The 144,179-nt window shown below is 32.6% G+C and overlaps 1 protein-coding gene across 1 annotated transcript; it reads left to right on the top strand.

Moving 5' to 3' along the window:
* The first annotated feature begins 86,319 nt into the window (after positions 1-86,319).
* Positions 86,320-142,834, top strand: LOC123661635 (potassium/sodium hyperpolarization-activated cyclic nucleotide-gated channel 2). Its single transcript, XM_045596588.1, has 10 exons — positions 86,320-86,596; positions 133,029-133,192; positions 134,641-134,783; positions 135,990-136,127; positions 137,318-137,419; positions 137,842-137,991; positions 138,068-138,286; positions 139,427-139,435; positions 139,928-140,192; positions 140,284-142,834. The coding sequence occupies exons 1-10, from the start codon at positions 86,331-86,333 to the stop codon at positions 140,910-140,912; spliced, it is 2,085 nt and encodes a 694-aa protein (XP_045452544.1). The 5' UTR covers positions 86,320-86,330; the 3' UTR covers positions 140,913-142,834.
* The last annotated feature ends 1,345 nt before the right edge of the window (positions 142,835-144,179 follow it).

Below are 144,179 nucleotides of genomic sequence, written 5' to 3'. Positions count from 1 at the left end.
GTCTCCCTACGCATTCGTAGACGCTGCTACGTGACCCGCCTACGTAGATTCCTACGGGCTACGATCACGAGTTCTAAGAATATCATTACGTATATAACTGTATACTATACATATTTAGTATGTAATTCTACGTGTATAATGTATAGTAACATCTCAGCAGTTTCAAATAGTTAGTAGTTCTACAAATTCGTGAATTTAAAGTGATTTAATATTACAACTTTAGATAAATGAATAAATGTAATAATTAATTTTTATATTATAAAAATAGATTTGTTCCTAAATATTTAAAAGCTTTTTGAAAAAAAAAAACAAGAAATTATCTATTTTTTAACACAGTGAAGTCATTGGGTTACATGCAAATCTCATTAACTATGACCTACGTACTCGAAGATCTAAAATAGGTACCTACCTATTTTATATCTTCGAGTTTTTAAACGAAAAATCTGGCTTTGTTACTCTTTTTGTCAATTGCTCAATTACATGACCATCATCAAAACGTAATTTCTGCTACTATGCGTTTCATTTCTAAAATTCACAATAGTTCATATTACACAATAAAATTTGTATAAAGTTTCTTTGTCATCTATCAATTTAGTAAAACCTACTTCATTCTCGAACCGTGAGGTCATAGGTATGTTTCGAATGACGAAGGACGCAGAAAAACACTACGCCATTGCTTTTTATTCCAAGATCAAAGAAAATGTTTTATTAAATATTTATGAACTAACTGCTGTTTTCAATTTCAATTTATGTATTTTTTGTTAAATTTAATTAATATTAGTATGAAAGTCGTATTGTGCTTTGTGAACCAATAAACAAATTAATAGGCAAAAATTATTTTTGTTCTTTTTCATATTAATGAAGGAGAAAAAATGAGTATAATTTTTTTATTTCATATAAAATTGTGTATTCATTTTAAAAATCTGGTACCTAACAGTTTCATTACGTCACGACAAGCCGTGGCCACTTTCACAATTTCTTCGTCATCCCAGAGTATTATATGTGTATTCGTCTTAAATATTGTATAACACATTAACATAGCTTTATTCAGTACATTCAACACTGAAATAACTTAAGGAACGCTTAGAATATAGATTATAGTGAAATTGCTCGGAACGCCCATTCAGTCTGCAATTGATCCCTAGAGCGGGCAGGCTATCGCATCGTTTCATTACTCAGGGACTTGGAGAGCGCTTGTAAACAGTTGGTTAAATTTAAAATATAAAAATAAAAATGGTTTTATAGTACCTTGGTTATTAATACATAAGTTTTAAGGCTTTCGCGGACGTTATTAACACTCGTTTAAAAAGAACTTACCGCTGTGCTTATTTTTAGATCCCATTTCGTACCAAGACCATACCGTTTGCTAGGTCGTCGAAATATTGAGAATATCAAAATAATAAGCGCCGTAAGTTTTTATTACGAAGCAACTAAGACTCAGTAAAATCGTATTAGAATTATGTGTTTCTTGCAGTAAGAAAATATTATTACGAGCAGTGTTTCTGAGTTTCGGAGGTAGTAGTTGTGAGAATTTTTTAGAGGATTCTAATGATGAATGAATAGAAAGATTATACTAAAGTCACTCTTTTACTATGAAATTTGATAATTAATAATATAAAGTCAAAGTAAAATGTAAATTTTATTTCCTAATTTCTTCGGGTCAGAGTAGGGAAATATAAATGTAATGTACATATACAAACAAATATAATAATTCTATAAATTTTTAAATAGACACGTTGTTTTTCTTTCAATTTCGTTAGTTTTCTTTTTAAGGACTTCCATCTTTATTAGGTACATGTGTCCTTTTTTGAGATTTTAGCAAAATTTAATTATTAATTTAATTCATTTCATTTGGATAATAATCTCCTGGCCTGAATGTACTTATGATTCTTGACCTATACTACACAACAAACTACTTACAAAAAAAAACCGTAAAAAACGTAATAGTGGTATTATCATTTTTAAGCTATTAATTAACTTCCTGTAATAAATTATAATGATGTAAACATTGATGATTTTATAATGATGATTTTACTTCATGATATTGAAGCAACAGGTTCAGTAGCTTCGAATAATATGACTGGTTATTAAATTACATCATTGTGCTTATTACATAGTATATAATAAAAATGTATATTACGAACATAAAAATAAATGAAAAAAGCATTTTTTATGATAAAACTTTTAACTGTGAATTTTCTTCAAATAAATAATTCATTTATTTAGTAATTCAGTAATTTGATGTATGGAAAAAGTGTGATGAAAATTAAATGTTTTAAAATGATATTTTAATCATCATTTTCCCTTTTAAAACTTTTAATTATATTTTGTGGATAGACTCGTGTCTATTTTCTATATATTGTTAGTTATAATGATAAAATATATTTCTATCATTAAATAATTTGATCATCTTGTTTTTTTTTTCAAAATTGATTAAAAAAAAACATCTGACATTACATACCTGGACATAACCTTGACCTTGATGACCTTGTAATTATAACGTGAAATAAAGAGGTCATACAATACACAGCAATATGTAGGTTTTATAGTTTCCAAGTCCTTTATATAAGCGTCCTCGCTTAGAGTTTGGCAGACTCAGCGCCGCCGCCGCCGTCCCGCTATTGACCCGGCTATTTTTAGCCAAACCCTCGCAATATGATCGAGGTGTCGCTTAACATGTTTCTCTTAACACGCTAATCTAAGAAATTATATTCTACCACTTATAATAAATTCATGAAATAAATAGGTATTCAACGTTTTTTAACCACCGATAAGCAATCAAATGCTTGTGTTAACAGCCGATTTTTTTAACTATTTTTTTTTTTTTTGATAAATATACATAGAATTTACACATATATTTATATAAATAATAAATACAAATTTTACAACCAGACTCAGGCGGGATCAAACCCGCAACCTGCGGAGCAGAAAGTAAGACCACTTTAAACTGCGCCAACGGCCTAGTCGAATGTTATGTTTTTGTGAATAAGTCTGACGCCAGTGTATGTCTGTCTGTGGCATCGTAGCTCTCGAAACGATTCAAAACAATTTCGAAGCGTTTTTGAAGTACCTAAAGCATCTTTACGCATGCTTGACTTGGGTAGTAATTTAGTGAATACGTAACAAGAGCGTTACAAAAAGTGAGATCGTGCGAGGCGACTGGAAGTTGGGAGGGAGATATAGTGACGATAAAAAGAGAGAGTTGCGTTGCTTAAGTTTTACTTTAGTCATGTGGTCTAAAGCACACTCGTTCATTTTTTTTTTTTAAGTTAAAGAAAGTTTCCATTGTTAGCTATATTAGCGAAAATCGATCCAGCAGTCTGTAGAGCAGCTCTTTACCGAAATAAATTATTGTGTGAAGTGATTTTAAAGTATTAATTTAATAGTCATAAGTACTCCTCTTACAAAAAAAACACTAAAGTGGATCACGAATATTCATAGACCAGCTCTGTCATTTTTAAATAATAAAATATATAAAATAAACAAAAAGTTTATTGAATTTGACTTGTTAGATATAAAATTATGAGTGCGTTTTTTCAGAATATTTTTAAATTTTACTTCTGAGAACGTTGTTATAAATTATTAGTACCTCTTATATTTAAAATTAAATAATAATAATAATAATAATAATAATTTTATTTCAGACAAAGTCCATACAATTAAACAGCAGAATACAAACATAATTAAGAAACAGAGAAAAAACCAAAATTAAACATAGGAAAATAATAAAACAATGGATAATTATATCAAAATACACACAAATATACAATATTTAGTAATCGATTAAATAGAATTCATGTCAATAATTTATTAATGTCAATAATAAGCAAAGTCAACCTATTAAATTAAATAATTAATTAACAAACAAAAAAAAAAATAATAATAATAATAATTTTTAATCATCATCATCATTACAGCCTATACAGTCCACTGCTGGACATAGGCCTCCACAAGTTTACGCCAAAAATAACGTGAACTCATGTGTTTTGCCCATAGTCACCACGCTGGGCAGGCGGGTTGGTGACCGCAGTACTGGCTTTGTCGCACCGAAGACGCAATAATTATAATTAATAAATGATAATAATTTATGAATAATTTTTAATACATTCAGAAATTATTTAAAACACAATACAATGTCAAATACATAAAAGAACAAGAAGTCACCCTTTTCCTATTACTACGCACATCAACCTATGTTGGATCGGACAATCCGTGCGTGAAGCAATCATCTTGAGGATGCCATTGCTGCTGTCTCTCAACCGTCTTAATAATGACCCAACCTTTTTACGAATTAGTGCATCGTATCCATCCGTATGGGCTTCGGCAAACATACGCGACGCGGAGCAATGTGGAGGCAGCCGCAGTAGCATCCTAAAGATGTTGTTATATTGAACACGCAGGACTCTGGCGGCCCGACGGGTATAACTCACCCATAGACTGCTCGCGTACAACGATTGGCAATATGCCTTAAACAAAGTTATTTTTACTGGCACGGGGCATCGAGCGAATCTACGGGCTATCATATTCCCTCGGACCGCCAGAGTCCTACGCTCACGTTCCAGATCCTCGTCGTCGGTCAAACTATCTGTCACAATGTGCCCTAGATACCTAAAACTGTTTACCCGCTGCAGCTCTACATCGTATAATGTAATCGGAGGAACACAGACTGGCACGTATACACCAGATTTACCCTTGAAAACAAGAATTTTGCTTTTTTTGCGTTATATGTCAGTCCATGCTCCCGCGCATACGATGCACAAATATTCAGCAACCTGCGAATAGCACCCACCGTTGGTCCCAGCAGCACCATATCGTCCGCGTAACTAATATTATTGACACATACGTTGTCGATATAACAACCGGTATGAGTGCTGCTGAGCTCACCGATCAGCTCATTTATATACAGGTTGAATAACAAAGGAGAGGTCAGCCCGCCCTGCCTGACGCCGCACTCCATACCGTATGGCTCGGACAGAACCCCATCCCACCTCACCTGGTTCCGCTGGCAGCGATACCATTCCTGAAATAGCGATACTACCTCCACCGGCACACCCGCATCGACCAGCTTCCCCCAAAGCTTATCATATAGGACAGTGTCAAAGGCTTTTGACAAGTCCAGAAAACACGCGTATATCGGTGTTTTCCTATCCGTATAATACTGTACAGCCTGCTTAAGACACAATATAGCACTTTCAGTAGAAAGCCCTCTTCGAAAACCAAACTGAGCTTCATGCAGCTTTATGTGCTTTATGAGAATGTCATTAAGCAGGCCATCCAGCACCTTGGCCATAATGTTGGCAAGTGAGATGGGACGGTAGTTATTTATATCCGAGACATCCCCAGTTCTGTTCTTAATAATAGGAACTACTATAGTTTTAGTAAGTTCCTCTGGTAAGTAACCGTGACAAAGACAAAGATTGTAAAATTGAGATAGGACGTGTGGCAGGCAGACCCCAGCGTGCCTAAGATGCTCGATGCTGAGACCATCGCATCCAGGAGATTTACCTCCACTCATACCACTGATAACGCGACTAACCTCCTTTGCTGTAAACCTAACCCTAACCTGACTGCCAATACTCCCAGCACCACACGATCGAGACATATCTGTCTTATGCTGCGGTAACACCCTAAAATGTTCACTAAACATATTAGCAATCATATGTTTGTCACTAATACCATCAACGCACACAGGAAGGCCAGGCTTTTGGCTCATATTTCCCGTCACTTTCCAGAACTGTTTGAAATTGTTAGCAGAGTGAAGGGAAGCAAGTGCATCCATTTTAAATTGCACCTGCCTATCCTGGCACCACTTCAGCTTCTGCTTAAACAATTTAATTAATTTAATTAAAAAATATAAAACAAAAATTTATAATTAATATTAAATCGAAGAAGAGTAGATATTTTACTTTTTTATGACAAACTTTGACTTGTTAGTTATCCTTTTTTTTTGATAATGAAACAAATTTACGCCGAAAGTAAATAAAAATATTAAAAAGTTTGTTTTACTTCACAAAGGCGTGTCGTGCGACATCGCAATGGTTTAACCTTTAACAATATCTTTATCGTTTCATGTATAATTTATAACTGTTATTACTTTATTTATTGAATTTTCAAGTAAATAAAAATATTAATTACATATTGTAACAGAATTAACATAAAATTAGCGATATTTGATATTTTGTAACTCAGATGATTCCAACGCTTAAAATGTTATTTATATTGTATTTAAAACATGTAAATCTCTGACAAACAGATTGTATAATCTGTCTCATATTAATATCAAGGCTTAAACAAAATCCAGTTTATAACAAAAACTGAAGATAACCCAATGGCTCTTATTAAAAAGTTAAAAAAATTAATACAAAAGAAATGTTTTTGAAATGCATCCGTTGATGTTTTGCTTACGTAATACCTGTAAACAAGGAAGTAATCGTGTCTACCACCAGTTTCGTGACAGATAACGATCGAGGTAAAATGATATGTGGGTAGGGTAGAACCATTGATTTGTCGAACACATACCTCGATATGGATTTGACAAACCAGGAATCTTAAATGTTTGAGGAGAGTTTTCGACTCAGCCAGTATTAATACAAAAAAAAAAAAAATGACAATACGTTAAAATGATGATTTAATAAATATTGTCAATCTAACAAATTATACCTCTTTATATGACTAGCTTCCAGAGTTAACAATAATCTTTTTAGGCAACATTTACAAAAACGCAATCTTATCGTATTCCCTATACGTAATCTTATGTTTAGAAATATTCAGAATCAAGATCGGCTAATAACCAACCTTTAAGAGTCTAGAACCTTTCAAAAAGTTTTCCACTGACTAAACTGTTTACTAATACATTGACGAATGATTCATTTCTCAGTACATCCGTGCTGAAAGTTCCAGATAGATCCAAATAAAAAACGATGATTGATGGGAAGTTATTGTACACTATTGTATGTTTGAAACAGAGATTCCAAATACTTTATTCAAATTTGATACGTTAAAATACAATTTTTATCTGGGAATTTTTCGATCCAGATAGATCTATCAGGATCCCCAATGGAACTTAACATTTTATATCGGAGCTTTTCCACGGGGATTTCATGTACATATGGGGCCACAATAGTTGAAAAATGAAATTAAAAAATCTGTATCTATATTTGTAACAAAATGAGATTTGTGAAAAGGATCACTGTATCTATCTATCTATTTACAAGAAAAAAATAGTTTTACAATGACAGAAATGTGCTATAGATCAGGGGGAAACAGCTACCAATAATGTCAAAACGAAATTAACACCGATAATCTACCTATCCGAATACAGGTATATATTATCTTGATCTAGTCCCCTTGTACAATAAATTGTGCAAAGCTATTTATGTGATTTATTTAGCTACTGTCAATGCGAACATGAAATAGCATCTTATGGTAGTTCCGTTGAAAACAAAAAGAAACACAAATATGTAACAAAATAAGTGAAAATATTCTAAGAACAGCGCTTAAGGTATAAGTAGCCTACTAAAAAAATAACAAATGTGTTCCAATCTGAATGACTGTGACATAAAAAGGGTTATAAACAGACTAAGAGGCAACCAACCCTTCCAATTTAAGCCCGCCGCCCTCGTAATGGCCTACAAATGTACTTCGGTCTAATTTCGTCATAAATCCTTATCTTTATACAAACCCACGGGTTTGCATGTCGTATAATATGTATAATAATCCGGTTACCTTTTATTATGATATCGTTTTAATTAGTTGATATATCATAACAAACATTTAAGAATGAAGAAAATTTACTACTCATACATATGTTTGCACTTCGTATGTTTAATTAATATTAATAAAACTAGTTACTTGGACAGAGTTCGTTCAGTCAAAAGTTAATAGTAATTTTTTTTTTAATTTTTTTTTTTTTTTTTTTTGTATTAAAACCTGCCGTGGGCCATAGGGAAAATAGAAATAAATAAATTAGCCGAATTAATCGAGCTATTCTCGAGTTATGCGCATAGCAACATTCATTTTTATTTAAGTATATAGATTAATGAATATAATAACGTTGAAAAGATCCTATATTCTTGTAATGATCCTATATAGGTACTTGTAATATAAATTCTTTTTAATATATTCTAAACCTTAAAGGATAACGGCATTCCTACATTTTTTTGTCGGTTTATCTTTATAATAGAGAAATTCTATGTTATACTTTATACTTGAAGGAAAATATAAGCCAACGAAATTGCATAATATTACTAAACAGTAGCAGTCGCACTAGCGCTAGTTCGGAGAAATCTGGAATTTCTTAGAACGTGTTTTTCAACGTAAATAATAGATGGCGGGACCGCTTGTAACTTTTCGCTATCAGACACTAGAGTGCGCTTTAACCACTTTTTGTCATAGCGCATAATAATTTTTGTAATGTAATGTTAAATCAAATTACTTATATAAAATAGATATCATATTAAACATTATATAACTTATTTCACCACACACTTTGTTTAAATTGATGTATCAATAATAAGTTACTTGACCCTAAATAATAATGACACTTTGTTATACTGAAAGGGCCTTAACAACAAAATATCTAGAAATGTTTTTTATGTTATCATAAATTATCTATAGTTCAAGTTACTAAATGAAAATATTTACAATAACGCATGAAAACTAACAACAACTATAATATAAAGATACGATTCATTACTTTATTTTAAATGAAGCCTACCAAGCTAACATGTGTATTAAAGCTAAATAAAGTTCGCGAAAGTTTAAAGCTATTGAACGAGAACACCTCGCAGAGTGACCCTGACTCAACCACGCGAGGTCGCGTGCCTCGCACATCCAGGGTTAGCTAATCTAACAATATCGCTATGGTAAATGCCATTACAAAAACCGTAAAGGTTAACCTTTTCACACTCGACTGATAATTTAATTTCAAATCGATTTTCTTTATATAATAATATTCTTAGACATTTTTAGCTATCTACATTGGAAATTTATTTTTTTACGTATATTTTTACTCTAACAGTCGCTTCGATCTTAACATCAATTAATAACTATTGTGTCCAAAAAATATGATTGTGATTTCTATTCGATTTGTTCAAATTTAAAAATGTATGTACATTAAAAAGCCTATTTATTTAGATTAAAAAACATCACTTTACAACAAATAGAAGCAAAATATTTAATGCTAACTTGTCTTAAACAATCAAATGTTATTGATCTATTGCTTTTTATTATTATTTACTAACACTAGACATAAGATACATAAGACTTTGTAATACTAACATAATTATAATGACAAGCTATGAACTATGTCTGAGACAAAATGAACAAATAAAAATATAGTTAAACGGTAATGAAGCAATATATGTGATACATATTATTGCTAAAAACATAATATTGTTTTTTAATCATGAATTTCAGTAACGTCAATTATTTAAATGAATAAAATTTACAAATATAAAACTAACATATGAGTTAATGCACTATATGTTATAAAGCTTAGGTATTACTTACAAAAGTATTAACATAACTTTATAATAGCTCATGCAATCTACTTAAATTCTAGCCGTATAAGTTAAACTTAAAAACTACAATTATTATTATATTATTAAACGAACAAGTTTATATACAAGACTACTTAGACAAATAAATATATATATCTAATAAATGGAGATAGAAATCCTGAAACCTAACACTTGAATGTAAATAGGTATATATTTTTTGCAAATTACTGTAATGTGAAAACACACACAACATACAAACAAAAATACAAGAGACCAACTATAAAGCCTACTATAGAGACCAACTATAGAGACCAACTAATACCCTTCTATAAAGATCCCTCATTTGTGTATTTCTTAATTATATGTTATTACCAGACAATGACCTGTTATACTCATTTTTCTGAACGATTTTATCCTTAATAGTCTTTTTAAATCGCTTTCGTTTGCAATCTGGAACTGATAAGTTATTGATTTTACAGCAATTAACATCTGACCTATGAAACCATTGCACGGAGTTAACAGTAACCCACTTAGGGCAGTTTTTCTTTAACAGTTTTATTGCACTACTTAACTACAGTTAATTTACTTAAACAACTTCTCTAATGTAGTTGTGCGTGTGCCATGCACGCGCCTAAACGCCGGCGGTTGTATGGGTTCGATTCTCGTTTGCAATAGATTATACATATTTGTACAAATATTTCTTTCCGGTTCGGTCTTTCCTTGTGGATTACCTCCCGTTCCTCGGAGTGCAAGTTAAGCTGTCTGTACTGGTTGTTATTATATACACTTGATAGTGATCGTTATTCTTAGTAGGGAGTATATCTTCCAACCCACAGTAGAACAGTTTGATGGATAAAGCTCCAAAGTTAAAGACTGAATTGTTACTCGGCCATTCTCCGATTAGCAAATTTTTCGTGTCCGGGCTTGTTTAAACCGTAATATCATCCTATTCAATCATGCACTTTTTTATATATTAAAGATAGCATCCGTACCTAGCTGTAAAAAAAATATTGGCTTCTGTTTTAAGTAATTAAGACTAAATTAATTTAACTTATGTTCAAAAAACCTCTGTTCTCTAATTACCGTGGCGTGTCCGCACACCAACTTAATCTTAAAACTTGCTTGTAATTTTTATAGCGTATAGATTTACTTTGATCCATTAAACGTTTTAAACGATATTAAGCAGCGTCTATCGCATAACAAAATATCAACTCAATAGAACCAGTCTACAAATAATTATTATGAAGTAATCGTATGTCCAATGGAAACTTCTAATTACCGTAACATCTGCTGTTCTCGAGTGCACATCCCTAAATAAAAGTATTTGGCACATCACTACCGTACGCATCGCGTCTCCTCAGTATGTACCGAGGTCCATCAGCAGTTGTATGACTCTCATGTTAGTGTACCGCCAATGAAGCACGTAAGTATATAATTACCGTAGCCTTGGTTAAAAACTTTTCTAATTACCGTTGTTCTTATTTTAATACTAGATTTTTAAGATAGACCCAAGTTGATCATGTAAATGAAGACAGTACTTTGGCCTCCGTACGTTATAATAAGCTAGAATTTGTATACTGTGTCGGTTTTAAACATTTTTATGAAAATTTATCGTTTTCTAATTACCGTATACTAATTACCATATGTTTATAATTACCGTTGTATGAAAAAGTAATACTTGTTTACCGCGGTTTTCGTAGATTATTATTATTATTGTCCGTAAATATGTCTATATTATATGCTGACCATTCATCAAATTATTTAATTTATAAGATAAACCTAAAAAGACCAAAGAGGAAGTTAAAGAAAATAGAAGACTTGCCGCGCGACAATGCCGAGAACGAAATAAAAATGCCCCTTTTTGTATTAGCAATCAAAAAAAATAAAGGAGAAAGAAGGGTACAATAAAAAAAAATACTGCCTATCTGCGAAATGTCACCAAAAGCCGGAAGAAAACTCAAAAAAGAAGTAGAGAAAATTTCAGAGCTTACTATAAAAGACAAAAGGAAAAGGGAAAATTGAAAACAATCGAGGAAGAAGTGACCTTAGATATAGAGGTGCTTGATAACAATATAACAGATCCTCTTGAAACTTTGTCACACCACATCTCAATGATTTATCATACTCGCTGCACTAAAAAGTACACTAAAAGAGTACAAAATTGTCCCGAAAATCCCAAATCAAAAAAAGAAGATAATCAGCAAGACGAAATTTTTCTGCAGTCGACTTCTTTTGAAAAAGAATTAGTTCCCTTGAAAAAGGCACCAAATTTTAAACCTTCTTTAACCACATCAACGCCGCGTCCATCTAGTGCACTGTCATCATCTTCTACTGAAAGTATGTTATTTTATTATTAATCAATAATGAGCATTTGACCGAAAATAAAGATACAAGTGTGAATATTACGGAACGAGCGTCTTCCTTGTGTTCAACACCAACTTCACCAACTTCACCATCTTCAAAGATAACTGTCGAGAAACCGATACGTAAAAAAATCTCACTCTTATTGTTATTTAGAAGGCATGTATAGAAAACACATAAAGAAATGTCATATTTGAGACCAAACAGTAGAGCTAAGAAGAGCAAAAGAAAAGTACAGGAAGCAAGCATTGAGACTGAAATATAAAACACGCCACATCCAAAACCAAAACAAAGTCATGATAAAGAAATAGAACCAAAGTATTTACATAGTAATAATATAGGGACTACTGTAGAGAAAACCAAACAAGACGTCCAAATTTTTGTTGAGCAAGATGAGATCAGTCGCATTTGTCCTGGCAAGAGAGAATATATTTCAAGAAAAACGTGGCGTGAACTCATGTGTCTTGTCTTGTCTTGCCCATAGTCACCACGCTGGGCAGGCGGGTTGGAGACCGCAGGGCTGGCTTTGTTGCACCTAAGACGCTGCTGCCCGTCTTCGGCCTGTATATTTCAAAACCAGTAGTTGGATGATTATCCCACCATCGGTCGGCACTTTCAAGTTCCAGGGTGGTAGTGGAACTGTGTAATCCCTTAGTCGCCTCTTACGATACTCACGGGAAGAGAGGGAGTGGCTATATTCTTACTGCCGTAACCACACAGCATATTCTAATATTATTTCTAATTACCGTTACATTAAATATATAAATTTTCTAATTACCATACCCATAAATTTTTTAAGTCTCATTATCTAGAAAACCACAATTAACTGTTACATGCCAAAATGATTATTGAATTCGTATTTTTGATTTGTTTCATATTTTAATGTGTTTAAGTCAAATCAGTGATCCCACCAAAAACATTTTCATGTAAAATGTTGCCAAGACGAGATCATATGGCTCGCACTGTCAAAAAGTTATCAGATCTCATGTAGAGCCAAGCTTCTAACTCTACACGCCCTAACTCTACAAGCCCTAACTTCACAAACTCTACACCTTAGTCAAAATATGTGGCTTGGCCGTTTCGTTACTACCGGCCGATGTTGTAGATGACAACTGCTGGTGAGGTGGACTACTGCTGCTGGCGATACTGCTCCCTGCCTCTTCATTTTGGCTCCGTCGCGGGACAGCATGGCTGGTAAGTTGGTAACGGCCAAGCCACATATTTTGACTAAGGTGTAGAGTTTGTGAAGTTAGGGCTTGTAGAGTTAGGGCGTGTAGAGTTAGAAGCTTGGCTCTACATGAGATCTGATAACTTTTTGACAGTGCGAGCCATATGATCTCGTCTTGGCAACATTTTACATGAAAATGTTTTTGGTGGGATTTTACTTCTTTTTGTAAGTTGCTTATGACAATATTATAGATGCATTTTTCCTCCGATATATTTTATACCATAAATATCATCCAATTTTCACCATATTCGATTTAAGCACGCTGTTTTTGATTTTATGTTGAACTGATATGCAAACGGTGATCTCCGCCAAAACTTAAATACCAAAATTACAAAATGTAAATTTTCGACATAAACTAATAACCGATTTTTATTTTTTATGTATTTTATTATTATTATTTATAACAAGGAGTAACAAGGAGTCCCTATATCAATTTTCAGACCTCTAGCATCAAAATTTGCGGAAGTCTCATACAAACTTCCATCCCCTAGTTTAAGGGGTTGGGGGGTAAAAGTTCCAAGTTTTAGAATTTTTTTGTTGTTTGTGTACTAATACTAGCTTACGTACCAAATTTCAGCTTTCTGGGACTTCAGGAAGTACTCTAAGAATTTTGATGATCATCAGTGAGTGACGAAATCGGGGTTTTTTAGATATCAATAAAATCTAAAGTATAAGAGCTATGCAATTGAAACTTTATATGTTTAATAAATACACTATTGACATCATATCCCCAGAATTTTGTTTATCTGGTATAATCCAAACCCAAGTTATGAGGGTTCAAAAAAACGACGAAGCACTTCGAGAAAAGATAGGTAGTGCTTTTCGTTTTTTTTTTTTTTTTTTGGCTCGTCTTGGCGGGGGCACTACCGTGCCCCCAGAAAAATAAAAAACGTCACGGTAATTAGGCAAAGAACGCCGAATTGGAGAATGACCGTACTGAGATATGGCATGGTAAACTTGTTAGTAATATGCTTTTAGATATAACAGCCGTAAATTATTTTTATAGCTTCTACGCTTCGTACAGTAACTGAGAGAACTTTATGTCAACTTTCCGCATTTTCCCTTTTTTAGACTATAAATATACATTCGCTTTTTAGTATTTATAGCTCCTATACGCGCAAGTGTTTCTTGATAGTAATTAATATCAAGTGCAACTAAATAAATAAACATCTCACACTCAATGGTCCTCGGTAAGATGAAGTTTAGTGATAAAGATGACACTATTTCACGACAAATAACTGCATGGCCTGAAAAATATTGCTTACTGTGATGTCTGCGCTCACTCGTGGTCGAAAATCGCGAACTAACCTACTTGTAATATCGACTGTAACCGACCCGTTAATGTGCACTCCAAAGTACGAACAAAACTTAAAAGCGACCCTAAGATAAAATAAATCATACAAAATAAATATTTTTTTTTAATAAAATATTTGTTTATTCAAGTAGGTTAAGCACTTTCGAATCGTTATTTTACAAATTAAAATTATATTAATATGAAATAAAATATTATTTCTATTAAACGTGAAGCAACCGCCAATTTAGGATATTGATCCTACTAAGAAGAAATAGCAAATTAAACAACATTACATATATTTACTTGAAAAAAAAGTGTACAGTATATAATGACTGAAGTTAAGTTACAATGAAAAACATAAAGTATGGTTTTAGAATTTAGAATTTGTTATTAAATTTATTAACACTTCGAAATCCCTTTTTTGTATTAAACTTTGTCTTTATTCTGAAAAGCAAACGTTAAAAGAAGTCTTTTAAAAATACGTTTAGAGTGAAAGTAGGCTTATAAGAGTGAATAGTTACCGTAAATATAGGTTGATATGGTTTACGGAAAATGTTCTGATCTTACAACTGAACGTAGGCGAAAGCGCGAGGGACGTCTCGTAAAACGATATATTATGAACGAAATAAAAAACGTTTTATTTTCGTTTGTAAAATTCTTTGTAAAATTGTATAACAGTAATTCGCGGATCGCATGTCTGCATTAATCAGAACTAATGGAGTCTAGAATGATCTTGGTGTTTTATTATAACAATTTATTGTTATTGAACACCTTTGTAGACCGTATGTGTACTACATATTGTAACATATATATTTAAAAAAAAAAGTTATGTGTAACCTTTTCAATAGAAAAGTATTGCTCCCAGTGTTATGTATAAAGTAAATGAACAGTAAAAAAGGAAATTCAAATGTTTTTTTTTTAAATATATAACTCAGTCGGCAAACAAGCGTGCGGCTCACCTAAGCAGTTACCGTAGCTTATAGACGCCTGCAACACCACAAGCATCGCAAGCGCGTTGCTGACCCTTCCCCCAATTCCCCCCAGGCGCTCTGGTCACCTTACTCACCAACAGGAACACGACACTGCTTGAAAGCAGTATTATTTAGCTGTGATATTCTTTAAGGTCGAGGCACTACCCCAGTAAGGCTGCTCCATTTTTTGAGCAGGAAATTTCCTGCTGTGCCCTACCTCCGTTGTACTTTATGTAGAATTGGACACCTCGTAGAATCTCTTATATTACAAAGATCTATATAAACTTTTTAGTTCGTAAAGCGCCAAAAATAAGCCAATTACATTGACTATAATAGTCTGCCGTCACAGTCAGCCACTGAAAAATGGGTTATTTAAACAAGGAATTAAAATAAAACGAGTTTAGTGTTACAATTCGATTTATTCATTTGAAAGTAGTTGTTTTAATTTTATATTTTATTTATCACATGATAAAAATAAATAAGCACCTCACTACCAATAAGATGCTGATTTCTATCCTGCATAGGAAACATAAGCGCAAACCTAACAACGCACTCCCACCCGTAACACCGTTTTTTACGTGGGAAAAATCCTCATGAATAGCCCTCCGTCGCAGGTTGGAGCTTAATCCACCACGTTGCTCCACTGCAGGCTGACAGATATATTCCCTACTATGAGTAACTATTGCTATCAGCTGTACATGATAACAACCGTGACATACACATTAAGGTGCTCTCGAAGATACCGTGGGGGAGACCTACAAGGACAGACATCGAAACCGGAAAGAAATATTTGTTCAACTACAAAGATATCCATTCCGAGCAGGAATCGAACCCGCAAACGTCGAGGCTCGTACCACTAGACCAGGGCAGTTGTTCTAGCTAGCATATAATCGGATATTTATTTATTTAATTATCATTTTTTTATTTAATTTTATAAGTTGGTACATATATACATAAGCTTATAAAATAACTTTATCGTGTACTATTTATAGCATTTTTGTCATAATTATATCAAAATGATGACAAATTCTACGATTATTCATTTATAACATTATTTTTATAACAAGAAATAAAATGGCGTACTAGACTATCTACCAATTAACATTATATCCGAAGACAAATACCTACAATTTTCCAAATGGATTTCATACACCACAATTCTTAAACCATCTGCTCCAGAGACTGCGCCCACGTAAACTACATAAATAACCAACTTATAACAGCTTACGACCACACATACGTATCACCTTCACCTCCACGATAAGTAAATGAGTGAAAGAGTAAATTACTATTTTTCAAGAATCATGCTGCATTTAGTTTTTAGTAAACAAACTATAAACGGCATTACTGTATTTTTAACCGACTAGGAAAAACGATCTTCTCTTTATTTTTAATTCAACTGCCTTTTTTTTCGTATGTGTTACCTCATAACTTATTACAGAGTGTTCCGATTTTGATGATTCTTCTTTGTCCGAAAGCTGGTGCTTGTCATATCATCATTTTCAACCGATATACGTCCACTGCTTTCGTTCGCATTAAAAAAAAACAACTTATCGAAAATTCGTTATACTACGCCAGTAGTATAAATTACTGGAATTTATTATTCATATATATTTAGCGAGACTTAGTGGATCGTTTTTATGTTATCCCTAATAATACGTATTTAATTGAATATTTTATGACAATGTAAATAAAAGTCGACTTTTTTCTGTTTGATAAATAATTAATTACAATTTAACGAACGAAAGCAATTACCGGTTTGTGTGCCCCTAATTCTGTGGCTGACAATAAAGTTGAAAATTATGTCGGGTAAAAGATATGACTTGTCTTATATAAACAGTTGTATCAATGTATTCAATAGCTTAAATACAATCCATTTGGTTACTTTATAAAACGCTATATGGATGTATAGATGATGATTGCTCTACATTCATGTACCATAGCTCAAACGCTTTTCATAAATTTCTATTATCTATATAGAGTAAGTCATTTAATGTCTTAAGCTAAAGTAGCTATTTTATATTTAGAACTGAGTGAACAATCGATACATAAAATATGGTATCTAACTAACAAACATAGTATTGATAGAACGTATAAAAATATACAAAAGCAAGTGTATGTCCAGTACAAAACTATGATACATATTAGATACACACAGGTTTCAAATGTATAACTCAATGTTACATTTCGTATACATTATTTTAGTAATGGATTAATTTAGAACCTCGATTGCGACGTCCAGGCCCCAATGCCGCGCCACAAAATGAACGAGACTAACAAATTAACTTGCAAATTTTTCACGTTTATATAAAACAGCTCGTAGCACCTACATTTTTCAATTAAAATTGTTCCCAAAAAACCAACAATTAAAAGACCTCATCGCGACCACAATGTTTCAGTATTACACAATTCACCTGAAACTCCATTTCGTTAAAACCAATTTGAGCTGTGCCGTAACTAGAATATATATTTACAATACACGTACCAACATGTACATCTTTATAGTACTTTTTATAATTACTTTTTTCATTCATTCATTCAGAATAATGATCCATGACTAACAGTGCCATAGGAGCACAGATGATTTAGCCAATGTCCCGTAGAATGGAGAAGACGTGAAAGAGATTAATCGTAATTACTTGCGATTAGTGCGACGCAAATAAATTGATAAACTGCTATTTAAAATTATTATGAATACAAAACAGTTTAAATAATCTATTTGCTAATTGACACAAGCCGAATATAAGATTTTAAATTAACATGGTTATTTTCATTACTAAAATGATTTAAAGCGGGATATTTACCACGTTATTTATTTTTGTTTTGTGGTGCTCGATATTTCGACATTACCTACGAATGTCTTGTTTACGTGACAAGTTTGCGATGCGATTGGTAGATGTTAATGGCATTAGTGTCCATACCGGACTGGACTTTCTCGTACTTTTGCTGCGTAAACACTGCTCACCACTACTATTGTCACTTTTCACTAGCCGATTGACAAAAAAAAATAATAGGAACATAATTAATTTAAACAGCTAACAAAACAAGAGGTAGCTATTACCTCGCTCAGATAGTTAATTATTATAATCACCGTTCATGTATGATAAAACCAAACCTTTTTTAAAACGGCGGTATAACAAATAGTCATAATTATGTATCAAGGTAAATTTGTGAGTAGCGAGAGAATACAGCATTAAAGCGCTCGTTAGGCGGTTCATACGTCATACGTTCAGCCTCCCTCGGGAGGAACATATCAGATCAGAATGACCTTGAATGTGTATAATTAAGCCACAAACATCTCCGCAGTGAATTAACAGAATTTGGATTCGTTTCGCGATTAAACTCTGTTTCAAAATTAATGTTAGCTAATATACGAGAATGTAGTTATTAATAACGCTTTAATTGTGTCATTATTCTATACAATCGTTTTCATTTTTCAGTCCAATTTCTGTTCTTTATATTATTATTGTTGTTATTTAGTTATCGTTTTATTATTTATAGTAATTAACAGATGATGCATGTACTTTAATTCAAGATTATATTAATGTAACATATGTGTTGGTTTAGTAGCGATATATTTCATGCAAGACATGAATAAATTTATAATGACTGACATTTTTTTTTTAAAGTTGTACAGAGTTTCGTGTCGATTTTTCAGCAGAATCTACATTCCAAATCGGTCTTCACTTGAAAAAAAATTAAAAGAAATTAAAATTTTAATTTTGTAAAAGGACGATTCGAAACTGCTCTGAAACTTATTAGAATAAAGCTATTTTGATTTTTATTTTGATTTTCCTAGTTATTAGGTTGGAATATATTGTGAGTTTTATAACATTCTACTTTAAAAGAGGAAATCCTTTAAAACAAAACAAAACGCTTATTCTTCAACCTATTGCTTTAAAAAAGAAAATTGAGAAACGCTTATTATCTATGTATGTACAATATCAACATAGATCTGTTTTTTTTTTAAATATATAACTAGGTTGGCAAACAAGCGTACGGCTCACCTGATGGTTTGCGGTTACCGTAGCTTATAGACGCCTGCAAACCCAGAAACGTCGCAAGCGCGTTACCATACCCTATCCCCTATTCCCCCAGAAGCTCTGGTCACCTTACTCGCCAACAGGAACACAACACTGCTTAAAAACAGTATTACGCAGCTGACATGAGATCTTCTGTACGGTACTACCCCAGTCGAGCTGCTCCATATTTTAAGCAGGAAATTTCCTGCTGTGCCCTACCTCAGTTACCTCAGTTATAGAAATAATGCGTTGCCAAGAAAAATAATAAAGACAATTGTAATACTTATAAAACTTTTTTAATTAATTCGTCCAATTTTAGAAATAACGATCAGATATGCCATGAATAAAAGACACAATTATTTTTCCTCATAAACTTATACAGTTTTAATTTATAAAAAAGACATAAGACATATTGGGAAAACCTCATAATAAATCCTGTGGAATTTATATTGATATAATCAGACAATATATTCCTTATATTGTTTCCTTAATGATTTCTGAAATTACTACAGTTATTATTAAAATATATATAAATATATACTGAAATATTGCCATTCTACATTTTCTTATTAATCATCCCGAATGTTAATAATCGTTACGAGTCTTGAATACGTATTTACGTTTTTATATATTTTTTGCAAAACAATTTTTAATGATACGGCAAGAATTTTTATTTTTATCTTTATTTTGTATAAAATGAATTTCTATCATTTTTAAAACAGATACAATTGTTTTGTATACCAATTGCCATATCATATAAAAATTCTCAAATGAATTTTAAACTGACGCCAATTAAAATATTTTAAAACTTTCATGTTTTGTTAGTTTTGAATTGCAAATATGTATTATTATTTCAAAATTTTCAAATAAATTTTTCATAATAAATAATTCTTATTAAATTTTAAATAATTTATCAAACAACCGCTCTACTGTAGTGGTGTAAGTAGTCGCCTAAAACTGCGGATTCGATTCCCGCCCGGGATGTATATTTGTATTCTTACAAATACTTCTTTCCGGTTTAAATGTCTGTCCTTGTGGGTACCCCTATCCCCACCGTGCCTCGGAGGGCATGTTAAGCCATCGGCCCCGATTGTTATCATAAATACGTCATACAGGCTGAATGCTTGCTTGCTTGCTTGAAATTAAACTTTCTTGTCACCTTGTTGTTAAACACCAATCTCTACCAGGCCACCATTGTTACAAAGGAAAACTTAAGCAAAGATTAAGGAGTTTGAGTGTACGTTTCTGTACAAATGTCGGATTACCATCAATAATAGTCTTTAGTAAGATTATAATAGCTTAGGGGGGATAACGATGCGCTTTTACTAGGCGTTTAAATGCTTCTACTATGGATTAATCGATCGTCAATGGCAATTTATTCGTTTCTTATATGTAGAGCCAGTAAGGTTTTGAGTTCAATAAAGTTTTACAAAAATGATTTAGAGAAGAAAATAGAATGTAACTTTCAGGATGAATATATCCCTGATCAGGAAATCTCATCTCATCCTGATCAGGAAATCTCATCTCATCCTGATCAGGTCCAGAAAAATCTTCTGCGTTACATACCTTATCCGGTCCAGATCAGGCATGCCGGGTCCGGTCCTTCTAAGGAACACGAAAAAAAATTCTACTCGGGTCATTTATTCGCGGAAAGAATTTCAACTCATGTGATTGAACATGATTTAGATGAGTCTTTTAATTAATAGTCTTCGAATAAAAAGTCGAAATAAGACTGTGTATAGAGACATGTAAAGAAACATGAAATGCGTGTCCGTCCAACATTAGTCAAATCAAAATCTCAACAATAATTCCTTGTTATACATTTTATTATGTTGTTACATTGTCCCTTATTCGTTTAAAACTATTTGATATTACGCTCAAGAAATCTAATTTTGCACAACCATTCTTGAAGGAAACATATTATTTTCAATTTTTCAGTTTAACAAAAATCACCGAGCATTCATCTCTCGAAAATGTAACACTGTTATATCTTCTGGAACTTCTGTTACATACAAATTTAAATTACAAATATTTAGTGCAAATTTTCTACTGCACTTTTATTGAAACAAAGTTAAAAATATGTCCCCCCCCTACGAAGTTATCTTGTATGTCCTAAGATTGGCGGTTAAACAATGATTTGAACGTTATTTGCCTACCATGTTGGAAAGTAACTGCCTTTTGTAATAAATAATAAAAATGAAATAACACAAATAATGTAGTAATGAGGAACACATGAACTGATTAATGAACTATTTCGTTTATAAATATTCTTTATCGGATTACAACTCATATTTTATTTACAATATCTCCACGCATATCTTTCTGCTATCTTCAATCAAAATTTTCTTAACATAAATGAGCTTTAAAAGCGCTGTTCCATTTGAATATTCGATTCGGGTTTTGTTGAAAAATCTGGCAAGGAATTCATTAGTTATTTTTATAATTTATTTCATTAAATGCGGTCACATATCCTATATAAAAATAACTAAATTAACACATTTTTGTTATTTATATAATATTGTATCTAATTATATGATTTGGGATATTAAAAACTTTTTAATATCAACTTTAAACTTATTTATTGGCAATCGTAAAATCGTTTGTAGAATTTTTTTTATTTATACATGATAATTAATACCTTGTTATAGAACATTATTCTAAAAACGTTGATATAATGATAAAAGTTCACTGTGAACAGAGTTTTCGCTGTTGTTAAAAGTTTACGTAAAAGAATATACTTTTAGATGGAATGGATAATATTTTGAACCCCTTTTACGATCACAAACGGTAATACAAATAATAAAATAAAACATTTGAATACGCTATAAACAGAGATTTGAGTGAAATTTACTGGAAACAACGCAAAACCATTTGGGTTGATGACTACACTTACCAATAATTCTCCTTCCAAACAGTCGGTTTTGTTTTGGCGTAAAGGGTGATTGAATAGCCTAATTACAGGCGCTAGAGATATTACAAATTTGTCTTACGATTGACATATTAATCTCATTACCTAATACCTATAACCTATATTCCTGGAACGTAGCAACATGTATACTGCTATGTAGAAATAGTACAAGTTTCTTTGTAGAATAGTGCTGATTTACTACATAATTTTATAATTGGCTTCTTGACACAATCATTAAAATATAATTTTTAAATATAACGATTCGTAAATGTGTTCACTTAAAAAAAATATAGTTTTAATGACTATTCTAGATAAACATATGATATGAATCCTGAGTTTGTTTCTTTAAATAAATATGTTTTACTGTCATATTTATGCGCGCAATAAACGTTTTACGGGTGAATGACTAACATAAAACTTTGTAAAAGTAACAAAAACGTCAATTATTGTTATTCACTATTTGCACGTTTCCGGGCTCCGTGTTTATGTACGGATGGCTAAATCGGTAACAAAATTATAAATAACTGTACTACTAATGCTACTAAATTATAAATAGTATTCCAAGTATATACATTATATTGTGTGAGGAAATAGAAATATTAACAAATTTAATACTCAAATAATAAATAAATAAAAAATATCTTAAACGTACACACTCGATCGTCTGTTTCTAAAGTAGACATTTTAATGCATGTGGTTTAGATAACAGGCGGCCTATATGGCTACATATTTTAGATAAATATGCATTTAAATTAAATACATATCTTACAACCAGACTTGTCGTGGGGAGTGAACCTACAAACAAAAGGCAGAACACCCCAGAACAAAAAGCGAGGTCATTGCAAACTTCGCAAAGGGGCTAGTCAACGGAAACTGACTGCCTTTAACTACATAATAACTATGATAATAAAAATACTAAATATTAGGGCGGATGATGTCTTTACTGCCTGATTACGTACAAGTAACTATCGTGATTGGGATGTTTGTTTTTATATTGCGTGTGTGTTGTAAATCAGATGTCTATCCTACTGCAGGAGAAAAACATATATACTCGTATAAGCATTTTGGGTAGATGATTTTCTTATTTAAAAATTTAAAGTATTTTACAAATCTTAGCATCATAAATGTTAATTTTTCTGCTCATTCATTCATTTGGATTAATGGTCTTTTTTTATTGACTGAACGCGTATTGTTCAGACAATGACTGCTACGTCATTTTCACACAAATAAAAGTGACATATTTATAAACACACCCTCACATACAACAGTCAGCCTCGATGAATTGAACGATCTATTCCAAACGACGTAATAGATGCAATTAACTACTAATTTTATAAGTACCAAAACTAAACTTAGATATAACCGCGAGGCATAGTGAAACGTAATTTATTTACAACATGTTTTTACATCCGTCTACGGGAAATTTCCTTGTTAAACGCTCAACTTTCAAGTTTTAATATGTAAAGTTAGTTTTAAGTGTTTTTTCATATTAAAATCAATTTTAGCAAGTAAAATTGTACTCCTAAAATAGTAAATGCTTTTTAACCGACTTCCAAAAAAGGAGTAGGTTCTCAAATCGACTGTTTTTTTTTGTATGTCACTTCAGAACTTTTGACTGGGTGGACCGATTTCGACATTTTTTTAAATCGAAAGGTGGTGAACTACTTTCCGAGTTATATCTAATAATGCGTTTTTACTTGACGCTTTTTTCGTCGACCTACGTTGTATTATACAGCATAACTTTTTACTGGATGTATAGATTTTGATAATTCTTATTAGAAAGGTGATATCTCTTGTTTGGTACCATGGTAAAAAAACAGGATCTGATGATGGGATCCCAGAAAAATCAAGGGAAACTCTCGAAAATCCTCATAACTTTTACTGGGTGTACCGATTTTGATAATTTTTAATTTAATCGAAAGCTGATGTTTGTCATGTGGTCTCATTTAAATTTTATCGAGATCTGATTACTACTTTTTGAGTAATCTTTGATAACGCGTTTTTGAGTAATCTTTGATTACTTGACTATTTTTTCGTCGATCTACGTTGTATTACTTGTCGATGTAATTGGAGTTGTTTTTTTTTTTTTTGTTTTCCTGCAATTATAAATTTTATGCTTATAACTAATTATTTAGTATTAATAGTTCAAATATATAGTTAAATAATAATAGTTACATGTAGCAAAAACGCATTCAAACTAAAATCTTGTTATGATGATCATGTAGGTTTATATTATTGATTATCACGAACTTTATTTGATTGACTGACACATATTTGTTACTGGTTCAAGTTAAGGTTAAAAAATGGTTAATTAATCTTTTTACCCTTAACTTCCAAATTATATTCCATTCTCATTTAAGTGGGATAAATGCCTGAACTAAACCTTACTCCTGGGTAAAGGTCTCCTCTCCATGTAGCATAATTGTAACAGCTTAATCCTTCACGCAGCTCCTTTGCAGTTTGGCAAATACTTTCCCTACTGGAAGTAACGATTACTATAAGGGATCTATAACAAATGGAACCGATGGCTTCTCAAGCGACGAGCTCTCCCAGGAACATTGACAAGACCCAGAATACCCACATAACTATTGATGAAACCGCTATGTACGGGATATTATTTGTAATATTTTCTAATTCTTAACCCTCGTGTTCATTACATAGAATATATACGATGCGTTCGTGCAATGGTCACAGCTCTGGCTTCTGGCTATTGCTCTGGCGGTTGCCGGTTCGCTCCTCGCATATGGCAAACATTTGTATTGTCCATACAGAGGTTTGCCGTGGTCTAGGCGTTTGTACTTATGTATTTTATGTGTTACTGGGCGCCGTTGAGTGTGAGGTGTATATTTATTTATTATAGAATTATTTCTTTAAGTGTATTAACTATTTAAATGTTTATCCAGATGCGAAGATGGTGGAGGCGGCGCGGCGACAGGCACGGGCGGGCGAGCGGCGTCGTTGCGGCTCGCGAACGGGCGGGTCACGACGCAGTCGGCGGAACAACTGCCGCACTCGCCCGCGGACTGCGCCTCCGTGCGAATTTCCATCGACAATACCAACACTTGCTGCACCGATTCCCTCGTCACAGCGCTCGATGACGAGACCCTTCTGCTCGGTTAGTAACGTCTTTTTAGTTAAATCTCTTAATATAGTTCGTTTGAGCGTGCGTATGATTGCGTTTTAAGTTTGGCGTCTAAGATGAATGGAAATGAGAAATATAGAGAAAAATTCTCTAACTAAATTGAAATTTAGAAATGAGACTTTATGCCATAGCTAAAACTTCTATAAGGAACCAAGAAGATGAACCATCCGCTGGCTGATATATAAGACCGGTGAAGCTGTGTCCACAAATTACCTCCAATATAATATGAGAGCTTTACCGCTTTCAAGAAGCTCTTGTAATTGGACAACTTTTAAAATTACTAAATTTTGTATACAAAAATTACCCTGTCCTTAAAAGTAGACATTAATGGTGGTACAAAACACAGAACTTAACCTTTCCATGGACCTAGAGCAAGCAACTGTTACATGGTTACCGCAGTGTATAAACACTTATAGCTCTGGAGGAGAATACTTTCTAAAAATCTAGCCAAAAATATGTAGAGCCGTAGTCAACTACGATAGCAAATTGTATTTTAAATATATTTCATGTGAACAAATGAAAATGTGAATGTGATCATAATTTACACAATGTAATATTCCTGTATGATTGCGTGGCATCAAAACATCTGTATTCCTTAAAAATAGTAGAGAAGAACAAGAATTTAGCTATAAACTCTCTACATCGTTCAACATAATAAAGTATAGAGTAGTAATTTTACGTGCTACAATTCGTTAAATTGTAACTGTACAAAATTCAAAACATTAGCTTGAAATAGAACTATTATTAATCATTTTGCATTAACATAGAGCGTCCTTCGACAATGTTAAAGCAACTTACGAATAACTAATTTCGGAGCTATTAAATCTGAATTATTCTTCAGTTAAAATAATCTATTTATGGGCTTTATTTAAAATCAAACATGGCACATATTTAGAACTGAATTAGTGTAGTAATGGAGTAGTTGTGTTAACGATGGCCATTTCGATGTAAAGAGTAATATTTGTAAAGACTACTAACATACCATACACACGTATACTAATGAAAATTAGCTATGAATTATATATATATATATATATATATATATATATATATATGTTTTGTAATTGTATATTAATATAATCTTAAGGTAGATTAAAGCAGCTGTTAAAACACAGGGAATGTATTATGACCCCCAAACTTCAACAATGATTTTCAGGGCCGAGGGTACAATACAGGCATAGCTGTGACAAATTAATAAATAAATTGATATCCGTATTCTTTTACATATTATAAGTAGAAAATATTTCCTCATAGCTTAATCAAATCGTATAAAATATTTATTTACATAACATTACACTGATAAGAAAGTACGATCTTTGACTTTCGTTATAAAGAACGCAATATTTTATTACTTCATATAAGAAAGAACTCTTTCTAAAAACCTAGTGTTGAAAATGTTGCATCATGTTAAAGTAGATCTTACGGACAGGATTTATTAACAACGAGTTTCCTGCAAACGTGAGTCAAACAGGTAAATGACACAGGTACTTAGCACTATTTTACTGGTCTATCTCTTAAGTTCGTAGTGACACGCAAGAACACGTTATAACGATATAAACGTACATCATTACTCAAACATATTTTATATTATGTGATTAAAAAGTGAACAAAGAATTCCCCTCAGTCTAGGTCCTCATAATATATGAATATATTAATACGCTAAGGTTGAGATGTTTGCCTCCCTTTTTAGAAAAAAAACTCACAAATTACTCCACATAAATTATATATCATTTTATAGATAATTGATTGCTCAACCAGCATCCACAATTAAAAAAATATTATTGCTTTATTTTTTGTGAATTAATTAATTATTAAAATTATATATAATTATGACGGCTTTAATTTTGAAACAACGTCAACATCGGTCGGTAATTTTTTTCATTATTTTTAACAATGTCAGTAATGAAAAAGGATTGAGATACGAGTATATATATTGGTTGTCAAATATTAATACTATAAACCTGAAAATTTGGTTTGTTTTTTTTTTTTTTGTTTTTAAGCGCGCTATTCTCAGGACCTACTGGTTCGAATTGAAAAATTCCTCTGAGTTGGATAGTCCATTTAAAGAAAGATCAGATATGCTTTAATGAGAGTGAATGCTATCTTTTTCTCAAATCAACGCGGGTGAAACCGCGGGCACAGCTAGCTATAAATAACAATTAAAGTGTTATTTACTCGTATTAGATATATATTAAATATATCGAGTAATAAAAATTATCAAAATTAAACATATATATTTAGGGTTATTTTAAGGTTAAAAATATTTATATGCTACAAAATTATATGCTTTAGATACAAATACTCAACAACGTAAATATCGATATGCTCCTGCTTTCGTCTTTTTTTCAGTATTAATTGAATTTATTAAATTAATTGAATAATGTTAATTGAATATATTAATCGAATATTAAATGAATTCAGTGTTGGGGTCCGAAAACCCACACAACACACAAGCTTTAACGCGGAGGCCACGACAGATATCAGCATGTTCTATGCGCTATAGGTACAAATATGGGCTATGTACGACGATAGAACACGTGACTGCTAACATATAATAGACTACTAATATACAGTCACTGCGAGAACGCGTCTAAAAATAGATTAATATCATCATACTACGAACAATTACACAAAATAAATTAATTTACTGTTAATAATATCTTTTATGTATTAGGATTTAGGATTCAAATGATTCAAACGGATATATCTATACACAAAGCTTCTTACGCACTACGTAAGTACCTATGAAGGACTGTTGAGGTCAAATGATAATAATATAATAATCGCACGATGTAAACAATTTTAACCTGTCAAGTCTAGTTCAAAGCAGAATCTAGGACAGCAGTGGCAATATCTAATATATATTGAAAACAAATTTATATATTCTTGTTTGCGGCAAATAAACAAAAAAATTAAATGTTGCTATTGGGATTTCCCATAGGCAATACCTAACTCTATGCAAAAACGGTATGATAGTAACAAAGTTAAATTAAATTATATTCTTTCCTTTTCCGTGATAATGCTTTTGTAATAAATTCATGTTTAATAGACGCATGTGGTTAATAAGGAACTGGTGCTCCGAAGGTCCAGAAAAATAAGTATTAACAATGATCTAGTACTCGTAGTTTAGACAACCTGCAGCGTCGCGACGCCGTCACCTTGTAACATTATTCAATTTAAAAAGATAAAATTTTAGTACTGTTTTCAATTAAACGGAAAACAACGGACAATGGAACGGAATAGATATAACGAAGTTCCATCAGCTCTTTAAGTACCAAATTCTAAAACACTCATTTCTATCTTAAAACGTTTCGTGTACAATGAAACTATGTTTTCCATTTTATCATAATGTTATTCTAATAACTTCTAAGAGGTAGACAAGTTTACGGGAGCGCGAAATGGCTTTTTATAAAAATATTACATTAATTAAACTAGAACTATTTAATTAAAATTTATTTAAAAATTACAATGGACACGTCCGAACAGAATTACATGCTCTGGATTAATCTACGATTTAATTCTAAAAAACTTTCCCAAGACATGATCCCAAAGCATGAGACAACGCGATATCTCCTATTCCGCTGATTAAGCATTTACTTCTATTGTTCTCATATTTTGATCCAACATAACTAGGTTCTTATTATTTTTAACTTTTAAGTACCGACCGCTATGGTGTATTTATTTATTTATTTATATTACACTTTTTTGCACACCATCACAAAAAGTAACATAAATTTAATTAAGTAAACAAAAATAATAAAATTGCATTAGTTGCAAATATCATTGCGTTGTACAAATATCATAGCTAGTCATTAATTTACGTTTCTGTTAATAATGAATTAGTATTATGTTTTTAAGCCACCATTTAACGAGTTTTCCTTATAGTAGATATTCTTGTAACGAATTTCTTTAACTCATATAAACAAAATGGTAATCACGTTATACTGATAAATTAATCATCATTTACGTAATATGACTTTTACATTTCGAAGAAGGAATTACCCAAAAGATTTGTATTACTACACTCTAAAAGATTAGTTATTTATTTTATGAGTCAATTTGATTAAATCATTATCTATCAAAATCTAAGAAATTATACTTATTTGTAATAATAGTGTATACACTATCATGTAAAAAGAATGAATATTCCACTAGTGATTGCACATTTTACTATTTACAGTCACACTGTGTTGAAGCAGTGGTTGTTCAACAATTACATTATGTATATTTCTGACAGATTCGGTATTCTGTTATTGTAAAATCATTAAATTACAAATAATTCGTTTACATCTCTCATGTTCGGTAAGTAGGTTCTTATTACCTCCATATGGCGCTTGTAGGTGACTAATTAGCGCTCTAGAGTAATAATGTAGCTAGAAAAGCCCTAAGGCGGTAAGTAATTAAAAAAAAACACTTCTTTCTTTCAAAAAGTTCACGTACATCTAACCATCATACTGGCAATAGACATCATGCATTCAGCCAATGACCAAAGAGGCTGCTTTGCTATTCAGCCTTGTCTTCGTGTGAGTATAATAGTCATCAATTCTAAATAGCGAACGGCGAAGCACAATTTTGATCTTGAAAAAAAAATTAAAAAGTTCTTTACTTGATTATTTTTAATTAAAAGTTATTTTCTACTTACCTCACAATCGAGATGTAAAGGAGAATAGTTAGCTCGGGTGTAAGCATCAATTACACCCTCGAACTATAGGTTGCGCTCGTGCGCCTAAATATCTCGGGCTGCAATTGATGCCTTACAGCCCTTGGCTGCTAATCTACTATTAGTAAACATCGCTAGATATTGGACTACTTAAATACGGAACAATTAGCAAAAAGCAATCACTACTTTCAGTACAGTGAAAAAGAAACTATACTGGTTATAGTTTTTTTGTTGTCATCTAGAGGAACATGAATACAATTTAACTAAGGTTTTACAGAAGACCACAGCTAAATAACACTAGTTTTAAGCAGTGCTATGATCCTATGGTGAGTAAGGTGATCGAGATCTCCTGGTCGGATTGCGGGTAGGGTCGACAACGCGTTTGCGATATTTCTGGTATGCAGACGTCATTAAGCTATGGTAATCGCTTACCATCAGGTAAGCCGCACGCTTGTTTGCCGACCTAGTTGTATAAATAATTGTGCTTGCAGGCAAACTAAAAAAAAGCGACTTCAATTACATCGACAAGTAATACAACGTAGGTAGACGAAAAAATAGTCAAGTAAATACGCATTATCAAAGATTACTCCATAAGTTGTAATCAGATCTCAATGAAATTTCAATGTCACCACATCATAAACATCGGCTTACGATTAAATTAAAAATCATCAAAATCGGTAAACCCAGTAAAAAATTATGCGGATTTTCGAGAGCTTCCCTCGATTTCTCTAGGATCCCATCATCAGATCCTGGTTTCCTTATCATGATACCACACCAGGAATATCTCCTTTCCAACAAAAAAAGAATTATCAAAATCGGTCCTTTTTTGAAGTCGGTTAAAAAGGAACATTGCTTAAACATTATGACACATAACATTTTCTTAGTATTAACAATAGACTCATCCAATTCAAGGCAGATATGTGTACTTATCTATACCTAATTATATCTGAATTGAAATAGTTATACGATTCTAAGTAAACAAAACTACGAACGAAAGCTACATTAATGCCGTAGTGAGAAAGATGTTCGCTTGTAATATTAAACAAAGTCAGAATCTGCGTAATCTATTATAACAATTCACCGTTAAATATTACAAGATAGAGTATATATGTTTAAAGTAATAACGTAGGCTATAAAACATCCGCTAGAACTTACTATAAGGGATTAGTTCCCATAAATGTAAAATTGTTTGAAATAACGAGAGATGTTTTTCATTACTTAATAAAATCTATATAAATAAAAATGAATCACCAAAATGTATGTACGCGTACGATTTCCGAACGACTGCAACAAATTGGATCTCTTTTATGTGTTTATTATAGTGAGGACAACAAGAAGAAAATTTAAGAAAACTATATGTATTAACGAAATAAACAAGATTGCGGCACGAAGTGTGCCGGGTCAGCTAGTTATGTATAAATTGTATAATAGTGTTGCAATATGTTTCCTAGATTAATTTCTTTCTAAATAAACAAACAGAAAACAGAATAAAAAATGGAGAGTGAACCAATTACACCAACTTGTGGAAACATATATTAAAATTGTATGCTCACTTCAAAATTCTACCCGAACCGAAGCCTTTACGAATGCCCGCCCGTTGAAATATCAAATAAAAGAATTTTGTAGTAGATCAATTTTATGATTCTGTGTTGTATGGGAAATATTTTCATTGTTATTCAATGTGCCAGTTTTTAAAAATACCTTTCATTATTAAAAAATAAATATAAAAGGATTTGCAAGTTGTATTGTAATTATATATATATTATTATTTTCTACATCTAATTTGCATATAACCCATTGGTGCAGTTTGTTGTGTATATACGGTAGGTACGTATACCAAAAAAAACATTTTTTGTAACTTTTATCTGTCCGTCTGTTTGTTTGTTCCGGCTAATCTCTGAAACGGCTGGACCGATTTTGACGGAGCTCACTGGCAGATAGCTTTTTAATAAGGAATAGCTTAGGCTACTTTTATTTTAGATTTTCTTTTATTTTATAACTGTGACCTGAGAAATAAATATTTTGTTCAATTCCACGCAGACGGAGTCGCGGACGTAACTTTTTAAGTATATAATATATTGAAAACGATATTAAAATAAATAAATAAAAACAATTTTATTAAAATAAGCGCAACTCTTCTTTTAACTGAGAACGTTTTAATATTTAAAGCCAAAGATAAAATTGTCTTTCTATATATATTTTTTTACAATTTCACGAACATAACATTTGTATATGTGTAGGTACTAAAATAAGTTTCGTTGAAACTGTCGGTCAAAAAGTTACAATAACTTGTCAACAACTGAAAGGCTGTTTAAAATCACAAAATAATTTAAATAAATTAACATTCGTTATGTTAGGATGTGAATGAAATAATTTGAATACGTTGAATTCGTTTCAAAGGAGTGACGGAATCGTCATTTTATGTGATAAAAACAGGATGTTATTTATTTTACAAAAACCATAATTATTACTATAAAATGTATTTATTTAAACTGTTCGTAAAATAATAATAATTGCTGATCTAAGTCATAACAAAATTATCCGGAAATATATAACTACTAAATTAGCAACGTATTAGCTGTTTTATCACTGAATACGCGTTACCATTCACCTCTTACAAAAATAGCTTCATCTCTATGACCGAATTTCGAGGAAATACCTCTCTTTAAACTAAATATATTACATATATATTTACTTTACAACAGTAATGTACGTGTAATATTGTTTTTTAATTGGTAAATAATGTTCACCAAAAAGTTTGGCGAAGCTTTCAATCAATATCATAATGCGACTATAAATCAAAGATTGTTTAATGTATTTTTATACTTATAGTGTATAAACTATTACGTCAGCAAAAACTTCATTATAAAATTAATAACAAATGACAATTGTCAAATAATTTGTACCAAAATGATGATTTATTGTATTCAGGTGGGTAGTGTATGAAACGAGAATTTCGGTAACAGGAAAAAGCTATCAAGCTGTTAGCATTGACCATGAATGCTGGGCGTCAGTAGAAGCGACAAGGCGCATGGTCGCTTCCTAGTCTTGGCCTGCCAGCGTGCAGTTACCCGCCGCCCAGCAGAGCGTGCTGACATGTCGCCTTTCGTTACTGAAACAATCTCGGACACGCGACTGATCGCCTGATACGATAACTCGTGTCGTTACTCTTAAACCAGTGTCGTGTGATTTGTGTTATAAATTTTAAAAAGAGAAGAAATCTTATCAAAAATGACGGGAAAAGGATTGCGGCGTTACGTTCGTAGATAAATTATTTGAGGGTGTTAAAGCTTCTATGTTACCCGCAATGTTGTCTTTCTGTATGGATTCCTCGAATCCCTTGGGACTAACGAAACGGTGTTACATTTAAACCTAAGATTAATTGTGGTATATAACGTTTTCAGTGTTCTTTGATACAAAATATTTGAAAATATAATGTATTTCATTAATTCATATGACGTTATCGCTTGCTAATTAAATGTTGCTTTATTCACAATGTGGGAATCACGGTGATACATCAAAACCGTTGTATTATAATTTAATGTGTGCAAGCTAACTGGGTTAACTTGTTTAACGTATCCAGCGTTCTTACTCATCTCAAAAATAAACATTACGACGTATTTCACAAATAAATATAAAAAAAAATTAAGAAATCGAATGCTTTAAAGAGTTTACGTTCAAAATATTATTTTAAAATATTTAAATAATCTTCAGAATTTAAACAAGGTAGGTATATTTATAAACTAGCTGTGCCCGCAACTTCGTCCGCGTGGAATTTAACAAAAAAGCTATCGTTCAGTTCGCAGTGTTATATAAAAAAAAAGTAGCCTACGTTATTTTATTTACTAATTTATTTATTACTAAAAAAAAAGGAAAAAAAAACAATAGTACAGAAATAAAATTAAACAAAAAGTAGTTACAATGATAGCATGCAAAGGCGGTCTTATTGCATTAAGCAATCTCTTCCAGACAACCTCTGGTAAAACGAGATTATAAGTACCAAAGTGCAGGATTGTGCAAATAGATAAGTATAAATAGAATTATAAATACATAAAAACATATATACATACACATATAGAAGAATAGGATAAACATACAAAATCATGAGAATAAATAAATTTACGTAAACCATACGTAAGAATATAGGTACACATATTAAATACTTACAACATACATAAAATACATACAAACACACATACACACATACAGACAAAAATTGGAAAAAAAATGTTATTTTGGGTATATGTACCGGGTATACATCCATATGTTTTTAGTAAAAAGCGATAATTTTAATATTACAAACAGACACAGGTCGAAGACGGGTAGCAGCGTCTTCGGCGCGATAAAGCCAGCCCTACGGTAACCAACCCTCAGCTCAGCGTGGTGACTATGGGCAAAACACATGAGTTCACTCCATTTTTGGCGCGAAGTTGTGGAGGCCTATGTCCAGCGGTGGACTGTAATAGGCTGAAACGATGTAACAGACACTTCAATTTTATTTATTTGTATAGATACTTCTATTAAATAACCTCGTAATATGTGTAATTTTGAAACATTTTTCCTGGACAGACAATAAATTGCTTGTAACAATCAATTACCACGGAAAGCAAAAAAGAGATCGTACGGCGCGAAAAAGTAGCACATTATTATTATTAAAAATATAGAAGCATTCAAACAAACAAATAAAACATTATAATTAGTCCGAGTCAATAGTATCTAGAGATGACTATAAGGTTGCTAAATTCTGATACTCTATCTCTTCCCGGGTCCAATTGTCATAATCCGCATAATGTCACACGTATTGCTTACATCCACTTGAGACTTGACATTGCAATATTATTTACCATTAGTATCACGTGATGCCAAGACTAATGTACCCGATTAATTCAAGTTTATTAAACAAATTAAAGATATGAGACCAGTATTGGATACCTACGTACAACATCGTAACTAATTGTAGGTTTTGATCTGTTGTCGCGTGACTTGAGAAGAATGCTGCATTCAAAATCAAATACAACTTTACTTTAGAGCTATTTAAGAAATGTTATAATTTTGTTTTAGACATAGAATAAAAAACAATATCTGCTACCTACTAACTTCTTAATTTAAAATAGGAAGTATTCTATCGTTCCGTTAAAAATTTCATGATCACGAAATATTTGACCAAAAAATTATTTTCCCATAATACTGCTTTTTAGAAACGTTTTTTGTCAATTCAGTTTATTAGGTACAGTTAGTTTTTCTTATCTAACTCGGCGGCTAGAGTCACTTTTTATTCCTAAGGTCACCAATTACAAAAAGCGTCGCTGAGATGTTATGTCCAGATTGAATAATTCGATTAAATACATCGGACAAACAAACGACCGTTTGATTTATGTTACCGTAAATAGCATTGAGCATTCACAATTCTAGAGAGAATTTTAAATTATTCTGTTTTTGTTTACAATCGTAGCATAAATTAGTTTGTTTGACTCACTACTTTTATTTCGTTTTGTTTGTTTTGATTCGGATATGATTGAAGATATTCAGACATTGCAAAAAAATATTATATGAAAACAATGGTTTAGCGGTCGTCATTTGAAAATAAATATAATACTTCTTCTAATATCAATTAATTATATTAATACGTCTATTAATAAGTCTGTGAAGATAAATGTGCTGTAATTGACTATAATATGGCCTGGTCGAGTAGGATGTAGGACAGGGCGAGCTGCCAACTACTCAAAAGTTTTACAATTAAAGTGCAATCTCATTAAAACATGTGCATTGTTAAATGACCAGGGGTTTTTCCATTCCGCTTTTTTAAAGATTTTATGAGTGTTTCGACAACGGATAGTAACTTTGGTTATTAGTCAATATGACTGTCTAATTCCTTTGAGGTTTTTTATTAACTTCGTTTAATGAATCCATTCATTAATTAACTTTTGACATTATTCTACAATTTCTAAATTCCAATTTTTTATTTAACTTAAATACTCTAAAATGATATAACAATATACATATTTTACATTTAGCTTTAATTACTATTTCATCATCGGTATCTCGATTCGATTTTTCGATTTTATTTACTTAAAAATAAAATATTCGTTTTATTTATTATCTTACCTTATATTGAGTCATAATTTTTACTTGTTCATTATAAACTTTCAGAAATTTTCTTCTTTCTATAAACTTACAACATTTCGTTGTTGTATCTATTTTAATAAAGTGAGGTTTTGAAAAGAACCAAAAGGGAATTAAAAAGGACCCCAAGTTAAATTGTACATTGCGGTAGTTGGCTTCATATTACGTTATCGTTTAATAATAAAATTATATTACCTACGTATTATTATTACGCTTTGATTACATAATCGTTACCTATCTATTGACACATTCAGTTAATTTCTCTGATTATACTCGAAATATAAAATAACTGTAGGCTTTTTGTGAATTAAACGTAAGCATTTGTAGTATATGATATGCGATACTAATAACATTTTTTTTCTTTTATCAGGAATTACTTATACGTACAAATAGTCTAGGTTGATTAGGATATAGTAGTCCATAAATTACGTCACATATATTTCACCATTTTGGACCCCTACCCGTCCTTGTCACAGATGGTCACATTAATGAGATTCAAATTTTACTCATATAAACTATTATTTATTAAATGAAAAAGTCACAAATTATTTTTCAATAAAATAAACTTAAATCCATCGTAGGTATGAAGTATAAATTATTTTAATTCTAACAAATATTTTGTATTTTGAAATGTCATATCATAGAGTTTTGGAATGTCACACTTCGTGGATTACTCCATCCTTATGGTGTGACATCATTTATGGATGGCTACTAAGAAGTAGATTGAAATCCAACTCTTTTTAGATATAAAAGAAAAGACCTTTTAGGTACTCGACATTGGAATAGCTAAATAGGTTCAGATAAATAGATACTACGTAAACAGAACTATTTCTTTTTGTAACGGGACTCTAAAAGATTTAGTTTTCACATTTTTAATAAGTACACTAGAAATTAAGACAATCATGCGACGTATTGACGTAAAATATTCAAATGTAATAAAATATTTATAACTTCTGTAATAATATAAATTGTTGCGTCATTACGAGATCCCTATAAATCAACCTTATGATATTATTAATAATTGATCTAAATTTTAATTTATTAATTATTTCTAGTAGTTTTAAACAACATTTACTTGTTGATCTAGTAGAATTTACGTGATGAATATTTTAATGTAACTAAGCCATCCACGAAACGAACCGATCAAAGGATTATTTTGAGATTTCTCTATGATTTTTTGAAAAAAAGCTTGATTCTGCTTTATGACAAGCTGATATAAGATAAAAAATTGACAAATAAATATTTATAAAATGCATAAACAACCACTGTGATATTTTACTGGTAAATTCACTCCCTCACTTCATGTTCCACCACAATTTCATGCCAAAAATGGCGTGAACTATGTAATGCCCATAGCCACCACACCACGCTAGGCAGGCGGGTTGGTGACCACAGGGCTGGCTTTGTCGCACCGAAGACGCTGCTGCCCGTATTCGGCCCGTGTATTTCAAAGCCAGCAGTTGAATGGTTATCCCGCCATCGGTCGGCTTTTTGAGTTCCAAGGTGTTAGTGGAAATATGTTATCCCTTAGTCGCCTCTTACAACATCCACGGGAAGAGAGAGGTGGCTATATTTTTCATTGCCGTAACCACGCAGCAAAAAAAAAGCTATTAAATTGGTTACCCCAAATGTATCAGTCAAAACTTAAACTAGAATTTATCCATATAGCATCCGCAATGCATAAAATCCGTTGCGAAATGTGTGTAAAATTCTATGAAACCCTGATTCAACATAAGATACTGTGGAATCAATGAATTTCCAACGGGATAAAGAATACTATATACTACGTTAAAGCGATAAATTGCATACGATTAATTTTATATTTTATTATTTTAAACATTGTGCGATCGTATGCAAATGAAAATAAAATAAAAATCGTCATTTTTTATGTGTTTTTTATGTCATAAAATTGTAATTCTTCTGTTGTACGAATATGTAAACGAGTATGTGCGGCACCAGTAAATTTCTACCGAATGCGATAGAAATCATCACTTTCATTTTTGTTATTACAAGTCTATCTATTCGCGCCCGTCAATATTATACAGAAATCCAAAACCTTGGCAATGGCTGACGAATTTCATTTAATAAACGATAATTGGCGCAAGATGACGGTTAATCATAATCACCGAAAATGATACAAAATAATGACTATTTCAAAATATTAAATTGTTGTTATTCGGAAACGTAATCATAATATACAGAGTAAGAGATTTTGGAAAATGTATATAGATACTTAATAGATTTTTTTTTCTTCTATTTATAGAGTTGTTCTTTCAAATATTTTGCAGGGTCATGTTTTCGCAAAAGTTTTAATCTTTTTAAGCCTGTATAATCGTAGCTTTACGTTGTTTAACAAATCTCTATGAGAGAATTCACTAATACAATAAAGAAAAAGTTACAACGTTAAAAAAGGTATAAAACAATAATCTATATATTAATACGTGAATCAAAAACTTTGTACCCCTTTTTACGAAAATTGCACGGACGGATAACTATGAAATTTCGTAAACTTATAGTATATATATATTTTTTAATTATGTATAAAAATATATTAAATCAATAAAAAAAACATTACTCACACTACCATATATTTGACACACACGCGCATATGTTGATTGTTAAAGTCTGTAGTCAAATTGAAAAATTTTAAAAAAGGTTTTTTATTATTATTATTTTATTAATTAAAATTTTTAATTATGGTCGAATTTCGACCGTTGGGCGACCACTAATGTGTCTAAAGTTACGATAGTATTCGTAGTAAATTTAATTTCGATGGACAAAAATATTTTGCTGTCTTATTTTCCAATACGACAACACAACTATCAAAAGTTTTAAAACTCTATTGTCAGTATTCTCTACAATTTCAACACAACAAAAAACTGAAATAAAATGCGTTTTGTTTAAAAGAGTGCTTAATTAAAAGCTACGAAAAGAAGTAGGTTAGTTATTTGGCTTCGATCTTGGCATTGAGTTAAAGGAAAAGCTTCAAACAGACGTACGGAATGATATAAACATATTTTTACATCATACATCTGCTTGTATTATAGCACTTATAACACCTAATAGCTAAAAATATATTTATAAAGAATATCAAAATATCGTATTACTTTTATAAAGGGTTTCAAACTGTTGATACGAAATTTAAAAGAAAACATATACGGGTATTGAGTTATAAAAAGCACGTGACAGAGATTGCAGCGCATAAATTTCACATTTATTTTTTATGTAAACGTATAACTATAACAGTTACGCTTAATGCGTATATAATATACAAATGTTAACGCGTATTTTTCTAGTAAACATTCTTATAGCAGCGTGTTTCTGAGATCATACTCGCTAAAAAGTTTGATCCAAGCCAACAAATACATACAAATATAATGTAGTGTTCAAATAATGTAAAGCTTTTATTGGACAGTAACCTTTATTTAGATGATACGTTGTTTCAATTATAATTTTTGACAACACAAAAAATGGCTTACAATATTTCAAGTCGTAAGATGCTATATTTCTGTAACTTCAAAACCGAAATTATCTATTGTAATAAAAGATACTAAAGTACAGTACAGTATTTTGATTAAAAATATTTGGATGGTGGAAGCAGATGTACATTTTTACTAACTCTATGTTTACGCTCCAACTTTGATGTTGGTGCCAAAGTCAATATAATCCCAATATGAGGAAGGGGCGGCACCGCGTGGTCTATACAATTTTTAGAACAAAAAAAAAATACTTAGCCCAATGCTAACATCTTTATTAGTTGTGGTAGTGTATGATGTACCTAATCTTAAGTATATAAAATAATTTTTACTTGAACCCACTAACGCCAGCGCAACAGCCGGTGCTGTGACCGCTGCGCTAACGCGTCGACATACTATAAGTAAAGTTCGCTATCAGGTATACGTAATAACAACCGGGACTGACAGCCTAGCGTGTTCTCCGAGGCTGGGAGAACCACAAGGATTAACAACTAGACCGAAAATAAATAGGAATAGAACCCGCGAACGTCGGTGTTTAGGCGCCGCCGACACGGCACATGCACCATTATATCAAAGCGGTCGTCAAACAGCAAAAGGTAACTGCTGTAAATTGTTGAGAAATTCCCTCGAGTGTTTATGGGCTCCATCATCAAACCTGGTCCTGCGACACAGATGATCACACAGCAGGTAATTGCTATAAATTGTTGAAGAGTTCCCTCGACTATCTTTCTTCTCCATCATCAGATCGACTCCAGACCTTTATTAAATAGTAGTGCTTTATAATACTTAATGAAAACATGATTAAATTCACTAGTCACCCTTACGATTTTTGAAAGTTTCCCTCGATTTCTCTGGGATCCCATCATCAGATCCTGGTTTCCTTATCATGGTACCAAACTATGAATATCTCCTTTCGAACAAAAAAAGAATTATCAAAATCGGTTCATAAACGAAGAAGTTATCTCCGAACATACATAAAAAAAAAAAATAATATATACGGTCGAATTGAGTAACCTCCTCCTTTTTTTGAAGTCGGTTAAAAATAGCCTCATTTTAATAATCTACGATTCAAAATAATTTAAAACTATAAATACAAATGTGTATCGTTTCAAAATATAAAAGAATATAGTGTACTTATTTTTTTTTTTTTATACAAGTACCTGATGTAAAGCAATTACTGTAGTTTATAGACACCTGCAACACCAGAAGCATCGCAAGCGTGTTGCCGACCTTACCCCCAGGAGCTCTGGTCACCTTACTCACCACAGGAACACAACGCTGCTTGGAAGCAGTATTATTTAGCTGTGATCTTCTATAAATTCTTGTAATATTCTTTAACATATTTATCACGTTACGGTAACATATTTTTTTAATAATATTTGCTTAAAAACAGAGCTATAGATACATTGTTGCGAAATAATGTTAGTAATTTGTTTTCATTACTTGAAGTCATATTTCCATTGTTGTATTCTCATGTAATAAGCCATGTTTATAGCATATATTTACGGCTTAATTAGTAGCAAACGTCAAAATTCTATAAAATACGTCACCTGCACAATAATAAAATAGGTAATGCTTAGTTACGAGTGCTAAAACAATTAGCAGCCACGTGCACTGCTAATCTCTAAAATATTCAATGTATTATTTATTAAGGTATAAATTATCGATATTACTTCATCGTTGCACTTGCAGTGCCTTTTTTGTTGTGTAGTAAGCATGCCGTGTGCATGGATAGATTTACCTGCAATCAAAGTGCAGTTTTTACTTCTGAATTGTTCATAAAATTTAATGATGGTCGTTTCGAACTGTTTTAGTGTTTCTGTTAATGATGGATTACGGAAAACCGCCATGTTTTTCAAGAAAAGAAATACAATCACCGAGTATTCTTTAAGTAAGACTTACATGTTTTTATCTCCTATAATTTATTAAAGTTAAGAACGATACGTACACAGGCGTTTCTGTGAGACGAAAAAAGTTTGCGTGTGCTATTTTTTATTCTTGTTTTATAAAATAAGGTTTTTTTATTGAAATATATTTATTATAGCGTAATCTATATAGCTTATTAGCGTAATCTATATAGTCACATATGTTCAACCTAAGTAAAACATTAAAGCACAAGTCTTAGTTTATGATTCCGATTTTTTTTTTCAATTTTATAATATTACATTGCAAAAATTTAAACATAACATTAACATTATCTTAGTTGAATTTCGAGTCACACAATTAAATACGCCTCTCGTTTCTGAACGCACGCTCATTATCCTCATAATTGATGGGGATACATATTTATATTTCAACTTTTTCCAACTTTCTCAGTCAGTGTTTTTTTACGTTAAATGAAGTTAAGGGTAGACATTATTTTGTAAAAAGTTTTTAGGTTTATTTAATTATTAAAATTTAAGTTTTTAGTATTTACGAGCGACTCCAACAAAATTATTAAATAATGCTTATTTAAAAAACAAACCTTAGATCTGTTAGATGACTTAAAGCGGCAATGTAATATAAACTTTTTTTACTATTTAAGCGACTTAAAGGGAAAAAAGGAGATTCTCAATTCGACAGTTTTTTTATGTGTGTTGTTAGCTCATAACTTTTTACTGAATGTACCGAGTTTGATGATTCTTTTTTATTTAAAAGCTCGTCCTTGTCAGACTTTGACTGAGATCTGACAAGGACGACATTTAACTTATTCCTATACTTGTCTATAAGCACAATTATTATTTCATTGCCTTTGCAACAATAAGAAGTAGGTACATACATACTGCTGTTTTAACTTCAAATATTCATATAATAGAATATGTATCTATTAATGAGAAAGATTCTCGAGGTCTTGATATGCATTCATTTTAATTTTTGTTTAATCTTTATTTTATAAATAGAAAAATCTGAAATTTTTTTGCTTAGTTTTTCATGCGATGTCATTACGAAAATTTGTAGAAAGATATTTCATATCCGTTCTTTCCGTACATTTGAGATATATAATATTATTTTAAAACGTAAACCGTACCACTAGCTCTTGACACAAGTACTGTTACAAATTATACGCTGCCTCAGTAAATTGGAGCAGATATTGAAAACGCTGAAATCACGTAGACTGTAGGCATCCTCTTTTATTTTAAACAAAGAAATTTTCCATTCTTAATTAATTAATAAATTTTTATAGTATAGTATTTTTTAATAAATTTTTAGTGTTTTCAATCAACTTTCATGATTCTTAAAGCCTGTTTAACTGGTTGCTAGTAATTTATCTCATATGTAAGTTAGTTATAGGTTATAACACCAACTAATGACTTACATCTTTTGGTTGTGAATAAAAATATTATAAAGATAAAGTATAAATATTTCATAGTGAAAAAGAAAAATGTATCATAAAATTTTATCTTTTGGAACCCGTAATATATCAGAACTTTGTCAGAGACCGAAAAAACAGACGTATAATTTAAAATATAAAATCTTAGCAGTAACTATATATATACTATATAGTATATATATTAAAAATAGTGAAAAATATATATATCACAAATTTTTATCTATTGCCTAACGTTATACGTCAGATAACTTAAACACAAACTGGTGAAACAAGCCTTTATCTTCTGTTAATCCATCCAGTGGAAAACGATGGAGCTAGGAAGAAATTAACAGTTGACAATAAACGGCAAATTGGTACCAATTAATGCAATTCTAATAAACGAGTAAACGATTCGACTTTAAAAATATTTAAAACGACTGTAGTCGTTGATTACATTCACGCTTTATATTTTTCTTCATCTAAGGTAGGGATAGGGAATCATTGTAATATAAAACTATAGGTAAGAACATTTAAAATTAAAAAGCTATTCCGTGTAGTTTTATTGTCAGCATTATGTAGTAGTATATTCATTGGCTATTTGCATAGAAGTGGTTAACTAATGTCGAAAGAATTTAAGTATGAAAAACACAGAACACATCTTATTGAGAAAATTTACCAAATATGATAGCAATATGTATAATTTCTTGCTAAAATATCTCAGAATAAGAACAAAAAATAATAGAGAAATCCGTAGGGATCAATACGTTCGTTCACATCTGTTTCAACCTTCTAAAAACATGTAACGCTCTGAGGATGAAAAACAGGGATCGATTACAATGCTGGCAATGTACACAATATTTTTTCACCAAAATTAACAAAAGTTTGATAAATATGTTCTATTACTATATTTTAATTGACGGACTTTAACAAACCGTTCCAGCCAGTATTTTGAACGTGGACATGAAAATTCTTTAGTGTCACCAAAAATTTCCTACCTAGTTTTGAAAATTAGGTATAATTCTAAAATGAAATAAAACAGAATCGAAGAAAAAAAGTCTATTGAAATATATAAAAAATATAGCTGTAGCCGGATGTAGATGTTATCTTTTTTTGTTCAATTCGTTTATTTTAAGCTATTAACTTACTCACTCACTCACTTCAGCTTAATACAGTCCATTGCTGGACATAGGCCTCCACAAGTTGTTTCCTCCACAATGTTGCCCATAATCACCACGCTGGGCAGGCTAGTTGGTGACCGTATTATTAATTATTAACTTACAAAAATATATATTATAAGTTTTAAAGTGCCTTTCCTTAGTCCTTTTCTGTCGTGCCTTGTCTATATTCTCTGACAATGCATACGACGAGTGTGAGTCGTCACGTGTAGAAAAATTTTAACACTGTGAGGTCTAATATAATCATACATTTTACTTTACTATCTTGCTTAAAATTTGGATCAGCCCAACTGGGAAAGTATCTCAACCTACAGAATATCATAGCTATACAACACTCCTCGCTAGCAGCGTTGTATTTCTGTGGTGAGTAAGAAGTAGGCTCCAGGGCAGTCATACATAGGTTAAGGTATCAGGTGACCATCAAGTGGACCGTATGCTTAATTACACCTTTGTACTATAAATAAATGCACCAAACGATTATCACAAACATATTTTCTAACAGAAAATTCTTAAATTGTACGTGTCAGTAGTCGCTCTTGTCGCGTACTTTGGATCCAGTTTAAATCAATTTCGGATTTACTTTTGACTGAACATCCATAAATTTAAAAGACGAATTGGTTACGTAATATTTTGAACACAATATAGTGAGCAATCTTGGAATTTAAACAAACTGTGAGTTTTGAAATTTCATACTCAGAATGAGTTTGAAATTTCAAACTCTCCCTTTAATTATACCTTAAACTTTCAACACATGTGTGATTCAGTATAACAATAATTTTAACTTGATGAAATAAAATGTAAGTTTTGTATAATATTATTTAAATAATGTAAATTTATTAAAATAAATTAAATACAATTAAATTACAGAAGCTATTGTTCTCAATTTGTATTTAAATTAATAGCCTGCTATATCCCGGCGAACTTCTTACCTATTATTTCATTTTCTTATTTATATTCCTTACACTGACAACAACATACACAAAAAAAAAACTAATTCTTCAATTTGATTTAATCGTTCGGAAGCTATGTGTCATGTTACTTGTGATGTTTCATTTATATTTACTTAGATACTAGCTGATCCAGCAAACGTTATTTTGCCATATATGCTATTAACACCCTTAATCCCGCCCCTTATAACTTAGGGGTGTGAAAAATAGACGTTAGCCTCATACCTAACCGATATGCACAAAAAATTTCATAAAAATCGGTCCAGCCCTTTCGGAGGAGTATTGAAACTAACATTGTGACAAGAGAATTTTATATATAAGATAAATGTTCACATGATAGTGAAACATTATAACAAAAAAAAAAAAAAAATCGGCCATTGTATTTTGTTAATAATTTGTCAATGAACTTTATTACGATATAATAATGACTGAATAGTACAAAGTATTTGTGGATAGATAATACAGCTTTATCCGGTAGAATGCACAAAACACGCTACCAATCGCATTATGTTGCCAAATTTATTTAGGACTATCTGTTGACCACGACAGTTCTCACACAGTAATATTTTATCTACCTTTTTTTTAAAACTATAGTTGTTAGTTCTAAGAGAGTTTGCTTTAGTATTCTTTCATCGACTTTGACTACGTGTCGATACCTAGGTACACGCTTTCATGTTTTAACTTCCCTGATACAACTCTATGTGAAGATACATAGAAAAAATAATTAATTTTAAAAAACTTTCTTCGAAAAGCTAAAGATATATTAAATAAAAATTATAAATATTTCAATGTTTTTTTATATCAAACATGCCTAAACAATTTTAACTTCCTTTTATATTTTACAAATATGTACTAATACATCACCGAGAGTTATTATGTTGCAAATAAGTTGACAGACGTGGAGAATTCTGACTGATAGCATTCGTTTCGTATGACAGCCACAATATATTTTTGTTTAATCTGTGGTACACCATATAGTAAAACCTCTTTTAAGTCTCTCAGTACTAGATATTGTGACACGGGTATTAAAAATACTCAATACGTCATTAGATATGCTCAGTGGACGCGTTGCTGAGCGATTTATATATTTATTTTTATTTCAGTGTTTTGCATATTTGAATATTAAAATGTATACATATATATTATCATGTTAATTAGTTCTTGAAATATAAATTAATTTGGTTGTCAAATACCTTCTATATATAGTTTAAAAAATCTTCGGTGCCTTTTATTGTTTTCACAAAAGCCACAGTTGTGTCACAATTTTTTTTTCTTTTTTGTACCTTGTCTTTAAGTACTCCGTCTAAGGAACAGAGTATTATGACATGATTTTTTTTTAATTAAATACATATATAATATTTAAAATTAAATTAAGTATCAAAATAAATAGGAAAAAAAAATCTATTTAGTATATAGGTTCAAAAAAGGCTTTTAAGATTAGGAGCAAGATAGCGAGTGACCTTGTCTAATATAGTTAACCGTAAGTCCATTTAGACACCTTTGTTCGCCAGCGCGCAGCAGTAATACAAATGAAACCTACCTTTACCTACTTTCTCCGAAATACTTACTCAGGCTTTAATAAAGTCGAAAAAAACTGAATTTTTTGTTACAAACTCCAAATTTATTATGAAAATAAAAAATAGTTTATTGTGTTTATTAAAAAAAAAAAATAGAAGAAGCGTAATACTCTACGTTATTTCTACTGCAAAAAGCTAATTCGTGCGTCTTCGTCTAAAATCCAACTGTCACAAATATTACAAAAAAATTTTTACATGTAAATACCATCACTAGTATAAAAATCCTAAATTATTAAAAAAAAAGTTAAACATATAAATATGTCAACAAACCACATTGAAGTGAACGAATACTTTGAAAATACAAAATATTAAAAATCAAAAATATATTTATTGTTTATACCTACATATATTCGCTTAAGACTTAATCTACACTAATATTATAAAGAGGTAAAGTTTGTAACCTTGTTTGTTTGTAGGGGGTAATCTTCGCAAAAACTGATCCGATCATGAAAATTCTTTAACTAACAGAAAGCTACACTATTCAGGAGTGATATAGGCTATACTTGATTTGTATTGAACAAAAAATTCAGTGAAAAATAATAGTTTATCTAAATCAAGTCGGACGAAATCCGAGCGAGATGAAAACTTTACTATATATTTGCATTACAAAAATAATTGATAATTAACACCCAACGAAGTGGGCACAAGTCGGCTAGTGTAAAATGTAGTGGGAAAAAGTCAACTTTTTTTTTAATTTAACACGTCGCGTCCTTTCCACATGGCAACAGGCGGTCTGCTAAGTATAATCGTTGGCTGACTCGAAGTATCTACCACAACTTTTATCAATAATATTATAATTTAATATTTGAAAAATATTAGTGGAAATTTAACAAGAATGGTAATGAAAAAAAAATATACATTTTTTAATTAAATAGACTTCATATATGAAACGAAATAACTTATAAATAGGTAACTTATATTTATTCCTGTGGAGACAGTTGCAGTTCTGCTCCGAGTGTATTAAATTCGGTTCCTGCCCCTTGTCTAAGTGTAATGTATATTTATTTATATGCACATGAACTGCAAAAAATATACATTTATATCAGCCGGCTGTTACCTTAAACACGGTCATTTAGTTGCGTACCTTAGGAACAGACGATCGTGTGGTGTATGTTAAACCAACAACATTAATTTATTTATCTATAAATAAACGTCACTTCTTTCACAATGTGTAAATTTAATGTTATTATTATTTATTTATTTTTTTTTTGTATTAATTCTTTATATTTGTGTTGTACTACTTGTTGGTGTTGACTTATAAATAAATAAATAAATAAATAAATTTCGCTTCAGCCTGTAATATCCCACTACTGGGCATAGGCCTCTTTCCCCATGTAGGAGAAGGATCAGAGCTTAATCCACCACGCTGCTCCAATGCGGGTTAGCGGATATATTCCCTACTATGAGTAACGATCGCTATCAGATGTACATGATAACAACCGGGACCGACGGCTTAACGTGCTCTCCGAGGCACGGTGGGGAGACCCACAAGGACTGCACAAACACCCAGACCACGGCAAACACCTGTATGGCCAATACAAATGTTTGTCATGTGCGGGGATCGAACCCGCAACCGCCAGCGCAACAGGTACAGTCCATGGCTGTAACCGTTGCGCCAACGCGGCGTCAAAAAAATAAATTTACTATTTAGCAACTGTAATGTCTGTAATATTTTCTGTGAGAAAAAGATATTTTAATAAAAACAGCTAAGCTACTAGTTTTGTGACTAGATCAAAAATCAATATTAATGTAAATAAAGTTACTTCATAAAACCTAGTAAAATATAATAACCTAGAAAAAATTAAAATTTAAAACTAATAAATCTTTATCAATTGTTTGAGGTAGTTTCCTAAATGTGTCTGCTAAGGAAGTTAAACTTCCAGTGAGGGATGATAAATGGGAACTTCATTGATGTTTCGTATCTAAGACTATAACTAAAAATATTGTAAATATCAAATACTAAGTTTCTTATAATGTAATAGCAGACAATATTTTATATATCACTTAAAAAGTATTTTTTTTTTCTTTTTTTGTAGACCTGTCTCGTATTTGTAAGAAACCTTTTTAATTTTTCCTATCAACTTTAACAATCATTGAAAATATGCAAAAATAAATAGGTACTTTTATGCAGTATTCAATGGTCCAACGAACTACGTACCGCCATATTTTTTTCCCAAGTATTTTTTTTATAAAATGCAATATGGTGCAGTCGTTTGTAAGTTATGCTCGAACATATATATCGTTGATTTATTTATATAGATAGATTTATTTTGATGTTTGGTGATATTTTAAAGTCTTCAATTCAGACTCTTACCCCAAAACAGTATTTTAAATCAAATTTTCCAGTTGAAGACTTAGACAGTTGATTGCTCGAACTAACAAAAAAAAAATCAGCTTTACAACATCATTATGAGCAAGTTTCACTTTACTTTCTAAATTTCTCATATTTTTTAAACAGAGTAAAGTAAAGCAGGTGCAATTCTATTTTAGCCAAAAAGAACTGAAGAAACTAGTTCTTTTGTTATTACTTTAGAATTATATTGTGATTATATTTTTCTCTATTTTTAGCGAACCATAAATTAACTACAATTTATTTAAAAAAAATAATGTATTACCTATATCTTAGTTACGTTACAATTATATTTATTAAACGACAAATATTTATTATATTTTAATTTAAAACAAATAGTAATTTTATCAAATAGTCACAAAAGTTTATTGAAAAGTCACAATATTTAGTCACATTTTTAAATACAAAAACATTTTTTATTTCAATAAACGAATAATCGTTTTATACCTAAAACATTCCAAATGGTCGTTATGATAAAATATATAAAAAATGTAAGTATCTATGTGTATAGTTGAAATTGCTCTTTTTAAGAAAAATTGTTAATAATTTAAACAATATGAAAGATCCTAAGTGACCAGTAAAAGTCTTCTTTTTTATTATCAATCTTGTTTTTACCACGCTTTTATTAGCTAGGGTTGTATGTATGTAATGGAATCTTTGAGCATAATTTTCAGCAATTTCCAGAAGTATGATTAATTTGAAACTTTGTACACGTATCAAGGACAGATAAAATAATTCAATAACAGTTTCCCTCTGTAAGGAAGTAAGACAGATAAAGCTAGCGCTTTATCTGCGCATGCCATGTCCGCAAATAATAATGCTTGATATATTAAATGTAACAATTATCCTACTTGCTTATCTAGGTATGTGCGGAGAGTTATAAAAACGTAGTAAAAAGTTATGAAAATATAGTAAAATGCACCCTACGTTTTTTACTCTGAATTGAATTATTCTCTTAATAACTTAAATTTTATTATAATTTTATTTTGAAGTAATTAATTATGATTGATTGTTCGATCTTCTACTACTGTAATATAAACTCTTTGTAATTAATAATTATTTTCTACTTTTTAGTTCGATTAGATATAAAAGCGTGTTTTTTTTAGTTTTTTTAAACTATAATTTATTTAACTTACTTATACGTGTACTAATTTAAGAGTTTAAGATAATATTAAAAAATAAGTTCTATTTTCAAAACAAAAAAATATATATTTTAAGCTGACATGTGTTTTTTTCATTTACTTTAGTTAACAGTTTAGTTAACAGTTAACATAGTTTTGTAAAACAGAAATAAATACTTTTTTAAACGTGATTAAATGAGTTGAAGTCGAGATTGTTCTCGAAGCAGTAAGCGTCTGACATTTTTATGAGCAATCGCTTAAAAACATATACAATAGATCAAATTTTTAAGGCTTTTGTTTTCTAATTTTTAATCAAGTACTTTAATACTTACTTTTTATCTGTGTTTAAAAAAAGTAGGACGTCCCTAATAACATGGATATTATACTTATTTTACTTATTTTGTATTTTTAATAAATAAAAGTTATAGGAAAAAATTAACAATAAAAATAACTAAATAAATATCTCTAACACACACGACTGGTTAGCCTTGATGACTGGGTCATCTTTTTTTGTTGACCTAGTGGAAAACACCACAGCCCGAGGGAACCATGGGTTATGTTGGACTTGCAGCGACCGATACCTCTGGTGAGTACTGTTCGTCGCGCTTATAGCACAATCGCGGGCTCTGCTTACTCTAACTCCGCGCCTTCTCAGCGCCACACCCACCCCCGACCTAACTGACCCATTAGAGCTGTGAGATAAAATGACAAGACCCGCACCCAGATCAGGACAGGGCCAGCCCAGGGACTTGTGAACTTCCACACCCACCACGTATGCGCTCACGCTTCCACTCTGATGAGCCAGAGAGGTACCCGGAGCGCAACTTCCCTAGTCAGTCATTAGCTGTGAAGAGCAGCAGTTCGACAGCGGTACTGTGGAACTGCCGCCCCTCCTGTTTCCCAGGGTCCACCAAGAGGCGGTCACCAACAGTTTGCATGCCACACACACGTTGCCTGTTCTTATGATAAACAGATTAATGCTTATGTGTCAGGTTTTTTTTCAATAAATATACATAGAAATAATAGACATGTAAACAAATATGAATCCATCCAGATTCAGTCAGAAATCGAACAAAACCCCTCGGAGCAGAAAGCAGAGCCACTACAAACTGCGTCAACAGTCTAATCCAAATATTTGAATTAATATTAATTCAATATAAATTTAAACATAATTTTATCAAAATTAAACGGAAACAGTTTATCACAATTATAAATACCTATTTCCGTGTTTATCGCTAAATTCAAGAGATTTGGGCAGTTTTAATGTTTTATTATTTATTTTATACTTTATTGTACACCACAAATATATCACAAACAAAGCATAAAGATAGTTACAGACAGTGAAGTACAATGGGTGGACTTATGGCTAATTAGCCAATTCTTCCAGACAACCCATTAGTTTTAAGTTATTTTATTTTCTATTTATTCGTTATAATAATAGTTTAATAATAATTATAATGACTTTCTTCTTCTTAAAAGAAGAAATAGTGTCTCAACTATCCATTTTGGTAAATGTACATTTATGTGCATATGTATTTCTTAAAATTTCTTGCGAAACTTTTGTATGTAAAAAAAATATCGTGATGAAAAACAGGATGAAATCTCTCGACGGTTTGATGGAAGATGAGTTTTAAATACAATTTTACCACCTAAAAATCTATGATGCTAATCTGATTATAAGTCTTCGGGATCTGGTACCAAATTACGTATCACTACAAACAGGGCGGACTTTTTGAAAATGGATAGAATTGTTATGGCCATAGAATAAAAATGTAAATACAAAATCACAGCACACGCTTTTCTATTAAAACTGAACTAAGCAAATATAAACTAAAATATAATTTTAAAAACAGAATTCAAACTGGGTAATCCTTAAAACGCTTATTTAAACTAAACAGAAGCCTTCTTTTTACGGGCGAAAAGATCTACTTAAATTATTTTAACCGTTCTAAAATAACAAGAACTACTTGGAAGTAGTAACTCTTGAATAATGAATATCTTTAACAGTATTATGTTAAACATGAAAGTTGTTACCTATTTTCAGGCGTCCCCTTTTCGTCGAATTTATAATAGACTAGCTGTGCCCACGACTTCGTCAGCGTGGTGAATAGTCAATAGTGACCTTGAGCAGCATTTTTTTCGTTATATCTTTTAGTTTATTTTGGATTATAAACACCGTCGTTTGGGTATTTACGTTTCAACGCTTATTATTTAAATGGGCATAACTTTTTTTACTTATGATACGATTTATTTATTTAGGAATACTTTATTGCACAATACATAATAGAATTCTGCAAAAGGCGGGCTTAATGCTAAAAGCATTCTCTACCAGCCAACCTTAGGACGTACAAGAGCAGACGTTTGTAGCCATTATAATGTTGGATCATTAAAATTTGACCGGACTAGCTATGAGACGTACCTATCAATTTCAAATTTAGTATCACAGGGACGTGAGGTCTTGTTAACCCTGGAGCGGAATAAATATCTAAAATTTATTTTAAATAGGGCGCCAAGATATTACTCCGACAAACGAATGATGCATTTAAAATAAAAATACATCACACAGATTTATTAATTATTTATTATAACTAAAGAAAAGGATTGACATGGAACAAACGCTTAATATTAACTGAAGCACAATATCTTACTAAAAACAACGTCTAAATTGTATAAGCCATTTCTGAGATTAGCGTGCACAAAAGCAAAGACAAACAGACAAATTCTAACAATCATTGTTTTGAGACTTTTGAGTGCTATGATTGTGAGAAGGTTGCAAAAAAAATTAACACAATGAAGCTTTTAAATCAACATATCCTATACATATATTAAACTGGGCATGTAATTTGTAATGAAAATTAATTTCAGTCGGTTAAGCTAATTTTCCGTACTGAGTTACACACCGGTTAATTTTTATTTTCCAGTCAATAAATTTTTGTGGAATATTTGATTTTTTACATATTCTTATTTTGATGTTGAAATTACATCTTTATCATATAATATATCCTTTAATAGCTTCTCTTTAGTCCAATATAGTAGTGATTCCTAAAATTGTTTCTACTTTGGAAAACTGTGAGTGCGACCGAGAAGGTTTAACTACAAAGATTAACAAAGGTAAAAAAAATGAAAAAGAATAAGCGAACAAATGAAAATTGCATAACTTTTTTTTAATTTATACGAAAATAATATAAAAGCATGTCATTATAATTTAAATAGAAATCATTATTTGGGTTTAATTTATAAAAATCTTCGACGGATATTCCTTTTTACGCTTGGTGTACATTAACTTGGAGCCGCAACTTTTACCAACACACCTATTAATTGCAATGGGTATAATGTAGTAACGAAATGTACAAATGTAAGAGTATGGTAAAGAATAACACTTGTAAAACGGAAAACTAATAACTGTAGAAACATTACGAGTTGAAATGTTGGATGAGGCTTCTAAAAATGTGTGTAGACATTATAGACGTACATATCTAGTCTAAGATTGGATGGTAAATAATTAGTAATCCAGATTATAATAAATTAAACTTTTCATCCCAAATTCCCCAATAACTTGATCATGTCTGAGCAATCTAAAGCCGCGCTTCATGACTAAAACAATAAAGATTAGGTCTATTTATATAACTAGAAGAAAAAATATATATTGCAATAAAATAGTAAAACTCAACGATATTTGTAATCAAATGTTAAAATTTCTTTATCCGTTTAATCAAAATTATCTTTTTAGTTATTACATAACAATGCTATAAACGAAATATAACACGGATTACACGTGACTTATCGATTCTACTATAAATTTCAAATTATCTTTTGTTTCAATATTCTTTCTAGCATTCAGGAACTTCCCTTGATTTTAGTTATTGAATAAACACATCAAAATAAACTGTTTGCTGAACTCCTATGAGTTGTAGAATGGTGATTTATAGCCTACCTCAATAAATATGCTCTCTAACGCAAAAAGATTTATTCGGGAAGTCATGGAACCTATGAACAAGACTATTTCTGATAAGTTTCAAAAACCGCTTGTAGAAGTGACTCTGCAATAAGAAGAGTCTGTAATTCATCAATAAGGCGCTGTCACTTTTTGAAGAACGTAACCACTGCCTTTCTGTGTCACGCCTCAGGTGCTATTCCCGCGTGAACAACGGTGTCAACAATTCCATCAACGATTTGCCGAAAGAATTTCAAAATCGATTAGCCGACTATTTTCTGGAGTTCTTTTGGAATTCCATCACCTTCTGGATCAATTGTCCATCAGAACAAAATTGTTTTGTAATAGTGTAACTGACCCCCTTCATTAATTCCCGTAAACTTAGCATTCTGGGCAAGGAGTCATCCCTTAGGGCTAGATTAATTTGTTACAATAAAATTCTTTTTTATTATTTTTTATATAAAATCAGATATTTATCAGATATCAGGTATACGAAGAAAATTTGTCCATTATACTTTTATTGGATCACGAGTGTTATCAACGAAAAAAAATACTACAAAGAAAATGTAGACATGATGATAGTGAAAAGTAACATAATAAATGGGCAATGGATGGTTTATCGGCATGATAGAAACATTTTATTTTTAACCGAGTTCAGAAAAAAGAGAAGGTTTTCGAAGGATTCGACTGTATTTTGTATGAAGTACTGTCATAACTTTTTACTGACTATACCTTTTTTTTATATCACTAGGTCGACAAACAAGCGTACGGATCACCTGATGGTAAGAGATTACCGTAGCTTACAGATGCCTGCAACACCAGAGGCATCGCAAGCGCGTTCGACCGACCTAATCCCCAATCCCCCCAGGAGCTCTGGTCACCTTACTCACCAACAGGAACATAATACTGCTTGAAAGCAGTATTATTTAGCTGTGATCTTCTGTAAGGTCGAGGTACTACCCCAGTCGGGCTGCTCTAAATTTTGAGCAGGAAATTCCTGCTGTGCCCTACCTCAGTTAACCTATTTTGATGATTCTTTTTTTAATGTTAGTTTTGTTTAAGGCGCTTGGTTCATTTTAAATTTGATCGAGATATGGCGAGTACTTTTGAGCTGTTTATAATAATACAGATTTAATTCACTGTTTTACACCGTATTCCTCGTCGATGTATTTAAAGTCGGATTATTCTTTCGTTGGCGAGCAAACACAATTATGCTAAATCATATTCTGGTATGCAATATATGATAAGAGTAAATGAATTCATATGAATTATAAATACAATCCAATTGTTCAAAAAGTTAAAGCATTTTGCTGTTTTGATAATTTTACACTTTTTTTATAGAAACGCAAGCTAGCGAGACCGAAGTTATTAAGAATATTAAAATCATATGTCGCAATCGCAATCATTTCACGGAATGCGTATTTGATACCGATTATTCATAAATAATGGCTTGTAGGATTCAAAAAATGAACATATTTTCAGTTGTTGTCGGGATCTTGTATATATATATGTATATATATATATATATATATATATATATACTTAATCACTTTGAAAACTCTGATAGCGCGATGTAGCATACGTCAGTTTTCTCTAATTACGTAGTTTCTAGTCGTTAGTATTTTCGCGCGATAGATGTCGCCACAATACTATTCGTTTATGAATTAAACTGATCTTCGCTAAGTAAAAAAAAAATACTTGGCTGACGTAATCAAACTTGAAAATGACACATTTAAATAAGGGCTTGTCCTGAAATAAAGATTAATAATAATTATTATTATTATTAAATGCTTAAAATTTAATGTAACAGAAACATATCCAACATGCAACTTAAATATTATTTAAAATTTACTTAAAAGTTAAATGTTAAAACAGAAAAATCTTTACAAAAAATGTATATTTATTATAAAATATTAACGCCATTAAAATAACATCACAAGCAAAAAATCAAAAGAAAGATTAAACGCTTAGTAATCCAGCACGTGATGCAACACGTGTGAATTGAAAATAAAATAAATACAAAACTTTATTCAATTAAAAAGTTACTCGGCTTTTTAAGTTTGACAAACATATGTCATATAATTTTTGCAGATATTCACTTTATAAAAACTCATTTATTTGGTTAATAATATGCTGACAGCAACTAAGGTAAGACACAGCAGGACACATATCCTGCTCAAAATCTGGAGCAGGCCAACTAGGGAAATACCTCGACTTAATAATACTGCTTTCAAACAGTACTGTCTTCCTGTGGTAAGGTGACCAGAGCTCGTGGGGGAGGTTTAACAATATATATAGCCCCCATAGAAGAAAGCAGAGTCACTACAAACTGCGCCAACGGGCTAGTCAAGAAAGTTTAAGGGTAGGGTCAGCAACGCGCTTGCTATACTTCTGGTGTAGCATTCGTATATATATATATATATATATATATATATATATATATATATATATATATATATATATGCTACGGTATTCACTTACCATCAGACGTGCCGTATTCTGTTTGCCGAACTAGTTGTAAAAAAATGCCATATAGTTACTATTTATTTCCTCCTATTATTTCTGTTTTTTTTTTTTCTATTTATACACTACTTTATAACTTCCACTTGGTCTGTGTAGCACCAATATTTAGTTGAAGTGATATATTTCCTACTTTTAAAAGTTTCATTCAAATAAGGTTTAATTTTCTAAATTCCTTTTTTTTCCTTTTACTTTGAAAATTGAGTACGTCTGCTTAGTATTTTTGTCGGATAAGTAACGCGATTTGTCTCGGTTCACAAAGCGATACGAAAACTAAGTAATTAAGTTAACTAGTCTCTTCTCTCGGAACGAAATAATATATCCCATCTGAGAGTTTTAAACATTTTTTCTTTTTGTCTAACAGCCATATATTTCGCATAATATAAAGTTAAAAAAAAAGTATTAAAAAAGTATTTCAATAAATATTCTTTTTCTCGCCCAACAAATAACTACTAAAATAAATATGTTTCAAAACTGTCCTTCATGTTATATACAGACATAACACATATATTATTTGTATTATATATGAATACTTATATAACAGTTGCTACACGTGACTATTGCATAGGACGTTAATATAAAGGTCAGCGGTTCAAATCTTGTTTAAACTGCAAATTGCTCATGCTGCAAATGTATACAAACTGTTTTCTTTCTCGGCGCTAAAGATTACATAGAGATTTAACAGAGTAATCGTGGGAAACAGTTTTGGGCGAAATTCTGAGGTATTAATGTATATGTATCTTGAAATCTACCGTGAACCAGCGAGTGGATTAAGCTCCACCATTTCGTTTCGTTAACAAAAGAGACTTAACACATAACTTTTGAGTATATTGGATTAGATTCGTAAACGAATAGCGGTAATGACATTTATGTGAAACTTATGTTTTGAACTATTTCATACACACCATTAGAATTATTTACTTTGAAGTATTACCTGAAGGGGCTAATGCTTTGTAATATTTTCAAAGGCATTTCTTATCTACGTATAAACAAACCGCGTTTGTTTCGCCATTAATATTTTAGCATGATACATGATGTTTTATAGCCTACCTCTTTTAATAAACAGACTTCATAACGCAATTCTTACCATTAAAAACAGATAGCAAACAATATTTCCCGCTATATTAAATTGAAATAGATCAATACATGGTTGCCCATCAATCGTTAGAGTAAGAAATACAGTTTATTCAAAACGAAGTTCTCAAATATTTATATTCGTACCTCCGAACCGATCTCAACGTTTTTGTGATCTTTAATATTTGATGTAACTGCCAGTAACAATGCCAGTGAACAATACCTACCGATCCAAAGACACGAAAATATCCTATATATTTCCTTCAAATATTTTGTTGGTATCTTTCTTGTTTCATTAACGTTCATGATTATTTGTACATACTAGGATATCATAACATAAATAAGAAAATTGACATAACTGTATTCGACACACTGTCTTGCAATATTTATTGCATATTAATTACCTACCCGTAAAACAGTTACAGTTATTTATATATTTTTTAATTTATAATACATATTTAAGTCATTTTAAGTAACGTAAGAACAAAAGTTAAAACGCCTTTTACTTTAAAACCTACCTTTATATCTATGTGTGTGAAAACAATCGAAAATATATTCATTATTTTATTCATCACATCAGCCAATCGCAGTCCACTACTAGACATAGGCCTCTACAATTTCGAGCCAAAAATGGCGTGAAATCGTGTGTTTTGTCCATAGTCACCAGCTGAGGGTTGGTGACCGCAGGCATTGAACTGAAATTTATAAAACAAAACGACCCTCCCGATTAGAAATTTTTTCGTCTTCCTTTGAAGGCCCGGACCAGGCATGCCTGATCAGGACTAGATAAGGCATGTAACGCATATGATTGGTCTGAACCTGATCAGGATGAGATGAGATTTCCTGATCGGGTCCAGATCAGGAAATCTCATCTCATCCTGATCAGCCGGTTCGGTCCAGTCCTTTTAAAAACACAAATGTATATACATTTGTGTTTTTAAAAGTTTCTTGAAAAAATTGTTTGACAAAAAATAATTGTGTTTGCTCGCAAACGAAAAAAAACCGACTTCAATTACATCAACGAGTAATACAACGTAGATCGACGAAAAAATAATCAAGTAACGCGTTATCAAAGATTACTCAAAAATTAGTTATCAGATCTCAAATAAATTTAAATGGGACCAATTGACACACACCACCTTTCGATTACAAAAAATTGTCGAAATCCGTCCACCCGGTCAAAAGTTCTGATGTAACATACATTAAAAAAAATACAGTCGAATTGAGAACCTCCTCCTTTTTTGGAAGTCGGTTAAAAAGCGAATTGATATTATAAATATGTTACTTAAGATAATTATTATGATATTTATTTTCGGTTATTTTTTTCCAATGTATTATTTATTTATGTTTTTATTTTAAATATTAATTATTTTTATGTTATTAATTAATTATTATTATTAATTAAATTTTATTTATTAACTTCTAATAATTCCTATTACTTACGACTGCTCCACTGTGTGGAAATGGACTCCCTGCTAGACTGTCCTGATAACTGTATATATACTACGTGCGCTTAAAAACATTAATAGCGTGGTTCAGGCTCAGTTCGCGTAATTTCTTTCAGGCTATCCTGATCTAGGACCGGACCGGGTCCTGATCCAGTATGCCTTACCATACTTGATTATATTTTATAACAGGCTATTCTGATCTGGACCGGACCGGGTCCTGATCCAGTATGCCTTACCATATATGATTATATTTTAGATCAGGCTATCCTTGTCTGGACCAGACCTGGTTCTGATAGAGCTTGCCGGATCTGGCATGCCTCATTCTATCCTGATCCGGTCCAGATACATGATCTGGTTGAGCCTGACCTTTTTTCTAGTCGGGCTTTTTCAGCCGTGCCTAATTTTTATTCTAGTAAAAAGTGAGTATGTTGACGTACATATATAGTTGCTGCTTAATATCGTATCGCCATTTGCAATATTTGCAGCCTTAGCGTAAATTTCCTAAATATATATTATTTTTAATAAAAAAAGTTTTTTGAAGAAAGATTTATATCGTAACTAAAAGCTTTCAAACAAACAAAAAGTTGTCAACTAAATAAAAATTAGGTGCTGTGAAAAAGATGCCAAGTCCTATCATTCCCATGACTTATTACTAGGAAAAAAATTAAACGCCACTGCCGTTTCAAGGTATTCAAACAGTTTGACGCAGTTTCATTATCTGATATGCAGTTTTTAAAGTTTTTTTTTTATATTAAAGATTTATTATTGTTAATATTAATACACAACTTATTAAAATGTATCAAGTTCAATAAAGATATACGCTTCAGCCTGTAATATCCCACTACTGGGCATAGGCCTCTTTCCCCATGTAAGAGAAGGATCAGAGTTTAATCCACCACGCTGCTCCAATGCGGGTTGGCGGTTATATTCCTTACTATGAGTAACGATCGCTATCAGGTGTACATGATAACAACCGGGACCGACGGCTTAACGTGCTCTCCGAGGCACGGTGAGAAGACCCACAAGGACTGCACAAACACCCAGACCACGGCAAACACTTGTATGGCCAATACAAATGTTTGTCGTGTGTGGGGATCGAACCCGCAACCGCCAGCGCAACAGGTACAATCCACGGCTGTAACCGCTGCGCCTACGCGGCGTCAATAAAGATATAATTATGTGGTATTTTTATATAGACTAAAAGTATTTTTAATAACATGTAATTTAAATTTATTTTGATTTTGATTTTATCCCAAAAAATAATTATAATGAAAAAACGTGTAAGAAAAAGAAAATACAAAACAAACAATGAAGCAAATTCCCACGCCTTTGAAAAATGTACCGAATTCTTTAGTCCCATCAATTTTCTTAAAAAAATGTAATTAATTATTCTTTGGGTTTTTCGTGTCATAACTTTTCCTTTCGCTAAAAAATATTTCTATATATTATTTAGAATTCGTAAAATGGCTTTCTATACTATCTGGCTTGTTGGAGCAGTTGCTATAAGTGTGTGGATTCGATTCGCGCCCCACTCTTGAGTATTCCTTTTATATTCAATCCTTTTTAGTGGCCTTTTTTCTAAATTTTAAAATAAAACATATTATGAAAAATTAGAAAAAAACTATATATACCTACATCCAAACAAAAACAGAAAAATCCCTGACTATATAAATATATTTAAATTTACGTTAATATACATAAATTTGTATCGTCCTGTAGAGATTATACGCATACACATTTGGTTTTCGTATTATATGGTGTTATGTCTACGGTGTGAAATGAGACCCAGTTACGTAACACGAGTTGACGCATTCATTCCAGCAGTCGGTCATCCAGTCATATCAGTCATATGATATGCCCGTAATATTTAGAGACAAACATTTTCATTCAAATCTCTTTATTTTGTCACGCGCTCTTTTGTAAAACCAATTTACTTTGGACACGAAACCATATTAATCTTAGTAAAGTGATTCGTTAAAATAGTACAAATCAAACTTAACAAGCTCCTTTATGACATAAGGAAGTATTTTGTATGTAACGATTTTTTTTGATATATACGATATCAATATTCGAAAAATAACGTCACAAAACTGTTTACAAACTTTTGAAAAGAACGATTTTACGAAACCACCTAGCCTAAGCTTTTATGCATTTAAATTTTTAACTTTGATTATTTATTGATTTTTAATGTTATCAGTCCTCATGTGACCACGGTTGCTGTAAAGTATCCGAAACGTCGGGCATCTAAAAAACTTAATAAACCGTGATGAAATCCGAAGAAGACCTTTTAATATATTTGATTATTCATTTTATATTGATCTATGGAAAAATACTTAACCTAAAGATGAAAATACAATTTAACGTTTAAGGATAAATTGTAAAAATGAACTTATTATTTTATTAACTTATTATATGTACTAAATCCGGTGCAAGTCTAATGTTTACGGGTAACGGCTGTAGAGTATGCAAGGCAAATATTAATAGTATACCTTGGTTATTCTGGAGACCATAAGCTTTAGAAAAATATATGTAGTTAGCAGTAAAAATTTCACAACTTTAATTGGAATAGAAATTGTCAATCTATTGTCTTATTACTTAAACGAAATGAAAATCTGTTTCCATATGCGGTTATTTATTTGTATGTGGCACTTGGTATTAATATTTCACTTTATCGACGATGTTTTAAGGGTTAAAATAAATAGTATTAGACGGTTATGCAGAAGTTCCTTGCCAGAGTAGCTCGTATATTTAGACAAAGTAAAATTTTAAAAATGGCTAGTATTCCTTTTTTTTACGTGAAACACGATCTATAACACCTACAAAACCCCTATTTGATAGAACGCAGCTAGTACCTATTATATGTATTAACTTAATAAAATTTTAATAACCATTTTTAGCTTTTAAATAATTTAAATGCACTAACTACTATACTAATCTATACAAATTATTACAAATAAATAAGCTTTAGTAGATGATTAATGCCCACTAACCTTCCGGTTTAGTTAAATAAATAATTTTTAAATGAACATTTTATATTGGAAACATTTTTTCAATAGTTGAATATATTCTATGAATGATATGAACAAGGTTTATTAACTATGTTTTACCTACACATATAACTATTACTAAAATTCCACATAGATATGCTCCACAGTATTTTCAAAAAAAAAGCTTAATAAAATTTACAATTTATATCGCTACAAAAAAAAAACCAACAGCAAATATCATTCTATCTTATTTAGAACATTTACTATGTATACCTATAATATTTTCTAAGGAACAACCTTATATATTGTGATAAACAGAATTATTACTTTAAAAAAAATAATATGTACGCACTATTATCATCAAATATCATATTATTTTCTTGGGAATAATAAGTCAGTATCATTTTGTTTATTTTACTCGAGGTAAGCCTGCCTCAAATCCACCTCTAACTAGAATATTTCCAGCTACCACAATACAACGCAATGATAGCGTAGAAAAAAATTATTGTCAGAATATTTTGATTGACACTTTTTTTATATAAAATTTTGATAAGTAACTTATAACTAATAAGAACAAAGAGACTTGCATAATAGTGTTTTAAAAATGTCTGAACATCTGCGAGAGATGTGCCTGTTATACCTACATAGCCCGTTGAAAAGATTACACGGGTTTCAAGTTCAAGGCGAATTTCTTTGAATAGGATCGCATAGATGTCAGCATTTATAATATTAGCTCAATATATGTTAAATTTGAAACCAAAATATCGTACAAACTACCACTCAGTTATCACAAGATTTATTATGCTTTTTATAATTTATAGTGTAATTAAGCACATTATTTATAATTCTTAAGCATTTTTGTGCTTCTGGAGGAAATCATCGATTTATTATTTTCTTGCAATATAAGTATTTCAAAATTCCTATAAGTTGAGATTTAGATTAATTATTTAAAATTTTCATCTGTTATCATCCATGATTTTTCTTTATATCATTTATATTAATTTTAGAGCTTTTTAAGAATGACGTAGTATGATATTAATTCCATGGCATAAAATAGAAACAATATTTTCGATCATTCTCATCTTGTTTTCATTCTAAATCATATATGGGATATTGAAACAGTTGTTACTGTTATTTATAGAGTTTATTTTGTTTATATGCTGTATTAATATTGTTACAAAATTTTAGAAAAGAACTGTCTATTCCTCGCTGGCTTTACCGTCATTATTTCCGATCCGAGGGAATGTCGAAATAAAGAGTAATTTGTGTATTATTTTTAATCTCTGGTTATTTACGTACTACCCTTTAAAACAATCAGTTCATAAGTTCCTGCGTGAAAGAGCAACAAGCATCCATCCATCCATCCTCACAAACTTGTGCATTTATAATATTATTAGAACAGTAAGCGATGTGTTTGAGTAAGATATTTTTTACAAAATATAAAATTGCCATAAAAACCTTGGTTTAACCGCACGGAAGGATAAGTCATAATAGCGGCATCATAGCGGTTGAAATTAATACTTAGGTACATCTTCCACTAATAAATGGAACTTTATAACAAACTAGTCATCCTACATCATCCTACTGGTTTGATTACAGTCACTAGCTTTACCCGCGACTTCGTCCGCGTGGAATTTAACAAAAAGTATAAGATAAATCTCGATCTATGGATTATAAAAGTGCTAAAGTCAAGAGATTTACGCAGCAAAAACTTGTGGAAAGTGCCTAAAGACGATCATAGTGCTATATATAACAATAACTACGGCATATAAATTTCCAACGTTCAATTTCCGGTGCACATTGTCCGTTGACGTGATAACTGACAAATTGACATTGACAACTGTCATAATAAATCGGTGTTGCTACTACGAAATATAATTCTACCAAGGATAAGTGTTGCCTACCCTAAACCAGTGTGGCCATAATTAACTAAATTAAATTTCACCAAATATTAGGAAAAAAATCTAATAATTAAAAATGGACCAAGACCAATTGGATATCTTAATTGCAAAAATGAATCAAACCTTTATGGCGAGAACCGAGGAAATTAAGGAAGAATTTGCGAAACAAACTCACGCCCTCACAGAAAACTTCTATAAAAATATGGGAACTACACTAGATGAAAAACTGAACCCGCTTATGGAAGAGAACAATAAACTTAAAAATGAAGTGTCACTGTTGAAGGAAAAAATTTACAACTTAGAAAAAAAAGAAAGGAAAAATAATATTATACTCCACGGAATAGAAGAGCAAGAAGATAGTAACTCCGATCTTATGGACGTCGTCTTAAAAACTCTTAATGTTATGACCAAGGCTGCTAATATAGAGAATTTTGACAAATGGGAAATAAGCGAGGCCTACAGGCTAGGAAGAAAAGACAACAAGAAAAAAAGACCTATACTAATAAAACTTACCTTGGCTTGGAGGAGACTTGCAATTCTACAGAACAATAAACATTTTCCAGAAAATATGTACGCCACAGAAGACTTTCCAAAGGATATACTGCAGGTTAGGAAGGAGTTAAAAGACAAGCAACAAGAAGAGATAAAGAAAGGGAACTTGGCTATCATCCGATATGATAAACTCATAATTAAGAAAAACAACCAAAGGAAAACTCATGACAAACGGAAGCGTTCGCCTACAAAAACACCAGAAAACACACGCACTAATAGAGAGAGGGTCAGCCAAATCGCCCCAAACAAAGTAAATAAAATAAACAAACTCGAGTCTACAAGTCGTTCCAGAACAAACTCACTATCTGAAATGCAAACTCCAAAAAACTAAAACTCGCCTCCATAAACCGGATGAATACAACTAAAGACACAACATATAAACCAACAAAATATCCCAATCCGGCTGATCCCCGTGGGATATTAGATCAAACACACTTTCATTACGAACAGATGAAAGACTCCTTGAACTAGAAACAGCTTTAGAAAATATCAAATGGGACATCCTTGGTCTGAGCGAAGTGAGACGACTGGGTAATCAAATCGAAGAACATGATGACTACGTCTTATATTATATAGGTGAAACAAAGGGACAATACGGGGTAGGATTCATGGTAAAAAAACACCTGAAGAAACAAATAATTGAATTCATAGGTATATCCGAAAGAATTGCTGTACTAAACATAAAATTAAATGGATATAAAGATGAATGGTCCATTGTGCAAATTTACGCCCCGACTGAATCAGCAGAAGAAAAAACGAAAGACGAATTCTACGATCTATTAGCAACAACATTAGAGACAACCTATAAGAATATCATCGTGATGGGTGATTTTAATGGGAAAATAGGCAAAAGGAAACAAGGTGAAGAATCGATCATAGGAAAATACGGCATAGGCAAAAGAAATAAAAATGGTGAGAGAGTCATAAACATGGCCCTCCAAAACAATGTAACCATATTGAACAGCCTCTTTAAGAAAAAATCATCCAGGAAATGGACATGGATGTCACCTGATGGAAGATATCACAACGAGATAGACTTTATAATGAGCAACCAACCTAGATTATTCCGAAATGTCGATGTAATAAACAACTTCAACTACAACACAAACCATCGCATGGTTAGAGCAACATTATTCCAAAAACAACAAAAGAAACAGAGAAAGTTCTTTAACTTATTTGCAGCAGCCACAAAAATACACGAAACGACACGTAAAAAAGAAACCGCCAATCAAACAAATGAGACGCAAGAAATCTACAACTCAGAGATAAGTGACATGTATAGATCAGGGACGGAGGCAAAACCAAAGAGGAACACACTAACACCTAAGACACTCGACCTCATCAGTGAAAGAAAGCAACTACTTAAGAACAGGAAAGATAGAGCAGTGCTACAAAAAATAACAGATCTCAGCAAAGAAATTAGTCGCAATATAAAACAGGATAGGTCGTGCAGAAGATTCAAATGTATGATACACCACATTAACAAAACAGGAGGTATAAACAAGGCGTTGAAAGAATTAAGAGAAGAAACACTTTGGATTCCAAAAATAAAAGATAATAAAAACAAACATGAAACAAGGAGACAGTCTATTCTAGAACTTGCAACAGAATATTATCAAAAACTGTATTCATCTAAAAATACCCCGGAAATGAACGTAGACATCGAAGGTGACCCTGAAGAAATACCCCAAATTCTAGAAAGAGAAGTTCAGTACGCAATAATGTCACAGAAAAACGAGAAGGCCCCAGGAACTGACAACATAACCAACGAGATGATGAAAGCGAATCTGCCAAAAACAATAACTAGACTGACCAACTTATTCAACCTTATCCTAGACACTGAAAATATACCAATGCAATGGACAACAAGCTCTATAATTCTTATTCACAAGAAAGGAGATAGAGCAGAAATAAACAACTATCGCCCTATAAGCTTAATGTCGAACATATACAAAGTGTTCTCAAAAATAATACTTAAACGCATTACTAAAACCTTGGACGAATCACAACCACGAGAACAGGCTGGCTTTAGAGCGAGTTGTTCCACAATTGATCATATACATGTACTAAGACAGCTCATAGAAAAATGTCAAGAGTATAATGGACCACTGTATATGGCATTTGTGGATTATAACAAGGCATTTGACTCCGTAGAACACCATTGCATATGGGAAGCTCTAAAAACTCAAGGAGTTGATAATAAATATATAAGGCTTATAAAAAATGTATACTCAAACAGTATAGGAAGAATAAAGCTAGAAACAGAAGGGAAGATGTTCCCTATACGCAGAGGCGTGAGACAGGGAGACCCACTCTCACCAAAGCTTTTCTCGTCTGTATTAGAGGAGGTCTTCAGGAAGCTAGAATGGGACCATTTTGGAATTAACATCAGTGGAACGTACTTGAACCACCTAAGATTCGCTGATGACATAGTACTCATAAGTGATAACCCAGAAAATCTGCAGACCATGCTCCGAGATCTGGCCCAAGAGAGTAAAAAGGTGGGACTAACAATGAATAAAACAAAGACCAAAATAATATCAAATAGATCCCGAATAAACATCAAAATAGAGGAGGAAGAAATAGAATATGTAAATTCCTATATTTACTTGGGCCAAATTATTGCATTTAACGACCAAATGGACTCTGAGATAGAAAGACGGATTGCCAACTCTTGGAAGAGATTCTGGACCTTGAAAGAAGTGTTGAAAGGCAAACAGTATAACATGGCCATAAAAAGAAAAATATACAACATCTGTATACTACCAATACTCACTTACGGGTGCCAAACATGGGCAACAACACAAAAACAAGGCCAAAAACTCGTTACTTGTCAGAGGGCTATGGAACGAAGCATAATGGGTTACACTAAACGAGATCACAAAAGGGCGGAGGATATAAGAAAAACAACAAAGGTGGAAGATGTCATATTAAAAACAAAAACCCTGAAATGGAGGTGGGTAGGCCACATGCTCAGAGACACTGGAGATAAATGGACGAGGGATGTGTCCCTGTGGACCCCTCGATTTCACACCAGAAGAAAGAGAGGAAGACAAAGGAAGCGATGGTCAGACGAGATCAGAAGGGTTGCAGGCCCATTATGGCAGAGGACTGCATTGTCCCGAGAGAAGTGGAAGGAGTTGGAGGAGGCCTTTGTGTCCCAAAGACACGCGGATATACGTTAGCATGTACCCTTTTTGTAATATTGTCGATCAACATAAATTGTAAAAAACATTGTTAACTATATCCGCAATAAAGGTTTAATAATAATAATAATAAGATAAATAAATTTCTAAAATAAAAGTAGCCAGCGTTTCAGAGATTAGCCGGAACAAACAGTCAGACAGACAGACAAAAATTGTCATCGTCATTACAGCCTATTCAGTCCACTGCTGGACATAGGCCTCCACAAGTTTACGCCAAAAATAACGTGAACTCATGTGTTTTGCCCATAGTCACCACGCTGGGCAGGCGGGTTGGTGACCGCAGTACTGGCTTTGTCACACCGAAGACGCTGCTGCCCGTTTTCGGCCTGTGTATTTCAAAGCCAGCAGTTGGATGGTTATCCCGCCACCGGTCGGCTTTTTAAGTTCCAAGATGGTAGTGAAACTGTGATATCCCTTAGTCGCCTCTTACGACACCCACAGGAAGAGAGGGGGTGGCTAAATTCTTTAGTACCGTAGCCACACAGACAAAAATTGTAAAAAGTATTATTTTGGTATATGTATCGTGTGTATCCATATGCATTTAGTAAAAAGCGGTTATTTTAATATAACAAATAGACACTCCAATTTTATTTATTTGTATAGATTATTATTGCTCTACTACGAGCCATACGATTCATCGTCCTGATATTTAATTTTTTTTTATTTTCTTTATCTTAGATGATTCGTATATCTTTTCAGCTGTTGAAGAACAATTCCAACCTATATTTAGTTTCTAAAAACGTTACTTGCAATCAATTCTTATCTTTTTTTACCAAAATCATGGCATCCAATCCATCCAAATGTAATCCAAATCATAAAATCACGGCACGCAAAAAAAATCTGTAAATTTTTTAATTACATTACTTTGCTTTGCCTTTTTTTCGGTTATTTCTAATAAAATTGCAATATGGGTTAGGAATACCAACATTATTTCGTCAACCAATACATATTAACCAACACGAACATTCTAAGGAAAAAAATCTTATTTGTAATATCCAATACAATATATATTATACATTTTTCGGCTTTTCAATTTTAAATAATAATATAAAAAAACTAAGTGACCCGATTCAAATTGAAAGAAAACGAAGTTTAATACAATTACTATGTAAACTTAATCAAGCTTAAATAAATTGCACGTGTAAATCACAAACGTTACGAATTTAACGAACAGTCGACCAAACAAATCAAACAATGGCGGAAACAAAACAATTGTTTTCGAATATGAGTACACATCGGTCTATTTTCATATTTCAATAAAACAGTCGACAAATGTTTTTCATCTTCTTTCATCAAAATCTGTTTATAACTTCTTGGTATGCGTAATAAAATTATAAAATATTAAATGGTATCAAAATCGAACTATTTTTATTTTCCGTATACACACACAGCAGCCTTTCGTAGTCCGCTACTGGACATAGGCCTACACAAGTTCACGCCAAAAATGGCGTAAACTCATGTGCTTTGTCCATAGTCACCACGCATTTTCCGTATATTAAAATAAAAATTGTCGAGTAAACTATAAACTGTAAACTATACAAATTTGCGTACTTAAAATAGAAATATTATTAATTAGTAAAGACCGTAAGCTAGCAAATATTACGCTACGATATATGAAGAGGAGAAAATCATATATATATCTTTTATTCTTAAAATAATTTAAATACAAGCTTAATATTGTTTTAAAGTGAAATGGTTTTACATTGTTTAAAAAAATACACAACCTTTGACCATCAGAATCGAACCCTTATCTCTGGAACATCCATATCATTTAAATAATATAACAATCTTTGTATATCCGATATTTTACAATACTGAAGCCATACAGGAGGCGCGGGCGTTGTTCCTGTTGTACTCGTAAGTAACACCAATATCATAAATTTTCAAGACATGAGAACAAGGAAGTTACCAATTAAGCAAATTAGAATGATTCCTCAAGTTGTCGCTTTCCTGGACCGTGAAAACCAATGAAATCGCCCACAACATTGTGAACTTGATTGTTGATGATCAGTGTAATTGAACAATGGCCGCCTGTTATTTACACGATTGTACCAATTAATACGCCAGTAATTACTCTTATAATTGAGATGGATCTGCGTTATCGTTCTACACACATGCATAATTAGAATGAAAATTGAATGAAATCTTGTACCCCGAATACAAAGAGTTCATTGAAAATGTAAAACATCCTAGTGACTTAATTGTAAAACAAATTTAGTTCTCATATTTACAGTTGCTCAAAACCTATCCCTAAAACTTTACTATATGGAACCATTATAGTCATCTGAAACTATCTACTCGAAACATTATAATGGCTACAATACTGGTAGAAACCAGACTAAGAACTTATTATTCGTGTTAATCGATCGTAAAAATTAATTTTGGGGTTCAATATTGGTACAACTGGTAGCTTCATATCACACTGGTACATCTGACTCGTAGTTCGATAGTTTACTATCATTAAAATATAATCATCATCATCATCATCATTACAGCCTATACAGTCCACTGCTGGACATAGGCCTCCACAAGTTTACGCCAAAAATAACGTGAACTCATGTGCTTTGCCCATAGTCACCACGCTGGGCAGGCGGGTTGATGACCGCAGTACTGGCTTTGTTGCACCGAAGACGCTGCTGCCCGTCTTCGGCCTGTGTATTTCAAAGCCAGCAGTTTGATGGTTATCCCGCCACCGGTCGGCTTTTTAAGTTCCAAGTTGGTAGCAAAAGTACTAAGTTATTCCTTAGTCGCCTCTTACGACACCCACAGAAAGAGAGGGGGTGGCTATATTCTTGAGTACCGTAGCCACACAGTACAAATATATGATGATCATTAAATAATGATCATCATATATATTAATACGCTAAGGTTAATGTTTGCCTCCCGAGGAAGGAGGAGGTTCTCAATTCGACTGTACTTTTTTTTATGTATGTTACATCAGAACTTTTGACCGTGTGGACCGGTTTCGACAATTTTTTTTAACCGAAAGGTGGTGTGTGCCAATTGGTCCCATTTAAATTTATTTGAGATCTAACAACTACTTTTCGAGTTATATCTAACAATGCGTTTTTACTTGACGCTTTTTTCGTCGACCTACGTTGTATTATACCGCACAACTTTCTACTGGATATACCGATTTTGATAATTCTTTTTTTGTTAGAAAGGAGATATCCCTAGTTTAGTACTATGATAAGGAAACCAGGATCTGATGATGGAATCTCAGAGAAATCGAGGGAAACTCTTGAAAATCCGCAATAACTTTTTACTGGGTGTACCGATTTTGATAATTCTTTTTTTGTTGGAAAGAAGATATCCCTAGTTTAGTACCATGATAAGGAAACCAGGATCTAATGATAAGATCCCAGAGAAATCGAGGGAAACTCTTAAAAATCCGCAATAACTTTTTACTGGGTGGTTTTTACCGATTTTAATAATTTTTAATTTAATCGAAAGCTGATGTTTGTCATGTGGTCACATATAAATTTTATTGAGATCTGATAACTACTTTTTGAGTAATCTTTGATAACGCGTAGTTACTTGACTATTTTTTCGTCGATCTACGCTGTATTACTCGTCGATGTAATTGAAGTCGGTTTTTTTTCGTTTGCGAGCAAACACAATTATTAGAAAAAAACTCACAATTACTCCATATAAATTATTTATCATTTACAGAAAAACGCTACTAATAAGTAATGCAAACTACTGTGTCTGATTGGAGAATGGATGCCTGGAATAAGATAGGACTTTGAGACTTAGCATGTCAAAACCGAACGTAATTGTAGGAATCGTGCCTCGAATTGCACACGAGCTTAAAATGAAGCTAGCTCTACAATACCTTTTCGAGATAACTGTGCCTTCTATTGCACACAGATAAGGAAACTCACATAGGTTGGTTTTCATCTCGCTACAATTATAAAATTTGAAGATACATATAACGAAAAAGGTTAAGCAAATCTTTAGAAACATCTTTAGCACAGCCAAATTCCAAAACCAAATATTTTAACAATGCAACACATATTCATTTTAAATAAAAATTGAACATTAAAAAGTAAGAAATATTAGCTAATTGCAACTTTTTTGTTATAATTTTCGATTTAAACAAGCCCCGCAAACATCAAGTGAATATCCAATTACTCTTCTACTAACTAAAACTGTTTCCAACTTACCGTAACCAAGTTTGTACGACTAGAACGTTAAAACTGTTGGGCGAATTTACTAGAGCGGTACTCGAATTAATTGGGTCCTAAGGCAATAAATAAATTTGCAAAGTACGACTCAAAGTCAAAGACTGTTACGTAAAACAGCCATTACAAGCTCAACAAAATGACGTGACATTGTACCTAATTAAAAAATCCAGTTTTGTGGCATTAAAAATTATTAAACTCGAAGTACACATATGTTTCCGTGTTTCCATACTAAATAACCAATTAAAAACTAGTGACCCGCCCCGCCTTCGCACGGTTGTAAAAACTATCAGTGTTCCTCTACTATATTATGCATGTATTATACATATAAACCTTCCTCTGGAAACACTCTATTTACTAAAGAAAACCGCATCAAAACCGTAGCCTAGTTTTAATGATCTAAGCATACAGACAGCGGGAAGCTTTGTTTCATACTATGTAATGATAAACGATTACATTCAATTAAAAATTAAAAAAGAGCAATGTACTTCTAATTCACATTGATGTAAGTAAATTTGTGGAAACTCTAAACTTTATATCAACTTTTCATACTAATTTGTTTACCCTTATAAAAAGAAAACGTTGTTTTAGTTTTATTCTAGTATTTAATAAAGTACAATTTATGTAAAGAATACTCTAGGCCACAATGAATTGAAACAATAACAATGGTACCATCATCAAAGCACAATAAAAATAACAATTGTGTTTGCAGGCAAACGAAGAAAAACCGACTTCAATTATATCGACAAGTAATAGAACGTAGGTAGACGAAAAAATAGTCAAGTAAATACGCATTATCAAAAATTACTCCAAAAGTTGTAATCAGATCTCGATGAAATTTAAATGTGACCACATGATAAATATCGGCTTTCGATTAAATTAAAAATCATTAAAATCGGTAGGTACACGTAGTAAAAAGTTATGCGGATTTTCGAGAGTTTTTCTCGATTTCTCTGGGATCCCATCCTCAGATCCTGGTTTCCTTATCATGATACCAAACTAGGAATATCTCCTTTCCAACAAAAAAGAATAATCAAAATCGGTTCATAAACGACGGAGTTATCCCCGAACATACATAATATATATATATATATATATATATATATATATATATATATATATATATATATATATATATATATATATATGGTCGAATTGATTAACCTCCTCCTTTTTTGAAGTCGGTTAAAAAACTGGCAAAATATGAAACTAACTTTAAGAATCTAAACAAACGCCTTTACACGACCAACGTCTACATTCATGTTATGCATTACTTGTTACTTTGCGACCTAAATGCCTGCCTAATTAAAAGCATATATCAAATGCTTGAAATGCCACTGAGTATCTGTCCCCTTTTGACATACCTACGTATATAAATAGAAACTTTACATAAAAATAGGATATATTTTGTGGTCTAGGTGAAGTCGCGTTGACATTATTTTTGTTTTCTCAACAAGTGAGCACGATGATAATACGGAAATATTTAGTTTCTAAAATCGTAGTAAAGACAACTGTAGTCGATATTAAGAAATAATAATAAAAGTAATGTATCTACAAAACGACTTCGTTACGTTTTCACTACAATTGCTTAAAGAGTAATAAATTCAGTTAGAGGCAATGTATCATGGTGAAACCGGCACCAGATTTGAAGTTAGACCTCCAGAATAACAAATGTAAAAACTTCATCCAATTGGTAAAACAAAAAATAAAAATGTTAAAACTCCTTGTAATTGTTTCGACAGTTCCTATTCTTACCCGTAAAACTTTTAACAAAATTAAAATGCATAAAATATTTTAAAAGATTATAATAACAAAATAATGCTTTAATACTTTTTTAATTACACAAAAGTAATATCATAATTATGTACCAACCTTCTACATAAATAAGTTAAGTAAAACACACTTAAATTAAATTTTAGGTAGGAAATATACTGGCATTATAATAATCAAAACCGAGTATTTTATAAACGTGAATCATATAATGTTATTGATTTAAAACTGACAAGCATAGTCATGACGATGCTTATAATTTCCTTTAACATAATTAAGTATTGATTTAGGTATATTAAGTTCAGTCACTCGATCAGTTCATCCTATTGCAGTCCACTGCTATATAGGCCTCCCCAAGTTTGCGCTAGACATCCTGATTTCCCGCAATCCTCATCCAGTCTACACCGCCAATCTTAAGTAGATCATCATTCAGGTATATTTTCAAATAATTATTACCAATAACATATAAATATATAATAAATATTTTATATATAAATATTTTAATGAATATATTATTATTATTATTATATATGAATATTTTAATGAATACATTAAGTATGCACGTTAACTAGCTACTTCCGGTTTTGCACGTTTTACTTTCGTTCACGTAGAAATTTGAGATAACAAGTATCCTTTATGTTTGGTCTGGATCTCCAGCAACTATCACATACTTAGTAGTTTTTTGCGTCAAATAATAAACTATACGTTAATTCTTATAAACTTTCGCTATGTAACAAATGATAGGAATAGTACAGTACATATATGAAATAATTAATTTATTTCAAAAATATTAAATTAAACCCTATTGGAACGAAGTTCCTTACGGCAGGCTTGACATTTGGCTAGGCGACCAAACTGAAAAAAATATGAAAGTACAACCGTAAGAAAAATATATAACGGAAGTGACGTAATATCAGTCACACGGCTGTATAATATGACGTTTGTAAAACTAAAATATTACTAGTAAACTTTTTTTTTAAATTATTTATGTAATTTTATACTGTCGAAAAAATAAATTAAGACACGTTTTTTATTTCACTCAACAGTTTGAATTATTATTATTATTATTTTCTTTGATTTATTTTATTTTACGGTATTTGTTATTTTCTAAAATACTAAATTTCCTAAATACTTTTATGTACTTAATTAAAAACCAATCAACAACATTAAAAAAAAATCAAGAACTAAAAAATATATATAAAATTCAATTTTTTTTTTCAAATTGTGTTGCCTCTATAGGTAGGTACTATCCGAAGGAACTTCGTTTTATATATTTGAACCGACATCAACGATATAATTATTAGGGTCATAAAAATAAATATACAAACTCATTCATACTGATGTGTTTAATATTTTATAACATATTCACATATTAAATAAAACTAAGAAAAATATACGTATAAAATATTAACTAAAAGTACATTTGTAACGTAAATTTTCAAATATAGCTATATATAAAGCTAAGATAAATGTTTACACTTTTACAGTTAACAATGAACAGCAGCGGTTGCTTTAAATTTAGTCAGTTGTAGACTTTAATTACTAATTGAAAGGAAAAAAATGTCAGTCGATGGTTGATAGCTGGGCCAGGCAGCCGTTTGGCGGCCACGACTCGCAGCTCGCAGTACATGGTGTTAAAGCTCAGTGCATATTATTTTCGGGGCCGCTGTAGCATGCGTGCACGTTGAGTTCGGTCAATTGTATCGCGATATGTGCGTCGACCGGTCGCGTACGCCTCTCCCGCCCGCCGCTCGCGCCGCTCTCATCACAACACAAAAATGACGCTGTCACCAATCACGAGCTGACGTTCGCGTTGCAATTCAAAACTTTCAATATGTGCTGTGCGGGATTCACAAACTACTTGTTCCACAAACTAAGGAAGTACACATGTGGACTGACCAGCCCCGAAAGTGAGTAAGCTGACGATCTTGGTCGATTTGTCGTTCGCTAGTTAATTTGTATATTGTAACACAATTTAAGTACAGTATTGTCGATGTCTATTTATAACTGGAAACCTTCGAACTGGAAGCGTATGAATGTTTGAAGCTAATTTAGTTCGTTAACAACAATATGAATGAGATTTATAGATTGTCCTGCAGCGGACGGGACTGATTGAAAGCGTACCTACTCCGGCGAACGTTCATTGCAACTTTCTAGAAATGTTTTTTATGGATATGTGACACTTATTTAGAACTATATCTAAATTATAAAACTAATTAATATGTTCGCTAATACTTAAATGATTTAATCAAATACTAATGCGTACAGCAACTGCTATAGTTGTGTTGTAATCTATATTTAATACAAAGTTACGTTCATGCCTTATTTTACCGCGTAAACGATTATAATTATAATGTTATAAATAATGCACGTTCTGTTTACAATACCGATAAAATATTCCCATTTATACATATACCTATAAAGAAAATTAACTTAATTTTAACATACGTGAAGACAATTTTTTTGAAATTGTCTCGTAGAAAATTTTAAGCTTTTATGTAATAACATACACCAACAATAAGCATTTAAAAATAACATAAATATCAATATATTTATAAATAACAATATAATTGTGGTATATGTTATTTCCAAGTTACACAACAATAATTTGTTAATGATGATATAATAAACAGAATAGAGGAAATATCCGGTTATAAAATTTTAATGAGTTTTTATACGTCTTCAAATATTAATTACAATGAAATATTGTATGGAGTAACAATAGTATTACAAACCTTTATTTATATCAATAAAATGAAAAAACAGTACTACATGTTAAAAATATATTTTTTGATTGGTTTTTGTATAGATATTCTTCGGTTTTGAACTTAAGTAGGTAAATTGAAATTGCTATTTTACTGGATACCGATAAGGGTATCATAATATTTTATCTATTGAATACTACCTTAAATGGCAAATTGCTTTATCAGCAGCCAGTGACAGAGGCCCTTAAGAATTTGAAATCATAGAATGAATCATAAAAAAGCACCTATAGGCAGATGTACTTTATGGTTACATACAGAACATTTAAAATTAACTGTATTCCATAAACCTCGTACTATAAACCTTAGACGAGTATGTACTGGTTTATGCCAATTATAGTCAATTATTTCCATTAACTACACACATCAACTCATATGGTAACTTCAAATACAAAAGTTTTTTTAAAACATATTTTCCTTAATAATTATTTGAATATAAAATAGTACGATTTTAATAAAAATATAATTTATTTCAGATTAATTTATAATCTAATTAATCTTTCTCGTAATACTTTTATGAGTAGCTAGCTCCTTGACCGTACGTAAAAAAAGCCTTACTTTTTTACTAGTATAATGTTTAATGACAACGGAATAAGTTACTATACCTACTAAACTTGACTTATAAATGTATACTCAATTCATTTTATTTAATCTTCCTCGTTGCACATAAAACTAATGCATAAAATTAAGAATGGCAGTGCTTTTATTTTAAAAATTATCAAAATGTTATGGTCATAATTATGTAACATGTTTAAATTTATCGAAAATTAAATAAAAAAGAAAACATTATAAGTCTTTTAATAAACAAGCTAGCTTTGTAATGTTTAAACATTACAAAGCTAGTTTGACATTCTTAATCAATACTTATTCGATGTCATAAAATTGCATGAACTTTGGAAACCTTAATTACTATTTTTACACTTAAAAACTATTAGTCGAAGTGAGTGAGTGTCTTAAATGAACATTAAATTAATTTAGTTAATGTACCAATTTTCACGTAACTATTTCTTGTAATGTCCTTTTTTGTACAATCATATAAAAATGGTTATTACGTGTATATTGTAACTAACTTTATTTAATAAGTGTTACGTATATTTTATGTCAAATCGCAATAGTTGAAGTAATTCTAAAACAACTATTTAAAGCCCATAAATCACAAACTGAATTAATATCAATTTATTCGATGTCAATTTTTATTTTCAATTGGACAAATAAATCGTGACGGCCTTGACACAGCGGCCAAACATTATCCTTTTGCCACAATTGCCCGGTAATTGTCTGGGACGTCTTATGTTCTATTCTGAGATATAATTTGCACTGGCTGTCGAATTGCACCTTAACTGATGCTGGGGTTTAATGCTATTACCTCATACACTAGATGATGTCGTCTCTAAGCTGATATAATGATATGTAGTTCCATTATGCAGTATAATTATTATTATTCTACTAAAATGTTTGCGAAAATTTGTGAGATTGTATGATTTGTTAATCTTCCGCGCAATTATTACAAAATCGATTGCAATGGAACTTGATAGAGCTTGATAGGAGATCCAGAATAACAGATAGACTACTTTTTATACCGGCATTCCCATGTAATACAAAATTACGCAGGTAAAACCGTGGTACGCAATTATTACAGATATACATATGTTGACTATATGACACGTGGTTTTTGTCTTGCATCGTAACAGTACAATAACTAACGTCATCTATAAATATTATGTATAGTAGATCAGATCAGTTTGTCAGGAGATCAGTTTGCACAGTCAAAAAAAAAACGGGAAATCAAATTTCAGTCCCGGCTCTTTCGGTACCTACTTTTCGCGATATTTATTTTAATTACACAATTCTTACTAAGACGAACTAGAAATGCAGACTTAGTATCCACGTGATGAGATTAAGAACATTTCCTGAAGATAAGGCTATATCGCTGCTGCTGGTAACAACATGACGGTGGAACAATGTCAACGAGCTTTTCAGAAATGAGGGGTTCCCGAGCATACTCTTTCGAAAGCAAATTTATTCTGCGCTCGTTAAGAAAACTGGTTACCAGAGTGTATGATAACTTTGGAGATATCGTACGATGATTTCTATGTCAAAAGACCTTATACCAGATCCGGTCAAAGAACTTTCAGACATTAATGCCGAGTGCCATACCTTCTCCGCTACCTTTAACAGCTATTGCTCAACGGCATCAGTCACAATTAAACCCTACGGTACTACATCAATAAGAAGAATTATTATCAAAGTCAATTCAGGAGCTTAAGCTTTTATCATCATGGCCGGAAAACCATTTGACCTCTAGACTTCTTGACATAAAAATAATAAAGAGAGAGAACGACTAGCGCTTTACTTAAAACTCATTTCACGCATCGAGTGTCTGAGTATGATTGGAGGTACATTTCCCTCATTGTCAATAATTTAATTCAACGCAGAAGTTGAAAATTATCATATTGCTCTGTTTTTTGTGGCTTCTGGTTCATGCCATGAAGTTAGTGAGGACTGGCAGAGGTTATTCTCTACTGCTCTGGCAAAACACCAAAAGGCACAGGTTCCACTTGGAAGGCCAAATAGCCTCATGACATATCTGCATATATATGTGTCTTTAAATTTTATCCCAACAGTTCACTTAGAGGTAACATTACTTACTTTTTACTTTTTAGAATAATTTTCTTCAAGATAACAGGTCGCTTGTAATCAGTGCCACTGGCCTAAAAAGATGAACATGGACAATTCGCGACAGTGGGTGTGCCTAATTTCTGACTTATTTATTACTACTAAACATGAGAATAAAAAAATAAGAAAATATTGATGTGAAGACCGAGATAAATTCTGTTTAATCGTTAAGACAAAGTGTCGAAAATCCCGGTTCTTAAAACGCAGACTGGTTCTTCTAACCCTAATAAATGTGTAATCAGATCCATGGACTCGAAGCGTGTTTGACATATAATTACCACTACGTAAAATATACACTGATTCAACAAAGCGTTTGAAGTTCTGTGATGGAATTTTATACCACAGTTTCAAGCTTGTTATATATACTTATATGCTGCAACCATTTTCGGTATACGACATTGTTAAATTATATATGAACAAAATTACAATTAGCCAATATTTACATAGCTAAGCTTTTATTGAAAAAAAATATATATATAAATCAGTAGGCCGCGTTACAGCGCTTCTTAGTTCAAAATCGTAGAGAAATTAAAATTATAACCATATAACATTCTTCCACTTTCAAATTGACAAAATAAATAAATAAAACCACTTATAGGCATAATAAAAATATATAGGTTATAATATACTTTTCTGTAGATTTTCAACATTAGTTTCGTGATCTTACACACAAGTAAAAGAATCAATGTATGGGCTCCTTCTCGTTACGTTTACCACTTAAAATTAACGTGTACAATAGGCGGATTTATATTTGACTGACGTGTCTGTGATATTATTAAAATTATGAAAATAGTTTTAACATATTTTTTACTTTCATCTTTTTAATAAATTTTACTACCTACCGTTAAGACTTTTGGTACTTTGGAATAAAATTTATTCCTTATAGCTTTTTGTTTGAAGCTTCGCATGGTAACGATTCTAACTGAGGTAGTAAAAAGCAAGTGAACTTTTTAAAACAGACTCATGCCCACAAAACTAATATTGAAATTGAAGCAAAATACTGACTATATGCTATGAAAATAACATTCTTTAAATAATTTTAACAGAATGTAAGGATATTAATACTTATTATGTATAAAAGATATCATAAATAATAAAAAGCTATAAATATTAGATCCCAGTAAATTTACCTCAGCTCAATAACGTGAGATCTTTGCTATGGAAAACTATATTTACAAATTAATATTATCAATATATTATGACATTGTGAATAAAACAACAAATGCAATACCTAACTTAAGTCGATAACATCAACCAATTAAACAATGGATATATAAATGACATTAATATTATAAAAATATCATTTCTGTTTTAGCCAAAACTTAAGCCACATCTCATAGTCAAAATATAGTCATTTAAAAGTAATAAATTGCAGTGTGTAATTGTGTGTATAAAAATCTAATCCCTTGTGTTACGTCTGTGTTTTTTGTTTGTGAAATCGGGATTGCATGTCGGCTACAAAAATCTAACCTATATGTAAATAAAACTAATCAAAACGGCTTCATTAAAAGGAAAATCTAAATTAAGAAATCCATCGAAAATGCCGAAGGGTAAGTACCTATGTACGTAGAAGTTCTACTACTACTACTACTACGTAGAAGTTCTTGGAGGATAAATAATATAGGGTAAAACTAGAATAGATGCCGCAATAGGATGATTGCTCATAAAAAAATGTTAGTTTAATATACTGGTTCTTTAAGAGTGCATCTATGTGTAAATAGTAGTTCTTTTGTTTTAATTTACTTAAAAAATACAAGGGAATCTATCCCTATCATAATGGAATGTTGCACAATTTTTTAGGTATATATGTATACACATGTGTATGTTTTTTAGGTATATATGTGTACAAATGTAGTAAGTGAACTATATTTTTATATTATTTATAGTATTTTCTTTTATTTTATATGTATTTACGTATATTTATAATTGGACTCGATACTGGTCTATCCATTACTATATTATATGTTCCACTGAAATTCTCCAAAATTAAGATGCTTTTTCAAAAAATGGAGCATCTATCCTGGTTTTACCCTATTAGTGTTAAATCTTCTCTTGTGTAAAGCGATTACATTTAAAAATGATGTCTTTTTAGATCAAAAGGTTTTCATATATCGAAAATATACAAAACTAAATATTTTGTAGGGATTTTAAATTAAAATTAAAATTATCGCATGCCAAACTATTGACATCAGTTTTTGCTATATATTTATTTTTCTTATAATTCATACGGTTAACTTACCAATCGTATCGAATGACGGAAAATAACCAAGAAATCAAGAAAACTGTGCAAGACGATAACATTGGAATTTTAATTTCTGCGTCTTCTTACTGAGATTCATTTCGCAAAATCCTCATTATGTAGATATGGAGTTAATTAAGAGCTACTTCTTATCAAAATAATTATAATAAGTTTACAAAACAAAAAATACACTCGCGTGCAACTGAATCGACTCAAGCCCTATATTGGTATAAAAGTTCGATTTTTAGGAAAATGGCTTATCCGATTTTCTTGTTTTTTTTATTGTTTGAAAGCCTAATCTTTTCTCTTAAAAAAATGCTATCCTAATGATAAAAATCGGTTGAGTATTTATTGATAAAATTTAATTTGACAGAAGTGCATAAAAATGAAGAAAAATGAAAACAACAACATAATGAATAAAAAAAATGTTTTTGATAAAAGTAAAGAAAATTTAAATTTTCAATGCTTTGTATTGCCTCCCCTAGCTTTTATAACGGCTTGCATGCGATTTTTCATTGATTTTATCAATTTTTTGATAAAATCTTGAGGTATCGTATTCCATTCTTCCTCTAGCGCAGTTTTGAGCTCGACGATGCTCGATGGAGCCGTATCTCTAGCTCGCACCCTCCGTTTGAGCTCGTCCCATAAATGCTCAATGCAATTCAGATCAGGAGTGAGGGCTGGCCACATCATCGTCTCAATTTGCACCTCTTGAAGAAACTGGCGAGTAACACTTGCTGTATGGCACCGAGCATTATCATGCATCAATAGAAAATCTTCTCCTATGTACCCTGCATAAGGTACAACATGATCGAGGAGAATGATTTTCACGTACTTTTGAGCTGTTAGACCACCACTCCGACCACCATCAGGCACGAAAACAAGCTCGGTCTTCCCTTCGTATGATATTCCAGCCCACATCATGACTGAACCACCGCTATATGATACTGTTACAGCGAAACAGCATTACGAGAACCGATCTCCTGGACGCCTGTATACTCGGTCTCTTCTGTCGTACCCATGGAGACACATTCTGCTCTCTTCAGTGAACAGAATGGAGCTCCATTGCTCAATAGTCCAATTGAGGTGTTCACGAGCAAATTGAAGTCAGGCTTGACGGTGAGCTGCGGTCAGTTTCGGGCCTCTGGCTGACTGTTTAGGAGTTAAATTGGCTTTCTTCAGGCGTCTTCTAACTGTTCACTGACTAACAGCCACTCCTCGAACCCTACTGAGCCCCTGTTGCACATCAACGCCCATGAGATGATGATTTCTCAACGAAGTTGAGGCAATAAAGCGGTCGTCTGTCTCAGATGTGTTCCGGAGTCTATTGGTTTGTGATCTCCGAACGAAGCCACCAGTCTCTTGAAACCTTCTGTATACTTGTGAAATAGCTTATTGGCTTATGTTAAGTTCACGAGCGACTTGCCGTTGGTTATGGCCCGCTTGCAACAAAGCTACAACTTGGGCCGCTGCTTCTGAGGTAGTGTCCATTGGATCGCGATTAAAATACTGGGAGCTTAAGGAGATTTGTACCTGCCAACATCTGACGAGTGACTAATAAGAAATATGGGTCACGTGAGCTTTTATACATCATTTAGTCTCGCAACTCGTGGGTACCGCAACGAGTAATTTCTGTAACGCTCATGTTTGACCGTATTTATTTACAAAGTTTTGTCATTGTTTATTTGAAAATTGCTATTTTTTAGAAAAAAATATATATGTCTTTCGAATAAAAAAACTTTTACAAAAATCGGATAAGCCATTTTCCGAAAAATCAAACTTATATACCAATATACGGCTTGAGTCGATTCAGTTGCACGCGAGTGTAGTACGATGTGTACATAATACAGAATGAAAAGTACTTATTTCTAAAAATATATATATACATATTTTGATAATAATTGGTAGTCCGATTACTAAAATGTGATTCATTAAAATAATTTTTTACATTTAAAATCGCGTGGCAGAATTTCGTGACATCATCACGATTAAACTACATTACTGTCGATTTCAAGGCCGAAAAATAATGCATTGTGACAATAATTGTACTATACATAGGGAACATTACATTTAGCTAAATCGAGAGTTACCGAGTTTATGTATACACAAAAATCAATAAATTTCTTGAAAAAATAATTATTTGTAATTACCTACGTAAAAATATTCGAATAAATTACTAAATTACATCCCAAGAGTTCCATTTGCGTTCGACCAAATTGTCCTTTATAGGAGTTTTAATTACAGTACAGCATTTGTCTAAATTAATATCCGGACTGTACCATCTGACACTTTCAATATAATCCTTTTTGAGATCACCGGGCGACCGATTTTGCACAAAAGGAATAAATGTTTTCAAAATCAAATTCGATTTAGAAGAACACGTGTATTTCTCTGCGTTAAACAAAACGGTTATTTTACTGTAACACTTATGAAACACGTGTCCGTAGACTTAAAATAGAAGAGATATTTTTGTCTAGATTTACAAATTTTTAGATATTTACCAGTAACTAGTACGTAAGTTCATAAAGGTAATGTATACTTTTGAACTTGTAGCAATTCTGCTATTAAGATGGTATATCGCATCGAGACGCTTGATTGGCGATCTCGTGTTTCAGTGTTGTCGCCACTTAAATCAATGAAGTGCCATTGGCTCATTGTTTAATCGTCTGTTTTATCAGCTGTAAGTGGTCACATTCACGATGTTGCGATCGAGACTGACACAAGTTCAAATGGTATTCATATTTAGAACATTTAACATGTTTAAAGCTTTTGAATTTTAACGTATTATAATGTATAGATTATTTTATTTTACAATTTTATAGTCGCGGATATATAATGTTAATTATACAGAATTTTTGCGAATAAGGAAATGAATCCATCAACAAAATAAACACAAGTAGCTAAGCATTATAATTGCGTTTTAAGATTCAAATGTCCTTAATGTCTCGAAATTACATAATTACCTACTCACTGCTTATTGTATAATATATGCTTCTCAATGAATCATGAAACTTAAGCTACAACATTTTTTTTATTGCTTACTAGGTGACATTCCCGGTTACACTTTCTACAATTTAATAGTTTATATTGATTTTTTCCATATTAATAATCATAACACTTAAAACTTCTTAAACTTAATATTGATAAACTCTAAAATTAGGTTACAGAATGATTTTCAAATAAACATACAAACTCCAAAGTTTCGTTACTTTTAGATGAAATCACATTTTTAAGATTAAGTATATTAACAACTCTATTTACATATAAGCATTTAAAAGTATATTATTTACTATTTAGTTAGCATTAAGATAACAATATAATCTTGTATCCGGAACAAGGGAGTTATTGTATATCGATCGACAGGTAAAACGATATAAACAGGAAACGTTTTGTGTTAAACACTGTGCAAGCGCATACATACGAAAGAACAATAACCATTTGCCTTGATAGCCGCTCCTCGAGCACTATTGTAGTACGGTGCTAGTCGGACTTCGATTAAGCAGGGCTGCCACTATCTGGATTTCAAAAGCTAAAATTAAGCTTCCAATAAAAGCTTCATTTAGGTCTCAAAACTGTTTTTAAAGAAAAGAATCAAGATCACAAAAATATTTCTGATTAATTTTATATTTCTACCTACGTTGTTTTAAATAATATTTATCGTGATTACTACTTGACTACATTACATACATTGAGTTACTTAGATTATATATTTTATTAATTTAATTAAATTTTCTTTGACACAAATATTAGCGGCGTTTTACTTAAATATGTTTTAAAAAATTCTCAGAAGCCTCTTCAAACTAGGACAAATCTAGGGAAATTCGGACAGCTGCTGGTAGCCCTAGGTACAGTTCAACTATGTATTGTTGGGACTAACGTTGAATTCAATTTCGATAGAGGCTGATAACGCTCAGTTATGTGTATTGAAGCTACACTACTGCATATTGCCTTTTTGATGCAGAAACTAAGTACATAAAGACTAGCGTTTAGTGATGCGAGAAATTTAGATGCTTGATAAAATTATAGCGTTCATTCTAATTTTATCAAGTAATTTAAATTCGAAGGTATTTTAGGCTTTATGATTAGCAAATTAATACTGAACGACCCTCAGTGCGCCTATCTGTTTAGTTTTAACTATAAGGTTAATGGTTTCTTTGTGTACATTCTATATTATTGCAAGTGACGCTTGTGAGTAATTATAATTACCTTAATACATTCGCTTTATCTAAACGGTCCAATTATATATATAAGAAAAATAATCGGCGGAAAATTCTGTGTATTTAAGTTTTTAAACGTGCAGGAAAACAATAACCGTATGACTAATCACACGGCAATTATTTATTTACAACAATAACTCAAGACTCTCTTAACAATATTTCGCCATAAAAATGTTTATAGTTCTATTACGCATAAACTGAAATGCATATGACTCGAAGTTGAAGATGACTATATTTTTCAGCTTTAAAGCTTCACAATGAACTATTACGTATTAAAAGGGAAAAGTAAAAGACAAATGATTGTAAAATTAGCAAGAACAGTAAATATCGGCCACTCTCGAACTTTCATTTGTCTCTTACGTCGCTACTTGCCTATTACTGACACATGCGGTTAGCTGATACATGCGGCTAGTTATTACTAACTTTCTCGTCTTGCTTGCCTTAGGTCTACAACTTTACCGTCAGTCTTAATTATTGTGTATTAATTCATGTAATTTGATTTAATAATTTATATCAGTGCGTATTGTACATCATAACCTGTTTTTTAGAGCCTGCTATTAACAAAAATGTATCATTAAATTAACATTAGCTAATTTAATAATATTAAATTGCGCTTTTATATTAATGGTATTTAGTAAATGTTGGTGTCTTTGTACTCTATATAAAGCTGCAAAAAGAAATTTGACTATGTATATCATGTTTCAGGCGACGCCGATATGTCGCTGAAGCAGGGCAGCGGCACCGGCAAGGTCCACTTCGGTGGTTTGGACGATGTGTCCCTGTACGGCACACCCGTGGAGCCAGCGCCCCCGGCCCCCGACGCCAAGCAGGGTTTCCTGCGCAACCAGCTGCAGGCCCTCTTCCAGCCCACCGACAACAAATTAGCCATGAAGCTCTTCGGTTCAAAAAAGGCTCTAATGAAGGAGCGCATCAGGCAGAAGGCGGCAGGACATTGGGTCATCCATCCATGTAGTAGTTTTAGGTAAGTTAATTCAAATTCCTTAAACATAACACAAACATATACAATAAACTTTATTTCATGTTTGATCAACTGAAATATGTTTAAATAAAAACTTATGATATTCTAAAAAAATAACATTTTTATGGCAATTTTTTAATGGTACACAGTTTAAGATCCCACCACAATGTTGCCATAGTTTTCTTTCACGTAAAATGTCACAATTTCGAAGTATTAACGCAAGCAATAAAAGTTAGAATTGCATCAATGTTCGCTGCACTTTCAGCGTCAGTGGTCGTAAACTCCTCAAATAAAAGTTCCGCAAATACCTTTTTAAGGAAACGGGGGTAAATAAATAAGACGTTTCTACTTTAGTTACTCTATAAAACAAGTTCATATACACTAATTCAAGCGGACGGAAATACGAGTGAATGCTATCAATTCCTAAATGTCATAAATGACAAAGCAATAATGCCCAAGAATTTGAGCATGAGATTGAGACAGATTATGCGGGATGCCATTACTCTTAGTCAGATTTCACAGTAGAATAAAGCCCTACTGCGATGCTAAGAAAGATACAGATTCGATTTTTAAAATGCACTCCAAGAAATATTTAAGATCTCTTGCAATTCAAAAAATTCATTATTTTCCTAAATACCTTCACAAAACCAAGGCCGAATAAGATTAGTGAAAAATTTTCTGCGAGTATTTCCGCGAATAAAATGTTAAACATTTAAAACTGCCTCTTTTCAATTTGTTCATTGCGATTTTACCCGAAAGACTTATAAAAACTCAAATCTTATTAAGTACCACTTTCATAGTTAATTTTCTTATAAAGGCTTTATCTACGTATTTTTATTAATTTAAAAAAAACGTTATGCCTATTTCATTTTTATGAAAAATGTGGTTTATCTCACGTTTTTCATTTATTTATGGCACAAACGAAGCAGGCCCTCGTTCGTCTATTTATACGTAAATTCTTTTGAACAAGTTAGACTATAGTATTATACTTAAAAATATATAATTAAGCTTAACAAAAAATTCTATCCACGAATAAAATACACTGAAATATGGATGTTTGATGCTCTTTCATACAAACACTACTAAGCTTATTGCCATAAAACTGAATCAATATATAGATAATATATAAAATATATAGAACTATAATAATATAAAGAATAAATATAAATAATATAGAAAATTAATATATAGATAATATATAGAATATATTATATATAGAACTTATAACTAGAAATCAAAAATGACGCAATAGCCTACCCTTCTACTGACAATACCAAAATTCTTAAAAGATAGGAAGTCGCTGATAAAGATGAAGCAAAAATAGCTTATCTATTTATTATATTTACCTTTGTCTGTCAAAACTACACAAACATAGAAGGACACGATAGGACACGACATCTGTTAAAAGGTCCAATTTCAAAATTTTTTGCAAGAAAGTTTTACTCGAAAGTATCAGCCAAAAAAAAAGAAATGGATATAGAAACGTCATGCTGTCATCATGAATATCGACGTGGGTGAAACCGCGAAGTAAATATAAATAGTACATAAACATTATGTCCCAGTGATCGTTTATCTGCCGAGGTGACAGCTTCCGGTCCGCTAACTCGCTATCACGATTAGTTACAGATGCTGGATCGATACCGTGATTGCAAACTTGTTTATGGCAAAACATCAATCCTAGTTTCTCTTAACTATCTGTGGCAAGGTTAACCTTCTAAAAGGTTCAGGATATCCTAAGTTTTTAACATTGAAAATTAATTACAGTTAATTAATTACCTAATTGTAATTTATACCTTTTATTTTTTGAGTGTTTGCTATTTAATTGTTAGTGAGATAATATTGCTTATTTACACATAATGACCTTGAAAAATTAATACTTCTTATTATTATTTTTAAACTAACTATCACACTGATCTTGTACGAGGAAAATGTATTTTTTCTTCTATGTATAAATATTCATAAGCTCAGCAAAATCTTTGCATAACGGTATATTCATTTGAATTTGTTGTTAGTATTTAAAATTAAAATAAATTATATAATACATATACATACATATAATATACATATAATACAACGATAAATAAATTATATAATAATTTAGTACTAAAGAATATAGCCACCCCCTCTCTTCCCGTGGGTGTCGTAAGAGGCGACTAAGGGATAACACAGTTCCGCTACCACCTTGGAACTTAAAAAGCCGACCGGTGGCGGGATAACCATCCAACTGCTGGCTTTTAAATACACAGGCCGAAGACGGGCAGCAGCGTCTTCGGTGCGACAAAGCCTGCCCAGCGTGGTGATTATGGGCAAAACACATGAGTTCACGTTATTTTTGGCGTAAACTTGTGGAGGCCTATGTCCAGCAGTGGACTGTATAGGCTGTAATGATGACGATGATATAATAATAATAAAAAAATATTATAATATCCATTATTCTTAATATTCTTCGCAGACGAATTTCACTTGTAAAATCAATTATTCTGATTTACACAACTAGGTCGTTTTATTTTTATTGTAAACGTGAATCATTTTCAATGTTAATTATTTATTAGGTTACTTGACTTGTATTTGGAATTAATTCATATAAAGTTCCTTATAAAATACGTGGTTTGTCTTGTGATTATTGCAAAGAAACCTACTTGGTTAATATTAGAATGAAATTAAAACAAAAAAGTCTTATTAGTAATAATTTAATGTGGTTTATTATGAATGTGTTGTAACAAACCAGTCATTACATTCTTATCGCTTTTGATGTAATGTAGCAGATATAGTGCAATATGTAATTATGTAACTTCTAGGAATATTATTGTAAAATCAACTTATTTAAGAACGCAATTCAACCGACGGTACTGACGTTGTTCCCATCTAATTGCTACAATTTGTTTCGTTATTAAATTGATCAATACTTACGTAAGTATATGAAGACTTGTATACACTAGTTTGGGGACTAATTGTAAACCTTCTGTATATATAAAAATGAATTCCCGAAATGTATGTAAACGAATATTTTCCCAAAACACCACTACTACATAGTTCTTTTTTTTGTGTTCATATATTATTGTTGGTTAAAAAATCGCCGTGGCAGCTTATTTGAAATATTTGAACTATTAATAATGAATTCGTAAGATATTTATCGAATATCTACAATCAATACATTTAACTGTGACAGTAAAATTTAAATTTAATATTAATATCATATTTAATTGTTTTTTCATTACTAAACCAATTTAGCTAATTACTATATTCAGATAACATTATAATTATATGCTATTAAAATTAACTAGCTATACCCATGCGAATAATTCGTATTAATTAAGTATAATATTTATAACTTTACAAAATTACAAAAAAAGTATTTATACGTGAGTTGATTTGAAATTGAACAAAAAATTTACCGTCCGTCAATCATATTGACATTGTTTATACATATATAATTTTAATAATTAATTAATTTACAAAAACAAAGGCAATAATAATGATTGATATGAAATTATATATAATTTATCTGGTGTAATTGTGAGGTTATTTTTTTCAAACAAGGGGAGCATATTAAATGATATGATAACATTTTAATCAGTCATTTAATAATGTTACAGCTTTCAATCACAGTATCAAGCAAAAAATGCATAATTCCAAACTCCTTTCACTTAGTCTTTAATGATATAATTTAAATACGCGACAATCATTGGCGATTTCATTCCGTTTACTTCCGTTTTTCAACGGTCATTGACTGCCATTAGTTAAAAATGCATATTTATTATGATTACATCCGTATAAAATTCGTTTTTCTCAGCGTTCAACTATTTCAACACTAGATTAGATAAAAGGCTACCAAATTAATGACATTAAGTACGCAAGTTATTTCACACTAGCTCTTCCCACGACTTCGTCCGCGTCGCGCGAATAGTGACATTGGACAGCATTTTTTTGGATATATCTTTTGGTTTATTTTGGATTAGACACACCGTCGTTTGAGTATTTACATCATCATCATCATCATCATTACATAAGAACTAATGTAGTATATCTCCAAAATTATAAAGTCATGGGTCGAGTGAAAATGAATGTAGAAAGAGGGCTGTCGGTAAAGCAACTTTAGCTATTTACGTAATAACTGACTGCACCTATTCCTCCCATTTCATTTTAATTTAAAGTGAATAATGTTTGTACATCTTATCTCAGAAAAACTAACCTCACCTAACATCCGAAGAAATATATCTTTCAGAGAAATATATACGTAAGGTACCTATTAAAGAAAAAGTTAAATCATAAATGTCAATCATTTACTTATATAACTTAAATGCGTAGATAGAGTTGTAACAGCGGAAAAAAAAATTTACAGTCATGAACAATGAAATAAAAGATTTTTCATTACGTGACGCTTTATTAACCGACTTCAAAAAATGAGAAGGATACTCAATTCGACCGTTTTTTTTTAATGTATGTTCGGGGATAACTTCGTCGTTTATGAACCGATTTTGATAATTATTTTTTGTTGAAAAGGAGATATCCTAAGTATGGTACCATGATAAGGAAACCAGGATCTGATAATGGGATACCAGAGAAATCGAGGAAAACCCTCGAAAATCCGCATAACTTTTTACTGGGTGTACCGATTTTGATGATTTTTAATTCAATCGAAAGCCGATGTTTATCATGTCACTTATGGAGTAATCTTTGATAATGCCTATTTACTTGACTATTTTTTCGTCTACCTACGTTGTATTATATACGTATTTATTATATCAGATTCCCAGTTCGAAGTATGTATTTAACTTTTTTATGAGTATATAGCGTTTTATATAAAAAAGATAGAATATTTGAAAATAATATATATACTATAAACTAACTGACCCCGCAAACGTTGTTTTGCCATATATGTTATTAACCATGCCATATATGTTCTTAATCCCTACCCCCTTATAACTTCGGAGTACGAAAAATAAATGTTGGCCGATTCTCAGACCTACCCGATATGCACACAAAATTTCACAAAAATCGGTCCAGCCATTTTTGAGGACTATTATAACTAACATTGTGACAAGATTTGTACGTTTATAAATGCTTGTATTCAAAATGATTTATACATTTATACAGCTTGTCATATACGACAGATGCAAAATGAAAAACATAAAAGGTGAAGTGTAAATATTTTATTCGAAGTTATCAGATCGTATTTATTCATATAACATTTAAATTGTTCGCAATAGGAAACTTCATCGATAAATTACTTTTGCATTTCCTAGTTAAACCATTTATTTTTACCCTTGATTCTACTTCGAGTATTTTGTAATTATTTTCAGATAATAATAGGATATGGATTATTTATAATTTGTTTTGTTAGGTATTCTCTTAATAAACAATAACCTTTATAGTATTTTTTTAATTATAACTCAATTAATTTAATTAATTGCATTATATCCAAGAATTAAAAAAAAATAATTAAATAAAAAATTATAAAATAGGTCAGTATATTAGTTGAAATAAGGAAAAGTAAACAATGTGTATTTAATTATTCACGATACCATATTTATAACAAAAAAAAAGATATTCGCTATCGATGCTTAGTATAATAATTGACTTTAAAACTACTTCACCAATTCCAATAAATTGTTGTTATCTATTATCAACACACGCTAAAATTTGGAGCAGCCCAATAGGAGCCTAAATATTAAAAAAATATAGAATAAATATAATAATAAATAATATTGCGCGTAAGAAGTGTTGTATTTCTGTATACGCTTACTATCAAGTACGCTTGTCACCACCATTGAAGTATAATTATAGTAGTAGTAAAACAGGCTATAAAATATCACCGGCCGGCATACGTTATAAAGAAGATGAATGTACGGGGGAGTTCGGGCGTGTAATACGTTATAATGCACTTTTTAATCAATTTTAGCTGTTGAAAACAGACACGGATTTCAGATTTCATGCTCAATGTCCGTATTTTCTGTGTCGTTAAACAATATCGATGAACAGTCGAAACGATATGCTTTTGATAATGTTAATGAAGGCTTATATTGACTCGTAAATGAAATTTAAAATGCTTTGTTATATTGATTTCATCCGTTCAATAACGCTTGAGCTTGTAATGTCCCACTGCTGGAAATAGGCCTCTTTCCCCATGTAGGAGAAAGATCAGAGCTTAATCCACCACGCTGCTCCAATGCGCGTGAATTGGTGGATATATTCCCTACTATGAGTAACGATCGCTATCAGGTGTACATGATAACAACCGGGACCGACGGCTTAACGTGCTCTCCGATGCACGATGGCGAGAGCTACAAGGATGCACGAACACCCAGACTACGGCAAACATCTACATGGCCAATACAAATGTTTGCCATGTGCGGGGATCGAACCTGCAACCGCCAGCGCAAAAGTCACTAATCAGTGCCGTGACCGTTGCGCCAGCGCATCGTCAAATGTAAACTCTTTATGACTGAGATCGAATGAGGAAGTGTTACCAATACCGAGATTAACCAGATGCAACTGGCGTTCATACTTAGCATTAGTGACTGTCTGGACTGAGAGTCTGGACCTTTGACATGACAGGAAATGTTCCGAGGCTCAACCGGTTGTATCTTCATTCAATCAAGACACCCTACTATTAAGTCGCAGATACACGCTGTATTTATTATATTGGATAACTACTGTACGTCAAATGGGATTTCCTATCGTCCAAGAGGTCTTTATGCATCATAAACCATAAAAATTACCCTCCCATTGAAATCGAGCAGCGATAATTGTGTTTGCTCATAAACGAAAAAAACCACTTCAATTATATCGACAAGTAATACAACGAAGGTAGACGAATTAATAGTCAAGTAAATATTCGTTATCAAAGATTATTCAAAAAGTAAACATCTGATTTCAATCAGATTTAAATTGAACTACAAGACTAGCATCTGCTTTCGATTAAAACGAGAATCATCAAAATCGGCACACCCGGTAAAAAGTTATGCGGTGTGGTCGTCAAAAGTTCTGAGGTAAAACCTCCTCCTTTTTGAAGTCGGTTAAAATTTATGCGCACTTGTACCAAGTTTTACTATCTATGGTTGTATTTTCAAAAGTAATTGATGTATGGATTGATTCTACCGGACTCAAAATGTAACTAATTATAATAATTATAAACTAATGAAAGCATAAATATATATTTTTTTTAAATTTTCGTAATCTGTCTAGTACGAAATTCCTTTCGCAATGAATATGTGGTTGATAACATGACGATGAACAGGTATCATGGGTATGTTCTCATGGTGACTATTATTAATTTGATCTTTAACTATAAAATAGTTACAACTATTTTCACTATGATCGACATTTTCAATGACATTTATTGTGTATCTAAAGGTTATAATCGATGTAAATAAAAATACTATTAATGTTTTTTTTAAGCAGAAGTTAATATAACAAAAGTAAAATATACTATTTTAAAGTGCGTAATAATCATATTTAAACACTGAGTCGTACTTCTTAATTTTTTTTTTACATTTTTACAAGTAAAATAAATAGTTTTTGTAATGAATTTTTAAATATTTCTCCTAAAAGATACTGGAGGAAAACGTGAAAGTTATAATCGGAACTCTGTTCAACTTATTATTTTTATACGTCCAATTATATTAACAGACTAATCGATATTTAGTAATAGTTATCGTAAAACTCATAAAAATAATTACACGGGTACGTATAAAAGACATAATCTGTATTCCGGAACTAATATTTCCGTACAAATTAATAAGCAGGTAACAGTTTTAACTAGTTTACTTCTAATCCAGCATCAAACCGGATCGACGATATATAACAACCAGTATTATACTCTCGTAGTTCGCTCGAGTTGCGGCGCTATTGTTCCATTAATACATCACAATAGCTTTGATGAACGTAATGCTCGTTTATTCTTCGTATTGTGTATTTTTAAAAGATTTCATGAAAGTGGTAATAAATAAGTGGTTGAATAGGTTCTGATATTTTAGAAAACGATTAAATACAGGTTTTTTATTAGGAATTGATAATGTTGCCGCAAAGGCCTCAAAATCCTGATTCACATACTCATAATATTAATACACACGTCGTAGTCATTTGATTTCTAAGAATAAATTAGCAATACAAAAATACTCGACAAAACTCATAAAATTGTGGGTATTTTTTTTCTGGAATATATCGTTTTTTTTTTTTAATATTCTTTTATACAAATCTTGTCATGTTAAAGAATGGACACAAAAAAAAAGAATAATTCAATTTGATGCAGTCATTTAAAGGCTATTCGTTTACAAACATTTTAGCGATTCATTTGAACTGCACTTTATAAATTTATCAGACATCTTCTCTAATCACATCATATACTTTCTACCGTAAAGGTAAATTTTAGTAACGCTACTAATAAACATTTGTGACAGATATTTATCATTTAAGCCTTAGCAACGACAGCGATAAATTATATATAATGATAATTGTTACGTCCCTCCAATGTGCTATTGTTTCACTAATAAGCCACGTGTCTTTTGAGGCGCACCAGCTGTAAGTACAACGGTACTGTATATTATTCTATGGGACAGTGTGAAAATTATAATAATTAGATTGTTTTCTAATCGTCAATTAGAGATACAAACTTTAAGGAGTATTAATGAGATTATCAATATCAAATAGAAAATCTTCAGTAACATAAATAGGCTGTTATTACTTTTTTTCAACGAAGAAGACATTTTAACAGAGGTAGAGCGCAGCAGGAAATTTCCTGCTCAAAATATGCAGTAGCCCGACTGGGGTAGTACCTCGACCTTACAGAAGATCACAGCTAAATAACACTGTTTTCAAGCAGTGTTGTGTAATGTGTTCCTGTTGGTGAGTAAGGTGACCAGAGATCGGGGTCGGAACGCCCTTGGAATGCTTCTGGTGTTGGTTACATAAAGAAAAAACTTTAAGAATGTTATAGCTTATAATATATAGTAATATAATGTAGGTTCTCTTTTTTTTAAGCGGGTATTAAAAATTAGAAATATTAATTTTCAAAAATTGTACAGTAAAAGTTAAACCTCAAATCATTTTTCTTTTACAGGGTTTATTCATTTTAATTATTTAAAAATTAAAAAAAAAACGCACGTATGGTTTAAAACTAATATATTACCATTTTAAATGAAAGAATTTTTGAAATAAAGTTGCTTTTCTAAGAGAACTCGTAGTCGGTGTTGTTTAAAAGTTCTCGTTTTACGAGTCAAAAAGAACTTTAAAAGCACATGTTTAAAGTTTCTAAAATGGAGAATTTTAAACACACAGGCTTATAATTTTATTAATAACTTTCACCTTTTACACAGAATTTCGTATTATACCTTATAATTGATTGAAACGTTTTATTATATTTCGTGGTGTAAACTTATTTTAGTTAGGTCAATGTAATATTTTTAACCGACTTCAAAAAAAGGAGGAGGCTACTCAATTCGACCGTATATGTATATATATACATGTTCGGGGATGACTCCGTCGTTTATGAACCGATTTGATAATTCTTTTTTTGTTGAAAAGTAGATATCCCTAGTTTGGTACCATGATAAGGAAACCAGGATCTGATGATGGGATCCCAGGGAAATCGAAGGAAACTCTCGAAAATCCGCATAACTTTTTACTGGGTGTACCGATTTTGATAATTTTTAATTTAATCGAATGCCGATGTTTATCATGTGGTCATATTTAAATTTCATCGAGATCTGATTACAACTTTTGGAGTAATCTTAGATAATTCATATTTACTGGACTATTTTTTCGTCTACCTACGTTGTATTACTTGTCGATATAATTTAAGTCAGTTTTTCTTCGTTTGCCTGCAAACACAATTATTTCTCGTATTTAATCCCTTCCTGTGTCTGACATTATAAAGTTTGTATTTATTTTGAGATTCTAATAATAATAAGATTTATTTATTTTCTCACCACAATATTGCTAACAGGACATTAGATAGGTACATAATAACATGAGCCCTAATATTGTGGGAGACTGGTGCCTAAGATAGGCTCGAGACCTGTGTTTCAGGACACCAGAATCTATTATATATATATAGAATATTCTAATAATTAAAGAACAAATACCAAAAGTAATTAATGTGCTTACTATAAAAAGTTAAAAATTTTATCTTTTACTCTCAATATATATACTAGCTGACCCTGCAAAGGTTTTTTGCCATGTTTGTTATAAACTCCCTTAATCCTCCACCCTTATAACTTCGGGGTGTGAAAAATAAATGTTGGCCGATTCTCAGACCTACGCGATATGCACACAAAATTTCATTAAAAATCGGTCCAGCCGTTTCGGAGGAGTATCATAACTAGCATTGTGACACAAGAATTTTATTTATAAGAATATATATAAATACAAAAAACTACCATGTGGACATAGTAAAATTGATGTGTAATAAAACTTACTTGTAATTTAATCAAATTTATTATGTTTTACGCTTATCTCAGGAAATACAAAATGAATTTCACGTTCAGAAGGTACATTCTTTGTTTATCTCAGAAGGTTATTGACCATATTACAAACAATATTAACATAAATAATTATATGTATAATACCGATTTACTCATAAAATACGACCTTGGCTTCATATTTTGTGACCTTTTATACAACCACATCTGTGACAAACAGTAGCAAAAATAAACGGACTGTGATCAACTAAACAATGTGAAATATATCTTAGCTCTTACAAGGTCTTTTATCACTTGACAATTACACTCAGTGAAGTAATTTATCCCAAGCGAAGACAGAAACGAATTGCTAGGGTCTAATTTATACCACTAAAGCTAGTGATTAGGCTACAAAATGAAGTAATCGCACATGAATGAATGTACCATGCTTATTAAAGGAATGACGAGCAGATAGACAAATAGCTTGTACTGATATCATTCTTGTCTGACATAAATAAGATAAAAGAAAAAGTTTGACGGTACTTCAGGTGCAAAATTAATAAATTAGAATAATACGTATATCTCAAAAACCGTATTTTGAATAACTGTAATTGTGAACTCTACTATTTTAAGAATTTTTTTTTTATAAATTATTTATCATTTTTACAATGGTATATCAAACAAAAAGCTTTCAATAGTTAAAGTGATTATAATTTTTTGATTTAAGTATTAAAGCAATGAAAGTTTTACGTAATGAAACGTTAAAACAACGCTTGAGATTCTCCCAACCTTCATCTGGCTTACTTGGCCTGCTCTCCGCATATTTTATTCATAACAATTGTCTTCAACGGGACTAAACTTAACAAAATATTTAATGTCGAAAACGTAACACTGTTTTAAATTGCGTAACTCGATTTATATACATTTTTCAAATTTTCTATTGAAGAAATTAACACAAAACACCAAAACACCGTGTAAAAATATAAGAAATATCAGAATTATAAAAAATGAATTTTTTAGGTTTATATTAAATTATTGAAATGTAACAAAAACTTAATAAATGGGCTTATATAAAATGTGGTATTAAACTTAAACATAGAGGCATACCAAAGCCGAAATTATACGTAAAAAATGATGTAATAGTAAGTACACCTCGTTACTACGTCACTTTAAAATCCATCATTTTGAAAACAAAATTTTGAGAAGACTGGAATATTATCTATAAATAACCGACAACTATAAAACTCAGGTGATTCAGTCATTGATACAACACTAACGTACACACGATATTTTTTAAAATTAATTTTATTATTTTTATTAAACCACTAGGGCAAATAAGTTGCATATTTAGATTATAATATCGATTCTGATTTTGCAGTTAAAGGAAAGACGTCAATTTTATAATACGTTGTATATAATCTTAAGATATAGGAATACATGGTTATATATTTAATGGAACAAAATTTACCCGTATATACATTGGATTAGCAGTATCTGCGACATAATATACAGACTTAATATTATATGTTATATAAATAACTACGAATAGCTCAATATTAATTAGTCCAAAATTCAAACAGAAGCTCTTGGCGTTGACAATAATGTCATAATTGTAGAAGACATGACCTTCGTCGCCCCGACGTAGTCTATAAAAACAGAAGTCTAGGTAAGTTCTCTGCTGGAGCTCGTTAGGTGAACTCAAGTGTCCGTCGCAATCGCGCTGCAATATTATGTGTAGAGTCGGATGCAACACATCATCATGGACAAGTCGCTCTAATTATTATTTTTAGCATTATTCGTTCTTTCTTTTAATTTAAAAACAGAATCTCTTTCAATATTTTACTTGTATATGATTACATTTGTTAAACTTCTAAAATATTGAAACATATCGACTTTTCGGATAAACTGAATACATTATTTTTTGTCTGAACGATTGAATTAATAAAATTATATTGATGGCTTCCATAGCTGTCAAATAATTTTGTTTGCTCGCAAACGAAAAAAAACCGACTTCAATTACATCGACAAGTAATACAACTTAGATAGACGAAAAAATAGTCAAGTAAATACGCTTTATCAAAGATTACTCAAAAAGTTGTTAGCAGATCTCGATGGAATTTAAATGTGACCACATTATAAACACCAGCTTTCGATTAAATTAAAAATCATCAAAATCGGTACACCCAGTATAAATTTATGTGGTATAATACAACGGTCGATACAATAGGTCGACGAAAAAAAAATCAAGTAAAAACGCATTATTAGATATAACTCGAAAAGTATTTGTTAGATCTCAAACAAATTTAAATGGGACCAAATGACACGCACCTTTTTTGGTTGTCGGTTAAAAAGCGTGGTTGATTTCGACAATGTCACGTGGCGTGGAATAGAGAAGACACAAAAGATTTATTGGTTGTGGTCGAAATTACAGCCTCTATACCATCCAGAGTACTTACGGACACTTGAAAGGCCATGACATTATCTATACGAATATAATTTAAACAAAAATAAACGTTATAGCTTTCTTAAAATTAAATACAATTATTTTTCCTTGAACTTCGGAATAGGTTACATGAGATTACTTTTACGAGACCTACTTTGTTCAGCAAGCTCAGGAGAAAAAAGTAATATAATATGTACGCCTGTTCTACATTCAAACGTAAGTATTGTATAAGTATTCTCTTGTATTAATAGAATGGAAATGTTTGTTATGACCAAATATCATGCATATACACTATAGAAATGCTTAGTAATTTATGTTTTTATGCATTTTAGACAAAGATAAAAGGTAAGAAAGTCTCTCTCCTATCGAGGACAAGTATTTATATAATCGTAATTAACTCTTTCAACGATTCTACTAAATAAATCGTGCGAAAAAAAAGCAATGGTCCGGGAACATCGTAAACGCTTGTGTACTAATTTCATAAACGTATTGTCCATCCAAACTTCGCAATAGACAAGACAGAAAGTTTTAATTAAATACCTTATGTACCCAGCTTATTGACAATGTGTACTGAAGCGATAATCTTTACAAGAAGCAAAGCTATTCTTGTGATATTCTCATATCCAGCTTTATAATCACAAATTACATTCCGTGATTGATTTTAAGAAAATTAGAGTTTCTGATGTTGCTTGTCTAGACCAATAAAAATACTTTTAAACTTATATTTTACAAATGTTATTTTCATATTTTTAATTGTAATCTTCAAATATAAAAAAAGTATTTAAAGTATCATTTTCAAATCTATTCATATAACTTAAGTTATTATATAGCTTTATTAATTACAAGCTGTGTCCGCGACTTCGTCCGCGTGGAATTAAATAATTGTGTTTGCTCGCAAACGAAAAAAAAACCGACTTCAATTACATCGACGAGTAATACAGCGTAGATCGACGAAAAAATAGTTAAGTAACTGCGCGTTATCAAAGATTACTCAAAAAGTAGTTATCAGATCTCAATAAAATTTATATGTGACCACATGACAAACATCAGCTTTCAATTAAATTAAAAATTATTAAAATCGGTACATCCAGTAAAAAGTTATTGCGGATTTTCAAGAATTTCCATCAATTTCTCTGGGATCCCATCATCAGATCCTAGTTTTCTTATCATGGTATTAAACTTGAGATATCTCCTTTCCAACAAAATAAGAATTATCAAAATCGGTACATCCAGTAGAAAGTTATGCGGTATAATACAACGTAGGTCGACGAAAAAAGCGTCAAGTAAAAACGCATTATTAGATATAGCTCAAAAAGTAGTTGTTAGATCTCAAATAAATTTAAATGGGACCAATTGGCACACACCACCTTTCGATTAAAAGAAAATTTGTCGAAATCGCTCCACCCAGTCAAAAGTTCTGATGTAACATACATTAAAAAAAAAATACAGTCGAATTGAGAACCTCCTCCTTTTTTGGAAGTCGGTTAACAAAATAGTTATTGTTCAGTTCGCAGAGTTATAAAAAAAGAAAAAAATTGAAATAAAAGTATAATCGGTCCAGCCGTTTCAGAGATTAGCCGGAACAAACAGACTGACAGCCAGACAAAAATTATAAAAAATGTTATTTTAGTATATGTACCAAAGCGCTTATTTTAATATTATACACAGACACTCCAATTTTTTGTATAGATTTAAGGAGAATAACTTTACAAATGAGATTTCAAAAAAAAAGCTGTGGATAATTGGCGTAGAAAATAACTATTGCTCTAATAAATAATTGGTCGATCAGGTTAGCCGTACACACACATTTGCTTTGAAATCTTTTCCTACGATGTATTAGGCCTTTTTTCTTTGCTAACAACTCTTGTTGTTTGGTTGTCTAAATATGTCTATCTCAGAAATGATTTAAACAATTATAATAATACATAATTATAATGTAACGAAGCCTAACCATACAAAAATGGAATAGACCAAAAATGCCATGCCATAACTAATAGGCAGGGACCAAAAACAATAAACGTCGATTATTCTCTCATGTATCGAAAATAAGTGAGTGAAGTCGTGCAGATCAGTTTTGCTAGAGACAAGGTTTTCACTCTAAGACATATCTGTGAAGAACTCGTCGGTGTCGTCCGATACTGCGGTACCGTAAGCAAATTTTAGATGCCGACGGAATACCACTCAAATATTGATAAGACAATCTCCCTTTTAAGTGTGCTTATCACTAGGAAAGGTCATCTTGTAATTAGCTTGAAATATTTTAGTAAATGCTTTCATCATAAAAGATTACCTAAAATATCTAAACGAATATTTATTTAATTAAGATACAATATTGTTAACAGAGGTTTTTATTATTTATATATGTATAATTAATTAAAAAAAAAAACTGGTGGTGGATGAAAGTTCGTAAGAGGCTTGTTATTTTTTTATTACAGTTTAATATTTCATATATTTATTTGTACTTTTGATAAAATACGTCGCAAATTGCTGAATTTTAAAGCTAAGTAATTGCTTATAAAGTTTTCTAGTGTTAAAAGATCAATTAAATATTTTCTTAATTATAAAACAAAAATTATATTTGGCCAGTTTAAAATATATGTGCAGATACACACTAAAATTTTCAACGTTACCAGTTTGTTGAACTTCTAATCCCTATTAAAGTATACAATAATACGGTCTACACGCGATTCGACAGCAATTTCTCAAGTAACCAAGAACACGAAAACACAGCTGTGTCACGAGATTACAGCGTGAAAAGCAAATGAGATCATATAAACAATGTTTTTTTTATACAGTAAACAAGCTGTTTTCATTTTAATTTTGATAGAAAATTATATTATAAGACAGAATTACAGGGTCTTTAAATGTTTAGTACACACTTTATTAAAACAAACCAAATATTAAACATTTTGAATATCATATCAAAAATTGACCGCTCCAGCGGGGTTCGAACCCGCGTCTCCGACGTACCGTGTCGGCGCTCTAGCCAATTAAGCTATGGAACGATGCACCCGCTCGAGCGAAATTTTCGATATGATAATTTTTAATTTCGGTTTAAGCGAAACCCCGCTGGAGCGGTCAATTTTTGATATGATATTCAAAATGTTTAGAATTCCTAATGTGGGTAACACAAAAATAAAAAATCTTAGATATTAAAAATAGCACGGTGTCGTCTCCTGTCAAAGATTTTCATTGTAATATGAAACTTTGAATAGTTACGGGTTTCTGTAAAGAGCTCACTATAGACGGCGCCACGGTTCGCTTAAACCGAAATTAAAAATTATCATATCGAAAATTTCGCTCGAGCGGGTGCATCGTTCCATAGCTTAATTGGCTAGAGCGCCGACACGGTACGTCGGAGACGCGGGTTCGAACCCCGCTGGAGCGGTCAATTTTTGATATGATATTCAAAATGTTTAGAATTCCTAATGTGGGTAACACAAAAATAAAAAATCTTAGAAACCAAATATTATTTTTTTTATTTATATAAACATCTTTTACAAACCGACACAGCCGTTTGTTCCTGATATAGGTTACTGGTTATATATTATACAGGGTTACTTGTAATATGTCACGATCCCTGATGAATGATGATCCCGGATGAATTGAAATAACATCATCTAAGTCTTCTTCTTCGTCGTTTCCTCACTGTTGAGGATCGTGACCACTTATTATCTTCCACTGAAGATAGTTAAAAAATTATAATATTGATTTTTTATTTATTCTTCTTTGCTTGCAATTTATTTGATTTTGAGATTTTAGTTTTGAGTTTAATTATGGTTATTGTAACTCGTTGGATTGCTTCAGAAGTGTAGATATTTTTAAAATAATACGCAGATACACGTTCATAGATTTTTTTCAGTACGTCATAAGTTTGTAAAACAGACATTAATTATTTTCCTCTTTTTAACTTTGGTGAGTCAAGGGTTGAAAATTCAATAAGTTATCGTTATGTTTGTTGTTATTTATTATTATTTAGAATATTGTTTATCATTATACGAAGATTTTACGAATATTCGTCAATAACTTTCTCTCTAAAGTGATAGATTCGGGGTTTTTTAACCAATAATAATAAAATTTAAAGAAAAATCTAAAATAGGTGAACATGGATTTTTCAAAATATTTTTCTGTGATTGCCCATACGAGGGGTACCCCTTAAACCTGACAACCCCTTAAAGGGATCGTGACATATTACAAGTAACCCTGTATATTAGGCAACTATTATTGGTAATAGCCGACTACATTTACTGAAGTATATACATATAAAAACAACAACTCCTGGGCCAGAAAGTAAGGACACTGCAAACTTCACCAACGGGCTAGTCACACATAATTTATAATTATGAAAACTGATTTCATTTTTTTTTTAAATTATTTTATGACGATTCAATAATGTTGTGTGGCTACAGCATCAAAGAATATAGCCACCCCCTCTCTTCCCGTGCGTTTCGTAAGAGGCGACTAAGGGATAACACAGTTACATTAACATCTTTGAACTTATAAGGCCGACCGATAGCGGGATAACCATCCGACTGCTGCTGTTGAAATGCACAGGCCTAAGACGGGCAGCAGCGTCTTCGGTGCGACAAAGCCAGCTCTGCGGTCACCAACCCGCCTGCCCAGCGTGGTGACTATAGGCAACACACAGGAGCTCACGCCATTTTTGGCGCGAACTGCATTGGCCTATGTCCAGCAGTGGACTGCAATAGGCTGAAATGATGATGATGATGATGAAACGATGATTCAACAATAAAAACGTTCAAACTATAATATATAACCCAAATGCCGCAACATCAAATAAGATAAGTAATAAATAATAAAACAACCTTTGATATTATAAATTAATTCGTGTAGATAACCTTATCTTCACAAAACGTTCCTCAAACCAGACCATAAATAATATATCAAGCCAGAGGGAAATATGCCAATTTCGTTTTACTGGAAGCCGGTAGAAGGTCTGTGATAAGTAGTAATTAAAGTTCAGGTAAATTAGCAATCTGGAACACGTCTTTTGCCTATCAAGACTAATTTTGCTTCTTTCATAACTATATCAACTTGGATGTAGTAAAATAGTAGACATATGGCAGGTATACGAATCAATATGCCTTTTTTTTCAAATTGATTTTATTAAAATATTAATTATATACAACAGACATCGATAAAATTATGAAAAAAAAAATTCAATTATTTCATACGTTGCACGCATTATAACAAATCTAAAACAGATGAAAACATTAAAACTAAACGAGTGGGAGGATTACAATATCAGTCTAGTGAGCGGATTATTGTGAAATCGATGTCCCGAACTCAACTGTCTCGCAAATCTCTATAATTCTAGCTGACACAAGGTTCCAATTTCACATGCACACGTATAATGAAAAATGACACGTACAAAGGCTGAATTATGCAGCTTTTATTCTAGTTCTCTCTTCATGTTCGTTTATCAATAAAGAATTAATAAAAGTAGATATTATAGTATTTAATATAATTATTTTGTGCACCGTAAATCGTAATTTTTTATTCATCGTCATGGGATATTAATTGAAATATGTCATAATTATTTAAGAGCCAATGAAAGGCTTTAAACATATTGCTATTATTTTTAATTGTCAATTTATGATTAAACAAATACTTGTGTAATATACCTTAATAAATAATTAACTCAGTAAATTATAAATAAACACGTAACTTCCTGAACGTGAAAAATTCAAAAAGTTTATAGATAACTTGTTTAAATGTACATAATAATTCTTATATATTACTAGCTGACTCGGCAAACGTTGTCTTGCCGCTAAAAGCTATTTAAAAATAGGGGTTGGTGGTAGAAGGGTGAAAATTTAGGGTTGTACCTATGTATTTTTCAACTCCAAATCATTATAAAAATAAAAAATAAACAATTTAACTACCCTTAACATTTAGGGGGATAAAAAATAGATGTTGTTCGATTCTCAGACTTACCCAATATGCACACAAAATTTCATGAGAATCGGTCAAGCCGTTTCGGAGGAGTTTAGTAGGAGTACTGTTACTGTGAATACTAGCGTGATATTAAATTTTATATCGTACAGTCTGACTAAAATCTGTCCGATAAAAGACTAAATAAAATAAAATACATTAATATCTGACTATTATATCCAAATTTATTGTTATATCATATTATTATCGTTATTTAATCATCATCTCTTCATCTTTTTACCATTGAATAAAATGAAATCAATGTGATAATACCATAGATATAGAATGTTTCGCTACGCAAAGCGACACATTCTATATTTATGGATAATACAACATGTCGTAGACGTTAGATGTTTATTTGACGCTACTGAATTGATACTCGATTACATATGATTTATACTCAAAAGCGGTTACATTTTTATGTCGACAATTCGCCTAATTTATATTCTTGATCGGTGCACGGTGCTACATGTCTAGTACGCGTTGGTACGGATTTTGTTTTAAACGTCATCACAGGCTAACAATAGATCATAAAAGGAATATTCCATTAATTGTCAGTATAAACCTGTCATCATTACAGCCTATACAGTCCACTGCTGGACATAGGCCTCCACAAGTTTACGTCAAAAATAACGTGAACTCATGTGTTTTGCCCATAGTCACCACGCTGGGCAGGCGGGTTGGTGACCGCAGTACTGGCTTTGTCGCACCAAAGACGCTGCTGCCCGTCTTCGGCCAGTGTATTTCAAAGCCAGCAGTTAGATGGTTATCCCGCCATCGGTCGGCTTCTTAAGTTCCAAGATGGTTGTGGAACCTTGTTATCCCTTAGTCGCCTCTTACGACACCCACGGGAAGAGAGGGGGTGGCTAAATTCTTTAGTGCCGTAGCCACACAGCACAATAAACCTGTCAACATAAACCTTTTCAAGGAAAGAACGGAATTTGAGTTTTGTTCTATGTTATTCACCGTTTTTGAATGTATATACCGTTTTTTTTTAAAGAGTCTTATTTGATAAACAAATCCTGTCAATCGTAATTCACGTTTTTTCTGCATTTATCACACACTTTCACAACACATTAGCTTACGGACATTTATAAAACTCCATTTACTATTTATTTCACTAAAAACAAATATCAATTTATTATTTTAAACACAGAAAAACTACTTATATACGAATTCCGAGAGTACAGATAACTAATATTTTTGAATATGACATTTCAATATATTTTTTTAAAGGGCAAATAGGGATATGGTCATAATATTTTAGAGTTAAAGTGAATGAACAGCATGAGCGACTCCAATGAGCGATCCAACTATCAATAAAATTAATTACTCTCGATATTCGCTTGAAGAGCATTTATAAATTTGATACTCAGATCGAGCACTGCATATGCGTAATGATTTCTAATTTATCTTTAGTTTCTACAGTACCCTGCTGGAAGTTCCAGATAGATCCAAATAAAAAATGACGATTGATAGGAAGTTATTGTAAACTATTGTATGTTTGAAACAAGGATTCCAACTTCATCCAAGGGATACTTTATTCAAATTTTATACGTTAAAATACAATTTTTATCTGAGCATTTTTCGATCGAGATAGATCTATCAGGATCCCGAATGGAACTTAACATTTTATATTGGAGTTTTTCAACGGGATAGTTACGAGTAACGTAAATAAATGCAGAATTTCACTGCATTACGTCGCATTCAAAATTTCATTACGAAGTGTTACGAGTACGATAAATCGATTTGTCAGAACGAAGGCATTTTGAAATGGTATATTAACTGTAAATCAAGCGTAATAAGGCCAGTAATAAATAATAAAAATAATTCGAATTTGTTTGAAAGGTTTTGTCCAATCAAACGTTTGTTAACATTAACATAACTTACGTTTGGCCACAGTCCAGCATGATAGAAAATTAATGTGAGGTTGCATTTGAACCCGCGAAGAAATATGTATATTATTCAGTCTTGTCTACATTTTTATATTCTCACTATTAATTTCTTATTATAAACTTTAGGAATAGATAACGACAACGGACTCTTCTACAAATCATAATAAATAAAAAACTTCTTTAGCAATAGGCGTACACAATAGGCCTGTACTGTGTCTTAGATATACGAAACGTAACTGGCTAATAGAGAAAGAGAGACTCTCTCTTGCTCCGTTCGCCTCGCCCGTTCACACTTTTCGTAACGCTCTCGTCACGCATTCACTAGCTTACTCCCCAAGTCCAGCGTGCATGAGGACTTCAATAATCGTTATTAAGTTGCTATAATAAGTATTACTGTACAATTGTACCTTGGGTTACAATAGTGACTTTTATCTCATAAGCTTAACATTCGTTTTCATTTTTAACCGACTTCAAAAAGAGGAGGAAATTACTCAATTCGACCGTATATATATTCGGGGATAACTTCGTCGTTTATGAACCGATTTTAATGTTTTTTTTTTTGTTGGAAAGGAAATATCCCAGGTGTGGTACCATGATAAGGAAACCAGGATCTGATGATGGTATCCCAGAGAAATCGAGGGAAATAGGGACACCCTTGTAAATCCACATAACTTTTACTGGGTGTACCGATTTTGATTATTTTTATTTAAATGAAAGCCGATGTTTATGATGTGGTCACATTTAAATTTCATCCAGATCTGATTACAACTTTTGGACTAATTTTTGATAATGCGTATTGACTAACTATTTTTTCGTCTACCTACGTTGTATTACTTGTCGACGTAATTGAAGTCGGTTTTTTTCGTTTGCCAGCAAACACGATTCTTACAGTAACGGAGCATATGATAAACGTAGAATCACGATACGCGTGACCGTTCACTTAAAGTTACATATTTAAAATGAAATCAAACTGTTTATCATAAACATGTTATATTAAAACTAAACAAAAATAATGGAATTTTGACAAATCTGTTTAAAATCGAATTTACAAATAATGATTATTTTCTGTTAAACATTCAAAGTTCTTAATTAGATTCTACATTCAAATACAAAAGAAAATACTTATTTACAACAATAGTTATTGTTACTCTAAAGTCACTTGAGGCTGATTTTATACAAATTTCCTAAACTATTTGGAAAGTGATAAAAATAATACATCATTACAGCCTATACGGTCCACTGCTGGACATAGGCCTCCACAAGTTTACGCCAAAAATAACGTGAACTCATGTGTTTTGCCCATAGTCACCACGCTGGGCAGGCGGGTTGGTGACCGCAGTACTGGCTTTGTCGCACCGAAGACGCTGCTGCCCGTCTTCGGCCTGTGTATTTCAAAGCCAGCAGTTGGATGGTTATCCCGCCATCGGTCGGCTTCTTAAGTTCCAAGGTGGTTGTGGAACCTTGTTATCCCTTAGTCGCCTCTTACGACACCCACGGGAAGAGAGGGGGTGGCTAAATTCTTTCGTGCCGTAGCCACACAGCACAAAAATAATACATAACTCAGAACTAAATGACAAAAAAGATAACAAGTAATTAATATTTAAACTATTTTTTTTTACCCTTAACAGTAACAAACTTAACCTTTAACTCAAGAACTTGTATTGTGGTCAGTTATAGAGGACTCGATCGTATTATTATTTAACAAGTATTATTTTAGCTTAAACGACAACTTCGATATTTGAACAATGAATGATATGGATCAAACCCAAGTACAAAGGCCTGAACCTGTTCAGGTGCTCTGAAGTAAAGTGGGATCGCCCTCGTCTTGAGACCTCTCGAACCTATGCCGACGTCGACTTCTAAATTTTTTTTCTTGTACTTTATATATCAGAAGACAAAAATTTAAATGTCTTAACACTATACTGTATAAAAATATGTATGCTCTACTTTAGGTTTTTGGGCTAAATTTTCAGTTTTCTGTTTATTGATTACTTTCCTAACGACTAGCTAAATTTTAAAAAATAATATATTTACTTTATTTGACTCAAAGTATCTCGTATTTTCGTAATGTTTCCATATTTTATTGAAACTTTCTTGAAGCTTGAATTTTATATTAGCTCGATCCGAGCAAACCGATCTTTCTGCGGCAGTAGTAGCTTAAGTCTTACAAAAATAACAGCAACACAACCTAATCCATATCCTTTGCATTGCAAATGAGGTTTTATTTGTCTGTACAAAATCTGGGCATGATATAAATATTCTAAGCAAGAATTATAACAATAAATGATACATAATATATTAAATACATATAAATATAATGTTTTCCTAATCTTAGTTAGTCTTAAGTAGTTATTTATCAATCTTAGAAAAAACTACATATTTAAAAACCGATTAACTAAAGTATAAAAGTAGCAAATTCTTAAACCATACTTTTAACTAGTTTCAAAGACGCCCCCAGAAATGTTGAACAAACTCCGAACATTGAGAAATAGTTTTCAATATAACTCTGTCGCTATTTCTTAACAGTTCAGTTTTATATATTTCGTGTTATTTTAATGTTGACGAATTTATAATTTGATAACAAAACGACTACTTACATAATATACTACTAGAGTATTTATTTTATATTTTGCGTTTTTATAATATTAATTTGTGATTTCAATCTACATAACTAAAATAGTTTTTTCGTTGGTCGATTGTATGTCTTCTAAAATAATTTTTAATGTTTAATACATTATTTTTGTTTGTCAGCCAGTCAGCTCAGCCTATTGCACTCCACTGCTGGACATAGGCCTCCCCAAGTTCGCGCCAGAGATCCCGGTTTTCCGCAATCCTCATCCAGCTTACCCCGACAATCTTACGTAGATCCTCGGTCTAACGGGCCGGAGGACATCCCACACTGTGTTTTCCAAGACGCGGCATCCACTTCAGGACCCGTCTGCTCCAACGCCCATCGGTCCTGCGATACAGATGACCAGGCCACAGCCACTTCAACTTGCTAATTCTGTGGGCTATGTCGGTTGCTTTCGTTCTCTCGCGGATAGTCTCATTTCTAATTCATCTTTAAGAGAAACACCAAGCATAGCCCATTCCATTGCACGTTGAATGACTTTAAACTTGTGGACCAGTCCCTTCATCAGTGTCCACGTCTCGGCTCAGTATGTTAACACAGGCAGGACGCATTGAATCGAAGACTTTTGTCTTCATGCATTGCGGAATCTTCGAAGTGAAGACTCGACGAAGCCTGCCAAACGCCGCCCAGCCCAACTGAATCCTCCTATCGAAAGAAGAAAGAAAGAAAGAAAGACATTTATTTGAGACACATACACTGCTTACAGACATACAACAAACACAATGAGAGCACAAATACATTAAAAAAGTAAAAAGAAAAAAAAAAGTCAAAATTAAGTAAAAATGTAACTAAAAATTTAAATATTTGATTTAAAATAAGAAAAGTAAAATTTTATCAAATAAAAAAAGAATTAAAATAAAAAATAAAGCGAAAAGAGTAATAATAAAAAAAAAAAAGCAACTAATTCATCTACCAAAGTTATTTACACCTGTACAGCAGTGCACCGTCACAAAAAGGATGGCCACTCAGCACTTGTGGAAATACGGGGACCATAGTAAGATCCCTTTTTTTTTTTTTTTTTTTTTTTTTTTTAAATATATAGACTAGCGCTTGACTGCGATCTCACCTGAAGTCAAATGAAGATGCAGCCTAAGGTGGTGCGCGCTTGCCTAGAAGATGCCTATTCACTCTTGATTTAAAGATACCCAAGTTATAGTTCGTTGGAAAAACGGAAGCCGGAAGGGCATTCCAAATTTTTGCGGTTCGTATTAGGAACGAGGAAGCAAATCGTTTAGTGCGAGATCGTGGGATTTCAACCACATAGCGGTGCAGATTCATGCGATGCCTTGCGGTTCGGTGGTAGAAAGGTGATGGTGGAACCAAATTGTATAGTTCTAGAGCACACTCTCCGAAATATAACCTGTAAAATACCGACAAACAGGCAACCTTGCGCCGATGTTCGAGACTCTGAAGTCTAGAGCGAACCAGCGATTTGTCACCGATGAGTCTTCTGGCGCGTCGATCCACAGAATCCAAAGCAGCGAGCTGGTACTTGGCAGAGCCATCCCATAAGTGGCTGCAGTACTCCATACACGATCGAACTTGTGCTTGGTAGAGAGTAAGAAGCTGTTCCGGTGTGAAGTACTGCCTGACTTTATTGAGGATACCAAGTTTCTTACCAGCAATTTTTGCCTTGGATTCTATGCATTGTCCGAAGTTCATATTAGACGAAATATTTATGCCTAGAAGATCAATACTATCGGTGATCGGTACAGATACACCCCGGAAAGTCGGAGCCAATGGGAATGGACTCCGTTTAGCGGTGAAAAGACACGCTTGCGTTTTGGAAGCATTAAATTTGACTAGGTTGGCGTCACCCCAATCGGATACCTCTTTCAAAGCCGAATTCATGCGTTCAACCAGAGCCTCTCTATGCTCATGAGTTTCAGCCCCACCAGCTCGGGGACCGGACACGTATCTCTCCGTAACAGTGCTGTCATCCGCGTATCCAAAGATACCGGGCCTGAGAAGGTCATTTATGTGAATCAAGAAGAGGGTTGCAGAGAGAACTGATCCCTGAGGGACACCGGCATTAACCGCCATCAAGTCAGACGAGGAGCCATCTAAGACCACCCGGAATGATCGTCCACTCAGGAAATCTGATATCCAGTCACACAAGCCCGGGGGTATTCCGTAAGCTGAAAGCTTGCTCAATAGGCTCTCATGCCAGACCCGGTCAAATGCCTTCGATACATCAAGTGAGACAGCTAGCGCTTCTCCGTGCTTGTCCAAGGCTTCGCCCCAGATGTGCGAGGCGTACACTAAAAGATCCCCCGTGGACCTGTTACGGCGGAAACCGTATTGCTGGTCCGACAGGAGGTCATTCAACTCAAGGTATGCTAGGAGCTTTTCATTCAGTATACGCTCCAAACTTTTACACAGTATGGAGGTGATCGCGATAGGTCTATAGTTAGCCGGGTCGGCACGACTACCTTTTTTAGGTACAGGTTGTACGTTGGCAATCTTCCATGCTTTAGGAACTTGAGCGGATTTTAGAGAGAGGCGGTACAAGCGCGTGAGAATAGGAGACAACTCAGGAGCACAGTGTTTAAGTACTCTTGCTGGTATCCCGTCAGGACCACTAGCCTTATTCACGTCCAAGGTACGGAGTACTCTCAAAACCTCAGTTTGGCGAATGCATAGTTCTGACATAACAGAGTCGCAAGGTGGATGTCTGGGCGGTGAGGCACTACCTGCATCAAGGAGCGAATTTTCTGCAAACAGATTCGCTAAAAGGTTAGCCTTGTCTGTCGCAGTAAAGGCCAGCGATCCATCTGGTTTAAGCAGAGGAGGCAGCGAGGGACGGCAGAAGCTCATTTCAACCGACTTAGAGAGTGACCAAAATGCTCTACTACCGCGCGGATGGGAAGCTAGTTGGGCTCCGATGCGTTTAATACGGTTGAAACGAGCTTTTTTAAGAACTCTTTTGTAGGACTTGGCAGCCGAGTTGAACGCTCTCTTCCTCGTAGTTATGTCCGGAGATTTAAGGGTACGGGCTTCAGCCCACGCTGCAAACGCTGAGTCCTTACGGGCTGCAGCTTCGGCACATTCTGCATTATACCACCTAGGGATCTTGCCATCTAGTGATACATCAGCAAATGGAATGAAGTACTCCATCCCCTGACGTATCACTTCCGATATTTCTTGTTCACAACTCGACGGATCACTGGAAGAGAAGCAAGTCCGCCGCCAAGGGTAGGATGCAAAAAAGTGTCGCATCTCATCCCAATCTGCCGACTTATATCGCCACACACGTCTGGTTCCGGTAGGACCCGTATCCAGAGGGTGAAAGTTAGATACTGACTTTACCACACAGTGATCAGATGTGCCCAGGGGAGCTGCAACTGATACCGAGGACCGGTCTGGGTCAGTTGTCAACAGAAGGTCCAAACAATTAGGTGTATGGTCGTCAACGTCGGGTACTCGTGTTGCTTCTTGGACTAGCTGGGTAAGATCTAGTGACAGAGCAAATTTGAGCGCCTCTCTCCCGGCGTGGTCGGTATTCTGGTATGGGAACAGCCAGTCCTGGTGGTGAGCGTTAAAATCCCCCAGAAATACCATTTGGGCAGCTGGATACCGACGTTGGACCATGTCAGCCGTCTCACTGAGATAGTCGAACATCCGAGTCGTCTCCCGATCACCACTGTGCGACCGATAGGTACAGGCATACACAATCTGCTCCATGCCCGTATCCAATAAACACCACATGATGGAAAGGTTAGGTATCTCTAAGTTACGAAGACGCCGGCAGCAAACATCATCACGAGCAAACATACAGACTCCAGCGTGAGATTTAAAATTATGTTCGAGCGAATACCCAGGGTACTGTAGGTACGTTACATCTGCTGGGCTACCAATTTGCGTCTCCGTAAGAAAAAGTAAATGCGGCCTCTCAGTCTCCAGGTGGTGGTGGACTGCAACGAGATTTGAGTGCAATCCTCGTATGTTGGTGAGGTGCACTTTGAGAGAGAGGAGGTGCAGCCGCTGTTTAACCTTACTTTTTTTCTTGTTCTTCATTGTGGTCAAGGGGTGAATAGGAGGGGAAATGGTAGTTGTACGAGGCGCTGCGTCTATAGACTCCACGATTTTTGCAGAAACCACACTAAAGAAGACTCGACTGGAGACTGCGGGGACGCCCGAACCCCCCAGGAAATCGCCATCGGGTCCTCTCACCGGTCGCCAACCGGCACGATGGAAGCCATCCCTGGATTTTTCGCTAGGTGGCGGGGCAGCCTTTCATAGGTGGCGAACCTACTAGTTGGGCCCCCTACTGCCTGCGGTCGGCCAGCGGTGCACCGTGCTTCGGATCCCGCTACCCTCCAGGTCGAGACGTCCGGCGCAGTGACTACGCAGATCAGGATCCTGTCACTAGACGCAGCGCAACTGTACATACCCATACCCCTATGATTGGCTATTACGAGCATCGTTCCGGAACGCGAGGCGCCTCACGGCACGATAAGTCGTGTCGCAAGACGCGTCACTTGGCGGCGCGTCTTTGCTCGATGGGTGGTCACACTAGCCACGGCCGAAGCCTACCACCTATGTATGTTACTCGTTCCTAAATTTCACACGCTGATTTTCAGTAGCCACCTCGGGTACCATGCGAACGACAGCGGCAGCAACCAATAAATAGCATCCAATAATTCAGCAAGACCATACGTAGTAACCAAACAATACCAAATATTATAAAGTACACATATAATAAATATACATCCATACACAGATACACATATAGATACATCATGTACACCCACATACACATTACACATCACACACTAAACATCCCTTCCAGTCATTCTTTTATTTTATTAAAAATAAGTAGGTACCGGTGGTACAGTCGTTTATCATTAATCGGCTCTTACAAGTTCTGTACTTGTTCCTTAATTAGGTATTTTTTGTATATTGTTTTAAAATTGCTATCGGCCTCCTTGTCGAAGTTTTTGCGGTCTAGTTGGATAGTATGGCCTACGTAAATATAATCCTGAACAACTTCGAGAAGGGTACCATCGACCGATACCGGTCTCGGTATGACTTGATTGTTAAACATAACTTTCGTTTTGTCCAAGTTCATACAGAGACCGACACGTCGGAAGGACTCGTTTAGGCCGGCCAGCATTTGGCCTAACTCATCCATCGTCTCCCCAAAGATAACAATATCGTCGACGAAACGAAGGTGAGAGATAAATTCACCGTTGACGTTGATGCCTCGTTACCCCAATCCAATGTCAATGTGAATCCAATGATGTCCAATGTGATATTTCATTTCCCTATCTTACCCCACGCCGGAGGGAAATAGGTCTCGTTCTCTGGTCCTGGACATGAACGGTCATCGTCGCCGCGTCGTACATACATTTCAGTACCTCGATATTTCGCCAGTCGACATGACATCTCTGTAGAGAGTCCAGGACAGCCATTTTAGTTTGTACAAAATTACAAACATTCATTTGAAATTAATAAATGAGAGTACAGTAATCATTTTTAAATTGTTTCGATGAAGTCAATGCCTATATTCTGTAGGTATTCTAGTTTTTCGCAACTGTATTAGCGTTTAATCTACGTCACCATGTCTTTATGCTCATTAGTGATCAGCATTAAATCTAACAGTATCACTAATGCTTTTGATAGCAATAGTCGATAATGCGATGAAACTTCCGCGACCTAGTTAATATTACTACCAAAATATGAAGCTTGATAGTGCTTAGCTTTATTGGAACAGAGTTGATTAACTAGTGTTAGGCGTAAATTAAAAACAAGATAATTACTATGTTATATAAAAATATCTGCACTTTTTTATTGATAACGACTATAATAACAAATATGTACCTTGTATATTATGGTTTTTATCTACCACTATTCAATAAGAGTATCAAAACATAGCATAGTCAGTGTACTTATACACAAATATTTTCAAATTTTTTTAAACATATTTCAAAACAGATATTATAAGGTCGTATAGCTTATAAAAATAATAATATGCGATATCGGTTCTGTAAAATATTGCCCTTGAGTTCACCATTAAAAATGTAAAGTGGATCATTATTTTAATCACGAGTAGTGGTTAACACGTCTTTGTGATCGCAATTGTCAATAGCTCCCATGCATATTATTCATCGCAGTATCATATAATTGTAAAATACATGTCATTAAACAACATTTTTTTTTTATTGTAAATTTTTTTACGGTGTCTGAGTTATCTATACATATAATAAAACTAGCTGACCTGGCGAACTTCGTATCACCTTAATTTTTTCTGAAATATAATAATAACATAATATATCAAAATAAAATATAGCCTATCTTTTAAGTTGCATCAAACTGCACACGGTGTGCAAATTTGACTAAAATCGGTTAAGTAGTTTAGGAGTCCATTGAGGACAAACATTGTGACACGAGATTTATATATATTAAGATGGTAGAAAAGTCAAAACTGTACATTGAACATTTTTTTAAAAGAATACTTGGGGTGTGATCTATAATCGATACCGAAGCCAAAAATATAGTTTTTAGAATTTTTGTCTGTCTGTATTTATGTCCGGGATAAACTCAAAAAGTACCGCATGGATTTACTTCCAATGGCACGAATATTATTAAGAAGTCGGGTCAACGTATAGCCTACATATTATCAACTAAGCCAATGAACATAATTAAATGAATATAAGTAGACAAGACAATTTTAAAGCAGCGCCATCTATGAGATTTTTCTGTAGATATGAAATGTAAAGAATAAACGGGTAAATGAATGTTATTTTAAAAGGTATAATCGTAGGTATTTTTGGTGCTGTATAGCGTTCACGCAGACGACGTCGCGGGCTAGTATATGTAATAAAAATGTCCTTCTTTTGTTAATGGCAAGTTCAATGAGATCCTATTATTAAATTTAATCAAATGATGACAATTTAACACATTGTACGCAGTAGCCTAAGTAAACGATGTTAGGAACTATAGGTACTTTTAAAAATTTTGAAACAAATAAACATTATATTCTAGAGTAGGCAATTCGACTTACATATACCTAGATTTAATATGAAATCTATTGATATCGTTTTGATTATATTACCACATATCATATTGGGAATCCAATCTAGCTATGGCTTAATATAATGATTTCCCAGCAGAGCTGTAAATATCTGCGGTATAAAATGATCGAATAAAACAATAGCGAAATTGGAAATCACAATCCTACATTTATATTTATTTGAAATGAAATTGTATGTCTTTTTTTTAATTTAATTCGTTGGCAATATAAATATTTTCTATAAAGCCGTTGTAAAAAGTATCAAATTTAAAATAACATATGTGGTAATGATATTCAAATAAATTTATCATCTTCAAAGTATCCCATAGCCAGCGTATAACTCTTAAAAACTAATGATGAATATTTGACATGAAAATCTCGAATCGGAGTATGGTCCTCATCTGCCTCTTGAAATTAATTGGAAATGTTGGAAACACAACCCCGTCTTTGTAGTAAAAGCATATCTTTACATGGATAAGAATGTTAATTGATTCAACCCCGATAGTTGTAACATAATTTTATTTTATATATATCGTATTTTGAGTATAATTAAAAAACAAAAATAATTATTAAATTAGTGATACTTGTCTGATACAGTTATATGGTTTAATAATGTTGCAATTTCGATTCCCAGTAACATCGCGAAATTCAATCATAGTACATACTTGAAAACCCGTTTGTCATTAATCTTTAGTAACGAATACTGTACAATCCAGTAAATAGTAATAATAATAATATAATAGTAATGAGGGTTTTAAATGTTTCAATATTACACGCACAATTTCAATATCCATATTAAGCCTTACTAGTTCCAGCGTAAAAGATTTCAAAGGTCAGGTATACCATTGGGAAAAATCTGACAGTCTGAATGTGTTACAATCAGAAAAATTATTTAAATATTTATATACGTTTCATAAAGATTTTGCTTTTTTGGCCTGTCTCTTCTATAATACAATTTAGTTTATTCGAATAAGTTTTATAAAATATCATTACCGTTCAAAACAAAAAATAATACTGGGTTGAAGTTTTTTTTTTTTTTTAGTAAACGGTACTTAATTGTATAGATTTGACTTCTTCTTTATTTAGTAAATGATATAAAAGTCAAGTAAATAAAATCACGACAAAGTTCAAGGAAATGCTGCAAAATAAACATTCAAGCTATGCAGAAATACAGAGCGCTTGTTTCTTTCATAGAAACGTTGTATTCAATGTAGGCTCGAGTTTCACTTTACATATTGTTCCATTATGTAAAAGGTCGGAAAGTAAACCTACACCGACCGGTAACTTAATTTTCAACACAATGCCCAAAGCCCAATTCACGGCTACGCCAGTCTAAGCAATCCCGTCAAAACTGTAGTGCCAATTTGACTTTACAAAATACCTCCACAAAGAGAAATATAATGCGATTTTCTTGCGATAAATCAAAAATTGCTATTTCCTTGTAATCTTATCAAAAAGATTTTATACAATTTAGGTAAATAAAAACTGTTTAACAATTTTTTTGTAGATTTATTTAGTTTTGTGCGATAAATATTTATATGTATGTAACAATTTAATGAGTTAATTTGTTATAAGTGCGATAAAATAATATTTAACATTTTAACGCATATTAATTGTTCGTCTGATTTTAATAATTACACAATCAAATGGATTGTTGAATATTATGGAATAAATATTCATTTCATACAAAATGTTTTATTTAAGTTTATATCTAGAGGTTAACTACTACTTACTAAATAAACGAACGTATGTTTTTATATTTTTAAATTCATGCAACGAAGATAAAAACGCATCAACGTCAAGTTTTTTGAATACTCTCTCACATGTTGCCACCACACTAAATATGCACCCGTAACCTACTTTTATTGTTTGAATAGCTTATTGTACCGGAACTATATCGTGATGCGGAAATAGTGAATACTTTTGTTGGTAATTTGACAACAATTGTACAAGGGACTGCGCGCGGCGGGCGATTCGTTGACGGCCTCGCAAAGGTTATCCCGACCTCCTTGACATTACTACCGATGTAGGGTGGTGTTGAATGTTATTACTACGATATTTTACGATATATTTTTAGAATATTGATCAAATATTTGTATATTTTTTAACTTTTAAATCCGAGGGTAGAACGCATAAATTATAAGCAATCATAAGGAAAGTATCTCTAACGGTTTTTCTCTGATGCACTGCCTGCCTTTTTCAGAAGTCTTGCGGAATTGTATGGCTAAACAACTGACATCTACTAACTATTCCTCTTCTACAACGGTTTAAACAATGGCAACGCCGAAATCGAAAACGATTTCGGGGTTGTTATTTCTACGGATTAGAACTATGACTATTGTTCTATTTTAAGTAGTCAATCAAGAGATTTTTATTTGATCCCTCACCACTAATGAAGAGTAAAAATTTTCTAGTATTGTACTTCATCATCATCATCATCACTTCAACCTAATACAGTCCACTGCTGGACATGGGGCTCCACAAGTCCGCGCCAAAAATGGCGTGAACTCATGTATATTGCCCATAGTCAGCACACTGTACAGGCGGGTTTGTGACCGCAGGGCTGGCTTTGTCGCACCGAAGACGCTGCTGTCCATCTTAGTATTGTACTTAGTTACAGTTAATTTTACCATTTCATTAAATACTATTCTACTCTCGTAATTAAGTATCCTTTCAGTTGTAATAAAAGTTAGTAAAAAATAAGCATACTTATTTACAAATGTCCAATCTATATGAGATACGCTTGGAGTCTTGTCGGAAGCATTCTGTCGATAGTGAACTTCGTTTCGTTACTTCATACCAGATGATCCTACACATCTACAAAGACCTTTATCATACAGCGAATGTTGGAGAGAACACGTGCTGAAACTCTCATTAGCTCAAGATTTTGTGATCAATACAAGCAAACGTTTTAGGTACTATACGATGCGTTATCATAGCCTAGCTGAACTAATCTAATGTGTAAATGTTAATATTTTTAAACATATTTCATACTAGCTGTGCCCGCGACTTCATCCGCATAGAATTTAACAAAATGGTGTTTGCTCAGTTCGCAGAGTTATAAAATTAATAAATTTCTAATATGAAACTAGCCTAAGTTACTTCTTATTGTATGAGCTATCAGCCAGTGAAAGTCCCGTCAAAATCGGTTTAGCCGTTTCAGAGATTAGCCGGAACAGAAAGACAGACAGACAAAAATTATAAAAAATGTTATTTTGGTATATGTACCGCATATATATCCATATACATTTAGTAAAAAGCGGTTATTTTAATATTACAAATAGACACTCCAATTTTATTTATTTGTATAAAATTACTTAATAATAATATACTAAATAATAACTAATTATTTTTTACCAAATGAATTATAATAAATAATTTATCAAAATAGCTAAATAAATTTAAAGTTTTTTTTTTTTTATTTTATGTCTACCACATTATGTTGGCAAGGCCACGCAGCTTAACTATACATAATATACAGTATAATTTATATTTATTACTATCTAAATTATACGTCACTAAAACTATTGTTGCAGACTTGTTATGATTTCATTTACACGAGCAATACTTATAATAAAATAATTATTGATAAAATAATATATTATTGTATACATCATTAATTAATAAATAATATTTTATTATAAATAAAACTTCAGTATAATCACACTATGAAATGTGTATCGAGTTACTTTTTTTAATTATTAGGTTACCTTTATTATGTATGTACATTTAAATGTTTATTCTTAATATATTTTGAAAATTCAACGAATAGTCATTGAAGATACGTATTAAACTTTAAAAATGATTTCGAATATCCATAGACTCACTCGTAGCATTTTATATTGGAAGCATATTCACGATTGGTGCCCATTCATCCCAATAATACTTGACATCAAATGTATCGAAATTTGTAGTGTTCTCAGAGACCGCCACAATCATATTGTGTTTCGGTTTGATGAGAATAGCTTGAGAGTTTTCACGAGAACACTTCTCATCAGGCGCTTGTATCTTGACCTAAAGCCATCTGGTGTTTCTCAGAATAGGTGCAATGTTACAATTTAAAATACACCATAGCGTAATTGTTATTTTTACACGTTTTACGTTACATGTGAACAATAAATATAACATATTATTGAATTGCGGTTTATCTATTTTTTAATTCGTAATATTTTATAATAAATCTGTTTTTACTTTATAATTGTGTTTATGGCTAAAAATATAACTAATATAATATTTATATTTTAAAATTAATAAGTATTTAACAAAAACTGAAAATAAAAAAGCTAATAAAAAAACGTAGTCCCAAATTATGCTTTTTTATATAATACTAGCTGACCCCGCAAACGTTGTTTTGCCACATATTTTATTATCCTTCTCAAACCTCATGCCCACCCCATGACTTAGGGGAATGAAAAATAGATGTAGGCCGATTCTCAGACCTACCCGATATGCACACAAAATTTCATAATATTTTAATAACCCTCTTAGTCCCCCCTCCTTATAACTTAGAAGTATGAAAAATATATGTTGTTCGATTTTCAGACCTATCCGATATGCACACAAAATTTCATGAGAATCGGTCAAGCCGTTTCGGAAGAGTAACTACAAATTTAGAGTAAAAACTAAAAATAGAGAATTTTATATATCAGATGGACTAGCTGACCCGGCAAACGTTGTTTTGCCATATAAATTATTTCTACGGAATTTCTAGTATATAAAAAAATAACTAACTTATTGTAAGTGTGTAAGGATGTGGTATATGAGTGAAAGAGGCATAGAGCGCTGTTAACGACGAGGAAATATAAAAATAACAAAACACCAAACATTATTTTCTTTTTAATTTATTCCTTAAAATTATTGTATACTTCATTAATTAATTACGACAGTAACACTAACAAACAATATCAATCTCTTAATGCTATAGCGTGAACAATATTTTTTGTTAGCCCATCTTTAGCTAACACAAACAAACTGAATGGTTTACCCACTCGAGAGCATGCCACGTATAATTTTCCGAGTGAAAAACATGGTGTGCTCAAATCTAAGCCACAAACAGACATCGTTTGGCCTTGTGACGTATTTATAATCATTGCAAATGCCAATCTAATCGGAAACTGAATACGTTTAAATTGAATTGGCACATCATTAGGTATAATGGGGATTCGTGGCATTAATATATTTTCACCTCGGAACTTGCCACTTAAACGTAACGTTTTTCATAACGTTTTTCATCAATTTTTGAATGAGTAATCGCGTACCGTTGCACAGCCGTGGTGAATTCAAATTACGAAGCAAGATAGTCGGAGATCCAACCTTCAATTGCATATTATACGGTGGCATGCCTGCAAAATCCAGTGAGTTCAAAAACTCTGTTGGAAAATTTACAACTTCGCTGGCAGCGCAAACTGTATCAATATATTTGTATGATACCAAGTCCCTGGCAATAACTGTTGTATCTTCAGATTTAAATCGTCAACGTCCACATTTTTTCCCGCTAAAATTGCTCTTTCTGCAAGCCACTAATGATTTATGTACTTTGTGTGTACATCGGGAAATATTTGTTTAATGAGAGCATCTTGCGAATTAATGATTCTGCAGAAATCGGTCGGTAATTTTACGCATCCAGTTTCATCTATAGTAACTTTTCCATCGCCGATATCTAAGAGTTGTTTTGTGAACGTTTCAGCGGATGCATCTTGTATCATTTGAACGCGCATATTTACTTTCAGCTGTACTCTTTCAACATTACGCCACAATGGCGATGATTGTAAGCAAACGTTGATCTCATCAGCGTATGTTGCACGTGGAATGACAAACAATGAACGTGAAATCGGTCACCAACCCGCCTGCTCAGCGTGGTGACTGGGCAAACAGATGAGTTCACGCCACTTTTGTCGCGAGCTTGTGGAGGCCTGTGTCCAGCAGTGGAATGTATAAGACTGAAGTGGTAAAGTGATGAACGTGAAATACAAATTCTTACGCATTTTTTTTAATTTGCTATGACGGGTGACAAAAGGAGATTGATAGAATGTTACAATGTAAAAAGTTTCATGTTAAATGTTATGCTCAACTGGCGGGGATAACTTACCAAGTTATAATTTATCAATTATCTAGCTAGATGAAAAATGATTAAATTACTAAAATGACTATTAAAAAAACTTGTTTGGTGATAGAAACGTGAAAATTTGGGTTGTATTCATTTTTTTATGCCTATCGAGCGTGATTAAAAATGATTAAATTACTAAAATGAGTATTTATAAATACAGGTTGGTGATAAAGGGTGAAAATTTAGGGTTGTGTTTATTTTTTAATTCCACATTATAAAAATATAAAAATATTTTTTTTACCCCTTATCACTTAGGGTTATGAAAAATAGATGTTGGCCGATTCTCAGACCTACCCTATACGCACACAAAATTCCATAAAAGTTGTTCCAGTCGTTTCGGAGGAGTATTTTAACTAACATTGTGGCACGAGAATTTTATATATAATATAACTAACTCGCGACGGTAATCAACCCGCCTTGCCTAGCGTGGTGACTATGTAGGCAACACACATGAGTTCACGCCATTTTTGGCGCGAACTCGTGGAGGCCTATATGTCCAGCAATAGACTGCAATAGGCTGAAGAGAATGTAACTTATTTTTCATACTTTTATTTGTCGTAATAGCGGACTTATATACTTAATTTGTAAAACGTGGGAGTGTCCACCTTGCTTGTGTGCACTTGCTGTCATTTTGATTGAGATCTGTGTATTCTTAGATGAATTTATTCCCGTACAGTTACCAAAGACTTGTGATTCTGTTAACATTAACTATAACTATTAGGTAAAAAAATTAAAAACTTGTAATTATATTACTAAGCTACTATAGGGTACAAATTCTTTAAAATAATTATTACTACAACTGAAAACATACATATTATTATTTACTTTTCATTAAACATAATTACAGTAAGTCTATGTAACAATCTGTATATTCAGCAACCTACAAGGATCTAAGTAGGTCGAAACTTATTCGGGATTCAAAGCCAAGTAGCACAAACACGATTACAAATATTACATAGGCATACATACATGGGGCTTTCATTTAAATCGCGTTTAGCCTCAAGTATAATGCTATGTGGAAATGCTATTTTATTGATATAAATAATACGATAGTAAAAATTTCCTGTATTTGGTAGACTGAGAATAGGCTGCGAAGTACATTTCATATCCTTACCCATCCCTATCCATAAATGTTCCTTCTGTTTAAATTTCATGCGTTTGATAGATCGTATGATAGGAGATTGTCCGATATCTTGGGTCAACTAGACACAAAAAAAAATCGTATATAAATAATATACGTACTTAATAAAACTTTAGAAAATGCCTGAAGCCATGAAATAATAAAAAGGTTTATTCATTCTACATATTTTTTTTCAGTTCAGTAAAGACTATTTTTAAACTTTAGAGATGAATTTTAAATGGTTGAAAAATTTATACGCCGGCTTAGTTTTTAGCTCGGTTTTATCGTGAATTGTACTAACAGCGCACTATTTGTTAAAGGCTTGTCCTCAAGTATTCCGCAAATATCTCGCCTATTGACGCATAGGTTTAATTTTTAACTTGCTAATGTGAAACAATTTTTCTTTATATTCATAAACATTTGAAAAATAGAGTTTCTTATACATATTATAAAATCTTAGCGAGGTTAATTCTGTACGTTATAATTTTTAAGCTTAAATAAAAATATACGTACGTATTTTATTTGATGCATATTATCAGGTTCAAGATAATAGATATTAATGATAAATATGTGTGGATTTTGTGGCGCTCTATTTCATGCAAGATATGATTAATTATATTATAAAGCACAGCTATTTTTAAGGCAACTGCGGAATTTTTTACCGATTGTTTTCTGCAAAATCTACATTCCAAAATGGTTGTTGCTTTACCATTAATATAATAATAATAAATAAATAAAACAACGATGATGATTCCGCCCGTAATATCTCACTCCGTGCAGAAGGGTCAAGGCTAATTCCATCACGCTGCTCTATAGCGGGTTGGTAGATATATTCCGATATATATCATAACGACAGCTTAACGTGCTCTCTGAAGCACGGTGAGGACACATATTGAGGGTACATAACCGGAAACAAATATTTGTACAAACACAAATATCCTTACAGAACATCACAGCTAAATAATACTGCCTTCAAACAGTCTTGCGTTCCTGTGGTGAGTAAGGTAACCAGAGCTCCTGCTAGGGTTCTGGTATTGCAAGCATCTATAAGCTACGGTAATTGTTTACCATCAGGTGAGCCCTACACTTGTTTGCCGATCTAGTTGTATAAAAAAGTAGTAGGCAAATACTCCATGATATATAATATCAGCATGTATGCCGAATCATGTATACATAGATAAGAATTACTAACTTGATAAACCTTTGATTACAAACACACAAGTGAAATGGCCGTTGGCATTTTTTATTGAATTACCTGATATAGGTACTATAATTACCTATAAGTGATTTGATGCATACTTAATTTTCATATATATTTTATTTTGGGAAATATAATGAACAGCTAGTGTTTATACTTATGATGTATGTTGTATGACACTTTAATACAAGAATTTCATCTTACGCGTTCGAGGCTTGCATCGTTCACTCGGTACGGTGCACCATATTATTAATTTATATACGCTTACTCTTCAGCCTATAATATCCCACTGCTGGTCATAGGCCTCTTTCCCCGTGTAGGAGAAGGACCAGAGCTTAATCCAACACGCTGCGGAATTTTCCTGCGGAATGCTCCAGTGCGACTTGGTATATTAATATTCCCTACTATGAGTAATTTTGGTCAATTCATATAATAATAAAAAATGTAAGTACTATCAAATAATGAAAAAGTGTTACCAAACAAACTCTAATAAACTTACTCCCTAAGTCAAGCATGCGTAAAGAAGTTTTACTTCTAAAAGTAACACTACTCTCGAACCTGGATTTTTAAATAATGTACACTTGCGTAAAAGTGTATAATTTACTGCATTGAAACAAACAAGTAAGCCGCATTTTACGATTATGACGAACCTAAGATTCCTATGACTCCTAACCTTGTAGTATACAAATACATATTAATACATACGACTAGTCAACAATTATAATTAAATTTTCTTATGATTAGCACTTTTTGATTGATTTGACGTAAAACGACGTTAATATCACAGTGACTATCGAAGCAATGTTATCACTAAGTACGTCCGGGTCAGATTATTCCTAGACGTGTGCAATCGCCCGTGGTTCACTGATCAACTAATCACAACTATTAGCGCATACATATGTATTGAGTTAATTGCATTTGAAAACCTCTAACATTTGAGCTACATAAATATTTATTTTTTACTTAAATCGATTTTGGAAATCAGTTAAGTTTTTTTCGATTCGTAATTGATTTTAGGCAACGGTTAGAGACTTAGAAAGTCTTACATAGTCTTCTTTAATGACCGTATAACGCAAACAAAGTTTTTTTACCTGATCTGAAGAGTAGATATCAGTATTTGCTTAAGACATTAATTTCAATGTGTAATAAAGAATATTGAATTTTTATTTGTATTTAATAAATTAAAATTGAAGTTCAAAACTTGGTACGAAAAGTGAAAAATATGTAGTTCAAAATATATCTTACAGACGTAGTAGGAGTACGTAGGAGGGAGGACATGCGAATTAAAATAGCGTTTTAATATGAATCAACATTATTATGAGAATATTTATATATTTTAGTGACTTTGTTTTCTTTATTTAAAGCAAATTGGTACAGTTGTGACCCATTTAAGTCAAATATTAGACAAAGAAACCAGATCGCTTATAATTCTGTAATTCTTGTTTATCTTTTATTCAATTTCAACTTTTCTTATAACGTATTTATGAAAATACGATTGTTGTTTGATCGTAACGAGAACTTACACGACTTACGTTAACTTTCACATGGACGACTAATAAATAACTTATTATTTTGAAGGGTGAATTAAGATTAAGAACTTCACACACTAAAAGCAGTATAACGCAGTTGTCCGGTTAGACACAGTAGGAAGCAGCAATTTATACTCAAACATATCCGTAGCGTGCATATCATATAGGCAGAAAGGCACTGCCTACCTTGGCATGTTACTAAAAATGATATATAAAACATGAACATTACAATTATTTTTGAATACATATTTTTGAAAGAGACATAAATCATAATTTAATTTAAATCCGCTTCAAAAAAAAACCCGCCGTCATATATGCGATATCAGCGCTTCGTGCGCATCGACGACGGGCCTTTTATGAAACTTCTGCCTTTAATCGCATAACAAATGCTAGCAATGACAGTAAGACATTATATAATCCTACAATTTTATAATGTCGCGCGCGTCATGTGGAATACGAACAAAGTATTGTGTTTTTAACATTGGTCGGTTTAACAACGAAATTAGGCAAAGCCTAAGAATAACCTGTCAAATCAAAATTGTCTTGCATTCGATACCGTTTGTACTAATAAGATTTTTGACACGGTCGCGTAAACGCAACATTCCACAGAGTAATATTATGACAATTCACTTTGAATTTTTCGTTTGTGCGTTCTTGTTATTAGTGAAAATATTAATATATTAGTCATGAATAAGTTTACTTGTGAAATATGTAACGGAGACGAGTGTTTGATGAAAGTAAATAGTGCATCGAAATTCAACACGTTCGATTTTACAGATAAATTAAATATTGTTCAGGCGTATCGATTTAACACATAAATAACAAATATAATTCATTTGTTAATAAATAAATAGGTATTTTCATTAAGCATACAATTTCGTAACTAATTAATAGTGTTATCAATGATTTCCTATGTTTGACACAAACGAAATTATCAGAGTGCCGGCCTTATGAGGTCGCTATATCTATCCAGTAACTGATTTGTTTGATAGGTATCAGTTTGCTGTAAGTACGTATATTCGTATGCCTGCGTTATTAGTATAAATGCACTTTACGTGTCCAATAATTTAACCAACCAACGAAATTGAAATAAATTAGGAAAAAATTGCGAGAAGCGAGTGCAGTGTGGCATATTTTTTTTGACTGCCTACCCTGTCTAAAAACTTTATGCACGCCACTGAAACATATGAAAACAAGTAGTTACTGACTTTCCTCTTTTACAATTAAAGTGAAAAGGTATTAATTGTAAGTCCAACTTAGGTAACCCCTATTCAAGTTCCGACAAGATAGGTTCTGTTTAGTTAGTCGCTGCAGTTTCTCATCTGCAGTGTGTAATGACCCTTACACCCGAGAGACGTAGTGCCTAGAGCGTCATAAATTGTTGAGTAACAAAACATAGGAGGCAACCGAAAGTGTATACCTACTGTATGATAAATATTATATTTAATTTGAAATGAGCTTGTATAAATTAATATATACTCCATATAAGATTTAAAGAAGAACATTGTTGACCACGGAGATAGTTGGAGTGCATCAAATATCAAAAATATTATAATTTCACGTCTCATATACTTAACTAAAAAAACGTTCACTAATGATTATTATAAAACTCTTTTGAAATTTAAAATACTTACATTTACAATGATTGCTAAAATACATTTGCAGACAAATATGTTAAAAAGTATAATAATATTTTTGTGTAAATTTAATATTTCGAAAAAATTAGTACCATCCTAATCTACATTAAATAAATAAATATTTTAAGTCGCAGTTTGACAGATAGCCCCGTATTTTAAAACGGTTTTACCAAAGTAAAAAATCTCAGTAAAACGTGTTACGAAATCATCAGAAATCATTTTTGTTTATCCTTAAGTTAGTCATCTCGTCGACTACTTCGTGGAAATCGAGAGATCTGTTGACTCATTGAACTAGATTCATCGATCTATGGATTTATTCATTACAAGAAATTGTATATATAGGTACGAACGAGTGATCATGATATAAATATCATTTAGTTAGTAGCGGGTACATCGTTCCATAGCTTAATTGGCTAGAGCGCCGACACGGTCAGTCGGAGACGCGGGTTCGAACCCCGCTGGAGCGGTCAATTTTTGATATGATATTCAAAAAATGTTTATCATTTAGTTTGTTAGATATACTTTAAATAAACATTTTTCTCAAATCCAAAACAACTTTATTCAAATAGGCTTCAAAGCACTTTCGAATCGTCATTTTACAAATTAATATTTTAAAGTGATTATTATTTTTAAAAGTGAAGCGACCACGGATTCGGGACGTAAATTCTGCAGAGAAGAATCGGCAAGAAACTCCGCAGTTACTAAATAATATATAAACTGTGTTTTAGTACAAAATTAGTAATATCTTGATGAAATAGAGCGTCACTAAGCCCAACCATCTTTATCTCCTATAGTAAGTAGTTAATAGATTACTTGCAGTGAAATTCGGAGTAGCAACGTTAAAAAATCTAAATAAAATACTGTACAACCTTCAGGTGACCACCAACTGGTGACAAAGGGTTATTCTTGCTACATTCCACGCGGTAATGGTGTGACAAAATTAATAAATTAATATAATAAGATATAATTAATTATTTAAATTTTTATAGCAATTATATAAAGAAGATACTTTGATTTTAAATGAATTTTAACTCTTCGTCTACAAAAGTATCTGGCCGTTATGTCTAGGTATATCAAAGACACGAATACTGTGAATTCATAATAGAAGAAAAGCTGTTAGTTTTATATATATAAAATGATGTAAATCAAAATCTTTTTCGGTTACAGACATAAACATTTGTGGGAAGCGTTAATGCTAGCCTCACACTGACAGACAAGAAAAGGCGCAGAAACTACACGAGCGTACCCATTCATTTATATTGAAAAAATCGACTTTACATTTCTCACCTCACTTCACACTATTACATAAATTATCTAAATATTAAACAATAAAAAACAGTTCAAAACTTTTTTTAAGCTATAATTTGAAAAAAAATTATGTTTGGAACTGACAATTTAAGAATATAAATAGAATTTTCACGAGCATTACTTCGTTGTTTACATTTTATACGTGTATTTTGTGTTTATCTGTAAACAGTGATCTCAAATTATCACACTTAACGAGGAACGAAAGAAATTTTACCCTTATCTTGTTAGAAGTCAAATAAAATATTATTATTGTACCATTTAAGAGTACGATGTTGCACATTATATACAGTTTTTGAATAGCAAACTTGAACATACAATTAATTAACGCAACTACATAGTTTGTTAACTTGCCTATAATTTGATTTTCCGAATATATCTTATTAATTTTACTAACAATAATACAATTTTCAAAACAAATTTAAAATCGTAATGATCATTAGTTAATGATTTAATAACCAGAAAATTATATCAATACAGGTCTGTTTGAGTTATGCAGGACACATAAAAAATAACACGGAAATTAGAAATGACATGACATAAGTAATAAAAAATACACACTATCTTGTTTTACGATTCATTTGTTAATGATATCGTTGCCACTGGAATTTGTAATTAGACAGTAAAATATTTAATGAGAGTAAACGGAAGTTCTGAAACCTATAAACCAATACTCGCGATCGAATATACATTACAGTGTTATAGATTCAAGTTAAAAGCTGTCTTTTTTTTTTTGTTGTTTCTTAATTTTCTTTATTATGAAATAAATGCTCTAAAGAGTTATACAATTTGGTGCTACCGTCACGTTTCTACCATCGCGCCCTTCGCGCTAAGCTTGGTATCATCCACACCACTTAAATATCTGTTTTGCATCCAATGTTCGGAATTCGTACTTGAGGTTTTCCTTGAGCGCTATACTCTGGGGGTTTTCAAGGGTTACGTGTACAGACTTCTTTTCACTAAAGGCCGGCAACCCACCCGCAACTCATACTGTTGTTGATGTCCATCGGCGACAGCAGCCGTTAAACATCAGACGATACCGTCCGCTAGATTGCCGCGTCCCCTTATAAATATAAATATTTTTTTTTGTTACAGACTTCATACTAAAAAATAATAATAACAATGCAATTATTGTGACAAAAGATAAACTCGGTTATTGAAATGATTGGGTTTTTACATATAAAGCATCACACACATCACATAAATCTCTACATCTGCTTATTAGTAAATGAATAATAAAACAAATAATATCTGCCTCACTGTCACTACACAATTCAATTACGAAGTAACAAAAGTTTAACTACAAATTCCGCACATTAATCGAATTTATTATTACCTTGTACCTTCTGTTTAGAAAATAAACCTTGAAATAGAATATACGATCCGTACAGCGGAAACATAATTATTGCTCTTCTACTATAAGAGAAGCTCGTTATTCGTTTTTCCAACGCAGCGTGAATAAAATGCTACACAAAGGCACTGCGCTAAACCCGCTGACGTAGTTGACATGAGCTTTAAGCTTTGCATTTAAGCCTGATTTACATGTTTTCGCGTGCTACTAACTCGTATTTTCTAATTGCCTTACAAAATAATACTAGTTTTTTTAATGATTATCCTTGACCTATTTATTATGTTACGTGTTATCAGTTATGATTGAAAAGGAAAACCACTATCACCTCAGTCTGTTTACAACAATTCCGTCTTTAACCTTAAACATATACACAAATTATTCTGATAACATTAAAATAATATGGATAAAATATCTAACTTTTGCTTTTACTTTACAATGTTTACATTAATGGTAGGTTAAATAACAATTCTAAAGACATTTACATAGTACCGAATAGAATAGATATATGTAATAGTAGATTTATACTCTAAATAAAGTGATAAAAGAAGTAACCAAAAACGACTTCCCCGCAGCGGACGTTTCTTGTGTAAATTTTTCTGGCTTATTGTGTAAGATTACTGTCATTTACTCCGTTTCAACCACATCGCGTCAAGTGCCTGACGACCGACAAAAGCATTTAGTATAATAGTCCAGTTGGCCAGCTAATAATCACTTAAACCTAATGATTTTATTTATGAGCCATAACTTAGAAAGGAAGACGTAAATATTATAGGTAACTACGGCATATTTGAAGTAAGAATAATAATAAAGTAGCGCTCCAGTTATTGCGTAATTTTGAACAGTTGTTACAGGGGTCATACTTTTAACAGCCAGTGCTGTAACCGCGACGCACTGGCTGTTGCGCTGGCGGTCGCGGGTTTAATTCCCACTTACTACATAGATTTTACTACACAGATTGTACTTACAAATATTTGTATTGGCTATATAGATTTTGTCGTGGTCTGGGAGTTTGTGATTGTGTATTGTGTGTGTTTCCGGACCCCCAACACAGAAGAAAATCCTACTGAGGGCCGTTGAGTGTGAAGCGTTTATTTATTATTTATTTCATTCCTATCAAATTTTATTGTATCATATAATATAATCATTCTATTAGTATTGAATAATATTTAATATCACAAATTCACAACTCGATATTAGATTCAATTTTAATGTTAAAAAATCTCGTTTTCATTTTAAGAAGTAAATGATACCAATGATACCATATTTTTATAATATATTTTTATATATTATAAATTTTAATATATTTTCATACACTCTTATACAATCTTTTCCGTAATCAAAAACAATTTTACCATTTTACTGATTGTTTTTAACTGTTATTGATTTTAAACATTACTAATATAGACGAACACTGCAGAGCTTTTAAGTTCTAGATAAGATTAATCGTGTTTACAGTTAAAACATTTATCTTGTACTAGACGATAAATAAAATATTATGAGAGACGTGAAAAAACCAAAAGGGGTAAATAATATTCGCGAATCCAAATCAAATTGCGTACTGCAATAAGGTCCAATTCGTCTTACTAAAAGAAGGGTATTTGCCTAACGATATTTACGGATTGTCACAGTAAAGTATTGTAGATTAACAAAATAAACTGTGAAAGCTTAAAATTTTGAACTTAACTAATAACGTCATTGAAACTACCCGTTTACAAAATTAAAATTATTAATATTATGCATATAAATTTACAATAAATACAAAATTCAAATTCAATATTGATCCTTTAAAATTATTATTATATATTTATTACCATTAGTATACGTAATATGTTCTTTTCATTGCTTTCAGGTTCTACTGGGATCTATGTATGCTATTATTACTGGTGGCTAACCTGATCATTCTTCCCGTAGCCATCTCCTTCTTCAACGACGATCTAAGCACACGATGGATAGCCTTCAATTGTCTGTCAGACACCATATTTCTTATAGATATTGTTGTTAATTTTAGAACAGGTGAGTTTCAATTTATATTACGTAATTAATTAATTATATAAGTGATTTTTTTTGTGATGGATAACGTATTTATTTAGATAAGGATTAATTAATATGTACGATTTTATTTTTGTGCTACCCACACATTAGGAATTCTAAACATTTTTGAATATCATATCAAAAAACCTTACCTTAAACCGAAAATAAAATCATCATATCAAAAGTTTCGATCTAGCGGGTACATCGTTCCATAGCTTAATTGGCTAGAGCGCCGACACGGTCAGTCGGAGACGCGGGTTCGAACCCTGCTGGAGCGGTCAATTTTTGATATGATATTCAAAAATGTTTAGAATTCCTAATTTGTAGGTAACAAAAAAATAAAATCGTACATATTATAATTGTGTTTGCTCGCAAACGAAAAAAAAACCGACTTCATTTACATCGACGAGTAATACAACGTAGATCGACGAAAAAATACTCAAGTAACGACGCGTTATCAAAGATTACTCAAAAAGTAGTTATCAGATCTCAATAAAATTTATATGTGACCACATGACAAATATCAGCTTTCGATTAAATTAAAAATTATTAAAATCGGTACACCCAGTAAAAAGTTATTGCGGATTTTCAAGAATTTCCATCAATTTATCTGGGATCCCATCATCAGATCCTGGTTTCCTTATCATAGTACTAAACTTGGGATATCTTCTTTCCAACAAAAAAAGAATTACCAAAATCGATACATCCAGTAGAAAGTTATGCGGTATAATACAACGTAGGTCGACGAAAAAAGCGTCAAGTAAAAACGCATTATTAGATAGCTCGAAAAGTAGTTGTTAGATCTCAAATAAATTTAAATGGGACCAATTGGCACACACCACCTTTCGATTAAAAGAAAATTTGTCGAAATCGCTCCACTCAGTGAAAAGTTCTGATGTAACATACATAAAAAAAAAAAAAAAAAAATGTTAAGGATTAATTATACATTAATACATTTATACATACGTATATACATTTCCTTATTTTGCATCGTTACATCTAAACTAGGCATAGCCTGTATCTTAGATGTAAGTCTCCTTCGTTACATATTTAAAGCAAAAATTTACATTACATGCTCATCACAAGTACACTATTTGTAATAACATTCTTACAAAATATAACAATAATTAATGTGAGGATAGAGTAACAATTACATTGTGTTCAACTTAAAATATATAGTTTGTATTATGTATAGTTTGAAAACAACAACTATAAACTTATTCACGTTTCTATGTATTATTTATTTCAATTTATTTTTTAGATATAGTTACTATGTATTTTTTACAGATTTTCCATTTATATATTATATATATTATATATTTATATATTATGCATACTATTGTTTGTATGTTAGGTGTTTGTGTGTGTGTATGTGTGTATTTAACACAACTAAGCTTTTCTGTTATTTATTATTATTTTTCCCGTTACAGGAATAATGCAGCAAGATAATGCAGAACAAGTGATATTAGATCCAAAGTTAATAGCGAAGCACTATTTGAGGACATGGTTCTTCCTTGACCTCATCTCTAGTATACCACTAGATTATATATTCCTAATCTTCAATCAGGTAAACGTACGTTGCAATTTGGCCGTGTTCCTATTACTAGTCTTAAACTGTCTTTTATGTTTTTTTGATTCTGTTTCAGCTTGGGTGTTTATTTATTTTATAGCGAAAATTTTCTTTTTTTGTGGTTTTAATTTTGTTTCTCATTGTGACTTTTACCCAACTGCCACGAGAACGTTCATCGCGCCATCGTGTTCGGTTTAATATCTAGTATTGTAAAGGTTTCTATGAAACCTTGCAAAGGTTTGATTGCAGCACATTAGATACATCTTCAATTTTCTTTTTACACTTTCACATTTATTTCAATTTATACGCACAATAATTATTATCTGCAACCCGTTTAGATCAGATCTTATCTTATTCTTCTTCGCCTTATCGCTGATATCTTTAGGTTAATTTCGTTCATATGGTATACTGATTTTTTTTAAGGTTCAGGTCTTTAATGACCACATGTCAACTTGGTGCACTATCTTTTCTAAAATAATCTTCAACCGCACTTTTTTTCTCTTCTAAATCTTCTATTCTGCCACAGAATGGCCATTTACTTTGCACGTTAATAAAGTCTTTTATCCTTTTTTAACGTTTCTTTTTTGAAAGCATGACTTCTTATATAAAATTTCTTTACAAGCATTATTTTAAGCTTTTTTACGTATTTATCAGCACGTATGCTAGCAATTACAGTTCCTTTAAATATTCCGCCGTAATATGCAACACGACCAAATTGTAATATATTAATATATATGTATATTAATAGTGTGTAATTATAATTGTTTTACTAATATTTAAATAATTACAGATTGACAAACCAAATTATGTTTTTGCTCGTAAACAAAACTTTATAAATACATTTGTATCTTAACTTTTCATTTCTATAAATAGAACTACGTATTTGCATATGCAGAACTATTAAATAATTTTTACTTTGTCAGTATGCAAAGCTTTACTAACATTTTAATTACATTAATTATATTTAATGTATTTATTCCATTTTTAAAAACATAATTATTACACGTAAAATATTTATAATGCTTAGGCACCTTTCTTTGGCTAATTTATATCTTAAAGCTACCAATTTGACAAGTTTGCATGCTTGTACACTTCTAATGTATATTAAAGTTAGGCTGAGCTGATTGAATACCGGTTACATAGATTAGAATCACGAGGACAGCGCTTATATGTAAGCACATTTATAACACAGTTTGGTTATGTTTACAGGATTTTAGTGAAAGCTTTCAAATTCTTCATGCCGGTCGTGCCCTAAGGATACTACGGTTAGCAAAACTTTTATCGCTGGTACGACTGCTACGACTTTCCAGGCTCGTCCGATATGTATCACAATGGGAGGAAGTATATGTAAGCCATCGTTTTTTCTAGCTACCCTTTTTTGCCCATTTTCTTACTTATCCACTAACACTGCTCTAATACATTACGCTCACATAAACTAACTAACACTAAATTGACACTTACTAACATTTTTATTTTCTTTAATTGATATTAATGTGTTTTTTTTAAAAACTGTTCTATAATGTTTTCTTATGATTGGCGATAATATTTTTGTAAATATTTTAACTATATATAAAAACTGCTGTAACTTAATAAAATAATCTGAAATGTTCTATCTAGTTAGTAGCGATCCTAATGACGTATCATTGGAGTTTGATGTAATCCTATACTGAACCATTGTCCCCACCCTCCACCGTATGTGAGCCCCACGTCCCGCTCTGCACTTCTCTACTGCTTCTCTGCAAGCTTCTTTCTGCCTGAGCACGCTCTCACTTGAGAAATCTCAGTCTATTTCTTCTCTGCGTCCGCGCCGCGCCGCGTCCGCCGCGTATACCGACCCAAACCGTCTCACACTCACTAAAGTGATATTTGATTTGCCAAGTTATTCTTATTATGTTGCTGCTTTTTACGGCCTTTAGAAGATGCGCTGACGCCGACGTTAGAAAATATTTATTTTTTTCGAATAAACGATTACAATAAATCTCAAAATCGTCGACAATAATCCGAGGATATCCTAAATCAGTTTTAGCAAACGCTCCTACAATCTAACGGTGAATCAAATATTATAAACCGTCATTAGTTTGCCCCAACCCCGATAACCATAGAAACGACATGTAACAGTATAATAATGCACCAATATGTACCAAATAATTAGCCACAAAGTAGGTGAAACCTGTCACGATAGTAGTATGCGGAGAGTCAGTGAGAAGTGGAGTACGGGGAGGGTGGTGGCGACGTCGCAGTGACGGTGTTGTGTGCAGATGAGCCCCGCCCCGCAGCCGAGCGACGAGCCGGGCGACGCGGACGGCGGCTCGCGCGACCTCGCCTCGCAGGTGCCGCATGCGACTCGCCGCGCTCCCTAGCTAGTAGGGGCCTAGCCCGCGTTCCGTCTCGGTGTTAGTGCATCCTGTGTGCCCGCACGCGACCCCGCCCCGCCCCGCACACCCCGCGACGTCTTCCGACCGCCGACCCCGCCCGCGCTCTCGCCGGGCGTGCCTGGCTCTCTTCCTACTATCTCGTGTTTCTCGCTTGTTTTCTAGATCTTGCAGAATCTTCAAAAAAAGCGCACGGAACGGAGGGGACGACTCAGCTCAGATGTCGCAAAAAAGAAGGGTGACACCAAAAGCAATCTGATCTTTAAGGTAACCAGGGTCGGCACGAGCCGGCACGCATGTGCTCGTTCGCCCGCTTAGCATGCTGCCGGCGCCGCCCGGCGTCCTTTACACGCTGCGCTCGCTTCGCTTCCTCTCTTTCGTTGACGTTTCTGTTTCCGACCCTCGTACCGCCGGTGGCCGTGTGGGCGGAGTCGCGTGAGGGCGGCGGGCAGAGCGACCGCGGCGGCTCGGGTCGCCCTGCCCGCAAGCCTGCTCCGCAATCGCATGCTCGCTCGACGAATCGGCACACGCGTTCATATTTTATTTTTCACTATTACAAGAAATCATCGGTAGATATCATCGCGATGCTTGAAATCGAGCGTCCTTGTCGCGCGCAGTCCGCACGGCTTCCTTTAGAGGCGAAGCTTAACATAAATAAAAGTTTGATTGAAATATTTATTCGTCCTCAGTTCCTCAATATGGCATCGGTGTTCATGCGGATATTCAACTTAATCTGCATGATGTTGTTGATCGGGCATTGGTCCGGATGTCTACAATTTCTCGTTCCAATGCTTCAAGGGTTTCCTCCGAATTCTTGGGTCGCAATCAATGAATTACAGGTTAGTGACGAAAATTCAATTTTATCTTGATTAATAAAAATTTCTTAGATAATATCCACTAACAAATTAATTTCAGGAAGCTTTCTGGCTTGAACAATATTCCTGGGCCTTATTTAAGGCCATGTCTCATATGTTATGCATTGGATATGGCCGGTTTCCGCCACAATCACTTACCGACATGTGGTTAACGATGCTTTCAATGATTTCCGGCGCCACTTGTTATGCACTTTTCCTCGGACACGCTACAAATCTTATTCAAAGTCTTGACTCTTCGCGCAGACAATATCGGGAAAAGGTAATTTCAAAGAATCATATTTAATAATAAGCTGATAATAACTATCATAGAAAACTGAAATCTGAAATTTAAGTAAGGTATGTTACCAGCTGTTATGAACACCTTATCTTATTTACCACCTTAATGTTACATAGTCCCATTACATAGGCTTACCCTTTACGGTGTTTACGATCTACCACGTTTACAATCTAAAATTTACTGACTAGCATTCTACAATGTGTTTAGCAATAATACGTGCAATAGTTCCATGGTGCGGTATATAACAAACACATACATATACAGACACAAACTCACATGTACAGGTACACGCACACGCACACATACACACACCGAGACAACGACAAACGTATTCATATTCTACAAAAACATTTAAATAACCTCTTGCACGTTCTCCGTTGCTGTGACCACCGCCTCAATGCTTGAGTCTCCGTTAGGATTTTTGATTACCTGCAACGTTGTAGAAAACTTTGATCATGACTTTCTTAACATGTTATTATTAAGTATATCATGTCATGAATACCACAAGTGTTTAAATAATCAGATATATATATTAATACGTGAAGCAAAAACTTTGTACCCCTTTTGAAAATTGCGCGGACGGAGGAGTATGAAATTTCGCACACTTATATAGAGAAGGAGTACAGAATGCTAATATTTTTTAAAAATTATGTATAAAAATATATTAAATCAATAAAAAAAAAAAAAAACACACTAACATGTATTTGACACACACACGCATATTATACTATTTTGTTGATTGTCAGAGTCTGTAGTCAAATTGAAAAAATTAAAAAAAGGTTCTTTATTTTCATTATTTTTTGGTTTTTGGTAATTAAAATTTTTAATTATAGTCGAATTGCAACCGTTGGGCGACCACTAGTCAGATTAAATACTTGAATACTTTTTAGTATATTTCGATATTATGGTTCATCAGCTAAACTTTTAAATAACTTAAATCGACCCCGGATAGTATATAGTCCAATTAATTATTCAGCCGTGATTAAAATGTATCAATATGTCAAAGAGGATAAAATAGCCTCAGAAATGAATAATTTAAATAAATAATATGTTCTATTACATTTATATTTGTCCGCTATTCATATTAACAACTAATTTTAAAGTCATTATTGCCTGTTTCAGAGACTTGACGTGAGTATAAAGTGAATGATCGTTCGTAAACTATATTCATTGTTATAACTTCACTATTTCATGTATTCGCACATCTTCTATGGCGCTAAGAATAAAATTAATAATTACTACTTAAGTTTAAATGAGAAATCATATACTTATTACCCGCACTATTTGGGTGTTCATAACAGCTTTTGATCTTAATGTGCCTGCCATATCTAACTCAGCCCTCTTTGGCCTTTCTGTGTGTATATTAATTGTAGATGGTGAAAAATGTTTCTCTTTTGTACAATGTATTTATCGATATTATTATTTTTTCGTATTCACTCCTAATAACTGTGACAAACTTTCATAAATATTTGATAATTTCTGCACCAATGATATTTATAGGTAGTAAATTTTGGGCGAATTATTTTTTTATATGGATTTTAATTTACACAATATTAACAGAGGAGCTGCCATTAGACCTTATATAATATTGAAGTAATAATAGAACCTTTTACGTTTTTTCAGGTAAAACAAGTGGAGGAATATATGGCTTACAGGAAACTCCCTCGCGAAATGCGTCAACGCATTACGGAGTACTTCGAACATCGTTACCAGGGAAAATTCTTCGACGAGGAATTGATTTTAGGCGAACTAAGCGAGAAGTTAAGAGAAGACGTTATCAATTATAATTGTCGATCTCTCGTCGCTTCGGTGCCATTCTTCGCAAATGCTGACTCCAACTTTGTCTCAGACGTAGTCACCAAATTGCGATATGAAGTCTTCCAGCCTGGTAACAACATTCTACTAATAATAAGATAAATTTGAATCTTAAAAATCCTGTGATTGAACGAAGCAATTAACATAAAATTTATTATTTTCAGGTGACATTATCATTAAAGAAGGCACAATTGGAAATAAAATGTATTTTATTCAAGAGGGCATCGTAGATATAGTAATGGCAAACGGCGAAGTTGCGACCAGTCTCTCCGACGGATCTTACTTCGGTGAAATCTGCCTATTGACCAACGCCCGACGAGTTGCTTCCGTCCGCGCCGAAACTTACTGTAATCTCTTCTCTTTATCTGTGGACCATTTCAACGCAGTGCTCGATCAGTATCCTTTGATGCGGCGAACTATGGAAAGCGTCGCCGCCGAAAGATTGAATAAGATCGGCAAGAATCCTAATCTGGTCGCGCATCGAGAGGATGATACGACGTCAGAAGGGAACACTATCAACGCCGTAGTAAACGCGCTGGCAGCGGAAGCGGAGCACGTGAGCCTGTCGGACGACAGCGTGGCGCGGTTATCGGAGCGGTCGCTGGGACTTGCGCTACAGCCACTGCAGGCCGCGTCGTGCCGCATGGCAGGCGTGGCGCTGCCGGGCTTGGGTGTGGCGGCCGCTTTGCCTCGCCCCAAGTCCGAGCACGACTTCAGCTCGGCACAGGCGCAGCAACCGCCCCTAGCCAGCGCCGCGGCCTTCCACAAGTCGGACGCCGGCATCGCCCCCTGACGCCGCACGCTGTGCTAGGCCCCGGCCGGGCCCGTGGCCGACCGATAGCAATAATAGGCTTAGTGCGAGCGCGCGGCGCCTCGCTAGTTGTAGCGTAGACGCGAGTATTATAGCTGCGACTTCGCCGGGCGCGCGCCCACCGCGCCCGCTGAATCTCATTTTGTGATCTTATACTTAATTCTCCTGTGTTATAATTTAGGTTAAATTTTATATCATTGACGCTGTGAGGATACGAATACGCGACGTATTTTGATTGTATAGATATACCTGTTATATATTGAGAATGATAATATTGAGTCTTTATAGAGATACCTTGCCATTAAAGAGAAAAATAATTATATAGACTAGACTGAAATGTAAAGATATCACTATTTTATGCTTTGTTGGCGTACGTAATAGAACTTTATTGTTGACGGATGCGAATCAATCGTTCGCGCATACGAACGTTGGTAATTTAAAACGTTCCCGATAGTGACGAAATCGAAAATATATGAAATATGAATTGTTAATAATTATGTAAACTACGAATTAGAAAAGTATAGATAGAAGCGTTGCGTAGCTGCGCGTTGCCTACGCTGCCACCGAGTCGATGCAACGCATAAGTTAGACCCATGTGCCATATGTCCGCCAGGCGCCACCAGTAGGTACCGCGCAGTGGGCGATGTGCTCCGCACCCGCGACGCACACCATGACGAAACTCACGATTCCATAGCACACGGACGCTTTCTTAATTTTAAATTTAAGTAAATTAACGGCGGATATCAGACGTATCGTCGGTCACGGTTTCCTAAGTAGAGGTGAAAGAGTAGCGCTTCGAATCGTTTCTTTATGTAAATATTGTATTATCAAAGATTCGCTATTAGCGTGATTTGTTTTATAGAAGTGATAGGGGACGCTCGTCAGAGCGATCCAGTCAATTACCGCGCGAGCGCGACGATACACGTCTCGTTTCTCGATGCACTATAACACTTCGTACCTTGTTTTAATTGTAGGTGAAAATAATTTATTATCGATAGTGATCATTTTGTAGTAATAAGTAGACCGAAGCGGTAACGAATTCGGACGAATTAAGTTTTGTGATAGAGCAGCAGTGGGCTGCGAGCGCGCTGCCTCGCCGCCGGCTCGGCGATACTCGATACATACTAACGACGTAGAAGTAGCCACATGCATGGATAATGCTTACACTTCTTTCTGACTTAAGACTTTATTTCCATTCTATATTTAGCATTTTTTTCTGCCAACAGTTTTTGCGATTAGTGACTACTGCAAGCGCTTCACGAACTTTTAAAATTTCGTAGCAATAAATAGTTAATCGCAACGAGTAACATATCCTTCGATTAGAGTAGAGTAGTCGTTGAGCCGACCGCCGCCGGCGCCGCATCTTTGGCACGTTTCATCGTTGACTAATTCTTATAGTATCATGACAATTTGTAAAAAAAATTTTGCAAATGTTGACTTTTTAGCCAAAATATAGATTATGAATGACGAACCAATACGCAGTAGCTTACTTGTAGATGAATGCAGCCTAGTTCTCAGTTTTGGCGACTAACACCAATAGATACTTTATACTCGTAAGATATTTATACGATTGACCTTAACAGAGTGACATCTGTCAATTTATCTACAAAGAGAAAAAAATATAACATTACGTTTTATCCCCAGAGGCATTTATTTATTGTTGTTTTACCTAACATTACCGCTTTTGTAAATTATATAAATTTTATAGAAGAGATCTATTTTTATTGTGAAGTTAAACTGCTGAATAAAAGCAAAGAAACATTATTATATAAATCAAAACTTTTTTTTATTGAAACTGTTAATTAATATATAGTTAAATTATACTGATTTCTGGTATCTATTTTCACCAAAAGTGCTCATCGCTGTCAAAAAATTAGAGGAAATGCATTAAAGAATGAAGAAAACTTATTTTGTTTTACTACCCTATACTATATACTACTATATATATATATATATATATATATATATATATATATATATATTTAATTTATTGAGAGCTGGATTCGAGTCCTTCGCTCTAAACTGTACAAATGTTTACATATTAAAAATAGGACAATAAGTTTTTGTTTATAATTATATAATTATAAACAAAAACTTCTAGACTTCAGATTTTTTTTTCCTTATTATATCTTCTCTATTGTCGAACATATAAACTTGAATAATGGTTTAAAAAACGAAAACAAAAACCGACTTCAATTACATCGACAAGTAATACAACGTGAAAAAATGATTACTCAAAAAGTAGTTATCATATCTCGATAAAATTTATATGTGACCACATGATAAACATCAGCTTTCGATTAAATTAAAAATTATCAAAATCGGTACACCCAGTAAAAAGTTATTGCAAATTTTCGAGTTTCCCTCGATTTCTCTAGGATCCCATCATATCCTGTTTCCTTATCATGGTACGAAACTATCTTATTTCCAACAAAAAAGATTTATCAAAATCGGTACATCCAGTAGAAAGTTATGCGGTATAATACAACGTAGGTCGACGAAAAAAGCGTCAGTAAAAACGCATTATTAGATATAATTCGAAAAGTAGTTGTTAGATCTCAAATAAATTTAAATTGGACCAAATGACACACACCACCTTTCGATCAAAAGAAAATTTGTCGAAATCGCTCCACCCAGTCAAAAGTTCTGAAGTAACATACATAAAAAAAAAACAGTCGAATTGAAAACCTCCTCCTTTGGAAGTCGGTTAAAAATCTTGGGTTGGCTAATATTTCCTCTGGGCTGCGGGGAGTATTTATTTTATTTTCTGAGCAAATTTTATTTATATCCGAAGCCAGGATTAATCTATGCAACATCAATGACTCTCATTTAAAAATAATGTGGTTTATGTCGGCGTATGGCTCACTGCATTTAGTACACTTAGGATCTTGAATAATTTTTAATTTGAAAAGATGAGAGGGAATTAGACAATATCCAAATCTCATTCTATTAATTATGGAGATAAATTTTCTTGATTCACAGCTGATGATGTTATACCATGGGTAACTTAGTATTGAAGTCTTTTTGAATTTTAGCGTACCATTGTCCTTTATTCTGCTTTGTTATGGTCCAATAATCTCTCCAAAGTATATTAATTCAGTCTTTGATGATTGGAAAGTAATCTGAGAAAGATGTTTTAACAACATCTCTGTGGTCCTCATCATATCCACTTTTTGCAGCTTGATCAGCTTTTTCATTACCTGATATTCCTCTGTGGGAGGGAACCTAGGCTAGCTCAACGTAAACATT

Source organism: Melitaea cinxia, chromosome 17 (genome assembly GCF_905220565.1).
Source record: "Melitaea cinxia chromosome 17, ilMelCinx1.1, whole genome shotgun sequence".
NCBI classification, from domain to species: domain Eukaryota; kingdom Metazoa; phylum Arthropoda; class Insecta; order Lepidoptera; family Nymphalidae; genus Melitaea; species Melitaea cinxia.
The sequence above is the reverse complement of the archived record's forward strand: the minus strand, read 5'-3'. Positions and strand labels throughout refer to the sequence as shown.

Excerpts from the sequence above, each read along its gene's own strand:
- LOC123661635 (XM_045596588.1), top strand. The coding sequence starts at position 86,331 with ATGTCGCTGAAGCAGGGCAGCGGCACCGGCAAGGTCCACTTCGGTGGT. Across the intron at positions 136,128-137,317 it reads CACAATGGGAGGAAGTATAT|ATCTTGCAGAATCTTCAAAA; the intron begins GTAAGCCATCGT and ends CTTGTTTTCTAG. Across the intron at positions 140,193-140,283 it reads ATATGAAGTCTTCCAGCCTG|GTGACATTATCATTAAAGAA; the intron begins GTAACAACATTC and ends TATTATTTTCAG.